This window comes from Camelus ferus, chromosome 19 (assembly GCF_009834535.1).
Source record: "Camelus ferus isolate YT-003-E chromosome 19, BCGSAC_Cfer_1.0, whole genome shotgun sequence".
NCBI lineage: Eukaryota > Metazoa > Chordata > Mammalia > Artiodactyla > Camelidae > Camelus > Camelus ferus.
Window position 1 is genome coordinate 2,502,680 of NC_045714.1, and position 123,461 is coordinate 2,626,140.

Here is a 123,461-nt window from a genome sequence, read left to right on the forward strand (position 1 = left end):
GTATGAGCTTTTCTGGTTGTTGCCGTAGCAATTGTCAACTGTCATGGTGCTGGTGGGTGTGCCATTTAGCATGCTAATGTATTACAATGAGCATATAATGAAGCTCAAGGTCTACTGGAAGTCAAATCTTCTACCATATTGGGCATGTTTGGTTTTAACCAATCTTTTTTTTTTTTTTTCATTGCAGCATCCTCCTGAAACTTAGATAAGAGTAATTGGTTTGTATTTGAGGGCAAGGCAGGGGCATGATTCTAGGGTGACAGCCTTGGTAACAATGGCAGTGGAGGCCTGTAATGGGGGTCTGGCTGGAGGGTGTGCAGTTGCACAGCTAGAGGGGCTATCTGCAGGTGCATGCAGTGGTGCAGGTCTATGACTGAAGACAGAGCCTAATCTGGGATGACAAGAAGCTGCAGGGGCCCTGGCTGTCAGCACAATCTCCTGTGGCTTCAGGGTTTCTCCTAGGGTGTGCACACTGCAGTGGAGGCCTGTGATCAGGCAGCATCAGGCCGGTGGCATGGAAGTACACAGCTGGAGGAGCCAGCCCCAAGTGTGCACATTGCTGTGGGCATCAGCCATGGGGGTCTAGGTTGGCATCCTCTAGTCCTTGAAGCCACAGAGGGTGGACTGGCTACCAGTGTGGTTTCTGGGCTCTGGTGGGAGGGCCAGGAGGTAATGAGTAGGGAGGGACTTAGATGGCTGGTGTCAGTGAATGCAAATAGCTGTAGGACAAAAGCTAGTGACATCTGCAGGGGTCTGTGGTGGCCATGCTGGCCATTGGATTCTTTGTTGGTGAAATCTGCTAGGTTTGTCTGCAGAGAGGTCACCATTTACCAAGATGACTCTGACTATGTGGCTGCTCTTGGCAGCCCCTGCGTTCTTCTTTGTTTCTAGCTGTCTCTATGTGTCTCAGCTTTGTCAGTCTGAGTGGGGTGAAACCAAAGCTGGACCTTTGTATGTTGCCCCAAAGGGCTGGGGAAGTTGGTCCTTCACCCTGCTCTTCCTTTCCCGGGGATGGGAGCTCTTTCCAGCTGGGAGGGGTGCTGAGCAATGCCAGCTTGGGGGATGGGATGATTCTTCCTTCTCTTCTTAGAAGGTTATTCTCAGGTTTTTTTGTTACACTGTGTCGCTGAAGTTTCTAAAGTGGGCTCCAGAGCTGTTTTTTTTTTTTTTTTCATGGATAGCCATCTAATTGCTGTTCCTTGTTGGGGGGACAGAGGACAGTGCACTATTTTATTGATATCATTCTATATCCATATGTTTTGGTATGCCACATTTTCATTTTTCAGTTCAAAATATTTTCTATTTCCTATCATGATTTCATTTTGGTCCACGGTTTCTTAGAATTGCCTTGCTTAATTTTTAATCACATGGAAAATTTTCTAGCTATTTTGTTTTATTTACTTCTGTGGTCAGTTTGAATTTCCACTGTGGTCAGTTTGATTCCAATGTACTGACATTCGTTGAGACATTTTTAGGTGTTCCCCGTGCTCTGGGAAAGAAAGCATATTCCGCAGCGATGAAGAATTCTTTTTGATAGAAGTTGATTAGTCACTTTTTTATTTATGTTGTTCAAATCTTCTATATCCTTGTTGATTTTTTTTTTTTTTTGGTCTTCTTATTTTATCAGTTACCAAGAGAAGTATGCTAAAATTGTCTGCTGGTCAATCATGCTTGTGGCCATGAAACTGGCCAGTTTACCTGGGACCAATACTTCCAGTAAAGCCAAAATGAGATCCCCCAGGGGACTCCCAGCCCACACCTTTGAATGCTAATCACCTCCCACTTCCAGAGTGAGTTAACTCCAGGCTGTGAAGCAAGGCAATCGAGTGCAAAGTCTCAGTGTGTTCCCAGAACACCTGGGGGTGAATGAGAATGTCCTATCTGCCAAGTGGTTCCAGAAATTTTTCTCAACTGCTTTTTTCTCATTGTTCAGGAGGGGACAGTTCTTTGTTTCTGCCTTAGGCAGTCACCCCCTGCTGGTCCAGGGGAACTGTAAGGACCTGTCCGCCATCGTCCGTCTCACTTAATGCTTTTTCTGCACAGTGCCCCTCCCAAACCCTATTCCCCACCAGACCGCTTCCTACAAGCACATCTCTGGCCCATGACACAGATGTATTTCAGGAAGCTAATGCCCTATCCTCCCCTTGCCCCCAACAGCAACAGATGAAGTTGCAGAAAGGTTAGATCATGAATTTGGTATTAAGCTCTATGACCCTAGCATGTTCTAATTTGCTACCTTTTCCTTTTGGTCTGTGTATACCAGTACCCATTAAAACCTGCAAAAAATAAGTATAGTTTGCCAAAATTAGCAAAGGAGAACAAACAGGCACAGACAGGTGACTGAACCTACCCAAATTTACTCAGCAAGTTGATGACAAATGATTATATAGACCCCTTTCTCCAAACGCCTCTGTACTTGAGCTTAGAAGAAGAAACAGCGCTCTGGCTTACTTTCACAGCTTATTTGCCAAAGAATTAAAACCAATAATGACATAGCTTAGGGAAGAGGGTTGGCAGGTAGGAGAGACAATGCCTTGAGCCCACAGCTGGGGCAAGATCATCCTACTGGGGGTCACGTGGCAGTCTTCCCAAGTCTCCTAGGTACCCGCCAGCTCCCACTGGTGCTTTGCGGGCTCAGCAGTGGCCTTGTTGCTGATTTTGTGGTGAGGACTGCTGCTCACTGGAAGAGAGAAGAGATAGGTACTCAGCAGCCACACAGTCTAGAGAAACATATTTCTTTCAAGTGTAGCAGATCCCCGCAAACCCTGGGGGCAAGGATGTTTTCTGTGGTGTAGGGAATCCCCACACAAGGCTTCTCCCAGGATATTTGAAGTCCAATGAGCAAAGAGGCATGAATGTCAGACCCCCTGAAGTTTGGATAAATCAGGTAGGTCTATATATGGAGAGTGGGGTCTCTGAGACAGGTGAAGAGGCAGGGGTTCCCCGGTTGGATTGGATATTGGGACTGGCGGGGCTTCATCTCCTGTTCTCTGTCTTCCCACATTTCGGGAGTTCAAGTCTTGGAGAATTGAATGACAAGGGAAAAGGTGCTTCTTCGATCCTACCACTTCCCTTGAGAAGCACGCAGAGCTTTCTGCAGAAGGCGCCGCAGCAGTGATGAACAATCTGACACTCTCTGGGAAGCTTGCCGTCAACGGCACACCGCTCATTGGTGGGAATCTCAGTGCAGGGTTTCAGTCTTGGCTTTGGTACAACTTAGAAGGAGTACATGAGCACTGCCTCCCAGAAGAAGAGTTTTTCTCACTATTATCAGCCCCTCCAAGCCCCCAGAATCCACTCCACTGATTTCCCTTCTTTCTCTCCCTGCACAAGGATCTGGAGTCAAGATCCTCCTCCCACCTCCCCCTAATGAATGCAGCCACCGGGAAGTCACCCCTGCAGAATTTCAGCTCACAGAACCTGGGTCCTGAAACCCAATTCTCAGAACAAAGAGGCCCAAGAGACTTTCTTGTTCCCCACTCTCGTTTTACGGGGTGAGAGGTACGGAGTCCCAGAGCAGGAGAAGAGCCTGCCTTGGTTCTCCACTGTTCCACCCCTGGCTGAAAAGGCCCTCAACGCCTAGTTCTTCCCTAGAAACCTTTATCACTAGTTATTCATTCACTATTCTTCCCTGAATTCTACTGATTTCAATTTTTTTTTTTTTTGTAACGGAGGTTCTGGGGTTTGAACCCAAGTCTTCATGCATGCTAAGCATACACTCTACCACTGAGCTATACCCACCGTCCAGAAGTCCATTTTTTTATATCAGTGGTTCCAAACTTCTATCCATCAAGCATGCATTTTATTTCTGCACTCTATGCCCAATGTTCTGAAATACTCAGGTCCCTAATCAAAGGGCATATTTCAAGAAATAATTAATAGCCCCTTTCCAGTTTAGTGCTGGTCCTTGGAACTCCTGAGGACACAGACTCCTGGTACCTGAAGCCAGGCTCTGGACCCTGTGGAGCTTTGCACTGCTAAGTGCCCTGCTGGACAAAAACACCATATACACACAGAAAAAACAGGCATTACTTGTAGCTTCGGGAGCCCCTCAAGCTTGAGAACGAAACATTCAGCTTTTCTCAGCTTCCATCCTGGCTTTAAAGAGAAGCCAATGCTTTCCTTTATGCCAGTGCCTGTTTCCTGTCTGCAATTGGGAAAGGGAAAAGTCCTTCTGTTGTCTACGCCTCTTCATTTTGAAGCCCAGCCAGAATACTTACTGTTAGTTGGAAATTCAGTGGAAGAATCAATTCTTTTCTTCCAGCTTCCTGAAACTAGCAGGATAGCCATGCAGGAGAGCATCATTAACTGGGGACCCATCCACTTCATGAAGTTGACCCTGGGTATCTGAAGGTAAGACTGGTAGGAGACCCAGGATTTGGCCAGTTTCTGCTGAGGGTAGAGAAGGGGTTCAGGCTAAGGAGCTGGGAGAACATAGGACTGGTGTCTCACTGCCCCATCGGGTTCTTACTCCTCTCCTCTGTGCACACTCCTTGGCTGGGCATTGACGTCTTGTGGGTGACATGAAAGGATTCCTTCTTTTATACTTTATACTCCTCTCACTGCAGAAATGAACTCTGTAACTTAATCATTTTCTATTTTCTCAATCTGAAAAACACAGAAAAGTACAAAGAAAAGTAATGAGGTATTATCAGTTATCCATTAACTAGATAGAGACTAGAGTCATTTATCTTTTTGAAAAGATAACTTTAAACTCCCAAATAAAAAACATAAGACTTATTTATTATATAAGTGTGTTACTGTATTTTAACAGCCATTTAAAAATATCAGTAAATATAAGTAAATTAAAATTTAAAAAATCATCAGAGATTTTTAAAAATCAGTTGTAAAGTATGAAGTGAAACAACTCTAAGTCTGAATTTCCCAACAATTTTTTTCACTCTAATTAACTCCTATATGATGCCAGCACATTTTATTGTTTAAGCATACTTAATTTTTTCTATTATTTTTTATTTATCTTTTTTAAATTGAAGTATAGTCAATGTGAAGTATAGTTACAATGTGTCAATGCTCAGTTGACACTCAGTCTACACAATCCAAACCCCTTGTGTATGCATCTGTGTGGCTGGTGGAGCGGCAGTGCTGTCTGTATGTCCACATTTTTCTAACCCCTTTGGTGTCCTTCCACTTCTCTGTGTCAGTTACTCTTTTGCTAAGATTGACCAAGCAGTATCTCTCCTTTCTGCCTCTCATGATCCAGGTTTGGCAGACGAAGGCATGGATGAGATACGATCTCAAAATAGGATACCCAAGAAGACACCTTTTTTCTTCCTTGGTTCTTCCTTTAAAGGTCCCTAACCTTTTATTCTTCTCTACTTCTTTGTTAGAAATAATTACTTTCACTCTAAAGAGCTCCAAGCCCCTAAAGGTCAAGACAAAGCCTCACTCAGGAAGGATGTTTACCTTAACTCCTGAAACATTGTCCCTTTTCATTACTCTGGGCTTTCGGGTACTAACCAGTTCTATTAAGACTTAGTCCCTCGCCTGAACTTGGTCTTTGCTATTTCACATTCCCGAGCCTTTCCTCGGGCTCTAAGGTGACAGGTGTGACTCACCTATCCGGTTAAACTGACTCATCCATCTAAGTGGGAATATCTTGTCCCCTGGGCTGGGAAGAGGCACAAGGCTTAATATACAGCAGGTACTCCTCATCCAGGAGGAGTTATATGTTTTGAATGATCTTCAAGATACTGATGACAAATGCTGGAAATTCAGATATAATTTAGGGAAACAATAGGGGCAGGAAAGCCTGTCTTGTGTTACCTGAAATCTCAGGATATGAGGAATGTTACCCAGGTAAAACTGCCAGGCGGACAAAACTGACCTGGCAGGAATAAGAGGACACTTGGGATGGCAGAAGGAGGAATCATTCTGGAAGCAGGAGTAGCCACCCTGAGGGCAGGAACGCTTTCTCTGATGACAAGAGATCCAGCTTCTTGTTCCCTGGGACAGAGTGATATGGAGAACAGGGTCTTGGATCTTACTTAAGGAGTCTGCATTTGCATAAATAGGCAGGGCAGAGTCTTCCATGTGTCCACCAAATCCTTTTTTTCTGTTCTTATTGGACATTCAGCTAGGCTATATTTCTTAGTCTTCTTTGCAAGTAGGTAGGACCAATGACTACATTATGGCAAATAGGATGTGGAGAGAAATAATAAACTCCACTTCCAGGCCTGGCCCTTAAAAACCTTCTATACAAGTCTCCATGTACCTTTCTTCTTCCATCTGCTATCTGGATTCAGAGGAGGCCCTGGGAGATAGTGGAGCTGTAGATGGAAGGAGCCAGGGTCCTTGACTCAATGCATGGGTGGCTATTCACTGAAACGTATTGTGAATAAGGATATACTCTCATCATGCTAATCCCATGAGTTGTTTTTTTTTTTTAATAAATCTTTGTATTTTTTGCTACAGCCATTAGCGTACCTAAAACATAAGTCTAACCAGAAGGCGGAGTTGGGTGCCTGTGCCCATGGTGGGATGGGAACACCTGTGTGGGCTACTGGGAATTGTAATGGGAGAAATGAAGTCACAGGGATGAAGGGCCAAAAAATACAGAGCCCTCAGGTTGGTGGATCAGTTTATTTGGCAAAGACTTGAGCCTTCTCGGGATAGAGAGGTCAAGGCGCAAACAGAGAGGTCTCAGCTGGAGCAACTGGGTATCCCAACAGAGATCCGGGCAGCACTCTTCTAAGACCACAGACTCAACCTCCAGCCCACGCTAGTGGTGGGTCAGCTAGAATCTAGGGTTTTAGCATGAATTTAAAGGGTTCTCTGGAAGAGAAAATTTAAGTGGTTAAAAGTCAGGGAACCCTGGCGGGGCATCCATTCCCAAACTTAAGAGAACCCTTAGCCCCAGTTAATAGGAACAGAAATTCTTCCTGCAAGATCAGGATTTACCACTTTTAAGCAATTTCTTCTGAGAGGTTTGCCAACTGAGCAGACAGGTAGAGACCAGGTCTCCTTGGACCCGGCTGAGATAAGGGGCCAGTGGGGAGGCCAGAATAAGGAGGCAATAACTGGGGCCTTGGACAAGGGAGGGATGAACCAACTGATGCATGATGTTTAGGGGGAACTAAATGAAAGTGAAAAAAAAATGTGGAGGCCCCCATGCTGGTAACTTGGCTTATTTTGCAGCGAGTGGCAGCCTAGGTGTGGAGGTAGGAGGGTGCCTATTTCTTTGACCAGGATTTGGGCGATTACGTCTTCTGTTCTAGGTCATAGCTTCTAAATGAGGATGAGGAGGAATGAGGAACCATACGCAGGCCCAACCTCCCCACCCCAACCAACTCACTCATTGTCCAAGCAGATGTCGCCACAGAAGGTCCAGCAGCATGTATGATTTGGAAAGGAACATGCTTGTAATTTAGTGCATCTTTTTACACAATACTTTAATGATGGAGGCTGTATCCAGCACTGCTCAGTATCTCTTAGTTCAGCTGGAATTGAGATGGTAGAAGTTGGCAATGTCCATCTACCCGCAACTTGGAGGAGAAACCCTCCTCAAGCTGAAAAATCCCTGAGCTCTCTAGCCTGAGCTCTCAGCCACAAAGTCTTTCTCTGCTTTTCAAGGGAACCCCCTTCTGTGAATTCTAGCCAGTGGCTTTTCACTGAAGACCATCCTTATATGATGCGAGTTCCCTCTCTCCACATGGGTTTTCTCCAAATTCCCTAAAGCTAGGACCTAGGACAACCTCATCATGTATGACACTGCCTCACCAAGTCTCTTCCCATATAACTTTAGATTTCAGGGCCTACAAGATTCTTTAGCTCCAAAGTCCACACCCAATTTTCTGATTGGAAAACTGAGCCATGGAAGAATAGGAACCTACTTTTCCCTCTCTCCATTCACCTCCATGATGATACCACCTAAGCACTCAGCCTCTCCCCAGATTCCATGTCCTTCACTGGCCCAGAACCCTCCCTTGAGGCCCCTTCATTATCGCATTGTCTTATCATATGACCCCAAACTTTGACTCGTAAGGACCCTTTATTTGTCTTTTCCATTTTTTCAGATTCTGAAAGATTCTTCCCCTCAAACTAAATGAATGTGTTAAATACTACCCTTTTGATATTCAACGAAGGCTCACTCAGATCAGGCACAGAGATTCTGAAAATATGGGTTCAGAGGGAAGCTCTGGGTTGGTGTTTCCTCTACCCAAGGTGGTCTGACATTGGCAAATATTTCCTGCTAGCCTACGGAATGTGGGCAAAAGCAACCCTCCCTTTCCATAGTGGGTATACACTATTGCTTTCTGAGCTGGGAGAGGAAACTTAAAGAGACACCAGATCGGGAACATCCAACCTGACCTTTCTTGGATGTCTCTGCTTTATGGAGGGTTCTGGTTCTTTAAAGGGTGATCCTAGAAATGGGGGCCCTGAATCGGTTATGCCAGGCAACCCAGGCCTGGGCTGAGCACCCTCCTCCCTTACCACACCACCTACAGAAGGGTCTGTGCCCAAGGCCTCCCAGCACAGGCGGGAGCATCAGAAGCCCATAGATGAGCACGATGTGTAGGAGAGCCCAGCGCTTCATGGTAGTTTCTACGTGTGTTTGGGTTAAGTTTTTGCAGAAGGCAGGTCTTCCCAATGCTGCTGGAGGCAGAATAGGAATTAAGGAGAATAGGGTAGGGCAGAAAGAGACAGTGCTTGTGAATACTGCGTTATTCTTCCTCCTACTTTTCCTTTCTACCCGCTGGCACCTAACAACACATCAAGCTAGCCATTGGCTTCCCCGGCTTCTTCCCCACCTCACACTAGGATCCCTTCCTTTACAAAATTCTTTCTTTTAAAAACACATTGCTTTTTCTGATCAAAAAGCAATAAATCTTCAGGTTGCATCATTAAAAAAAAATCCAAAGAGGAGACAGATAAGCATTAGTAATTCCACTATCCAGAGATAACCAGCAGATGTGCATACTTCTATGTTGTAATCATTATTTTTATGAATTGGAATAATAGAACACGTGAAGTGCCCTGATTTTTTATTTTAGAACATAGGTAACAGGATGCTATAATGGAAGTTTCTGTCGAGACCTGAAGACAAGGAGTACCAGAGTGATTCCAGAGGGAGTGGATGAGACAGATTACTCAGCAGGACTTGAGAAAAGTTGTCGACCAACAACTTCAGAAGACTTTTAAAACTTTCACCTCCACAGACACTCCAAAGTTGAAGGAGTCATAAGAGAGGACTTTGAAGGAGATCTTGGGCAAAAGCTTTGCCCGGGGAGGCAGAGATGCTGTCTTCCATTTCCAAGTCGGGAGATACCACTCTGAGGCTACTACTCAGAGCTTACTGTGTGTCCCCAGAAGTTTCTGGGGGCACCGTAGACTTGTGTTTGAGAAGACTCTTAAGGGTGTGGAATTGGGCTAGAGTGACCTGGAGTAGCAGAGAAGAGGGCTACAGTTTGAGAATTATCTCAGTCGTAAATGGCCTGATGCCATTTTGTGTCTCCAATGAATCCTGAAAGCCCCCCATGAAGGAGAACCCAAAGCACAAGGCCAGTTTATGATAATAGCTACTGTGTAAGAACTTCCCCATCCTCTCTTATTGGTCCTTCCTCCTCTACTACCCAGGAGGAAACAATGAAGCAGAAGAAAGATGAAATAGCCTGCTGACAACTGGCGATTGAGGGGTGAGGGGAGCTGGGGCATGGGAGGAGGAACCTTAATTACCCTAGAGAAGTCCGGGCCCTCTCTGCTGCCTTCCCCTCCTGAAACCAAACAGGAAGACAAATAAAAGAGCCCAAGAAAGGGTAAAATTCTGATATTATGAATCACATAGTAACAAGGTAGAGAATTGTCTCTCTCCCTGAAAGTCTTTATGTGTTCAAAAGTTTTCAGTCCAGCAGAAGATACTCCTCTACACAGTCCAATATGGTAGCCACTAGGCACATGCGACTGTTAAAATTAGTTAACTTAAAGTTCAAGATAAGCAAGAGGGATTTACTGTACAGCACAGGGAATTACACTCAATATCTTGTAATAACCTATAATGGAATATAATCTGCAAAAAAACCTATTCTGTACCCCTGAAACCAACACAGTGTTATAAATCAACTATACTTTAATGAAAATATTAAAAAGTTTAGTTTCCATTTATTTCAAGCATTCAATATTCACATGTAGCTATTGGCTATCCTATTGGACAGGCCAGACATAGAATATTTCCATCATCACAGAAAATTCCACTGAACAGCTCTCCTCTAAAATGAATCACACAGAATCTCTTTGCTCAAAAGCAAGTGTAGCACCAGAGATAATTTAAAAGGTACAGAATTTTTTCAAAGGGATGTTTGAAAACTCATTCTCCTCTCAGAAGATGTGCAATTTGGAAGTTGGAAAAATGCAAGTTTTAGGCATGTCAGTCACTAGATACATTGACCTTGAGGCAAACTGGATTTAGGAGACTTTGAGGAGAAACAAGAGTAAGAGACGGAGATTATGGGGAGAAAGAAAAGGAGGAGAGAAGCCCTTAAAATGTAGAAGATCAGATATTTGGTGGGGGTGGGGATTCCCTTTTGGATGCTTATGTCTGGTCTCCAACCTTCTCTAGTCAGAACCGACATCCTTACCAGCTTGCTTCAGCCAGGCTTGGTGAAGGAAATTTGCTAAGTTAATGTATTGAGACTCATTGACCGATGGGCAATGTTTATACCAAAGGATACAACTTAATTGGTGAAGCTCCAAGCCAAAGGAGAACTGTCTTTGAGCGCAGTGGGCTTCCAGATATCCTGGAAATCACTCACACTTCTTGCGCAGGAAAGCCAGCCAGCAGCGGTAGGAGTCAGTCCTGGAGCCTGGCTCAGAGTGTTCTTCTGATACCCTGCAGGCAGCAGCACATAGCAAGACAGAAGTTTAACTCAGGCGATACTCTGCTCTCCACTTACAGGTGGGAGTATGAGGTAACCGGGGAAGGCGGGCATGGGCCCAGATGGGCCTCTGGATTCCTGACACCTGCCTTTTGCACAAAGAAGGAGGAAGACTGGCACTCAGGGACAGAAACACAATAAATCCAAAGCAATGGGTTCTATGAAGTTGTTTATTTGTATTTAAAAATAGCACTCTAGGCCCAAGTTTTCCAGAGCTTGGAGATCTATTCATTTAAAAGGCCTCACTCTTAGTCCGGTTTCAGAGATTCTGACTTGCCCCTAAAGGGTGTTCAGGATCCTGGGGATGCCCCACCCCCTTCTTTGCACACTTCTGGTGTCCTAAATGATCCTAGGAAAGAAAAACCTCATCGTGCCCAGGCTGGGTACCACTCACGTACAGAGTTCTGGGTGAATTCTTTGGCCATCCTGAGACAGGGTGTGGGACAATGAAGAGGTCGCCAGGCATCACAAAGACATGGAACAACTGCCCCTCTCTCCCAAATTCAGGATCCTGGGCTTTCCAGATGATAAGGAGAGAGTAGGGGATTTAGAGTCAGGAAGGCTGGTATCTCTTTTTTGGGGAACGCTGATATCTTTTACCCCTTTTTACCTATGACACTTCAGACAATTCATGCCATCTCTCTCTCTGTTTTCTTATTTGAGAAACAGGCAATAATCCTTACCTCATGGGAATAATATTGACACCACCTAGGCAGGGAACTCATCCAATCAAGCCACAAGTAACAGCTCACGCCTCAAGATCCCCACCCCGACCTACCTCTGGAGGTGTCTGAGTTGAGTGTCTGCAGTAACAGGCTGACAGCTCTTTTATCTGGTCTCTTCTTGGGGAGGTGGGGGGACAGGGGGTGTGGCCTGGAACAGGGGACAGAAGAGGAGAAAAACAAAGTTCAAAGCCCTAGAACTTAATAGTGATTTTTGGTTGTGGCCAATCCTTAATTTCCACCCAGGAACGTACCCGTCACATCACAGACCTTCCTTTGATACTCACCCGGCCAGAAGTCCTGGACTTTCTTTGATGTGACCAGTATCTCCTACTAAGCTAGGAGGGACATTGTGTACCTGGGTTGCAGCTCTGGCCACCCTCAGCAGACCCAAGTCTAGAGTTGTTATCTGATGCACCCGGGTTCATCGACAGGTAAGGAGCGGAGGACAGTCTTTATTTTCCTTTGACTTGTTGTGTGTGCTATTTAAGTTCCCACCCTTCCCTGTATGGATTGTCCTCTGCTAATTAACGCATAGCATTGTCTCCCACCAAATGCCCTATGGCTTTATGTGGATAAAAAGAGACTGAATAAGAAAACCTTTAGAAAAGATTAGATGACCACTTTAGAAAAGATAGATTTGAGGTGATCAAACCTAGCACTGAGATCTTGGCACAGGTTTGTTGAGTTGAGAGGTTGGGGGATTTGTTCACAAATATCGGAGACGGGCGTTATACCGGGCACACACACACATGATTTGGGGCTCATTAGAAAAAAGAAGAATCATGCAGGCAAGGGCCAGGGGCCAGGGACTCCCAAGTAATAGACCTCCACCTCCCAAGCCCTGGTGACAGGAGTGTTCCATACAGCCACAGGAGATGTCCATGTATGAGTGATTTCCCCCAGGATATGTTGGGTGCACCGAGCAGTGGAGAATATATGCCAAGATTCTGGGGACTTGGCTGAGGAGGGTGAACCAGTGCAGAGACAAAAGGCAGAATTTGGGGACTTGGATATGAAGATGTGGGAGCAAACTGGAGGGAAATTTGATGGGGACTGCAAATGGTGCCCAACCTAAAATGATTGAATTATGCATTCCCAAGACATCGGTATGCATATAACCTATATATATAATATCTATATGTGTGTACATATAGAGAGGGAGAAAGATGTAGATAGCTAGAGAGACGGATACAGATATGGATAGAGATACAGATATTTCCTCTCACAGTCCTTGACTTCTGGGGATAGCTCTGTGTGTGTGTGTGTATACATACTTAAATTATCTACTTACTTTTTCAGCCACAAATTCCACCTCTCTTTAATCTAAAAAAATCAAGGATTTATGAATGAAAATGCTCGCAAGGATACTGTCTAGGTAATCAGTAATTAGTATACTACAGATGCTTGACAGTAGATATTTAAGTGAGAGCTGTGCAATTTTGAGAAACCCTGTTCTGTGAAATAGTTACATGATTAAATGAGGGTGGACAAGATGCATAACAAAAGGTGAGTGATTCAAAATGTGAGAAAACCAAACATTTTATCTATTAAATATGCAAATAAACCAGGAAGAGAATACAATGAGGTTCATGTTAATTCTATGCAGAGAGATTACCACATTTTTTAATATTATTTTTCTCTTTTCCATACCCCTAAATTATTTGGTAATTAGAAAATAGAAATTGATTACATCATTCAGCAAAAATTAAAATTCTGTTTGCAAAAGGAGAGGGTTGGCTATGTAACAGGAGGAGTCATATCTGCAGAAGCCCAGGTCCCACATGAACACGCCACGGTGCAGGGCAGGCAAGGGGAGGAAACAAGGACTCCTTGCTCTGCCCTGGCTTGGCCAGCAGAGACAGGGAGGAGCCCAGGATAACCTCTTCTTTCCTGCTCTGTCCACACGCAGCTCTCCAGGGGAGTCCGGGCCAGACTGAGAGTTCACTACCCTGGTCAGAGCCATGCGAGCCCAGGCTCTGCTGCCCACCCTGCTTCTCTGTGTTCTGCTGCTGCAGGCCCAGGGAGGGCACCGTAACCTGAACAGGAGTCATAGTAGGTGATGGACCAGGGGACAGGGATGGGGAACGGGGAGGAGCGGGCTGCGTCCAGTCTCAGGAGAACCTGGGAATCGGAACCTTTCAGCGCACTGTGCTCCGACCACAGCACTATCAACACGCTGGTTCCTCCCAGACCATGGTCCTCCAGCCCCTTTATCTGGCCCTGGAAACAGTGATGATGATGGAAAGGAAACTGACATCTTTTTATTCTCCATCCCTCAAATCCAGAGACAAATGGTACCTACAGTAGTGAAAGAGACACTGGAGCTGAGAATCAGGAGGGAAAACAAAACAACTCTTCTTTGATTTTTGCCCACATGTGGTGGGTGAACATCCAGAGATGTTCACCAGAGTAGGCACAGAATGAAAGGACATTGGGAGAGCAAAGTTGAGGGTACACGAATCAAGTTAAAATTCTCTCAGAGGGCGCAGGACAGTGGCAGTGAAAGGGAAATATATATTGCAAGTGGTATTTTCTGGGAAGGGCCAGGGATGCTGCAGACAGTGACAGTATGAGAGGAGAGAGAGGGTGAGGAGGCACATTCATCTTCCTCTCCGGTCCCTGCAGATTGTGGAGAGTTGGCAGGATGTCCTAGACTTCGTTGGGTTCTCAAGGTGAGGGTGTAGATGGATGTGGGGAGTGGGTGGAATTCACCAAGGCCATGATTGATGGGGGAGACCGGGTCCTGGTGGCAGGGGTATGGAGAGGGTCTGGGAAGTCCAGGCATTGAGGTCTACTGGGGGAGGAGGGAGGAATAGGATTTAAGATATTACAGATCACTAGGATTTGGTGAAGGGCAGAGGGCGAGTTCCCTGAAAAGTCCAAAAGTGTTATGAATGGGACCATGTCTGGGGTCTTGGAGGAGGCTCTAAGCTTTAGAGAGGTGTTCTCTAGGGGTCTGGTCCCATTGCCCCCGCTCCTGCTCTGTTTCAGGAGTGCAGGTATCCTCAGAAATCAATGAATGTAAGAAGAGAACCAAAATAGAGATGTGCAAGCGCCCCTGTACACATCACCAGGAGTGCCAAGCAAACAACGTGTGCTGCACCACCTTCTGCGGGAACGTCTGCATGAACATCCTGTGAGTCAGGGCGCAGGCTGGGCTGTGCGTCCTGCTCCCCGAGCCCTCCATCCAGAGACTGTGCCTGTGATGGAAACACAAGGACCTCACACCCGGGCACAAGGATGTCAATAGGAATGCCACCCTCCCCATTGTCTGAACTGCTTGTTCCTGTTTAATAAACCACAACAAATGCGCAGGGACCTGCCTGTTTCATTCCCAGTGCTTGGGATCATTGAGCACCTGGCGCAGACCCCAGAGCGCACCCCCCAACCCAGGTCCAGGTCTCTGATCTCTCCCCTTGTCATGCTTCCCTGCTCTCGCTCCCTTCGGCCTCCCTCCAGGCCCCTGCGGGCTCAGCTCCCTTGTTGCTCTGCTCACTGAACCAGTACTCCAAGGGAGAAACTGCTCATGGGTGGCATCTCCCAGTGCCAAGGAGAACATTCCTCATCCTGGAGCCACAAGGGCAAGTTCAATGTGAGGTGGGTGGAGGTTGAGACCCTGGGGCCCAGGGTGGGAGGCCCCTGAGGAGGACTCTTTTTAAACTTGGTCCACCCCCATCCCACTCTCCTCATCCTCCTTGGGAGTTCGGGTTACTGTCTCTTTCCAGTGAAGGAAATGAATCCCAGGGAAGTTAAGTGGCAGGTCCAAGGCCAAAGGAGAGTGAGAAGTCATGACATGGCCAGAGGAGGATGTTTCCTCTGCCCTCCCTGCTTGCTTACTTCCTCTCCATTACGGTGAGACCATGGACATGGAAGCGAGTGCCTGTGCTCACCCTAGATACCCCCCATCTCCATCATCCACCAGTATGGTCACCCTCATAATGGGGTGGTGCCTTCCTTTAACTCAGTGCTCCCTACCTTTCCCCAGTCCTCTTCCTTACAGTCTCATTCTCTCTCTCTCTCTCTGTTTTTAATCCTGAGGGAAGCCACAAGGTGGAGGAACAGGTAGTTCATGGTGATCAGATCAAACATCCGATAACTGAGGCTGTTCTGGGCCATTATTCCTGGGTATATAATGGTCTCTTTTGTTGTTGTTGATTCAGGTTTTCTTTTTGAAAATCTCTAAAACTCAAACTTTTTCTCTCTTACTGTTTTTACTTTTTGCATTATATTTTTAGTCTTTTGGCTTCTTTCATTCTTTTTCCTCAATGCCTATTATAGTTATTTTAATTTATTCTGTCCTGAATATCTTGTAACAATCTTTCTTTCTAAGGTAACTTGTATCTTTTTCTTTCAATTTTTTACATTCTGTCAACCTCTTATTTCAAGTCTTCCTGATTTTTGTTGTCTACTTATGTGCTGACTTTTAAAATTTCTGACTAAATGTATTTTTTCCATATGTTAAAATGATTGTTTAGAGATATTTAATTAAAGTTGCAGTGCTGTATTACCCTTTTTGCTGACTCAGGGTTGTTCTAGTGGGAGAATTTCTTTTCAGCAGAAATGTTTCAAATTTCATTTTTTGTTTTCTTTAATAGTAGTTTACACTGAAGTTGTTTACTATTTTTCCATTACCTTTGTAACATTTTATTTTAATAGACCAGCAGTAACAGCTCTATGCTCAAATTATTTTTGGCTTTGGCCACTGGAAGCTCTTCAGGTTGGTTCCTTTGTCCCATTATTTGGGGTTTTGGCTTTTCCTTACTTTCTAATCCTAAAAGATGTCCCAGTCTCATCTTGTATTTTCCAAGCCCAGTTCTAGAATCAGTCATTCCTCTACGAAGCTTTGGCCCATGTACTGGAGAATGGTATTTAGAAACCAAGATCTGGGCTCTGTGTGCTTGTTGCTACTGTGCTGTTACTACTTCTAAGCCCTCTTAGCAGGCATATCTAGGAAAGATATGTTTATGTAGCTAATCTGTGTATATACATGTGTCTATAAATATTTCTGCATCTGTCTGTCTCTCTCTATATATATATTAAGCTGAACATGAGTTCATGTTGATATCTCTGACTTTAATCCAGTACCCCAGAGCTCATTCTAGCATTTTCCTTTTGCTTATTTGTAACCCGTCTTCTCTAACAGAAACCTGCCTACAAATTATTTACTTGTTTTTCAATCTTTTATACATGTAAAGTAGTTTTAGAGCCATTTGCCTAAACCCTGTGAGAAACAAACTTACCAGAGACCTCTCTGTGAAAAACAGAATGAAAGGCTGCTTGCCAACTGCACACATTAAAATGGCATGAGAGAAATAAACATCTATTCTGTGAAGCCCATGAGTTAGGGTAATCAGATAGGGAAGGAAGAGATGGAAGCAAGAGTTGGAAACTTATGTACACTACAGGATAGGAATATAGAAGGTTGTGATAAGGGCATTCAAAGGTGGTGGAATGGAGTGGGAAAAACCCAAAGACCACTGTTAGCAAATGAGTTTATTTGCCAAGGATTTACTCCTGCCCAACCCTCAATGAGAATAGATGGGTATCCCAGTGGGAGGTTAGGGTTTTAGCAGTCTTTCATTGATTACCTACAAGAGAAAAAGGTGAGATGCTTAGAGGCTATGGAAGTCTGAAAAACAAGAATTCATTCCCAAGCTTAATATTACTCAAACTCACTAGAACAGAAATACTTCATATAACAACAGGCATTGTCCACTTCTGACAAGGGGGAGTATTGGGTCATTGAACAAAGAAATGTAGAGATTTGGGTCCTGGCTGAGCTAAAAGGGCTCAAGGAAAAGTCTGACTATGGAAGTAATGGCTAGCAATCTGGACCAAAAAATAGGAAAAGAGCAAATTGTTGAAAAATACAATAAAGACAGCACAGGCATTTGTTGTACAATGAAAGAAGTAAGGTGCCCCCAAGCTGGTATCTTGGTCTATTTGCCAGTGAATTGCCTTCCAGGTTTAGGGGACATTGTCTTCTGCTACTTTCGTGCCTAGGATTTGGGGTACCCCAGTCCTCTGTTTAGGGATACAGCATCTGAGAAGAAGGTGAGAATCAGTGAAGACACACACTCAAGCACACATCTCCGAACTCACTGCATTTTCCCAGCAGATGTTTCCACAGTAGGTCCAGCAGCACGTGTGATTTCTTTCTATGCACTTAAAGGTTCTGGTACACTTCTTGGCACATTCATGGATCTTTGGCTCTCCCCAGCACTCTGCAAGTAACATTTCCTCCCTGCAATTGAGACGAGATGGTAAGAAGCTGACAGGGGCCCTTCATAAGCTTAATAGCTCCTCCTAGAATCCCAGCCCCAAGTCCCCACCAAAGTATCTATCTGCCTTCTATGAAAAATTCCCTTCCTAAGCCTCCTTACTGAGTTTTCACTGACCCCGTCACATCTTCACTGATCTCTTTGCCTTCACTGCCCCCCAAGTCCTACAGTGTTGCAGGCCTCTGGGTCCTCTTTGAGCATCCTAGAGACAGGGCTCTGTATGCTCCCAGCATTCATGTGCCCTCCTATGAAGTTTACGTTTTTATAATGGGAGATCTCAGAGCCTGAGATATCCTCTAGCCTCATTATCACACCTATTTCATAGTGCGGGAAGCTAGACCAGGGTGAGTAAGAAATGGATTCCCTCCCCTTGTCTTCCACTCATTGCTGACCCTACCTTTAATAACTCAGTCTCTCTCCAAATTCTTATCTCTCTCACCTTATTTTCTTGGCCCCCTCCATTGATTCCATTTTCTCATTATATGGCCCCCAACATTGCCCCAGGAAGGACTCACTTCACGTCTCTTGTCTATCTTTTCACATTCTTAAATATCCAACACTTAATTAAGGGTATACATGAAGAAATGGGAGGGAGGGTACAGCACAGTGGTTAGAGTTTATGCTTAGCAGGCACGAGATCCTGGGTTCAATCCCCAGTACTTCCATTAAAATAACTAACCAAATAAATAAACCTAATTACCTCCCCTCCACCCATTAAAAAAAACCCAAATCAACCAAACAAACAAACAAAAACCAAAAAGAAATGTCCATTTTGCACATAGGTAGGACACAGAGCTTCTGGAAGAATAGGAAAATATGACAGCTCTGTACTGGTGCCCTACCCTCCACCAAAGATAGCGTGACATGGGAAAATATTAGATCCTTATAACTTACGGACTGTATCTAAAAGCTAACAGATACTCATTGCTACTTTCAAGGTTAGAAGAAAAAGCATTAAAGGGAATTTCTTGGATCTCTGTGTATAGAAAATTATCTGATTCTCCAAAAGGTGATCCAGAGAAGGTGGATCCTGAGTCAGATGTGCAGGCATGAGACCCCTTCATTTGTCCAGAAACAAGCACAGCCTCATCACCCCTTTTGCTCCCCAGCCCAGCCGCATCACCCGTGGGTATGTTTTTCCTTCATTCCTCCCAGCACAGACAGGAGCACGGTACACACGAGCATTATGAGGAGAGGTGTCCAGAGCTTCATGATGCTGACCATACACGTTTGAATAGATGTTGTCAGGATTTTTTTTTCTTTCCCAGTTGCTGCTAGAGATCAAAAGACATAAATAAAGAGAGTTGTGAAGCAAGAGGAAATTCTTATGGAATTTCTTTACACTTGGTCTTCTAATTATTCTTCCTTGCCCTCCATCCACCCAACAACATGCACACACCAAAGCTGGATGTTGACTTCACTAAAAGGTATCTCTCCATCTCATGCTGTATGCCTTCCTTTTGCAGGAAGAAAATTTTTTGAATGTATTTCTTCCCTTGATTAAAAAGTAATTCAAAAAATAAATTAAAAAATTTCTGCTGTATAGCACAGGGAACTATGTTCAATATCTTGTAACAACCTTTAATGAAAATGAATGTATGTATATGCATGACTGGGACATTGTGCTGTACACCAGAAATTGACACATTGTAACTGATGGTACTTCAATTAAAAAATAATAAATTAATTTTTTAAAGTAATTCAAATTCAGATTACAAAATTGTTTAAATTACTCTTTCTTTGAGGTAACCTTGGGTTATAACATTATATAAGTTTCACGTGTACAACATCATATTTTGACTTCCATATACACTACAGCATGCTCGCCACCAAAAGCTTAGTTTCCATCTGTCACCATACAAAATTCTTAAGGCATAAAAACTACAAAGCAGGCAATGAAGTACTTTTAGTAACCCCACTATATGGGTGTAGTTATTTTGTCTTCTATAGGTGCAGATATATGGAAATCAATTGTTTTTATAAAATTGAAATCATTAGGCTTACTGTTGTATATCACGACATTTTATTTAAAAATTTGTAACATGATATTAAAATAAAAGTAGCCAAGACCTTTGGATAGATCCTAAAGTGAGCTTGTGACAGACCAACTTGTAGGACTTTTTCAAAAGAGAAAGAAAGATGGCCCCAAAGTGGTTAAATGACCCTTAATATCCTCACTTGTTTTAAAGGTGAAAAATGGTCAAGGATTTAACATATTTGAGGGAGGAGATTTTTTAGCAGATTTTCTTTAAAGAATACTGAGCTCTCTTAATTCCAAGTCACTGGAAAGGCTTCAAGGAGACCTCCCATGGAGCTCCCTATGTGCCCCTACGTGATTGTGGAGACACAGGAGGCGAGTGTCTAAGTCACATCCAAGAACACAAAAGGGAGGGAGACTCTCTGAAGTGACCTACAGCCACAAGAGAGGGGCTACCGGCTGCACGATAGAATTTGATAGGGCAAAGGATGCAGGAAAGAGCCGATGTGGGTTTGTGCCAGATTCATTCCAGACAGGCTGCTTGGAAAAGCTATGGAAACTCAACAGAAGAAAGTAGAAAGTGAGTGGCCAAGGAAAGATGTCACAATAAACCAGCCAGAAAGGAGATGGATTCGGCCAGATCAAGAGAACCACAGGTGAGAAACTTCCATCAGTGGGATTGGGGGAGACTCAACTTATGAAACCACGGCAGAGTCAACTTTAAGCAATATCAAGCCCAGAAAGTACAAAGTTCAAAGCTACAACACTGTCTGCCAAAAAGAGCTATCCTGACCCCTTTGTCTTGTCTCCCTCCTCCACCTGCAAAGTGGCACATAGCCACCTGCAGGAGAGGAAAGAGCAAGGAAATCGACCATTCTCTTCCCCAACTGCAGGTTTCTGGGTGCGGAGGAAGCCACAATTTAAATTCAAGCCTAGCGTTTTGACTATTATATGGGTTTTGACTTTTTTTTTCTAAATTTATTATATTCTATCAATTAATAATATAAAATATTGTTATCTAAATTTAGGCAGTGACTAAAAAAGTCAAGTTCTATAACCAAGCCCTCATACAGAGTCAGGGAAAGAATTAGCTCTTTTGAATAAATTTAAATGAGACAAAGGACTAGCCTTTCAACATATTAACAGTAACTCTCCCCATGAATATTTCCCCAACATACTAGTTACACATATCATTATTTCCCCATGGATCATAAGACATCTGATTACTCTTCCTTAGAGGGGAAAAATGTCTTTGGAAACCTCCTTGCAACTAAAATGTGATTAAATCCATTATTAGCTTCAGAGCACAAATTTGTAGATCTAGAGGTCCTAGGCAAAGATACTACCTATTTCAAACCCTAGGTAGGGTTGTTGCCAGTTTTTCCTCCATTAAGACTGGTTTATTCTACCAACAGTCTACACATGTGGTCTTAACCATAAGAGGGAAACTCTCTCCCACTTGCTACCATACTGAAGACAGTGAACAAAACATGGGCACTGGAGTCAGAGAGACCTGGGCTTGAAACCAACCCCAACACATCTAGCTTAATATTAGCTATGTGATTGGTCAATCACCTAACTTCTCAAAACCTCAGTTTCCCTACCTATAATATGGGGTGACAGTAGCTTCATAGCAAATGTTGACTATATAACACACTGGCACACAGAAGGTGCAAAATAAATGTTGGTTATTATTATTATTGTTGTGATGATGATGATGATGATGATGATGATGCCCAGACTCTCTTTTCCTCTCCAAAGGTGTGAAAGTTATTAAATTTTTAAAACAATTTTATTGAAATGTAGTTGATTTACAATGTTAGTTTCAGGTGTATAGCAAAGTGATTCAGTTACACACATACATACACATGTATTTTTTCTTTTCAAATCTTTTCCATTATCTGTTATTACAAGAAATAGAATATAGTTCCCTGTGCTATACAGTAGGTCCTTGTTGTTTATCTATTTTTTATATAATAATATGTGTCTGTTAACCCCCCAACCCTAATTTATCCCTCCCCGCCCTTTCCCCTTTTGTAACCATAGTTTGTTTTCTACATCCGTGAGTCTGTTTTTGGTTTATAAGTAGAATTTGTATCACTTTTTTAAGATTTCACATATAAGTGATATCATATGATACTTGTCTTTGTCTGATTTAATTCACTCAATATCATAACCTCTAGGTTCAAATTTTATTTAATTTTATTAACTTTGTTGTGGTCTTTTTAAATTTTTTAAACTATTTAACCTATTTGGAATTAATTCTGGTGAGTGGATGAGGTTCTATCCTTCATTCATCTGTCTTAAATTTATTTGTCCTGCAAAGATTTATATTAAGTGACTACTATAAGCCAGGCACCTTTCTAAGTACCAAGAATATAGTCCTGAACAAAGCTGGCAAAACCCCTGCCCTCATAAAGCTTAATCCTAGTAGAGGGTTCCGACAATAAACAAGATACATAAAAGAAATGCGTAACAACAGACGGTGCTCAATGTGCAGGAGAGAAAATAAGAGGAGGTCCCAGCCCCTGGAACACAGAATATGCCAAATAAGTTCTGGCTATTATTTTAGGCTATTATTTTATTTTATTATTATTTTATCATGGTAGTGAGATTTGGGATTCTGAAAGAAGAGGTTAAGTACCATTCAAAAAAATTCCCAGCCTTTTGCCCACTCCTCTCTCACTCCCAACCTGGTGCTTCAGGCTCCTGAAGCCAAAAAGAAAGGAAGCTACAAGAAGCAAAATCAAAGGAGAAGTCTGGTTATTGTGAATTAAACAGTCACAATGGAGAAATTGTCTCTTTCCCTGCCAATAACCAAGTTTCCATCAAAGTCTTTATTCTCACTTCAACACTTTCAACCAAGCAAAAGAAAACCCACATGCATCGGTTAAAATTCTCTCAAATGTTCAAAAGCAGGCGTGACACCCTGAGACATTTTAATATTTGCAAAACTCTCTAGCTTGTTCTCCTCTTGGTTTATGTAAAAGATTATAAAATAGGAAAACAAAATTTGAGGCATGTGGACCATTAGATGGGTTGCCTTTAACTTTTAAAAAACTATTATTTGGAAATAATTTCAAAGTTACAAGAGTAAGAACAGTACAAAGGGCAGCTGTATACCATTTGCTCAGATCCACCTATGTTAGGAACTGACCCCTAATTATTGCTTCCTCTCTCTTTCACATATATATATATATACATATTTTCTAAACCATTTGACAGTAAGTATTATATATCATGGTCCTTAGTAAGGAATAATACTTCAGTGAGTATTAACAATAGGGACATTCTCTTATATGATCACAATACAACTATCAACTTCATTAAGTTTAACATTTATAAAATATACTTTTATCTAATCAACCACGAGTTTCCCATTTTATAAATTCACCCAGTAATGCCCTTTGTCTTTTATGACATTGAAACTTTTGAAGAACACAGCCAATTTTTTGTTCTAAATAAACATTCATTATCTGGGGTTTGTCTGAAATTTCTTCATGATTAGACTCAGGTCAGGCATTCTCAGTGGGAATACTCTGTAGGCAACACACAGTGTCCTCGGGGTATCACTTGTAAAATGGACCCGGTGTCCATCCACGTCATTTTTCTCTGTTTCAGTTTCTCCATTCGAACAACAAGGACAATCATCTCTTTTATAGAGGGATGGTGTTGGCATGATTTGGAAGTATGATCTGGACAGGGAAGTCACCCTATCAAGCCATAGATGAAAGCATTTTTCAGGCTTGCACTTCCAGCCCCAGGACTCTGACCTCCACCTACCTTGGAAGATGTCAAAGTTGGAAGTGCCGGTTATTTGTTTGGTGACCCTTCTTCCTGGTCTCTGGGGACCGCAGAGCCTCTGCACAGGGGCAAGCTGATGAGCAGAAGTGAGTTTAAAGACTCAAAATGTAATCACGATTCTGGTTGTGGCAGATCTGTGGGTTCTGCCCCAAGCCATAAGTTGGGTACACACAGAATATTATCACTGAATTCCTATGCAAGGAGTACTTTCTTTTTTGCTTTTTGCTGCAGTTAATACAGGCAGAAGCAGAACACTGTAGAACTGCAGGAGCCTCCCCTCCCCCAGCACACGCAATTCCTGGGTATCTGGGTTCCCCTCCCCCAGCACACATATTTCTTGGGTGTCTGGGTGACTGTGGAGGTGGGGGGATCTGTAGGGCTATTTTTCTCTAACATTTGTGTGATGACTTTTGTAAGGTCCCATCTATCTCTATATTAATTTCTCCATTGCTAGCATCAGCCTAACACTACATTATCACCAGTGCCTTGTGGTTTTTGAGCTGATGAAATGAGAGGGCTCTGCCAAGGGAGCTTAGAAAGGCCATTTGAGGAGATTTAAAACACAACTTAACCTGGGTTCAAATCCAACTCCCACTTACTTTGGGCGAGTCACTAACCCTCCCTGGGTGTCAATTCTTCTTTTGCAAAGTGGGGATATAACAGTACTTCCCTCAGAGGGTTGTTGTGAGGGTTCCATGAATGATTATTTGTTAAGCACTTAGAGCTAATGTCTGGCATACAAGCAGTACTATAAGATTTATTAAATAAACAAATGAAACATTTACCCAGTGAAGCGTCAAGCATCACCCAGTTTAATACTAAATTCACTATGTGTCAGATATTTAACATGTATTAACTAATATTCTCAATGACCCTATGAGTTTCATACTAGTCTAATTCCTATTTTACAGATGCAGAAACTGAGGCACAGAGGAGTTAAGCAACTTTCCCAAGGCCACACAGCTAGTAAATGCCAGGTACAGGATTTAAAAGAAGTGAATCTAGAGCCATGTGAGCCAGACGGTGCAGCCCCCAGATCTCTTGGGACTGGGAGCCATGATGCTCCTTGGACCCATTTCCCATCACCAACATCACTCTCTCCACTTGCCTTTATAACACTAGCAAGGAGCACAATGGGAAGAGGAAGTCCAGGGGCCAAGCCGACTGTGGATACCTCTGTGTGAGTTCTGATTGAGTCTCGGTGTGTTCCCAGAGTTGCGTGGCTAGAATGGGAAGGATGGGGAGCAAGAGGGAAGCAAAGTTTTATGGATTGCCTGAACATCTTCTTCTCTGGGTCTGTTTCCTGGCCTCTTCCCACTTTACAACAAATCCTTGGCTTCAACCTCTTCACGGGGCCCCTCATCACTTCATCCCATACACTTCTCTCTATAGAAAAAGATGGCTTCTTTCCAGAGTATCATTTGTTGCTTTTGTGCTATTAAAAGAGCAAGCCATAGATTAGTGCATAACTCTTGCAAATCTATGCAAATGACAAAGAAATTTAAAATTTTTAATTTTGTCACACTATGCTAACATTTTTGTGTATATCCATATATTATATATACACACATATTTGTGTATATACATATATAAGTATGTATTACATATATATGACTAAAAAGCTGTAAGGCAAATAAAAAACAAAAAATGACAGACGTAAGCCCCTCCTCATCATTAATTACTTTAAATATAAACAGATTAAACTCTCCAATCAAAACATAGAGATTGGCAGAATAGATTTAAAAAAAAACACATGATCTAATCATTTGCTGTCTATAAGAGATTCACTTTAGATCCAAAAACACAAACAGATTGAAGGTGAAAGGGTGGGAAAAGATGTTCCATGCAAATAGAAACCAAAAGAGAGCAGGGGTAGCTATACTAATAGCAGACAAAATAGAGCCTAAATCAAAAAAGGTTACAAGAGACAAAGAAGGACACTCTGTATTAATAAAAGGTTCAATACAGCACGAAGCTGTAACGATTATAAACTTTTATGTACCTAGTAATCATCAAAATATATGAAGCAAAAACTGACAGAATTGAGGTGAGAAATAGAGACAGTTCTACAATAATAACTGGAGACTTCAATCCCCCACTCTCAGTAACAGTTAGAACAACTAGGCAGGAGGTAAGTTAGAAAATAGAGGACTTAAGTAACACAGTAAAACAGCAAGATCCAACAGACACGTACACATCACCCAACCCAACGATAACAGCACACACATTCTTCTCAAGGGCACATGGGACATTTTCTATAAGAGACCATATTTTAAACCACAAATTAAGTCTCAATGGAACGGGCAGGCAACTTTCAAACCATCCTGGACCTGTTGCAGAATTTTTTCTTAATCTGGATTCCACACAAAACTAGCAGGAAATAGCTAAGAGGGGAATGCCCCAAAGGGGACTTTTGTTGTGTCCAAACTCCAAAGAGCCCCACCAAACGTTGTGTCTTTCTTCATGGTGGGCAGTACAGGGTGCAGCCACTTGTCCCCTGCCTGAGGGACTATCCCTATATGTCCCGGACAACTGGATCTCCGGAAATGTCACCGATCTAACAAGTCCTGGACTAGTAGCAGGCGTATCTCCCACCCTCTGGCACGCATGTGGTTAAGCACCTAGGCTACCTGCTAATTCCACTCTCTAGGGCCAGTGAGCATAACGTAATAAACGTGATGAACGAGCATGATGTTCTCTGGGGTAGCAAGTGATCAAAGCCTCTTCAGACTATTAAGTCAAAGAACCAAAGAGAAGACTTAGTCCTGAGGGAAGGCAGTGCAGGTACATTGCTAGATCTATACACACGAGAAAGCTACTTCTGATTATCTTGGTTGATAGGAATAGGAAGGAAAATACTTGTTAGGAGCAGGTCTGGAGCTTGAGAAAAGAACAAATCATGCAAAAGCCACAGCAACCATGAGGCTATGTGTTTGGTCACGGACAGACCAGCCCCGTTCTGTGATTCTCTGCAGGCTGGGACTTGACATTTCAGAGGCCCAGATCATGGCAGAATCTGCATTTGCTTCCCCTTCACCACCATTAGTTTCAAGGTTTTCTGGGGGTCCCCACTCCTCTCCTTTACATAACACGGAAGCACAGAGTTGTTCTAATAAACACAGAACATGCACTGATGTCCAGACAAGCACTGTTCCTAGCCATAGCATTCTAGGTGTAGCCTCAGTTCTTGAAGGCAGAGTGGAGAGTCCAGAGAGGGTCAGGGTACAAGTTACCACAAGGGAGAAGGGTCACTGCTTCTAGTAAAATTCATGGTCCTTGGTGCTCCTACCAGTGGCAAGGAATAGGTCAGCCTGGCACCTATGATACGCACATACGGTAGGGAGTACCGGACTTGGTTGTGGGAGGTCATTCCCCATGTGGCCCCTGGCAGATTGCCTCTCTTAATAGTCTCTCCTGAGGTGTTTGGGACATGGCCGAGGGTTGGGAAGATGCTTGGAGTGTGAAGCAAATAAGAGTTCCCATAGAGCAGACCCTTACCACTCAACTGCCTCTAATAATATCTGTTTTGGTGGTGGGTCATGGTCTCTTTCCTAAGGCCCCTTGTCCAAGGGTAGCTCTTAGCAGAAGTGGAGGAGATCCTCCAACACCAGGAGCCCTGTGATGCTTCTGAGGTGGGTCAGAGGGGCCTGATGGAGGCATCTTCGGCCTCTGGTGTCTCCTTCACTGATGCTCGGCAGGAAGCACTGGCCTGGAGCAAAACATTGCACATCCAGCATGGCTTGCCTGCCCGAGTTCTTCACACTTGACTCCAGGTCCCCACTGGCTACATGTGACCCGGTCTCTGGATTTAGTCCCAGGACCATTTCAGGGGAGTTATGGTTGCACAGAGTAGTGGGGGCCCTGAACCCCAGTGATTAATTCCCACTGACCCATCATGAAACCACAGGAAAGACCCACAGCCAGCCTGTGCCAATTCATCCTTAGCCGCATCACCACGAACCACCTGTACCTCCACCCTACGGCTTCCCTTTGGATTAAAAACAGAGAGAGAGAGAGAATGAGACTGTAAGGAAGAGGACTGGGGAAAGGTAGGGACCACTGAGTTAAAGGAAGGCACCACCCCATTATGAGGGTGACCATACTGGTGGATGATGGAGATGGGGGGTATCTAGGGTGAGCACAGGCACTCGCTTCCATGTCCATGGTCTCACCGTAATGGAGAGGAAGTAAGCAAGCAGGGAGGGCAGAGGAAACATCCTCCTCTGGCCATGTCATGACTTCTCACTCTCCTTTGGCCTTGGACCTGCCACTTAACTTCCCTGGGATTCATTTCCTTCACTGGAAAGAGACAGTAACCCGAACTCCCAAGGAGGATGAGGAGAGTGGGATGGGGGTGGACCAAGTTTAAAAAGAGTCCTCCTCAGGGGCCTCCCACCCTGGGCCCCAGGGTCTCAACCTCCACCCACCTCACATTGAACTTGCCCTTGTGGCTCCAGGATGAGGAATGTTCTCCTTGGCACTGGGAGATGCCACCCATGAGCAGTTTCTCCCTTGGAGTACTGGTTCAGTGAGCAGAGCAACAAGGGAGCTGAGCCCGCAGGGGCCTGGAGGGAGGCCGAAGGGAGCGAGAGCAGGGAAGCATGACAAGGGGAGAGATCAGAGACCTGGACCTGGGTTGGGGGGTGCGCTCTGGGGTCTGCGCCAGGTGCTCAATGATCCCAAGCACTGGGAATGAAACAAGCAGGTCCCTGCGCATTTGTTGTGGTTTATTAAACAGGAACAAGCAGTTCAGACAGTGGGGAGGGTGGCATTCCTATTGACATCCTTGTGCCCGGGTGTGAGGTCCTTGTGCTTCCGCCACAGGCACAGTCTCTGGATGGAGGGCTCGGGGAGCAGGACGCACAGCCCAGCCTGCGCCCTGACTCACAGGATGTTCATGCAGACGTTCCCACAGAAGGTGGTGCAGCACGTGGTGTTGGTTGGACACTTTAGGAAATATGAGCAGTGTTTGCTGCAAAGATATTCGTCGGGTCGCTCCATACAGGCTCTCATATCTGAAAGGAGCAGGAGTAGGAGGAGGGTCAAGGGAACCAGGTTCAACAGAGCAGTCTTCTCAAGTTTAAAGCCTCCTCAAAGACCTGAGAACTCAGGTCCCACTCATGACACTCTAGGACTTTTCAGGGAACTCACCCTCTGTCCTTCACCAAATTCTGGTGATCTGTAATATCTTAAATCCTATTCCTCCCTCCTCCCCCAGTAGACCTCAATGCCTGGACTTCCCAGACCCTCTCCATACCCCTGCCACCAGGACCCGGTCTCCCCCATCAATCATGGCCTTGGTGAATTCCACCCACTCCCCACATCCATCTACACCCTCACCTTGAGAACCCAACGAAGTCTAGGACATCCTGCCAACTCTCCACAATCTGCAGGGACCGGAGAGGAAGATGAACGTGCCTCCTCACCCTCTCTCTCCTCTCATACTGTCACTGTCTGCAGCATCCCTGGCCCTTCCCAGAAAATACCACTTGCAATATTTCCCTTTCACTGCCACTGTCCTGCGCCCTCTGAGAGAATTTTAACTTGATTCGTGTACCCTCAACTTTGCTCTCCCAATGTCCTTTCATTCTGTGCCTACTCTGGTGAACATCTCTGGATGTTCACCCACCACATGTGGGCATAAATCAAAGAAGAATTGTTTTGTTTTCCCTCCTGATTCTCAGCTCCAGTGTCTCTTTCACTACTGTAGGTACCATTTGTCTCTGGATTTGAGGGATAGAGAATAAAAAGATGTCAGTTTCCTTTCCATCATCATCACTATTTCCAGGGCCAGATAAAGGGGCTGGAGGACCATGGTCTGGGAGGAACCAGCGTGTTGATAGTGCTGTGGTCGGAGCACAGTGCGCTGAAAGGTTCCGATTCCCAGGTTCTCCTGAGACTGGACACAGCCTGCTCCTCCCCATTCCCCATCCCTCATCCATCACCTACTCTGATTCCTGTTCAGGTTACGGTGCCCTCCCTGGGCCTGCAGCAGCAGAACACAGAGAAGCAGGGTGGGTAGCAGAGCCTGGGCTCGCATGGCTCTGACCAGAGTAGTGAACTCTCAGTCTGGCCCGGACTCCCGTGGAGAGCTGCGTGTGGACAGAGCAGGAAAGAAGAGGTTATCCTGGGCTCCTCCCTGTCTCTGCTGGCCAAGCCAGGGCAGAGCAAGGAGTCCTTGTTTCTTCCCCTGCCTGCCCGCACCATGGCGTGTTCATGTGGGACCTGGGCTTCTGCAGAGATGACTTCTCCTGTCACATAGCCAACCCTCTCCTTTTGCAAACAGAGTATTTTCCTGAAGGAAACAGTATTTCTATATTATAATGATAAAATAATTTATAGAAAAATTAAAGAAAGAAACATTTTTTAAAAGACATGGAAACAACTTAAGTCCATCAATAGATCTATGGATAAAAAAGATGTGGTGTTTCAATGACAAATGCTGGAGAGGCTGTGGAGAAAAGGGAACCCTCCTACACTGCTGGTGGGATTGCAGTTTGGTGCAGCCACTGTGGAAAACAGTATGGAGATTTCTCAAAAGACTAGGAATAGGCTTAACCATATGACCCAGGAATCCCATTCCTGGGCATATATCCAGAAGGAACCCTACTTCAAAATGACACCTGCACCCCAATGTTCATAGCAGCAATATTTACAACAGCCAAGACATGGAAACAGCTTAAATGTCCAACAACAGATGACTGGATAAAGAAGAGACGGTATATTTATACAATGGAATACTACTCAGCCATAAAAACTGACAACATAATGCCATTTGCAGCAACATGGATGTTCCTGGAGAATGTCATTCTAAGTGAAGTAAGCCAAAAAGAGAAAGAAAAATACCATATGAGATCGCTCATATGTGGAATCTAAAAAAAAAAAAAACATAAATACAAAACAGAAACAGACTCATAGACATAGAATACAAACTTGTGGTTGCCAAGGGGGAGGAGGGTGTGAAGGGACAGACTGGGAGTTCGAAATGTAGAATAGACAAACAAGATTATACTGTATAGCACAGGGAAATATATACAAGATCTCATGGTAGCTCACAGCGAAAAAAATGTGACAATGAATATATGTATGTTCATGTATAACTGAAAAATTGTGCTCTACACTGGAATTTGACCCAACATTGTAAGATGACTATCACTCAATAAAAAAAAATTTTAATTTTAAAAAAGATGTGGTATATCCACATACAATGCAATATTATTTAGCCATGAGAAAGGAGGAAATCCTGGCCTTTATGACAACTTGGATGAAACTTGAGCCATTATGATAAGTGCTGACAGAAAAAGACAAATACTGTATGATGTCACATATGTGTAATCTAAAAAAGCTGAACACAGAGAAACGGAGCAGAGTTGTGGTTTACTGGAGTCTGGGGGACAAGAGGAGATGTTGGGGAAATGGTACAAACTTCTAGTTATAAGATGAATAGATTCTGGGGATGTAATGTACAGCATGGTGATTACAGCTGATAATAGTGTATCATATACTTGAAAGTGGTGACGAGAGTAGATCTTAAATATTCTCACCATTAAAAAGAAATGATAATTATGTGCTGTGATGGAGGTGTTCGATAATGCTACATTGGTAATCATTTTGCAATATATAAGTGTATCAAACCACACGTTATACACCTTAAACTTACACAATGCTCTGTGTCAACTGTATCTTAATAAAGCTAGAAAACTTAATATATTACCTATATAATTATGTATATATTACACATACATATTTTCCAGCTTTGTTAATATAATGTAATGCATATGATGTGATTGGTTAATTAATACTATATAAGTTTTATTATTAATTAATGTATCAAATATAATTTCTGTATTATTAATTAATATATCAAAGAAAGAAACACTAGAGGAGGACATGGGAAGAACAGTGGTGTACACTCAATTCTTAGAGCTCAAAGGGACCTGTTAGCTAAGGGCTCAGGGCGGATTCTCCAGGAGGAGGTGATCATTAACCAAATATTTGAAGAATTAACATTAATCTTTTCCCCCTTTGTAATATAATCAGCTATGTAATCTCATGTTTTCTTTACTTATATTGTTTTATACAGACAAAAAAGTTGTATAAAATAAAGCTATTATCGTTCACATTTTTTTTAAGTCTAAAAAATAGAAGAAGAGGGAACACTTCCTGAGTCATTCTGTGATACCAGCATTATCCTGATACCAAGCCAAACAAAGGCACCACAAGAAAATAAAACTACAGGCCAATATCTCTTATGAATATATAGATGCAAAAATTCTCAATAAAATGCTAGCAAACTGAGTCCCACACAATATTAAAACAATTATACACCATGACAAAGTGGGATTTATACCAGAAAAGCAAGGGTGGTTAAACATATGAAAATATGTATTAGAACACAATGAAATACACCTCTTTAATAGAATGAAGGAAAAAAAATCACAAGATTATTTCAACTGATATAGAAAAAGCATTCACAAAACCCCCCACCTTCACAAAGCTGGGAATAGAAGGGACTTATCCAACACAATTAAGGATACCTATGAAAAATACACAACTATCATAAATTTTAGCAGTGAAGGAGTGAAAGCTTTCCCCCAAGATCAAGAATAAGAGAAGGATGCAACTTTGATCACTGCTCATCAACACTGTACTAGACGTTTTAACCAAAACAATTAAGCAAGGAAAAGAGATGAAAGACATCCAAATTGGAAAGGAAGAAATAAAACTACCTCTATTTGCAAATGACATGATCCCATACAAAGAAATTTCCAAGCAATCCTCAAAACAACTTAGTAAAGCTAATAAATGAATTCAGCAAAGTTGCAGAGTACAAAATCAACACACAAAAATCAGTTGTGTCTCTGTACACCAGCAATGAACAATCCAAAAAGGAAATGCCCATTTTTAGGAGACTGGTTGCCTGCACATGGTGTGTGCACATGGTGGTGTAGAATACAGCTGTAATAAAGGGGAAATATATGAATTGCCTTAAAGTAATTTTCAGGATATATTGTTAAATGAAAACAACAAGGTGCAAATGAGCATATTTGTGCAAGAAAAAAGCAAAATTAAGGATTTAAGTAACTAATTATCTTTATCTTATATAAAACTTTTCAAATAATTGATAAAGAAGGGTTACTACTCAACACATTCTAGGTCGATGTAAACTTGCTACAAAACCAGGCAAGGACAGTATAAGAAAGTTTACAGGCCCAGTTCCCTTATGAATATGTATGTAAAATTCCATAAAAATAGCAAACTGAACCAAACAAATATAAAAATGGTAACACGCAACGATCAAAGCAGATTCCTGGAGAAATGAAAGAACGATTCCATGTTAGACAATCTGAAATGTAATTCAATACATGAACAGATTCAAGGAGAAAAATCATACTATCATCGCAACAGATGTAGGAAAGAACAGATATAATTTTGCACAAATTAATGAAAATTTTCTTTCCATGTCAGGGATGAAAGAGAACTTTCTAAATTCGATGAAAGACGTTTGTAAGAAACATAAAACAGACACCATCTTAAAAGGGGAGATTTAAGAAGCTTTCACTTTAAATCAGGAATCAGTTGAAAACACACACTGTCACCACGCCTGCACAACCATGTTTGGAGGTCCTGGGCTGCACCACGTGGCATTATAAGTGGCATCAAGTTCAAAGAGGAAAAATACAAGTGTCCTTATTTGCAGATGATGACTGACTACAAAGAACACTGAAAAGGACACACCAAGAAATTATGATAAACATTGGGAGCGTCTGGTAAGGTAACTAGCTACAGATCAATGCACAAAATTTATCTATCTACATGAGCAACCAACAAAAAGAAATAATTAAAAAGTTACGCTACTATTTACAATTTTATTTTAAAAATTCAAACCTCTAGGAATAAATATAGCAAAGACATGCCAGAACTCTACATGGAAACAATTATTAAAATTTCGTAAAAGGGTATTAACAAGACCTAGAAAGATGAGAGACATTAACAAGGTCAAGATTAGGGAGATGATAGGGGTGTGGATTTGAAAACACTGCCTGGGCCTGGAGTGGGCATCGTTGGGAGGTGCTTGGGGTTCTGCCAACCCATCCTGATCAGAGTACACAGTGAAAGGCCTTCACTTTGCCTCCTCCTCTAAGCTGTGCCTAGTCACAGCTTCAACCAGGACCTACCCACCTGTCCCACAAGCAGCATGAAGCCCGCGCTGCTTCTCCAGCTCCTGCTGTTGACTCGCTCAGCACCACAGCTGGTGTCCGGGAGTCCCAAGCAACATTTTATGAGTAGGTGCTGGGTCTGGGACCAGGGGAGGGATGAAGCATCTGTAGAGATGAGAAAATCTGAGAGCTGACAGCCTGGGTGCATCTCATGGAAAAAAAAAAATACAGCATCTTGTTCAAGAGTCCAAGTTTTATTGTCAACAAGATCTAGGTTTGAATCCCTGCTCAGTCGCTTACTGAGTGATCTTGGGCAAAGTGTCTGGACCTTGGCTTTTATCTTTGTGATGGATATAACAACAGTGGGGTAGTTGGGAGGAGAAACTCAGATAATGCTTGCAGACAGAGCGTTCTTCCTGGACCACGGTAAAAGCTCAGTAAGTATTAACTACTGTAAATGTTATCAGCTTCATCATCCAGCTTACACCTGCTACCCTTGGCTCCTTCACAGATGCTTGGGTCAACTTTTCATGCGTTAAAACAGAGAGGAAAATTAAATTGGTAGAACTCAAGCTGGAACCTACATAATCTCAGCCTTGGAGGACATCTGGGGAGGCAAGGAAACCAAGTTTTGCATTTCATTTCACGTGTTAAAAATTCAGAGGTATCGGCACAATTATCAGTCACGAGCATCAACAGGATGGTGCAGAGTCCGTCTCATCAGCCACCATTGCCCAGCCACCCCCCACCCCAGCCAGAGCTCTGGCCACAGTTACGTTGACAACCAAAACCAAGTGGAAAATGAGCTATTATTTATCACATCTGCAATCTTCTGGGGAGAGAGCATCTTCAGAATATTGGCAGCTCAGGAGAGGGCTATGCCTGGTATCTCATGTGTGGAGGGAGGCAAGGTCTCATTTTAGGGATCTCAGAGAGGGCATGCAAGTTTGTAAGACTGAGGAAGGCTAAACAAGCTGCCAGAGAACAGGGGTATCCAGGGTAGACTTCATTGGAGAACCAAGGACTGAAAATTGAAGAGAGACACAAGAGGTTTTATGAAAGACTTGTAAGTACCATAGTGAGACTGGGACCAGATACCCAGAAGAAGAGGCAAAACTTGAGAAGGTCAACCTCTTTGAGATTCCTGGCTCATGGATTCCTTCACTACACTGTTCCATTGAGCCCCAAGCTCTCCAACATCTTGCACTGACCCAGTGAGCCATGGGGTGACTGGGCGGCCCTGGGTGAGTGCTGAGGACTGACCTCTGCCAAATTGTCAACAGCTTGGCTTCTCTCACCCCGCCTCCAGTGCTATTTGCTGTTACCCCCAGAACTCATTTGTGATGTGGGTTCTAGCATTCTGATGCCAGTAACTTTAATGCAGCGTGCAGTCTTCATCCTTTCCCCAAATCATTCCTTTCTTTTTTTTTTTAATTCTTTTTTTTTCAATGGAAGTGTAGTCAATTTACAATGTTAGCTTCACGTGTAGATCAAAGTGAAAAATCATCCCTTTCACTCATTCTTCCTATACATAATTAACATGTTAGGTCAAACCCTGGGATAAACCGTATTGTTAGTGAGAGGCTGTCTTGCCTGAGACTACATGTGAGTCAGTGCAAACAGACATCCACACCCCTCTATTGCTCACACCCTGTTCATTCCCTTGAACTGGACCCAAGCAGGGTCTGTGGGGACTTGGTATTTGATCTGCAAGGCTGATGAATGACCAGTGGGCACAGGGTTCTGCCAAACTGATCAAATATCCAAGCCCTGGTTTTCCCTGCAGAGAACTCAGAGGAAAGCAAGAGCTAAGGACCAAATCTTTTTCCACCTCCTGGGGACTACACAAGGGGGATCTGAGTCGCTGGGTTGCTGGCAGTTCCTTGGGCTTTGGGAGTTTTGAATGTCACTCCAGCCTGTGGTTTAAGCCCTTCTTTTTCCTGTTCTGTGTTTCAGGATATATCCTGGAACCTCCACCCTGCAGATCGGACCCTGAAAACTGTACTCATTTCTGCACACTGCAGGAAGATTGCCATCGCGGGTTTCAGTGCTGTTCTGCCTTCTGTGGGATAGTCTGTACACTGAACAAAAATACAAGCCGCAAAAGGTAAGGGGCCCCTCATGCCCAGTCCCTGACCTTAGGGCTGCTAGTGGGAGCTCAACAGAAGAGTCTCTTACCAGCCACTACAATGGATCTCTTTTTCTCTCTAACATCCTTCTCTTTACAAAGTACAATTTCTATAAATGTTCTGATTAAAAGAGCCTCCTTCCTCCACTCCCAAACTACCTAATCATTCTCTTTATCACCACATCTCTCAATCTCTGAATGTGCCTCTCTGAATACACTGATAAGCTACTCCATCCACAGACCCTGCCCTGTTCCAGAATCCACCTTGATCCAGGGTCTGGGACACTCTATTTGAAGCTGCATCACCAGAATCCCAAAGCAAATTTGTTCTCTGTTTTTGGCCCTCTTTCACCAAACACTGTCCTTTGTGCCCCAGTATTCCTGGGCCCTGGAGATCCTCCAGCCCAAGAGATGCTTTGGTGACTTGCCCAACTGGTCCCCACTCTGCTGAATGGGGAGAACTCTCAGAGCAGAGAAAGGGCGTTCCAGTGCTGATGAAATGTCTGGTTTCCAATCCTATCTTGTAACAATGTCTTTCTATGACCTTTAGTAAGACAATTCCCCTTTTTTGTCTTTTATTTTCTCATGAATAAAATGAGGACTCTTTTCCAGCCTTGGAAGATTGTTAGTAAGGCCCAAATGGGGTCTCAAAAGACCCACAAGGCAGGAGGCTCAACCAGTGAGCTTCTAAGCTGTCTCGTTCTCTGCTATGTTCCCTTCTCTGGCAGCCAACGTATGAGACAAGGAACTGAGTGATGAAGTAGGGGCCCAGAACCAGATACTGGACTCAAATCCTGACTCTACCGCTTCTTAGCTGAGCGACAAGTTAATCAGCCTCTCTCTGGGCATCAGCTTCCTCGTCTTTCAGGCTGGAACATGAATGAGCTTAAATTAGATAACCCATGCAATCACTAAAAACACTGCTTGCCACATGGTAACTACTCAGTAAATGTTAGCAATTAGGTAACCACTTCTCTCTTAAGACTGGCCCTTGCAATTCAACTCCACATCTTTCAAGGATCCACATTGGAAGGCCCAGCAGAAGTCTGATTTGTTCTTGTCCCTGGGTTCTTTGAGGTCCTACTTTCCCTGTGGCGTGAGGACTCAGCTTCATGGTCTAGTTTTAATGATGGAAATAATGGAAAATTTGTTTAACAATTATATCTCTAAGAACAAAACTTCACCACATAATATTTGAAAATATTTCTCTTCTACAGACCCAAAAACAAGGTCTTGAAAAACATCATGGCTGGCAACTGAAGCATGTTTTCCAGAGCATTTTGTAACTCTTAGGGTTACAGTCCCAGGTGAGGTTTCCGCAGTTTTCCTTCTCCAGCCTCTCTAAGGACACAATTATTCCCACAAGGCCCAAAGAGCCTTCCGTCATTGATTGCACCGTGGCTTCCCTCCTGGGGCTATGTCCTCGCTCCCTGGGGGGGCGGGGGTGTGTGGTCCAGGGTGAGTTCTGCAACACAGAGCAACCTAAGGAGGAAGAGTCATGGCCCAGGGGGAGCATAGAACACTTAGATCTGAGCCTTTGCCAGGGAACAGGGTCTGCCAGCCTCCCGGTGGACAGCGCCCTGGGCAGAGAGTCGAGCTGAGCCCTTCACACTGTGTGGCCTTGGTCAGCTCACTCTGCGTCTCTGAGACTGTCAGCTTCCTCATGGGAAAGATGAAGAGGACATCTATACTTTGCATTTTGTGAGGATTACATGAGGCCATGTGGAATGGAAGAACTCGGTCATTGCAAAGACTCTGCAAAAGGCTAGAAGTTGCCAGGAACTTGCTCTTTCCGGGTTCCAGATTTTTCCTCTTAAAAAAAGGGGGGAGGGGTTATCTTTATTATGTTACCAATGTTACAAGAAAGGTGGGCAAAATGCAGCCTTCTGTAACTCCATCACCAAAGCAAAGCTGCTATTCATATCTTGGTAGGATTTGTTTCAACAGTTCAATTTGTGAAGTCACCAGAGTGTCCGAATTAGAACCCTGGTATTTCAGTTTAGAAACCCTGTACAAAAGAATTCAATAAATGGTAGCAAGCAGAAGCTAGTGGAGGTGTTTAAGTGCCTGGGTACCACTTGCACCCTTGCTTGGGTCCTGATGAGTCAGCCATGCTAACTTCCTCTGCACCTGAGAATAACTAACTAACTGCCCAGGTCACATGCTGGCCATCAATCAATGCATCAGCATTGCTACCTAGATCCTGGGCCCGTGCAGCTTTGACTGTAATAGCTGTTAGGTCCACGTGTCACAGTGTTTGCTCGCCCTGATCCTGCAGGCTGTCCTCTGCAGATGGTTCCCCTCAACTGGCCATTACTGCTCTGGAGACCCCGGTGTTGGCTGGGAAGGTCCGACGAGCTATGAGGTGGCAGAGCCAGTGAGGGCCTGGGAAAAAAATGCTGATCTTATTGCCAGAAAGTGCAGCATCCAACTTCTTGTGGCAGCCGAGCATGGAGGTGTCCAGGCAGATGCTACCACAGCCTTCCAGGAACCCTGGGCTCTGATGGGTGTCGTCAAGGGCGTCTGACTTTGTCGACGTGAGCTGTTTTAGCCGGGATGTGCCTCATCTCATTGGGCTCTCCCAGCAACCACAATACCCAGTCTACAGACAAAGGAAACTGAGAAGCAAAGAGTTAAAGGAAGATGCCCAGTGTTAGCCAACTGGTCATCCGCGCGGTTAGCATATAAACCCAAGGTTCAGGATGCCCGAGTCCCAAAGGCTCGCCGCCTTCTGTGGAGCACATTCTCACATTCCCTCTTTCCCCTGAATTTTTCCACTGATGCTCTTCCTCCTGTGTTCAACTCAGGCTTTGGAACTCCTCATTCCCTTTCACACTTAGAGACCCGCCTCGCTGAACCTGGGCTTTCTCCTCTGACTGGAGCTCTTCTCTCTGCCCTGAGGGTCTTTCTCCCCCTTTTGTCTATGAGCTTCCACTCACGCTTCAAGTCACATGTTAAACACAAATTTCCGTGGAAGCTTCACCGTTCCACAGCAGACAGACCGGTTCGCTGTCTCTGTCTCTTCACAGAACCTTCTCTTGGCTCTACTTTAAACCTTATAGCACTATACTGTAATTGTTTGACTTAGCATCTTCTGTGTGTAGAACATGAGTCCCACAAAAGCAGGAACGGGGTCTGACCCCTTTACCACAGCACCCTAGAACCTAACATTATGCTTTGCACATAGTGAGGACAAAATTCTGACTTTTCAAAGGGGATGAGAAGGAGGCTGGCGAGGAGACTACTCCTAACATTTGATGAATTGTTCTCACAAAGAAAATCTTCACTGGCTAGGCCAGAACCCATCAGGTATCAGCTGCCTGCTTCAAGTTGGTCTGCTGGACTCAGGGGTTTTACAAATTATGTTTCTTGAAGACTAACTTATAGTCTTCAAGACTATTTGATTTTGAAAACTTAGGCTCAAAAACAAACAAAAAAACAGCTTGGGAATATCCTATTCACAAGGGGGATTAGGATAGAATACGTGCTAAGGGTCCTGGCTACTCTGGGACTCAGTCTAGCTCTGCCCTTGCTGACCTGGGGATGCTGGGTATCCCCAAGTCCTCAGGGCCCCAGCCTCTTCATCTGTAAATGGAGCTGAATAACACCTACCCCCAGTTGTGTCATGAGACAAAATGAAATGGGAGAGATAAAATACATACCAAAGTGCCTGGCAGAGAGTCTAAGGAAAATGTTACTATTATTATTCGTGTCTTCCCAATCCTTCTTTTATCCAAAATTCTTGTTTTATAAAATAAACAAGGTGTACATACCAGCTTAAACTCTATGTTTTAAAATTTTTTCTCTAGGTTCCATTTAAATTAGCTCCCAAAGAAGACAAGCATCCTGTCTCTGATCTTTGAAATGTCTTCTAAGATGGAACTAGGCATAGTTGCAGAAAGCACTCCATCCCTGAAACATCATGTGATTAAATCAAATGATGAATGATCAGCTAATTTAACAATGATTTTGATTCCTCAACTAAACAGCCAGAGACTACGGAAGACGTTGCTTCCCTCTGCAAGTCGCATGTGAATGTTCCCAAGTTGGAAATTTGTGGTCACCTAGTCCTGTGATTCCACTTTCCTCCAATCACATCCTCCATCCTCTCCAACTGGACTTTTCTCAAGATAAATTTATTTAATTCCAATTATTTGTAAAGGAATAAAATTTCAAGATATGTACTAATTGTTGAAGCATGTATCTGAATTTTTTACTCAGGGTATAATACGAGTGTGATATGAACAGAGCCTGAGACAGCAACAGGCAGTGAAGGGACCCGGGGAATTGGAGATCTCTTGTTTCATAGGCACCTACGATATGGGTTTTTTCAACTGCAGGAATTGGAGATGATACAGGAATGGACCCATATATTTGAAGGATTAGGTGAGTGTTGGACTGGAGGACCCACAGGAGTCACATCAAGTGAAGATCATAACTAAAAGATACACTGATGAAATAATGATGTGGGCAAAGATGTTCATCAATATTACTTATGAATATAAAATATTTGAATCAACTTTAATATTCAACAGTAGGAGACTACTTAGGAAAATCATAGTAGATCCCTGGTGTGAAACAAATGTATTTATGATAGGCTACGGATGGGAATTTTTCCATCATCTCATAGATCTTAGCTGAGATTTCATAGCTAAAGATAATCATCAATGTTCCAAACTCATTCCATGAAGCCAGCCTCACCCTGATACCAAAACTTGACAAAGACAAAGAAAACTACAGGCCAATATCACTGATGAACATAGATGCAAAAATCCTTAATAAAATATTAGCAAACTGAATTTAACAATACATTAAAACAATTGTAGACCATAATCTGGTGGGATTTATCCCAAGGATGCCAGGATGGTTCAATATCCACATCAATCAATGTGATACACCACATTAACAGATGGAATGATGAAAATGGTTGTCTCAATAGATGCAAGAAAAGCCTTTGACAAAATTCAACATCCATTTATGATTAAAAAAAATTTCTCAACAAAGTCGGTATACAGGGAACATACCACAACATAATCAAGACTATATATAAGCCCACAGATAACATACTCAATGGTGGAAAGCTGGAAGCATTTCTTCTATGACTAGGAAAAAGACAAGTATGTCCACTCCCCCCACTTCTATTCAATACAACATTGGAAGTCCTGGCCACAGCAATCAGACATGGAAAAGAAATAAAAGGGCTCCAAATTGGAAAGGAAGAAGTAAAACTGTCACTGTTTGCAGATGACATAATACTATACATAGAAAATCCTAAAGATGCCACCAAAAAAAACTTCATAAAAAGCAGCCATGTACTAGGTAAAGCTGCAGGATACAAAATTGATGTACAGAAATCTGTTGCATAAAAAAATTTTTTTAATTTAAAAAATAAAAAATTAATAAAATAAAATAAAAAGAAATCTGTTTCATTTCTATACAGTAACAATAGCTATCAGAAAGAGAAATTAATATAACAATCCCATTTACAATTGCATCAAAAAGAATAAAATACCTGGGAATAAATCTAATTAAAAAGGTAAAAGACATACAGTCAGAAAACCATAAGACTTCAATGAAAGAAACTGAAGATGACATAAACAAATGGATGTGCTCATGGCTTGGAAGAATTAATATTGTTAAAATGTCCATACTACCCAAGGCAATCTACAGATTCAATGCAATCCCTATCAAAATACCAATGGCGTTTTCACAGAACTAGAACAAATAATTCTAAAATCTGTACAGAAACACAAATGACTTCAAATAGCCAGAACAATCTTGAAAAAGAAGTTCAAAGCTGGAGGTATCACACTCCCTGACTTATACAATACTACAAAGCTATAGTTATTCAAAATCGTATGGTACAGGTGCAGAAACAGACACACAGATCAACGGAGCAGAATAGAGAGCCCAGAAATAAACTCACACTTAGTTGGTCACTTAATCTATGATAAAGGAGGCAAGAATATACACTGGGGAAAAGAGAGCCTCTTTAATACATGATGTTGGGAAAACTGGACAGCTACATGCAAAAGAATCAAACTGGACTTTCTCATATCATATAAAAAAATAAACTCAAAATTGATTAAAGACTTCAATGTAAGACCTGAAACCATAAAACTCCTATAAGAAAACACAAGCAGTACTCTCTTTGATGTCAGCCTTAGCAATATCTTTTCGAATAGGTCTTCTCAAACAAGGGAAACAAAAGCAAAAATAAACAAATGGGACTACAGCAAAGTAAAGCTTTTGCACAGCAAAGGAAACTATCAACAAAACAAAAAGACAATCTACTGAATGGGAGGAGATATTTGCAAACAAAATATCCAATAAGGGGTTAATATTCAAAATATACAAAGACTCATACAGTTCAACATTTTTTTAAAAAGCCAGTTCTTAAAAGGGCAGAAGACCTGAATAGACATTTTTCCAAAGAGGAAATGCAAATGCCCAAGAGGCATATGAAAAGATGCTCAACATCACTAATCTTCAGGGAAATGCAAAACCACATCTTCTTTATCTATACATATCTATACATATGTATACGTACATGTATATGTGTACCACATCTTCTTTATCTATCTATCTAATGGAATATTACTCAACCATAAAAAATGAAATCTTGCTATTTACAACAACATGGGTGGCCATACAGGGAAGGCTACAGTCTGGAAATGAAAAATGTCCCTTTGACTGATGGGGATTGGATATGAACATGCCTTGAGGAAGGACAGACTGAATGGCTTCCAAAAACTCATCAACCCAAGACGCCCAGTTCCCCTTCTGTTTTAACACAGGTCTTTCTTTCAAAGCCCCAAGAACGTCCCCAGCAATAGCAATTGTGATCTACCAGTATGGGTTTTTTTGTTTGTTTGTTTTGCGGTTTTGTTTTGTTTTGTTTTTTAGTATCCCAGGATGTACTTCCTCCAGGAAGTATCACAAAAACTATCCCTGGGTTATGGGGTAAGACGGCCAAATGGCCGTTTCATACTCCTCATTTCACTGAACAAATCAAGAGGGGTTTCCCTGCTGGCTGTAGTGATAAATTGCCATTACAAAGGAGAAATGGTGGAGGAGAGGGTATAGCTCTAATGGTAGAGTGCATGCTTAGCATGCAGGAGGTCCTGGGTTCAATTCCCCAGCACCTCCATTAAATAAATAAATAAATAAATAAATAAATAAATAAATAAATAAATAAATAAACAAACAAACAAACAAACAAACAAACAAACAAACAAACAAGCTCAATTAACTCCCTCACCCCCTCAAAAAGAAACAGAAACAAACAAAGGAGAAATTGGACTGCTACAAACAATGAAAACAGGAATCAGACCTAGAACATAGGAACCTTCTAGTCTAGTGTAATAGATTAGAGCAACCAATAAAGACAGGACCATGAAGAGCTCACACGCCTCAGAGATGAGAATTTGAAACATTCTACTAGGTTTAGAACAACAACAACAGCTGATCCATTGCCGGCTGGAAGCAAAAGGAATGTGGATGAATAGCGTGAGGAGAAAAACCATAAATATCAGTCACAACTTTCTGGTCAAAAAAGAGGACCATAACATTCTCCTCCTTCCTGTGTCATGGAGGTATATAATTGTCATTCATGTGATGTAGGGGTGTATTTACTTTAGTTCTTTTCTACCTCCTATTATATATGGGTGTATGTAATGTTTAAATCATAGTTTTTTTATGAGTGTTTTAGTCAGCATTTTTGTCAGCGTGAGTAATAATCCCTCACCAATAAAATCGCAATGGCAGGCAAAAATAAACATTTATTTCTCTCTCACACATCAGCAGAAAAGCAGAGATCCAACTAATTTAAACTGGATTTGGCTGAGCTTAGAAGCAGACTGAGGGTAGGGTTCACTTTGATCCATGTGTCTCTCATTCTTCTTCAACCACTGGTTTCTCAAGAAACACTCTTCTCGTGGCAAAATGCAGAAGTCAGAAAAGAGGAAATCCAACCCTGCAAGACCATTTCAGACTTGACCAAAGCAAGTAACAGGACCAAGTCCAAAGTCAAGAAGACAGGAAGTACAGAGGAAGTACAGTCTGTCCACCTGGTGGTCATTGTAAGAAAGCAGATGTATAATAATATCAATGTGATCAGGTTTAAAAATAGAGTAACTTAAATACTACAGAAGAATAATGCATCTAACGTCCTCACATTTTGCTTTTCAAAACTGCGAAATGTCCCTTTTGAATGACTCTGAACATGCTAGAAAATTATGATAGTCGAAACAGTGTTTATGAACATTATACCAGAAGCAATGGGTAGGATGGAGGGGAGCGAGAAAGATTGAAGCAGGAGGACAAGGAAGAATGTTGTACTTCTTATAACCACCATTGAAATAATGAGAAAGAAGAAAGCTGACAAGGTATTCTCTATAGAGATGGTGAGTAGTGGTGGAATATGAAAGAAATTATAATTGAAAAGAGCAAAACTAAGAGTAAAGGGAAGGTGGTGAAACCAAAAAGAGGGGTCGGAGTCTTAGCCCTGGCTGGAATCTGGGACTCTCCTGATGGGAACATTCACTAAGTTCTTTCACATCCCATCAGTACATCCTTATGCGAACAAACTTCCTACTTCAGTGCAGCCAGAGCTAAGTGAATAACTGCCTGTGTACAAAGAACTACCTCAGTTAAAGGTCTTAGATGGGAGGTTGAATACTGTACAGGAATGTTATATAATAAAACTGTGAAATAACTTGAAGATTTTGAAAAACATGTATTGATTCAAGATAGATGAGTAAAGTAGTGTATTTGTATGGCTGAATTGCTTAAGAAAACGTTAATGCAGTAACCAATCAGGGAACCTGGTCCTGGAAGGCGGATGTCCAAGGAAGGAGCTGATGGCTGAAACTTCATTCGACAAATCCAGAGAATCTTTGGAGCAGTGCTGGAGAGAGCTGTTTAACCTGAAGTCAGTAAGCAGTATTAGGCTCATAGATAAAATTAATAAATAAAATATCTTGCATCTGCAAGGGGGCGGAAAGAAGTCACAGTGAGATGGGGAGGAAACTCTGTATGGAGTTGATGAACTTAGATTCCTTCCCAATTAGCCTTGTGTGCTCTGCTTCTAGTGACCCAGCCTGGAAAGTTTCCAGATGATATTTGACGGAAGAAGGTCAGAAGCCCAGGGACACAGTCCTAAGGGAGAAATACATAGGGTGTATACAATATGGGTGCAGTTGTGAGCTAAGAATATTCCTGAAAATTAGACCTGTCCACAGAAAATCAAGGAGCTTCTTTCTGAAGCTCAAATGCTGAAATCTCCCTGGGTTCGTGGATGTCTGCTTGGAATTCCCTCATTCACCGTAGTCATATAATATGGTGGCACAAGGGATGAGTTGTGGGGTAAACAGTGAATTAAGGATCTGAGGATGAACTCCTGCACTTGGAAATCTCAGAAGTTACAAGGACAGCAACACAACTCAAGCAGCCTTAACAGGAACAGATATGAAGAGAGACATGGAATTATAATCATGAGTTTGCCAAAATTTTACAAACAATTGGCACTAGATGTCCCTGTTCACTTAGAAATCAAAGGGCCGTCACTCATGTTAAGTCCCTCCCCCTATCAAACCCATATCTTTTGGCTTATTTATTCACAGCTCTTATAACCTAACAGCCCAGAGGTGGGACATTAAGTGATTCTCAGCCTCTGAATTCCTGTATATCATGAGATTCCTACTTAGGAAATGTGCAGGTGTCCTCACATACCTCTTTGGTGAAAAAGCTGTAGTTATAACCACCGCATCCTCCTTTGTGAAGTTCCAGCAGTTGAGGATATCAAGTTCGAAGTAGCATCTGGATAGCTGTTCAGAGCAATGCCCAGTCTCCCTGGGTTCAGCACATTGTACTACAGGAAGAAAGCCGGGAAGTATTATTTTGGTGGGGAATAAGCTGGAACCCAAAGGGTCCCTTTCTCTAAAAGACTCATAAAAGAACCCATAATAAAATAAGCAAAATCCCAACAACTAAGATATTAAATGCTAATTTTGGGTCAGATATTGTACACATTATCAGCCAACTCCAAGGGCCCGGGATTTGCCAAGGAAAAGGAGATACATGTACCAGGGTCTGAGAAGGAGACCAGGCCCACAACAGCCCGAAGCTGGCCTCAGATCCCTTGACTATAAAGAATTCATGATTCCACCTAATACCAAATCTGTATCCCCATCTCTCCTGATGCAGCCAACAAACTGGCATCAAGATTTTCATGGTCAGTCTCATCTGTATCTGGGCCTTAATCTCCAGCATAACAATGCCAAACAGCTAAGATACTTTTCTAAACCCACTTGGTACTGTTTTTTTGGGTTTTTTTTTTTTTTTTTTTTTGCCTTTATTACCCACCATACCAGATTTATTTTCTTTTTCACTCTCAAACTTGTAGTTGGACACAGACACAATTCACACTCCTTCTCCCCCCAGTTTTAGAATCAGAAGGATTCTGTGCAATCATCTAGTCTAATCCCTGCATTTTACAGTTACAGTAATTAAAAGCCAGGGGAAAGGATGGATTCAAGGCCACTTAGAAAAAAAAAGGAGCATTGGTAGACTCAAACTACAGCATCTTGATTATATGGAGGCTAAACAGTATGCTACTAAGAAAGCCAATGGGTAAAAGATATTGCCAGCATAAAAAACAAACAAGCAAACCAATGGGTTGATGATGAAATCAAAGGAAATTGAAAAATGCCGTGAGACAAATGCCAATGAAAACACAACCATACAAAAATCTATGGGATGCAGCACGCACAGTCCTGTACAGCAATCTTGTATCTCACCACTTTGCTGAATTCATTTGTGAGTTCTAGTGGGTTTTGTGTGGAGTCTTTAGAATTTTCTATATAGAGTATCATGTCATCTGCATATAGTGACAATTTTACCTTTACAGGGAACTAAATTTAATATCTTGTAATAACCTATAATGGAAAAGAATCTGAAAAAGAATACATATATATATATATATATACACACACACACATATACATGTACATATATGTGTATAACTGAGTCACTTTACTGTACACCTGAAACTAACATTGTAAATCAATTACACTTTAATTTACCAAAAAAAAGTACATCTTGGGTCTTGTTTTGTTCTAATAAGCTTGATGGGCCTGGCACAGCATTTAACACAGAAGCGTGTAGTTCACTCCCCTTGCTATTATCACACAGTGTCTGTACTCTAACAGGCAGAGCTCCTCCATCTCTGGCATGTACTCACAACACAATCCTGTTTTAAAATGTCACCTGACCATTTTGCCCATAGCCCAGCTTTCAAGACTTCATCAGGGAACTCTTATGCTGAAAGAGAGATGATGTATCAGGAGCAGTGGGCAGGGCAGCAGATGGGATTCCATGAAGTTCTGACAGCGTTTGCTTCACAGTGGTCCTCTTCCAGGCACACGCTTCCTGACTCAGGTGGATTTGTCTGTGCCATTGGCGTGTCTGTTCTTGCCATCGACTAGTGTCAGTTTATTAAGCTCTAAACAAACACAAAGTACCTACTTACTCCCCTGGACCATTTTGCAGAAAACTGTGCACTCGGTAGAGTCAGAGATAGGTCCCACAATCTTTTCTCATCATTTAGGTGCTCCCTCCTGAACTGGGAACACCAATGGTGGGTTTTGACTTCAGGAAGAGTAAACCTCCTAGGGCATTAGGAAACCCTCACCTGGAGTCTAGCCTTGTAGTATTCTAATTCTCTTTCAGGGTAAAGACCAAGGCAGGAAGATAGCCCCTCCTGGTGTCTCACTACTGCTCTTACCATCTTTCCTAGTCATCTGGAGCAGCAAGTAAAGCACAAAGAAGGGTTCAGAGGAACCTCCTGCTTGATAATATTGGGAGAAGGAGGGAGATATCTTCTCTGATGAGACTATTCTTTTAAGTTGAGATCTAAATCCTTGGTGGCTCCACTGGCATTTAGTTCTCATCTTCCCCCACCTCACTACCTTTCCGCCACTGGGGCAAGACAAGATGTTCCAGGTACCCAGCCATGAAGCTAATGAACCAAAGACCTTGTGTTCCCAAAGCCCCTTCTCACCGTTTCCACCTCCAAAGCAGCATGGTGTCCTGGAAAAAGAACCATTTAATTCAATATGAAGACCCGGGTTCAAGTCAGTTTCTGGGTTTATTCATTTACTCACTGATATTCAATCTTGTTTCAGAAGGATTTATGACAGCTTACCAAGATTCATAACACATCATATTTTTTAAAAATACATTTAGCCTATATAAAAAAGATAGAACTAAAGAGATATAAGGATAATGGAGTAGGGTAGAACCATGAAGGAGACTAGCATAGTGAATGCAAGTTACACTTGCTATGAGATGTCATAAAATTGGCTCTAAGCTTTTACAACAACTGCACAATAAGGGGAGAACCACCTGTTACAAAGTGAAGAGTAAGCGCGAGTTCACTTAAGAAGACACTCAAGAAAAGTAGAAATGTTTATAGTAATAAATGGTGAAAGAGACAAGCTCTTCTACATGTCCTCCAAGAGGAAGCGCTGCGTGGTAAGGTGAACCCCACTCTCCAAGACAGCTTCCCTTAGATTCCAGAAAGAATTTCCTGTGGCTACTTCTTTAAAGGTTATTAAGCATAGGCTGACAACACACAATCCAGTGACACAGGCTGACAATACACAATTCAATAGTTCTTGGGACACCCTACATGGTATAATCCATGAATGTGTTTAAAGAATCCAGAAGAAAAAATTGGTTACTAATCCCCCTTTTCCCCATAGGTTTCCACAATATTGTTTTTCATAGTCCATTTTTAGGAAGGTATTGAGAAGCAATAAATTTGAGACCACTCTCCCCAACAAGATCTGGTTGGCAAATAGATTTTGAACTTGGCTGTAAAGGCTAATTTACCATGAAACTAATGAAGCTTAAGCATCAGGCCCCTCCCTTGCTCCTCTCAAGGCTCAGTGCCTCCCAGTGAGGTGAGGAAGGAGCAATGGAGGCAGGCAGCATTACCCCAACCCCGGGGGTATACTGCATGTCCTAATGGTGGCTTTAAGGTACTACTGTGCTCACATCTGGACAACCCTGACTGACACTCTGCCCTTGGTTGCACTCACAGAGCAAACTGATCCCATATTTGACCTCAGGGAGAAATATGAATCAGATGCTGCATTGCAACCTGCTTGGGGCCAGCCTTCAAGGAAGGCTTCATGGACATTCCATGAACCAAGGACAGGCAGAATGGGGGTGGGGAAGGTTTGGTAGAGCTGGATCAGTGGCTATTTGTTCTATTAGGTCCAGACCAAAGCGCTATATAATTCTCCAAGGTCTTGCCCCAGGCATGTAGCACCACCTGAGACAGAAACTATGGAGAAAGCTACAGATACGGAATTACCAATCTTATGAGCCCAGAAAGAATCTTTTCTAAACAATCAATAACTTAATTTTTATTGAGATATAACTGACCTATAACATGGTATAAATTTAAGTTATACAACATGTTGATTTGATACATTTAAATATTGCAATATGATTACCACCATAGTGTTAGCTAACACTGCCATCAAGTCACATAGTCATCATTCCTTTTTTGTGGTGAGAGTGATTAAGATCTAGTCTCTTAGCAACTTGGAGATTATAACAGTATTGTTGACTATAATCACTATGCTGTGCATTAGCTCTCCAGAACTATAACTAAAATTTTGATCAACCATGCTAGAGCAACGCCTGAATTCTCTTTCAGTTTTAGAAAAGAGGTGTAAAAGTCACTTTCATAAGACAAAGCCATCAAAGAATAATCGGCCACAAAATGTGGGGAAAGGGTATTGTAAAGATGTCTTAAATAGTAATAATGATGTTATTTTTCGAGATTCATGATGTTTGATGCATTTGTAAGCTTTTGTACATTTGTGATTTGTTGTCATTTCTTTTCTCATTCCAAATAAATATTCACTTATATACCTAATTTTGTATTTGTAGTTTTGCATTGTTTTTCTGAAATAGGGTTCTTTTCTCTGCTTGGCTCCATCACTTCCAACTTTGTCTCTTTGAGTTCTGTGTCATCTTTAAGAAAATGGCATGAGCAGTTCTGTTCTTCCTCTTCCACAGGATTAAGCAAAGAGAAAGAGCAAATAAATTAATAAGCATAAAAATACATTGTATACTACTGACTGTGAAAGAAATATGAGTTGTTATGATTATCATCAAAATTAAAAACTTGAGAATTTATGGAAAAGGATGGGATATAAAGAATGGCTTTAAGGAAGAACGAAAATGGATTATCATCCCCTCCCTCAATGAATACAGTCTGAGCACCATGACCTGCTTTGAGGAGGACAAGACTGGACTGGAAAGCACCTGGCACATATACCCCCCAAAAATGGACTGAATTTCCGGGATGGAGTCTCTTGAAGGGATGTTTCATCCAAGCCTGAGTTTATTTAATTTGTTAAAGAACCAGTGCAAGAATGGGGAATCTGGGAGAAGACGGAGAAGAAGAAGATAGGTTTGGAAGTTGGGGGACAAGAGTTTGGCTAAAATTATGGCCAGAATAAAATGGGCCAAGAAAGACGATGATGCTTATGAATATATTGTAGATTACTCCTGGGAGTTCTCTTCCCAGTCCACACCAGCAGAGACAGTGAAAGTCCACACCCTCAGTTCTCAGGGGGGCTATCCCAAGTCAGTCATGAGACTTGAGGGACAGAGTGAATGAAGAGACTTTTTTTTTTCCCTTTCTGTCACCTGGGAGGAAGCTGTTAAGAAAAAGAAACCCACCAAGTTAGAATTCTGTGCCTTGTGAAATTATCCTTCAAAAATGAAGAAGAAATAAAGACTTTCTGAGATAAAGAAAAAATTGAAGGAATTTGCTCTGCCTTGCAAGAATGGCAAAAGAAGTTCTCAAGAGAGAAGGAAAATTATATAAGTCAGAAACTTGGTTTTACACAAAGAACAGTATCTGAGAAGGACTAAGTTAAGGTCAAACAAAAACTTTTCTTTTCCTTACTCTCAAATGAGCTAACAGAAAACACTTTGTTCAAAATAATAATAGCAACAATGCATTCAATTTATACATGTATTCAACATGTAATTATATAATAAGTATAATCAATGACAGCAACGATACCAGGGATAAGAGGGAGGATGTAAGATTATTTTGTTATGATAAAGTACTCACACTACCTGTGAATTACTATAGTGTTATTTGAAAGTGGACTTGGATTATTGTAAATGTACATTGCAAACTTTAGGACAATCACTTAAAAAAGGTTAAAAAAAGTACAACTGATATGTTGAGGAAAGTAGAGAAAATGGAATTATATAATATACTTGATTAAAACAAAAAAGTGAAAGAAAAAATAAGAAAAAAGAACAAGGAAAACAAGTAGAAAACAATAAATATATATAGTAAATATTAATCCAATATATCAGTAATCACTTTAAATGTAAATGGACTATATGCACTAGTTAAAAGCCAGAGATTATCAGAGTGGACTGAAAGCAAGACCCAACCTGTTGTCTGCAAGAAACCATTTTAAATATAAAGATACATAAAGATTAAAAGTAAATACATGGAGAAAGATTTATCACATTGACACTAATCAAAAGAAAGCAAGAGACTAGATTTTAAATGTTCTCACTACAAAAAAGGAAATGACAATTATGTGATGTTTTGGAGGTGTTAGCTAATGTTAATTGTAGTAATCATATTGCAATATATAAGTATCAACACATTGTATACCTTAAGCTTACACAATGTTATCTGTCAATTATATTCCAATTTCAAAAAAAGAAAACAGGAGTAGCTATATTAATTTCAGACAGAGTAGATCTCACATCAAGGAAAGCTATTAGGGATAAAGGAAGGCATTACATATAAAGGAGTCAATACTCCAAGAAGGCATAACAATCCTTAATGTGTATGCACCTAACAATAGAGCATCAAAACACAGGAGGCTTGCAATGCATTTATTATGTATAAAATAAGCTACAAGGTTTAGAGTAATGATGGTGAAGATGTTCAGAGAACTCAAGAGGGGTATAGATGCATGGAGTGAAGTTTTTAGCAAAGAGTTGGAAAATATAAAGAATACCCAGAGTTGAAGAATAAAATCACTGAAATGAATAACACAATAGAAGGAATTAAGAATAGACTAAATGAGGTAGAAGAGCAGATCAGTGAGCTAGAAAACAGATCAGTGGAAATCACTACTGCAGAACAGAAAAAAGAAAAAAGAATGAAAAGAAATGAGGATAGTTTAAGAGAACTCTGGAACAACATGAAGTTCACTAATATTCGCATTATAGGGGTCCCAGAAAGAGAAGAGAGAGAAAAAGGACCTGAGAAAAAATTTGAAGAGATAATAACCGAAAACTTCCCTAACTTGGGAAAGGAAACGGTCACCCAAGTCCAGGAAGCACAGAAAGCTCCACACAGGATCAACCCAAAGAGGAACACACCAAGGCACATTGTAATCAAATTGACAAAAGTTAAGCATAAGGAGAAAATATTAAAATCAGTGAAAGAAAAGCAACAAATAACATACAAGGGTTTTTCAGCAGAAACTCTACAGGCCAGAAAGGAGTGGCCCGATATATTTAAAGTGATAATGGGGAAAAACTTACAACAAAGAATACTCTATCCAACAGGGCTCTTGTTCAGATTTGATGGAGAAATCAAAAGCTTCACAGATAAACAAAAGCTAAAAGAATTCAGCACCATCAAACCAGCTTTACAATAAATGTTAAAGGAACTTCTCTAGTCATCAAATCATAAGAAAAGAGAACAAAAAAGAAGAAAGAGGGGAAAAAAAGACCTATAAAAGACTGTTTTCGCAGTTTAGGGGCTTTAATGGTTCCACATAAATTTTGGAATTGTTTGCTCTAGTTCTGTGAAGAATGTCGTGAGTATTTTGACAGAGGTTGCATTGGATCTGTGGGTTGCTTTTGGTAGTATGGCCATTTTGGTAATGTTGATTCTTCCAATCCAAGAGCACAAGATATCTTTCCATTTCTTTGTATCATCCTTCATCAATGTCTTACAGTTTTCAGAGTATAGGTAACCTCCTTGACTAAGTTTATTTCTTAGTGTTTTGCTGTTTTTGATGCAATGGAAATGTTTATGCCAGTTATAAAATTCTGGTTTTTGAAGTAAAAAAAAAAAGTGAATGAAGGGCCACAAATGGCAAAATACCCTTTTTATGGGTGAGTTGTATTCCTTTACATATATATGCTGCATCTTCTTTATCCATTCATCTATTGACATGCACTTAGAATGCTTCCATATCTTGGCAATTATAAATAATGTTGCTGTTAATAGCGTGGTGTATGTATCTTTTTGAATTAATTCTTATTTTGTGTTTGGCTTTACCCCTCTGGTAAATATGTAAGTTTAAAAAGCTAAAGCTCTGGGGTATAGCTCAGTGGTAGAATGTGTGCTTAGCATGCATGAGGTCCTGGGTTCAATCCCTAGTGCCTCCATTAAAAATAAATAAACCTAGTTACCACCCCCTCCAAAAGAAAAAAATAATAAAAAGCTAAAGCTCTAAATATTCTTAAAAACAATGAACAGTACATGTATGTAAATTTTTAAAAATATGTGCAGTATATTGTGTATATGTATTTACATGCAATATATTGTATATGTGCAGTCAAATTGTAACAATTCTACCTAATAAAGCTGAAAAATGAAAAAAAAAGTCCACAAATGATAAATGCTGGAGAAGGTGTGGAAAAAAGGAAACTCTCCTACACTGTTGGTGGGAATGTAAGTTGGTGCACCCACTATGGAACAATATGGAGATTCCTTTAAAAACTAAAAATAGAGTTAATGTATGATCCTACAGTCCCACTCCTGGGCATATATCCGGAGGGAACTCTAATTTGAAAAGATACAGATTGACTCTAAAATGTATATGAAAATGCAAAATCCTAAAATAATACAAAATTCAAGCAATTAAGAATGACTTTGGAACAGAAATATACAGTGGAGTGAAATAAAGCGTTCAGAAATAGGATAAAAGAGGAACTCATCAATACATGGGTCTGGAACCATTGAAAAAATGAAATTTTACCTTTATTTTATACGTTACCAAAAAACAATCAACTTCAGGTGGTTTAAAGGTGCAAATGTGAAAGTCAAAATTTTAAAAGTCTTACAAGAAGGCAGAATCAAGTTGTCCCACATTCCTAGGTAATGCAGTGTCATGAGTTCAAATCTTGCTTCCACTACATAATAGATGTGTAACCTTGTACATATAAGTTAACCTCGGCCTCAGTTTTTTCATCTGTAAATGATGATAACAATTGCACCTAACTCATGGGGTATTTGTGATAATTCAGTGAGGGAGAGAGAGAATCTCTTTAAATAGTACTTTACTTGAAGGAATTACTGCAGAGGTTAGTTACTGTCATTACTGTTGTGTTTATTACATTCTTTCTGTTGTACCAGGATCAGTCTCTTCCTTGCTGTAGAAGGTAGAAGTGAGGAAAAGAAGCAATCCCTTTTTAATTCAACACTCTGATGGCTCTACCCTCCGTGGTTAAACATACACAGAAGCTCCGCATTCTAGATAAACATGGAACTCACTATCAGGGGTCGAATCAGCCTGGGACCTTCAGTTTCATGGCTGGATACCCAAGCACTCTCTGTCCAACTCAATACCTAGAAATGCCCAATCCTGGCCCTTGGGGTAAGTGGGCTCAGCCCTCTCAAGTATCAGACCCAAAATATAGAATCAGTTGATACCAAGACTCTCCTCCTTGCTGCTGGCTGTACCATGAAGTCTCCTGAGCTGGGAGTTCTCCTGGGGCTCTTCGTCTTCTTCGTGCTGACGACCCCATTGATGGGTGGGGTTTCTAGACTTGCTGACATGATATGTGGAGCATTAAAAGGTATGAACTTGAAGCAGAAAATAAATCCAAAGACGAATTATGAATGAGGGAGAAAGAAAAAATTTGATATCCAGGTGGTCCAGGAAGGTTCTCCTTTTATGTCAGTACCCATAAACTCTTAGTTCCCTGGCTTGGGGCGTTACTTACTAGGCATCCTGTGGAAGTCTGATGGGAAAAAAACAAACTATGATGCAAAGAACTCCTTTCTAGATAGGAGTCTCTTTTGTAGGAGATGCAGAGACCTAGAAGTATTCTGAATTAGGGTTTCACAGCAAATTTCAAAGATCCCAGGCCATTCAAGCACATCTACTAAGATGAGAGAAAAAGAGGAAAACTGAGAAAACAGGCATTTTCAATATCTGGGCTCTCGGTGAGTAGAGAACATTTGAACCCTTGAACACATGGTCCCTGTTTGCCTCTGGGAAGGGGACAGAGCGGGGGATGACAGCAGATGAGGGTAAAAGAGTATCACCCTCAGGGTTATGCATCTTGGCATGTATCCTCCTTTGAGGAGAGCAGCAGTCACAGTTACCTGAATCTGGGGGGCACAGATAGTACAATGAGTCTATGAAAACTCGGGCGTGAGCATTCTGCATTGTATGTCCTATGCGGGCAGTTAAGAGGAGAAAAAGAGGAAAGCATGGAGAAGCAGGAGGCTGTGCTTTAATAATACGTAAGACGTGAAAGGTGAACCTCATCACTTTGTAAAAGATACCGGTAGAATCTCCTTTTTCACTGCTCACTATCTCTGCAAGTCACTGCTAGAACCTGGAGTTTAACCAATTTGCATGCCCAAAGGCAATCTTGCCAAGTGATCCTAAATCCAAGAGAAAACCAAAAGTCTTTCAGTGACTTTGAATATGGGATTATTTCTATATTAATGTGAGAAATTTTTAAGGGCCCATGAAGACAAGATCTCTAATTCCCCCCTAACTCAATGGAAACCTTTCCTGCAGATCCCTGCATTTTGGACATCAAATACGGCAGCTGCTTTGAAATTCACTTTAGATATTTCTACAACAAAACCTCCAAACGTTGTGAATATTTTATCTACTCTGGCTGTGATGGCAACCTTAACAACTACAAGCTTAAAATAGAATGTCAAGTAGCCTGCGACAAAACATACAGAACACGTAAGGAATTCAATTTTGTCCTCGATCCTTGGGGAGAGGAAAAGGAGAGGCTCTGAGACTCCAGAACAAACCCTGGGATGGGAAGAGGGAGGAATGTCAAAATCGAGGTTTTAATAATTGGGTTGGATCTCAGAATCACTTGTCATTTTGCAGTTAGGAAATCAAAAGCCCTGAGAGAAAAAGCCATCATTTATTGTGCAATTACCATGTGCCAGGTACTACCCTAAGTAATTTACATATGTTGATAGAATTTTAAATTAAAATCACCCTAAGATAGATATGCACCATTATTTTTATGTGGCAGATAAGAAAAACAAACCCAGTAGTGGTAACCAGTCGGCCCAAGGTCACATAATTAAATGGCATGGCAAGATTTCTAACTAAATCTGGTCACCCAGGGCTGGATCATCTCACATGCACAAAATCTCCCAGACCCAATCCTTGAACTGCCAGGCCTGTGAACTTTCCATAGCAACACGCTGTTTTCTACAACTAAGCTCCCAGCCCTCACTTTACCATTTCCCAGTCATAGGAAATAGAATAAGATCTGTGGAAGTAACAGGGCTATGGTGTGGCTGATTTCCAGCAGAGCGAGATGGAGAGTGGCCTTAGGAGTAACCCAAAAGCAGAAGTTTTATTTTATTTATTTAATCTTCCTCGTTACTCTTGGCAGTACCTGTCACATAGAAGACAATGACTAAGTTTTGAGAGAATGAAAGAATGAGAGATTAATCGATGTAACAGGAGGGACAGTGAAAGAGATGGCATTGTCTGGGCTTCCCCTGAGATCAAAATGACTTAAATTAGTCCAGGGAGATTTTTCCAAAACCTTTAACACAGATCTGTGGTTTTTTTGTTTGAACAGGAACAGCAAAGCCTGGATCTACTTGATACACCATCTGAAACATAGATGTAGGAAAAATCAGACCAATTTTAAGATCTTTGTAATAAATATTTTGATAATCCTTGAAATTTTCATCTGTTCGCTATTTTCCTGACTTTAGTTTTGTCTTTGCTGAAAAATATCTGTACAGCCATTAAAATGAAAGAACTTTACAAGTCAGCCCTTCATCCTCTCTGAGTATCTCGCTGCCTCCCCTCCCCAACTTTATCCAGGGCTGGAATCTCAGCTGACCCTATCCATTACTCCCCACTCCCTCCTGAACCATTCCTCATGCATGCACTCGATGCTTTCACTGTCACAGGTGTGACAAGCCAAATCTATACAGGTTTGAATCACCTCCCCTCTTAGGTTGAGCTATTAAATAGAACCAAAGCACCAAATCTGTACTACCCTTTGTCCTTGAAATAAAACCGAGCAGAAATTCCCAAATGAAATGTTCTTGCACTCATAATGCATTTTTCTTTGTGGTGGTTCCTGATTCATGTTCACCAAGCCAGGAGTCACAACTAGTTTAATTAACCTGCTGGTGTAATCTCTATTTATCGTAATTATTTGGACATATTTTTAGTACCTCAGTCATTGACATTGGACTTGGCTATTCTCAGTCCTTCTGGGAAATGAACCCTCAACTTCAGTTCAGTGACAGTGTTTAAGCTACCAAGAGAATGATCATTCTAAAACTGTCTGCCAAGTCTTCTGAATATAATGCTCAGTTCGACATGGTTCGACATGGCCATGATCTTCTCAGCTATAGGATACTCAGCTTGATCATTTTACGTCTGAATCCCTTCTCTGCACACATTCCTTGTCTATCTTATTGACAAAGTTCAGCCTCTCACCTGTGAATCACATTCTGGACTACTGGTGGCCGGGGCCAGCATCAGAGGCCTCGTGAACCAGCGAGATCCTGCAGCAAGTCCTGCAAGCCTGGTCTCCACTCAGTTTTAAAAATAAGAAAACCAATCCCCTAAATTGAGATGATTTTCTGCAAAAACTCTGCTTCCTTCCAGATCAGACCATTGTCCAGATAGAGTTTACTCTGAACATGTGTATATTCCAACTTTGGTGAAGGCCCTAGAATTATAATCATTCTTTAGCCCCATCAGCTGCGGGAGACATGCTGTGACAGCCAACTTGGGCAAAAAGAATTCTGTTCTCCACATATCAGGGATCTGTGCTCCGACTGATGACCACTGCTTCTGATCACATAAAGAAGCACCTCCTCTCATTGTTATAAGCACCTCCCCCTCAGGCCAAAGTGACTTCCAGGAATTTAAAGGGCCAGTGCCCTTTTCCCTACCCTTCATTTTTCCCTTTTCCTCTTTTTGGGAGCCAGACATTAAAGACTAGGACATTCAAAAAAACAACTGTATATGTATGGAAAATTAGAAAGTGAGCATGCATGCCCAGGAAAGGGCTCAGAAAACATGTGAGAATACCTTAAGTTTACATTTCAGGCTGATCCTCAGCACAGGAACAGTCTAAAGCAATCGAAAGCAAACAAAACAAAACTCATAAAAACTGTAACGAAATAAAAGAGAATACCTTGGGGAGAATCTGACTTCCAGAGTTACCACATTACTAGATTTAAGTGTCCAGTTTTCATCAAAAAAAAAAAAATCACAAGGCATGCAAAGAAATATAAAAGTATGGCCCAAACAAATAAAATAATAGAAACTGTCTCTGAAAAAGATGTGATAGCAGATCTGCTAGACAAAGATTTTTAAACAACTGTCTTAAAGATGATCAAAGAACTAACATGAAGTCAAGAAAATGTTTGAACAAAATGGAAATATCAATACAGAGATTTTTTTTAACTAAATAAAAACAGAAAAGAAATTCTGGAGCTAAAAAGTACAATACCTGAAATGAAAAATTCATTAGAGGGATTCAAAGGCAAATTTAAGCAAGAAGAAAAAAAAGCAGTGAACTTGAACATGGGACAATGGAAATTATCAAGTCTGAAGAACAGAAGGAAAAAAGACCTGTGGGACATCAACAAACTATATTAACATACTCATTGTGGGGGTCCCAGAAGGAGAAGTGAGTGACAGAGAGAGGGGGAGAGAATATATAAAGAAATATGACTGAAAACTTCCTAAATTTGGTGAAAGACATGAATATAAATACCCAAGAAGTTCAATAAACTGCAAGATGAACTCTAAGAGATGCACACTGAGACATTATAACCAAACTGTTAAAAGCTAAAGACAAAGATGATCTTGAAAGCAGCAAGAGAGAAGCAACATCTCACATACAAGGGATTGCCAATAAAGTAACAGCAGATTTCTTATCAGAAACGTGAGAAACAAGTAGGCAGTGGGTCAATATAGTCAAAATGCTAGGAATTTAAAAAAAAAAAAAAACAAAAAGCCTTTCAACTGAGTATCCTATATCTGGAAAAACTGTCTTTCAAAAGTGAGGGAGGAGGGGAATCTACCAAGATGGCAACATAGGAGGCTCCTGAATTCCCCTTCCTGCAAACACTGAAAGTACAACTGCACGTGGAACAATTACCTCTGAAAGAAACCCCAAGACTAGCTGAGTGACTCTTACACATTGCGTGAACGAGAAAATACCCATATTGAAGCAGGCAGAAAAGCCTGAGACACACTCTCATAAACCCCACCCCCAGCACTGGGCCATACAATCTGGAAAGAACTCGCAACTCCCAGCTTCCCCCTGAGGAGCAAAGTGTTTAGAATTCAAATTTAGTGCCCCAGCTTCTAAGACTCCCACCTGAGGGATAGGCTTCCAGAACTTCTAGCTCTGAAAGCCAGCAAAGCTTGTATCCATGAGACCCACAGGACCCAAGCAAACAAAAACGCAGCTGTTCATGGGCGTATCTCACTGGGACTATCCCTCCAGTGCTCAGAGCAGAGGGAGCAGGCAAAATCGCTTCCTCCCAGTCTTTCCCGGAAAGGTGTCCATCTGCGTACATTGAAAACCACTGTCTGAATGGTAGGCTTATAATTTAGCACACATCTAGGGGCTGGCCATGACCCTCCCCAGAGACCAGGGAAACCAGTGGACACCTCCCCTACCATCTCCCTGTAGTCTACAATTCCACCCCTGGGTATACATCCAAATGGAATGAAAACAGGATATCAAAGAGATACCTGCATTCCCATGTTTACTGCAGTATTATTCATAGCAGTCAAGATATGGAAACAACACAAATCTGTGAAAAATAAATGACTAAAGAAGATGTGAGATTATATATAATATAAATATATATATCATATACATGCACAAATATACATACACACACAATGGAATATTATTCAGCCATGAGGAAGAAGGAAATCCCACCTTTTGCAACAATGTGGATGGACTTGGAGGGCATTATGCTAAGTGAGATAAGTCAGACAGAGAAAGACAAATACTGTATGATATCACTTACATATGGAAACTAAAAAAAACTGAACTCAAAAACAAACAGTAGAATGGTGGTTATCAGGGGCTGAGGAGTTGGGGAACTGGGGAGATGTTGCTCAAGGGTATAAACTTGAAACCAGTAGATAAATAAATCCTGGAGATTTAATGCACAGCATTGTGATTACAGTCAACAACACTGTATTATGAATTTCAGAGCTGCTAAGAGACTGGATCTTAATCGTCCTCTCCACAAAAAAGAAATGGTAATTACGTGACATGATAAAGGTGTTAGCTAACAGCACAGTGGTAGTCATATTGCAATATATAAATGTATCTAATCAACAAGTTGTACACCTTAAACTTGCACAATATTATATGTCAATTATATTTCAATATTAAAAAAAAAAAGAATGATGATAGTTCCAAGATCCCCCAAGGGAAAGGATTGGGTAGGGCTAGGGTCATGCAACATACACAAAATCTAGCTGTCACCCAAACTACCCTTGTTACATCTACACTCTCACATTTGGATACAGGCCAAAATCTGATTGACAAGGTAATGGAGAAAAAATATTATTGTCAGCACAAGTGCAATGAGAAATTTAATTTTTGCATAGTCTCTAAATATCTCCCCAACAAAATATTTATTAATAACAAAAGGAAAGAGCAATTTTACAGAAGACAAACCTCGCAGGAACCATCTGAATTAAGTGACCAAAATTATTAGCACCAATTATAGGGCAAATGGACATTGTCAACCACCTAATATGATGCAATGACAAGAACACAGCATCTGCAATATTCTGGTCAAAATATTTAACCTAGGTCCAGTCATGAGGAAACACTGGAAAAACTCAAATTGAGGAACATTGCACAAAACGCCTGGCCTATATATAGTCTATAAAACTTAAAGGTCATGAAAGTCCAGAAACACCAAGAAATGGATTCAGATTGAAAAGGACTAGAGTGATGTGACAACTAGATGCAATCCATGATCCTGGATTGATCCTTTCTGTTAAAAAGGAGGATCCTGGGACAACTGGCAAATTGTCCTCCAGACAAAGGGCATAAGAGGATTCTCCATACCATGCTTATAATGCTTCTGCGAGTATGAAAAAAAATAAAATGTTATTTTTTTTCATCACTTTGGCTTCTATATGGAGAGTAAACTAAAGCAGATCAAGACTGGAATGAGGGATACCAGTTGAGAGCTCTGGTAGACATCCAAATGCTGAATAATCATAGCATGGGCTAGAGAGGGGCAGCAGAGAGGGGAGACTTGAACACAGGGGAGACAAATTTCGAGATAAAATTTAAAGGATTTGTAATCCCCCAGGATTATGGGGTTATATGTTGGAGAGAAGTACGGATGACTCCTAGCTGATCTTGGTCAACTAGGTGAATGTGTCATTCACTAAGTGAAAGAACAGATATTTTCAGGTCTCAGCTACTATCACTTCAAATATCATTTCTCTGTAGTTCGCTCCATCCTCTTTTTTAGGAACTATGACCATGTCTTGGATTTTCAGCATATACTGCATGCATCCTAACTACTATAATTTTTTTTTCTTTTTCTCTCTCCCTCTAGAAATCTGGATAAATTCCTCTAATTCAATCATCTTTTTGACTGTGAACATTTTTTGGTTTCCCATGACTGGTTGTTTTTACTTTATTTCAGTGTCATTTATTATTTCTGAGATTTTGTAATTTTTTTTTTCATATCTGGCTGGGAGTCCGTTCCTATAATTTCTATTCCTCTTAAATAACTCTATTCCTTCATTTATCACTTTAAGCCTCCTAAAATGCTTAATATTTAGTCTTGTTCAGACTGTTCTGAAAAGATAATAATTCATCTGACATGAATTTACATTTTTCTGGTTGATTTTACTGGCTGCTATTAGCATCAGATATCTTTATATATTTTGGAGTTTTGATCCCAAGTTTTTCTGAGTTGGTAGTTTATGGTATGTTTTAGGTTTTCCTCTGTTCTTACCTCCTTCTTGACTAGTGGCTCAGTGGTGCCCTCCTGGAACCATCCGGAGTTTAAACAACAGCCTGGAGGCAATGATGATCAAGCAGGCATCTGTTTATTTTCTCGTCCTGAGTCTCTGTCTTAGTATTTTCCCTGTCGGCCCTGGTCAACTATCTTTGAGTAGTTTTAGAGTTTTCTTTCATGGAAAGAAACCCTATCCAAGACCCTGGATCCAATCAATGTTCCCAGGACTGATGCCCAGTGTAAGGTGGGAGTCTTTTTGGCCCTATTACCTTCAAAAAAATCCAATTCTGGCCCCACTACCTGTTTGCAGACCCAGGGCCTTTAGGCCAGGGACACACAACTTGTTTGTATTTCCTTGTATCTCTATCCCATCTGTGGTCCACAGAGACATTTACAATCCTTCCAACATTTTTTCAAATATTTTATCTATTATTGTTATGTATTTAGAATAGAGGAACTGCACCAAAGATGACTTTATTAAGCAATTTTAATAGAATGTTTTCCTAGCATTGTATACTTATAGATAAGTATAAATATAAATATAAATATAAATATAAATATAAATATATTCTCCATAGCCAAATTTGGGGTCCCTGAGTGATGAGACCATGTCATCTAAGTCTTTGGTGTTCCTCTACCCACTCTCCATTCCTCTAAACCTAGGACATACCTAGCCCATCAGAGATTAAATCATAAGAATTGATACATCTGGAAGGAATCCCTCCATGTTCTGAGGCTGATAAAAAAAATAAGGGAAAATATCCTTAGTTGCAAAGTCTTTTAGCTAGTGATATCATCATAATTTTTCAGTTTTATTCTAGTAGATGAGATGGAATCAAATAATTAATTAGACAATTAATCAAGCAGTCTATAAATAAATACAATATAAATAAAAGTACAGCTTTCATAAGTGTTCCCAATGATAGGGACACAATGCTATAAATTTATAGAAAAGAGGGCTTGACCTGATCAGGGAAGCCATGGAAGGGTTAATGGAAGAAAGGACAACTGAGCCAAAACCTGATGGATGAAGCTGAGAAGTGATGAGATATGGAAGAACAGTCCAAGCAGAGAGAACACCACCTACAAAAACCCTGTGGTTGAAGAGAAAGTGATGGGTATAAGAAACTAAAATAAGCTCCACAAGGTAGGGGAAAGAAGTGTAGGAGGAAGTTTTGAGAATACAAGATGACTCTAGAGATGGGAAAACATAAAGTAAGTGAATTTACAGGCATTATTATATTTTCTTACTTCTTGTGTTGGGAAATAAATTCCTAAAATAGTCAGGAACAATATAATACTCTTTACTAGGAAGACTATAAGGCATTCATTAAGTCCATTAAGGTTGGTATTGACAAAGATATAATGGACCAAAATGGCATGATGAAACAGTTCTGGAGAAGGATACTGGTGATGGTTGCACAACAACGTGAATGTACTTAATTCACTGAACTGTACATGTAAAACGGGTTAAATTGGGAAATTTTATGATATGTATGTTTTACCACAATAAAAACCCAAGCTCATTATAACAGTATGTATATAACATATGTCCCAAATGATCTAGTATTTGGTCCTATTGTAGAATCATAATAAAATAATACATAGCAAACAGGACACTTGGAGGTTGGAAGTCTCTTTGGTTAAATTTATGCATAGTTTCCACATAAAAGACTATGACTATGATTATTACGTCTATTGACCAAGTGATGGGCTGCTCAAGCAGAAGATCATGACATTTACAAAGTGACATATCAGGTCCATTAGACTATTAGGAATACCTTCTATGTTGAGGATCTCTAATGAACAGGAGTAGTCTCATGTTATGGATTCATTTATTCAATAAATTACTCTTGAGAGGAAACTATGTGTCATAATGAAAGTTCCATTTTTATTTCCTTCTCTAAAACTAGTTCTCACGTACTTTTAATGTTACTTATTTCACTACTCTTGCAATACAGGCAGATCTTTACAACTGCCCGTAAATCCATGAATTAGGCTGTCTTTGCTTCCAGGTAAAGTGGACAAAGAGATATTTCTTCAAGCTCTGCTCACTGGGAAAATGTCCATTCCTCACTGTCCTTCAGGGTAATAGAGCTATAAATGTTGAAGCAGTTGTTTCCAGTTGGTCCTAACACACATACAGAGAAGGACTGTGCAAATGAGACAGTTTTTTCACCATTAGTCATCTGGTCTTTGAGAATTCCTGAAGAAGCCATAAGTGTGGATTTCAAATTCTGTGACAACACAACACAACAAGAAGAGTGTATTTTGGTGAGTGGTAGGGTGCATGCTTAGCATACACAAGGACCTGGGTTCAATCCCTAGTACCTCCTTCAAAAAAAAATAGTACATTTCATGGGCTGAGAGTATAATTTGCCTGCTCATAAAATTTACTTGTGTCTTTGGGGCCATCTCATAACTGGTCTAATGTAGATTCCTTCCTTATTTAGATGGACTTTTAATAAGTTTACTAAGAACTCTAAGCTTTTCTCAAGCATCCTTCTATCATAAGCTTTTTCCAGACAAAGCAGAAAGTTAATGACCCTCACTGTTTTCCACCCCATAACATTTTCACTCAATGTCTTAGACCCCACACACTGGAATGGAACATTTCATCTTCTCTCCCTGAGGACCTGCAGTTCAGAACATTCACTCCCACGTGCATGACCATACAGGAACTTCAGGAACCCAATATTTAAATAATAGTGTCATCAGGTAGCTCTTCTTCTGAACACATGGGGGAAAATGCAAGGCATTTAGCACTCTGGAACATATTTATTCCTCTTTCATAGCCTAGGGCCTCTCCCACTCAGCCCTGCCACTATTCAGCCTTGTCCTAATAGGGACAATGGAGCTTGTGATCAGAAGCAAAGATGTAGACCTTATTGGAAACACGGAACCAGAACCTTCAGATTCCCTTTACTCCAGCCTTTGCCCCTGATCTCGCTCCATGCTGTGGAGAATGTACTCCAGCCAACACAAGACACTATTAACTATTAAATCATGTTCCAAGTCCTTTACACAATTTCATTATGAAAGCCTTAAAAAAAAGAACTATGTCCCATTTGGCTTCCTCTAACAATAAATGACTTTGCATAGCAGAGAAATAAGTAATTATGTATTATTGTATGTTGATTACATTATCAACACAAGCCTGGATCATAACTACACAATAGAAATCAAATATGCAAGGCATTTAAAGGTTACCAGAAATTTTAATATATAAGTTTAACATTTTTCAAAAATAATTCTCTACCTATATCGATATTGAGGTTAGATTTGTTGCCACATAAAATATATATTATTAATCATATGGACATGTGGAGTCATAATATATAACAGAATTCATATAGTTTATGCATTACAAGCTGAAGTGTTTTAATCCTTTCCCATTTACAATGTCCAAGTACAAAATAATAATTTATTACCTTAGCAAAGAGAAAATATCCTGGCACCAATGAGATAATAAAATGAAGATTTGCCCAATATGAACCAAAATTCCTGAACATTAAAACCCTAGATTCCCTGACTCTTCCCCAAATACTCACTGCTCCCACTTCTCTCAGTTATGAGTTGTTCCTGCCCACACTTACAGGAAAGAAAAGACATCATGAGTTAGAGCCCAATATGTGAAGGGAAAGCTCTACAAAGAAAAATTGGGGTGCTATTGCCAGATGGAGGATAGTAGACAAAACCAAACATACTACAGTCCACCCCTTGACTCTTCAACTCATATGCGCTGCTTTCCATTCATAAGCTTTTTTAAAGCTTATGATTAACACAAACAGCCAAAAGCATTTACCCACAACCAAAGAGACCATCAAAATCCCATTCACTACCTCAACTAACTTCAGGCCTAGGGTCTTCTCTTTTAGCACAGTCTGAATCCTGCCAGGAAATTGTGCGACGAGTATATCAAATGACAAGTTTCAATATCAACCAACATGTCTTTAATAAAACAGTAGGTTAAATGGAACAAAAGAGAGAATTTCATTTAATTCTGTAATACAAGGAAGGAAAAATACGTGGCATCTTTGTGCTATATCTTATAAGGTTCTAGCTAGTTTTAATAATACCCCATCTTTGGCCAGAACCTCTCTTCAACGGGGCTCTTTTCATCTTGGGTAACCCAAATTAACATTCTAGACAGAAGAAATATGAGCTCATGGTGGGATTTCCTGGGTAGCTTTTAATCTTTTCATCTTTCAGGCTTTCATGCTTTCTAGCTTCCATGAAACTTGATCACTAAGAATGATGTACAATACATGCTTTAGGGCTTCAGGGTTCCTTCAGTGAAGCATTAACCATATCCCCCTTCACAGTCAGGCTCATTCACTTTAGGTAAAAACACTACCCCTCTTTTCCTGCTTTACCAGGTACATAAGAATTCCCACTGAGGCTATCCATGTGCATTAAGAAAGCTGTGACAACACAGCAAAAACAGGAATAGCCGGGAGTGAAATACACCTACAATGAAATTTCCTAGTCCAATACAAACCCCTTCTTCTCTCTACTGGAATGCTACTGGGTACATGGGTGCCTCAAGCATTTCTCAAGAACTTCAACTATTAGTTTTCTACCAGACAGAGCAGAAAACGCAATTCCGAAAAAAAAAAAAAAAAAAAAGAATAAAGGAAAGTTAATGACCCTCATTGCTTTCTACCTCACTTCTCTTTCATCTAAAGTTTTATACTGTATGCCTCCCACTGAAATAGAACATCTCACTTTCTCCCCCCCAGAGACTTGCAGTGCAGGAGTTCCACTGCCATATTTATACATGACAGTAGGAGACACTTCTTGCAAAACACTAAGGTATCCAGCATCCTGGGAGATGTTTATTTAGCTCATTATAGCCTAGGCCCTCTCCCATTCAGCTTTTCTTTTTTAATTTTGGGGAGAGGTAATTAGGTTTATTTTTTTTTAAATGGAGGTACTGGGGATTGAATCCAGTATCTCACGCACGCTAAGCACATGCTCTACCACTGAGCTATATCCTCCCGACCCACTTCCCATTCAGTTTTGCCATCACCCAGGCTTCTCCTTATCGGGAGCTGGGCTAGTTAGCATGTTAAACAAAAATGTTACCTCTGTTGGAACCATGGAGCAAGCCACCTCTAGTCTCCTGGCCCAACAATGAGGACTAGGAACAGGCTTCAGAGTGAATGTGGAGTTTAAAAAAAAAAAAAAAGGCTTCATTTTTTGGAGCTGCATATTTAGGTCTTTTAGAACACTGCTGTTTACTCCTTTAGTTTCAGTTATAAACTGCTACCATCACATCATGATATTCAGTGGTGAAATCTTGTTACTACCATTCCCATTCCTTTTCATTTAGAATCAGAATAGTTTTATTTCAAATTTCTAAAAAAAAAAGGAAGGGAGAGAGGGAGAGAGAGAGAAGGAAAGGAAGGAAGGAAGGAAGGAAGGAAAGGGAAGGGAAGAGAAAAGAAAAGATTAAGTGAAAGGATCCAGACACAAAAGAATCCAAATTGAATGATTACTTTTACATGAAATGTACAGAGAAGGCAAATTTATAGACACAGAAAGTAGATTACTGGTTGTCAGGGGCTGAGGCAGTGAGAGAATGGGATATAAGTTTTATTTTTGAGGTGGTAAAAATGTTCTCGAATTAGATAGTGGTGATGGTTGCACAGTTTTGTGACTATCTTGAAAACCACTTTAGATTTGTGAATTTTAAATTATATCTCAATTTTAAAAATAAACTGTGTGGTACTTATACAGGAATAGAAATATTCATAAATAAATCAAATAGAAAATCCAGAAATAGAGCCAAGTATAATAAAGAATATGATGAAGTAGCATTTCAAATCAAGGGAAATTTTATATTCTTCAATAAATGATAGGAAATTTGCTATTCATTTGATATGGTAGTCAAATTAGATCCCTCTTCAATAAAAATAAATTTCAAACATATTAAAGTTGTTAACGTAAAAAAATAAAATGATGAACTAATAGAAGAAAATATAAGAAAACATTTTTCTAAATTTGGGGTGATGGAGGACTTTCTGAGAAAGACAGAAAACTCAGAACCCATATGTTTGTTTGAGACTCATAATTTATAGAGTACTCCTGTAAATCAATAAGAAAAACATAACCCAAGATAAAAATAACCAAAGTGTAAGAAGAGGTAAGGCAAGTGAAAAATTCACAATGTCAATAACCATGCTAAAATATTCTCACCCCCACCAGTAGTCAGGGAAATATAAATTAATGACCTGTCACTTTTTACCCATTAAATTTACAAACAAATAAGTGTCAGCAAGGCTGTGGTGAATTGGGTAATATGCTGAATTTTATAATGTATATGCTTTTGACCTAGAAGCCCACCTCTAAAAATTTATGTTACAGAAATAATTGTACATAAAGACCCATGTATAAGAAAATTCACTACAGTATTATTTGTGATTATCAGAAACAAACTGATATATGAATTAACTGGCATTCCATTTCCTATATAAAATATATTGTTCCCACCTTGAGAGGCATGGGTAGTAGATGGCTAAAACAAAATTTATCCTCAAAAGTATGATTCTAGCATTTGGAGGAGCAAACAACACTGTCACCTGGAAATAGGTTTCTGAGCACGTGGAAAAAATTTGGAGGTTGGATGAAGGGACTGAGAGAAGTGACTTTCTTTACTTTCTCAAATTCAATAAAGAAATTGGTAGGGATAAATACATTTTTGTTCTCCTGTAATTTTAAATTTTTTTCTTGTAAGGTTTTAAAGACAGTAAATTATTAACAGATGTCTGATAGAACTTAACAGTGTAATCATCTCACCAGTAAAATCAGAATTAATTTAAATTGCATGTATGTTTATTAATGAACTCAGGCATTCTGCTATACACTGAGTCCTTTCAAGTAATTTCATTTTATAGAGATTTTTATACTTTTAACCATAAAAAAAACCACATAAACTATTTCCTAGTGAATTTTTCATCTCCTCCACATTAGAGTTCTAGCCTTTTCACATTCTTATTATTGAAGATGTTTATTTCTTCTGTTTTTCTTGACCATTCTTGCTAACGTTTTGTTACTTTTAACTTTTTTTTTTTTTTGTAGGTAGGGGAGGCAATTAGGTTTATTCATTTTTTAGAGGAGGTACTGGGGATTGAACCCAGGACTTTATGCATGATAAGCATGTGCTCTACCACTTGAGCTATACCTCCCCTCATGTTTTGTCATTTTAAATGTGTTTTTAAAGTACAAACTCTCATTTGGCAATTTTACTGTTTCTTTTTTCTAATTCATTTTAACTATCCTCATCAGTATCTTTTGTCTACTTTCTTTTATATTTATTTTGCTGTTTCTGTTCCAGTTTAAGTTCAAGGCTACGTTGTTACTTTCCAATGTTTCCATTTATATATTAAAGTGCTGATAATAATTCATTTACAACTATTCATTATTGAGATGCTGATGTGATTGCTGATGTCCTGAGCCATGAGTTGTCATGATCCCTGGATGTGGAGGAGAGACAGGCAGGCTGAGGTTCACCACAGAGCTTTGACAAACTGTGACCTTGCAAGCTCCATGGCTGGGTACCCAGGTACTTACTGTCCTGCTCACTAGGCTGATTCTAGATGCACCAAAATCTTGCCCAGGCTTGGGCCCTGGGGAGATGAAATCAGAGATGGGTTCAACTCCTCTCAAGAGAAGGAGCTCCACCCCTAAGATACAAGATCAGCCCAGTCCAGGACTCTCCTTATCTGCTATCTGCAACACCATGAAGTCTGAATGGACCTACTTTTCTCTGTGCCTCATCTTTACCATGCCCCTCCATACACTTTCAGGTGTCCTGTTTCCTAAAGCTTTCAAAGAACAAATGTGTGATAGTGGACATCTTGGAAGTAAGGCAAAGTAGGAGGGGCAACCTGGGAGGGCATGATGAAGGGGAAGGGGGGTCTAGGCAGCCGGGGGAACAGTTGCTGCCAATAAGCGGGAATCAAGTCCTTCTTCTATCTCAATCCGTATGGTCCTAGAGCATCTGATTTCAGGAGTTACATTGAGTTCCGCCTACAAATGCAAGAAGGAGGAAGACAGAAAGTAGAATCTATTTATGTTTTTTCCAAGGGATTCTGGTGTCAGAGGAGTGGGGATTATGAAAATTGGATTGATGTCAGGAGTGTCCAGGAAGTTCCTTTATTTGGTGTGGATATGTATGTGTGTAAGTGAGTGAGTGAGTGAGTGTGTATATTAGATGAGTTTCAGTTCTATTTATCACATATACACAGGACCACTGTGTTACATTCTACAGACACAGAGAAGCAGAGGCCACCATTCACATGCTTAGGGCACTCACACTCTACTTATTTAAATTAATTTGTTCCTTTCACATTATAACGGACATGGATGAACAGAGCAAATTCAGGGTAAACAGAGCAAATTCCCAGTTGTGGATAAGGGCTGTAGTTGAACTTCAAGAAGACTGACAAGAACTCCTTCTTTGTCTCCAATGTGGTCACCATCGCTCCTGCTCTAACCACCTATCTCCATGGTCTCAGTGAGACAAGGTGAGTCTGAATGGGTAGTTCAAAAGGGGGGCTGGATGGAAGAGGACACAGACTCTGGTGGAAGAAAGGAAGCTCTTCTGCCAGACTAGACATTTTAAGCCTATCCCTCAGCAGTAGATGGAGAGAGTCAAAGGCCGTTTTAGCTTATGTGTTTGCAGAGACTCTGCGGAGGTGAAGCAAGGGCTCTGACCTCTGTCCTTGGGGGAACAGATGAGATGTTCACCTCTGGTGACATGGGAAAGCATGTGGAGAAGCAGGAAATGTGACAGACTTCATATCCAGAAGGAATACTGTAATGAATGGAAGCAGCCTCAGGTCTTTCCTGCTTTTTTTTTTTTTTTTTAAGATTTTTTTTTTTTTACATTGTCTCTGAGGGGGGAGGGGAGGTATTTAAGTTTATTTTTATTTAATTTTTTTTTTCAGTGAAGGTACTGGGAATTGAACACAGGACCTCATGAATGCTAAGCAGGCACTCTACCACTGAGCTATACACCCTCCCCCAGGTCTTTTCTGCTTTCATCTCTAAAGTGATCAAGCTACCTTGTTGTCCTCCAGCTATGTATTGGAGTCACGGACCCAAGCTGGAGTCTGGAATCATTGCCCCATATCACATATACAGTGAAATTTATGCTCAAGGGACTCTCCCAGGGTTAAAGGATCAGACAGATTCCCATGGGTTGATGAGTGTGAATAGCCAGAGTCAATGAAGAGAAAAATGCCAACTTGGCCGTGGAAAGATCACCTGACTCTGCCATTCTCATGTGCAGAAATCTGCAACTATCCTCCAAAGATGGGTGTCTGCCATTTAAAGTTGACCAGATTCTACTACAACACCTTGACTTTTTTGTGTGAGCCCTTCATCTTCTCTGGCTGTGGAGGCAACAGAAACAACTTTAAATACAAATATATCTGTGAAAAATTTTGTATTTCTAAAAGGTAAACTTCTCAACAATTCCCTCCTTCACTTCCAATGACACCAAATACTAGGAACCATGGTCTTTCAAGAAGAATCAAATGAGAGGTCAGGGGAAATTGAGCAAGGGGACCAGAACTTATACTTGGGTTGGGGACGTTTATAAGCACAAATTTCAATGTCTCAAGTCACTTAGTCCAATGCAACTCTTTTAAAATTGTGAAAACGGAAGACCAGAGAGGCTGATGACTTGCCAAGCTCATTTAGAAGAAGGACTTTGATCCAGACCCTCCTAGCTCTCCAATCAGCATCTCACTACTACCATGATGGCCTCAGGTCTTGGAGAGCCTGCCCAACACCTTATTGTTGCGCAGTTAAAAGAGAAGCTTTGGAAGTGTCAGGAGAGCAGGGGAAATCTAGCATCATGGTCCAGTATCCATAGTGAATGTCTAAACAATGGACTTATGCTCAAGAGCAGAGACATCACTTTATTAATTTGACTATCCTCAGGGTCCAGTACTATATCTGCTCACTAATATTTAATAGATAGATGTGTGGATCGGAGAGCTATTAGTATTGAAGCCCTACGGACACGTAAAAGACCCATTGATTCTTCCAATGACCTTATGAATCACTAAATTTGTTTATTTGTTAACAGGGACAGAGTTGATGGTTAACCGTTCTTCATATGACAGAGAGAAGCAACAAGGAGAAAGAAACGTTCTTTATGAAAAAAAGTATGCCCAAGTTATTCTGAGTAAATAAATTAGACTATTGCCAGAAGTTTTTTGAATTCAAATTCTTCCTTATTTCCTTGCCCAGATTTGCCTTTCACACTGATTAGAGAGAGAAAATTTTAACTGAAAAATTTCTGTATGTCAGCCCTGGCCTAAATTCATTCCTCTCTTCCATCCTAAAATCCACCAACATAAACTACAAATGACCTCTCTGAAGGCACCAACCTACCCATGTAATTAGTCAGTCTGTGTAAAGGCAATCACTGTTGCTATCTCCTTGGCCTGATCTTCCAAAACTGAGGACTTTGTTTCTGTATTTTGTCACTGACTAGTGGATTTCCATGGAAGTGGCACTAAAACAATCATCGTTGAATTATTTCATCTGCCTCAAATCAATGACCATTCAACTCCCAGTAATGCTCATATTCTAGGGAAATGTCCCCAGTGCCCCAAGTGCCAGTAATACAGAAATTGTGACTTTACAGCTGGGAGATACAAGTCTTAAACCAAGCTGAACCTCTACAGTCAGAGTAGAGAGGATCATTCCCCTTTGCCCTAACGGCCTGATGCATATTCTTATCAAGGACTCAGCCTCACAAATGAGTTCAGAGATATGAGCAAACTAGGCCAATATTCTAAGGACCATAAACAGTAGAGGAAATTGTATTAGGGTAAAGCCCCAGTGGATGTGAACATTCTAGTTCAGTTCCCTCAATGGCAACCCCTGCCTCTGGACTATAAGCATAGCCTTGAAGAAATCCAAGTTGGAGTTGGCAAAAAGCATAGATTAGAGATGTCATCCTAGCCCCTCACCCAGGAATCACTCCTGTGCAAAAAGGGACAAATGAAACAGGAAAGTAGCCTCTGTTGAGTCAGAGTCTAGTATCCCAACCATTCTGAGTCCATATAAAACACTGTTCTAGGCCTGACATCATGGGTATAACCTACCTGGCGCCCACTCATGGATTCGGAAGATTTTCCTCCCTCCAACTATTGTGAAACACAATGTTATAGAAACACGACTCAAGCATAATTTCCTTGGAAGTTTTTCAGAACTATACTCTGGTATTCCAAAGAATTACTTCTGTGAATTATTTTTAACTACATGGTTGGGGGGTGGGGGAGAAGACTATAACCTAAGAAGGAAAATGATTTAAAAAAAGAAAGAAAACCAGTAGCATCAGCACTCCCTGGGAGCTGGTTAGAAATGCAGGCTCTTGGGCCCATCTGACTACTGTTGAACCAGAATTTGCATTTTAACAAGACCCCTTGGTGAGGTGTATTCTCCTGTCACAAGCATTAGCCTATGAAAGGCCAGGAGGCTGTCGGAAAAGGAGGTCTACCTGACAGAGCCTCTTAGAATGAAGCCTTCTTCTGCATCAGCTGTCTATGACTTCCACCCATAAAATGTGAAAGACTCTTAACAGGGACCGCTATGTCCCTCAGGGCTGAGAGCAAGCTGCTTCGTAGCCCTTTCTCTTTCCCATTAGCAGCCCATTTCCTTCCGGGGAATTCTCTTCCTCCATTCTACAATGTCTCATGTGGTGTCTGCTAATCACAACAGACGTCAGAAGTCAAGGAACCAGAACTTTTTGTCTATACATCTCACCACGAAGGGGCGGCACTTGAGTTAAGACCTAAGTTCTCTACATAAAATAGATAAACAACAAGTTTATACTGTATAGCACAGGGAACTATATTCAATATCTTGTTGTAACTTATGGTAAAAAAAGAATATGAAAACAAATATATGTATGGTCCTATACGACTGAAATATTGTGCTGTACACCAGAAATTGACACAACACTGTAAACTGACTATACTCCAACAAAAAAAATTTTTTTTAATTTTTTAAAGACCTGAGTTCTCCACCAAGGGCCATTTCTCCACCAGAGGACATGTGTCAACATCCAGAGACGTGTTTGGTTGTCACAAATGAGGGTGAAGGTTTGGGGAGGGTGTGGCCAAGATGGCAAAATAGGAAGACCCTGAGTTTCCCTCCTCCCACGTTGCAAACCAAAATTACAACTATTCGTGGAGCAACTATTGATGAGAAAGACCAGAATACTGGCAGAAAAGATTTTCCGCAACTAAAGATGTAAAGGAGGAGCCACAATGAGGTGGGTAGGAGGGGCGGACTCACAGGAGAGTCAAGACCCCCACTCCCAGGAAGGCGACACCCAAACAGGAGGATAGTCACAAGTACAGAGGTTCTTCCCAAGAAGTGAGGAGTCTGAGCCCCACATCAGGCTCCTTAGCCTGGGGAGGTCCTGCATCAGAAAGATGAGCACCCAGAATGTCTGGCTTTAAAGACCAGCAGGGCTTGAGCACCCACGGGAGAGCCAGAGGGCTGCAGGAAACAGAGACTCCATTCTTAAAGGGCACACACAAAATCTCACATGCTCTGAGTCCTAGCACAGAAGCAGTCATTTGAAAGGAGCCGGGGTCAGACCCACTTGCTGATCTTGGAGAGCCTCCTGGAGAGGAGGCAGGAGGCAACTGGGACTCCCTGTAGGGATACAGATGCTGTCAGCAGCCACAATTTGGAGCTCAGTCTACCAGGAGGCAAGCACCATTTCAGAATCCCCCATCTCTCCAGGGGCTACCCACCCACTAGCAGGCTGCCACCAGGCCTGAGATCCCCTGGACCGGACAGCCAGCTGCCTTGAGACCCAGCCCCACCCACCAATGGGCTGGCAGCCTCCACACAAGGCAGGGCCTGGCAACCAACCAGAGCAGGGCCAGCCACGCCCAGCAGACTGCCCACAGCAGTACCACCAGGACCCAGCCTAGATGACCTTCCTGCCTACGTGATGCTTTCCGCCCCCGTGACCCTGCAGAGTGCCATCAGTTCCCAACCCTCATACACTTCTAATTCAGAGATCCCAAACCAGATCACCTGTTAGAATCCCCTGAGGAGCTTTTTAAAAAAATAGCTACTAATAAAGAAACAAGCAGCTTCTTGGGCCTGCCCCAGCTGTGACCTACTGAATCAAAATATCTGGAAAGGAAGGGATTGGGAATCTGCATATTAAAGAGCTCACTTGAAGAAGGAAGGGTACCGTTCAGTGGTAGAGAGCATGCCTAGCATATATGAGGTCCTGGGTTCAATTCCCAGTAACTCCATTAAATAAATAAGCTTAACTGTCTCCCCCATTAACCCTCCGCAGCAGTCAAAAATTCAAATATAACTTGTAGTTGGCCTTCCCCATATACAGTTCCTCTGTCTCCGCATTTCCTCTGTATCCACAGCTCCCTATGCTCTGATTCAACCAACCAGCACTATAGAGTTTCCCACCCGAAAAAAATCCATGTATAAGTGGACCTGTGCAGTTCAAACCCATGTGGTTCAAGGATCAACTGTAATTCTGTTCTAAAACCAGACCAGGCAACCGCTAATGGGCTTTCCGTCTCCATGGACTTGCCTATTCTACATATTTCACATGGATAGAATCATAGAATATGCGGCCTTTGGTGTCTGGCTTCGTTCACTGAGCATAATGTCTTCCAGGCTCATCCATATTGTAGCATATATCACTATTTCACTCCTTCTAAGGCCAAATAATATTCCATTAGATGGCTATGCTACATTTGGCTTATCCATTTATCCACCGATGGACATTTGGGTTGCTTCCACTTGTTGGCTATTGCAAATAATGTTTCAATGAACATTCATATACAAGTTTTTATCTGAACCGTTGTCTTCCATTCCTTTAGGTACGTGCCAGCGAGTGGAATTGCTAGGTCATAGGGTGATTCTATGTTTAACTTTTTGAGGAACCACCAAACTTTTTACTTTTTTAATGTGACTACTAGAAAACTTGAAATTATATATGTAGCTTGCATGATATTTCTACTGGAGAGTGCTGCTCCAGATATTTCTGCCTAAAAATTCTAACTGGTACCAACCTCTCACTTATGTATACCCCACTTTCTTTCAAACAGGATTTGAGGAACTTAATACCATAAAACTGATTGCCTGAAACTGAAAATCACTGAGCCAAGAGTAAAGAAGGAAAAAAAAAAAAAAAACAGCAGAGACAAGTAATAAAAGAGAGTCACAGGAAGAGATTAATTTTGTTAAAGAAATTAAGTAACAATAGCTAACATTTATTGAGCGTACATTTTGTCAGGCTCTGTGCTCAGCATTTCTTTACATACTGACTCTTTCCAGTAATCCTCTGAGGTAGGCAATGTGATAATTTTATTATCCTTATTCATTTTGCACCAAGATAGTAAGCATCAGAGTCTAAATTCAAACCCAGACCCCACTCCACAACCCAAGTTCTTGGCTTCCTAGTAACCAAAATGAAACACCACCTCTAGACAGAACCTTTCACAGGGGCTGGCAACATAAGTGATGTCCAACAAGTTCTTTCCCTGCCCATTCTCACAACAGCTCATCATGAGAGGGAAACTGCCCTGATCTCCAGCTCCACAAGGACTATGCCCCATGGCTTTGTACAAGAAACACTGATACAACACTGTGGATAAATGTCACCAAAAGTGCAGAAGCATTCCACATCACATGAAAAGGAAGAGCATAATGTTAGGTCTTACTTCATTACGTGTAATTCCATAGGGATCTAGGGTGTAGCCAGCTAGGTAACTTTTTCTCAAAGTGGATTGAAAAAGTTGGAAGGAACTCAGACTTTCGTCTTAACTAGGCTTCTAGAACATCACGTCTCTTGTGTGGAAATGGTCTCTGACAGACCTCTGCTGCCCTCTGGTGCTTCTGAGCATAAAAGCACCAGCAAAGAATACACTCAAAAGTCCCAGCGCCAAAATCTTGGGGTCTGGGGTCCCAGAGGAGAAGCACCTGAGCCCCCCACCAACTCCACTAGGTCTTGAGCTCTCACTGAAAACCCTCACCTTGTGTTCAGTATCTGGGCTCTGCCCCTACCTTCACAAATTCCATTTCATTTTCCTGTCCTGGGTGCACTGGCATCCTGGTCCAGGCTGGAGCTGGGGTCCAGGTCGTTGTTGGAAGAAAACAACTCAAGAGCTGTTATCTGATGGGCAGTATGTAGGAACATGATGACAGAGTATGAATGGGAAAGTGTGAAAGGGAGAGTATGATGCAGCCAATCCTGACGAGACCCCAGAGTTAACCCCTGCCTGTCCCTCTTTTTCTTACTTACCAAACTGTCAGCTGAACCCAAACCACTAGCCTACCACAACTTTATAGGGAGAGAAAGAATATCAAAGTTAGAAGAATTCTGAGGTCAAACAGACCAAGGTTCAAGCTAGCCCTGCCACTTACTCCAGGGCCTCGAGCAAGTTATTTAAATTTGCTGACTCTGTTTCCTCAGCTGAAACACGCGGCAACATCACAGGGCCGCTCAGGATTAAATGAGATAGTGCATGGAAAGTCCTTAGCTCGGCACCTGGGACATGATGCGCAGCTAAGTGTCAACTGATAACTTTTATGGGGGCTTCCTTCTTTACTTATGCTTGTGAATCTAAATGGGGCTGGCCTTCTGTGCACTGATCCCCTGGACAAGAGGGCCCCTTGCCAGGGACATGGGCTGAGCCTCCTGCCCCTCTCATCCACATACCCCACTTACCAATGACGTTGTGCCCCACCGGAGAGCAGTGAAATCCAGAACAGCAACGGGGAGAAGACGCACGGTCCATGGTGCCACTGGGGCTGAGGGCACCAGAGATTTCTACCGCCAGATGGCCGGGAAAGTGATGGAGAAGGGAGGAGCTGAGACCCCTCTGGCTCTGGTCAAAGAACAGGCCTTGGTTGACCTACACTTGAGGACTGCAAGTTTCGGAGCCCCAGAAATTCCTGCCCACCGCAAGAAGCGGTTAAAAGAGGTCATCGAGAGGATGTGACTGCTGGTTGACCCGTGAGCTGGGGGGCCATGGGAGGCTCCCCACCCCTTCCCTAGTCCTTGGAATGTACCTTCTGCCCACCAGTTTCACAGTGGGAACTGTTCCAAGGACGTAGCCTTGAGAGAGTAATGTTGTCGAGACCTTGTGCACGGTGTGCACATCTGAACCCAGTTAAGGGATTTCTGTAACATTTTCAGCTTCTGGAGGCAGGTGCATAAGTCCGCTCATCTTTGGGCTGCCCAAAATAAACATCGTGTGTCAGTTCCTTTGCTTATTAAAACTGCCACCTGCCGAGGAGAGTGGTCTGCCTCTTTCTTCTTCCTCTCCCTGCCCTCTGTGTGCCCTCTGGAGTGAGAGGCTGGTTTCAGATTTCACCCGGGGAAGCTCCCAAGGTCAACCAATGGGAAGCTGGGATCAGAGACGGGGAGGTGTGTGGCTTTTCTACATGATCAGAAATAAGCTAATTTCAGGGTGCAAGGTTAGGGAGTAGGACCAGGGTCCACTGAGGCCTTGAACTCTGAGAAAGAAAAGGCTCAGGTGGCTCCTTTGGTTTAGGGTACTGAGGTGGGAATCCCCGTAAAAAGACCGGCAGTACCCCGAGGAAGGGCCACTGCGCTCCTCCAAGCACCGTCCGGTTCCCTGGCCCAGAGGCTTTATCTCACTTTTTGCCTCTAAAGCGGCTAACTTACACCTAGAATTCTATTGGTTCCCTGAGCTCACTTCTGATTGGTTATTTCCTTCACTCCTGATTGGTTATTACTCTTACTTCTGATTGGTCCACTTCCCTAACTTCTGATTGGTCCATTTGTAGTACTTCATGTGCATGGAGCTCACTCCTGATTGGTCTATTTCTACAAAGCTTGTTCCTGGTTGGTCAACTTCTGTTATACTTTATTTGCATATGATGTTGCAAAGGGTAAAACTGGCAGCCTATAAAGGCCTGTGTAACCATACAAATGGGGTTAAGAGCCTGAGGTGTTAATTCTTCTGGGTTTGTTGGCGTAATAAACGTGTTCTCCAACTCTCCCAGTGCTGGTCTCTTGCTGGATGCAGGTTGCTGTTACAACTGAGCTGTAACACATTTTTCTGCAACAGTACAACAGTGGGAAAAGCTGCTTAGAAAGGCCTGGAAGCGGCGAGGGGTGAGGGAAAGCGTAGAATCTGGCCCCGTCTCAGCCGTTGATCTCCAGGTCCAACACAATCCCAAGTTCAAATTCAGCCTTTTAGCTCATGTTCTCTCTCTCTCATTTCGTTGCTACCACGAGGCAGGTCAGCAGCTCCCAGGCAGACAGGCTGCTCCAGATGCGAAGGAAAGATCTAGAAGGAATTCCTCTCCCCGTGCTCAGCCTGAGCTGCACCTCCCTCTCAAGTCCAACTCCCCATCCAGCTGAAAATCATCGTACAGTATTTTAAGATTCCACGGACTGTTCTTTCATTAAAAGCTTTTCCATACCGAGTTAAGTGCATGTATTATTTTGATTTTCATTTAAAAAAAATACCTAAAATAAACATTATCAAATAAACGATAAGCAAAACAATGGAATGGGAGGGGAGAGGAGGGGCTGTCAAAATGTTCAGCTGCCGATCACATGGTCCCCCAACCTTCCCAGCTCCCTGCAACGTGAGCCTGGAGGTGTGGGTGTCCCTTGGACAACCACCGCGAGGCTCGTGCCAGCTGCTTTTTTTCAAATCAGGAAATGCTGGAATATGCCTCCTCTATACAGAGGTGAATGTTCTAGACCAGCAGAAACCAGAATACCACATGCCAGCAGAAAAACAGAGGCGGGAAAGGGGACACAAAACCCCAGCAGTGGTGAGAAATTTTTTAAAATTTATACTTCACCTTTTTCCATTAAAGTTGGGAATTACAAAAAAGTATTTTTGCAGCATTCATTGTGAGCAGTGATACCTTTTCTGCTCTGCCTCCTTAGCAATTTCTGTCCGAATCTTAAATGCATATGTGCAGACTTACGGTTACCCGGGAGTCAAGGGGGTGGGAAGGGATAAATTGGGAGTTTAAAATTTGCACCTCTTGGGAAGCGATGGAAATGTTAGGTATCTTGATTGTGGTGGTGGTTTCATAGGTGTATATATCTATCAAAATTCGTCAAATTGTACATCTGAAATATGTGTAGAAATTATATAATAAAGTTGTTTGAAAATTTGCCCAGGAAAAATACTAAAATAAAAAATAAATGCATTATGTCCTTTGACCCAGTATAATACCTACCTATACCCCAAACATTCCCTTCCTTCTTCCTAACAGAACCTTGATATTTATAGCCATGTGGCACCTCCCTCAGCCTCAGGGATGATGCAAGGTTCCTCTAAGATGGTCACCTTCCCATTGGTGTTGGCAGACACTTGCTTTCCACGCCTCTCTTGCAGCAAGAGTTCTGGCCAGTGCAATGACAAGGGAAGCGTGTGAAGGGTGGGTTTCTGGGGAAGACAGCCTTCATCATTAAACGGAGAGCAGGTTTGAGGTCAGGGTCTTTTCGCCACTGTGCTCTACACACACCCTCTTCCTGCTGTGACATCAAAAGGAACCTTCTCACACCTGTGAGGTGACCAGCACAAGGACAAAAGCCAGCACACTGGCTTTTGCACACTGAGGATGGTGAAGGAAGGAATGAGTCTGGCCTTGAGTGTTGTGGTTGAGCTGCTGAACCAGCCTCACTGCCTCTGCAGACTCAGACATGAGAAAATTAAATGTCTCTGTTGGCTACGCCACTGTCAGTTGGGTTTTCAATGAATTGCACACCAACAAATTCCTCATGGGCTAGTCTTGGGAATTACATTCATTTTTCATTCACTCAACCAATATTTACTGAGAGCCTGGCTTTTTGCCAGGCTCTATTTAAGAAACTAGAATTCTACTACTAAGAATTTACCCAGATTTACCTGCAAAAGTAGGCCAAGATTTTTACATGTTCAAGGATATTAATGCCCAACAAGAGATAACTAGTTGGTTATTTTCATCGAGTTCTATTAAAAGAATGTGATGACATAAAAGATCTCCAAGACAGAATATGATCCATTTTGTATACATAAAAAAATACAATTTTTTAAAATTATCTTGGTCTCAAGAGCCAAAAGACATCCCCTCCCTATAGCAAAGCTACCTGGAGAGGACAAACCACCTATCTTGGAGCCAAGGGCTGGCCCCTCAAGGAAGATGGCCCAGGGTGGGAACATCCAAGAGACTACAAAAAAAAAAAAAAAAAAAAAACTAGCCCAGTTCCATCCCCAGCCCACATTCTCCAACAAAAGAAAGGTCAGCAGGTCTCAAAAGAGGCCTGACTATCCCACTCCTGGAGCCTGAACTAGACATCTGTGGCAAGTCACCCTGGGCTTCCACCCATCTCCTCTCTGGCCACACCCAACCAGCCCATTTTCGATGTTCTCAGGTCCCCTCTCCTTCCTAAAGAAGTCAGTCCCATAATCCCACAGCCATGGTCAGAACCCCATACTCTCTTTCCTCGTCTTAGCCCTCCAACAGCACAGACCAGGGGGTCAGCACCAGCCTTTATTAGGGAAAAGAAGCACCACATCCCCACTGCCCAAGCCCAGGGCTGTGTTTCCCATGCTCGGGGCAGCGGCAGGAACAGAAGCAGAGCAGAGAGGGCAGTGAAAGCCCCTGGGAGGGTCACAAGCCCCAGGACAGCATCCTCTCCTGGCTGGCTGGACAAGCTCCCTGGAGTCACCAAAGAAGCTCAGGACATATCAGGACAGCGAGGGCCCTGGGATCTCTGCAAGAAGAAGAAACATCAAGTCACGTTGTGCCCTCCTGGCTCCAGCTCCCCAACATGGTTTTTTTTCCCTTCCACCCTGGAGAAGTTTGCCATATATTTATTGATCTCGTGGCCTTAAATGGCTCCCTGCTTCTTAGATAATCCAGTCCAAACTGGCATGGAAGATTCTTATCATTCAGTTATGAACCTTCTATTTCCTGTTATAAAAACAGCCTGTCTGTTCCCTTACCCACTCTCACACCACCCCCATCCCAGCTCCCCAAGCAGGTCACACACCTTCCACTCTCTGTGCCTTTGCTACAGCCACCAGACCATCTGCCCAGCAGGTTCTCTCTGCTCTCCTCCCTTTGTCACATCCTGCCTAGTCTTTAGGGTCCAGGTCAAATCCTGCTTCTAGCAGAAGGATCTTCCCAAGAAGCTACACCTACTCCGAAAGCCCGGACTGTCTATACAAGGATTCTGATCTGTGACATCTGATCTTTCTTCTCTCCAGGGCACAGACTTTGCCTTGACCTTCCGGAGTCCCCACCCAGCACCTAAGTCAGGGCTTTGTACACAGCAGTTAAGTCCATTGTTACAGGTAACGATGGACTGTGCTCACCTAATTCAGAATCAGACTGGATGGTCCAGTTGGGGTTCAGGGCCAGTTGGGGTGGCAGGACTGGCGGGACACAGAAGCGGCCACAGCCTGACTTGCAGCACTTCTCCCCAGCTTGGCAGTTCTCATCCACCCTGCAGCTGACAATACACAGGCCCACCAAGATGTTTGGACAGTCGCCACCCCGCCCTGCAGGGTAAACAGGCACAGGTATAGAGACAGAACGGTCAGCTCCAATGACTCCAAGTTCCCATCTGGAACTTAGACAGGGAGGCTCCAGATGAATCCACCCTTGACTTTAGATCTCAACCAAAGATCTGGCTGGAAAACCTTGAAACTGGAAGATTTAAGCACCTGTAGGACCCCAAGAGGACATGTGGGCTAACGGTTTCCAAACTCCACAGGGAGTTCCCTAGAGATACCTAGGAGTTTGATACCTCTGTGAGTTTGGGGATGGGACTGGGTGGGGTGAAGAAGGAGCAAGTCTCCCAGAGCACCACCCTCTCCCCATATGCTTGGGTTTCCTGCTACCCCACACAGCTTTCCCCTAGTTCTTTTAATGCCAACACAGGGCCCCTTGGCCCTAGGAAGAGGTTTGCTTTGGATTAGGGGGCTGGGAGGGCAGGAAGAGTGAGAACTCTGATTCCTCCCAGGAAGAGAAGGCCACAGATGGCTCCCTCCCATACCAACTCTGGGACCCAAGGAGCACTCAAGGATGCCCTCCCCAAACAGCTTGACATACCTCCCTCAATGTCACCACGGCAGGCGTGGCCACAGCCAGTGCTGCAGCATTTATGCCCCTGGGGACAGGACACGTCTCCATCACACAGCTCTTCACACGGAAGTGGGTCGGCAGGACATTCACCTTCAAACTCTGCCACAGAATCAGAGCACTGGGGCCCAGAGGTGCTCAAGCCCAGTGCCTCCAGTTATTTCTATTGGGACTCCAAGTACAAAATACATTTCCCATTGCTTCCCATGTGTATTTAATATACACTTAGGTTTAAAATGTACATATTTATGTACATATGTATATGCAGTGCTGATACTTTATATTCTATTTTTTCTTTTTTTAATGCTGGCCATAATTTTATTTATTTTACTAAATAGATTGCCAGACTCACAGTTTAAAAAGTACCTTTGAGATCCAATCCATTGCAGCAAACATACCAGTTGCCACCCCCACATTCATCCTCCCTCCTTGCTTACTGTAGTGGACATCAACACTGGTGGCTGCTGTAATTCACGCCCTGGAGTAGCCCCTGCCCATACTGTCTCTGGGCTTGACTGTGTGACTTGTCTTGACCAACAGGATATCAGCAAGTGTGATGCAAGCAGAGGCTTGATCAACACTTGCTTACCAGGGCTTGTCCTCTTAGAACACTCCCTCTTGGAAACCAGCCGCCATGCTGGAAAGCAGCTTGGGCTGGGCTGCGGAATGATGAGACGCCCCCTGGAGAGAGAACCTGGAGGAGGAGAGGCCATCCTGGACATCCCAGCTACAGTGGAGCTCGCCACTGAGCTCCCAGCAGCAGGAGGGACCTCAGCTGTGCCACTGGGTATAATAACTGCCTGGCTAAGCCTAGCCAACCCACACACTGTGAGAAAGAATGAACTGTTGTTCTGTCAAGCCACTAAGTTTTGGAATGGTTCGTTATGTGGCAAAAAGATAACTGAAACACTTGTTAACAGAACCTCAGGCTTGTTCTGAGAGGCAATGAGCTCAGCTTGCTAAAGTGACTTGTGTCCCTCATATTCCTTATAACTAGGGGTGACCACAAACTAGGACATAAATTGGGGAAACTTAAGCATTGTTGAGTCAGGGAATACACCTGCCAAACTGCCCCCTTGCTTCTTTCTTCTTCCAATCCCAAGACAGACATATCAGAGGGAATCAGAGCAGCCTTCTTTCAAGCAGGAGGCAACTAGTATGAGGACAAAGTCAAGAACTGCAAAGCAGAAAGAAAAATAGCCTCACTGCGGAGCCACCACACCAGCCCCGGTGCCTCCATCAGGACTTCTTCTTATGTGAGAAAGAAGAACCCCTGTTCAGTTCACTTTCTGTTGCAGGTAGCTGAACACATTCTTGATGTGCCCCTTGTGGCCACCACGAAGATAACGAAACTCAGAGAAGAAAAAGGGTTGGCCCAGAACTGCTGAGTGAGTCAGCAGCGAAGCCGGACAAAATTTAACCTCTCGGTTTGCAATGAAGCACTGTTTCTACTACACCATCCTTAAAACACGTGGGCGACAGGCCAGGTCCGAGGGAGCAGGCACATCCAAGAAGTCATAACCAAACCAACCCAGTCACCGTGACTCATTCCTCAGTGTTTATGTCAAATTTTTTAAATGGAAGGGGTAATGACAGGCAATTAAAGGCTTTGTAGAAAACCAAAGAGGGACTGGCCCAGTGCCTCTGAGAAGGAACATCCAATTGTACACAGCTGGCTCCGGGCAGTCTGCCGTGATGGAAAAAACAAGTATTGGACTCCAAGGAGAACACACACAGCTAAACAATCAAGGTACAAAAACCTGGGGGGAGGGTATAGCTCGAGTGATAGAGCACATGCTTAGCATGCACGAGGTCCTGGGTTCAAGCCCCAGTACCTCCACTAAAAATAATTGCCTAATTACCTCCTCCCCCAAAATAAAAAAAAATTAAAATATAATAATAAGTAAATAAAATATTTTTTTAAAAAAAAGGTACAATAACCTGGCATCCTAGGACTTCCCTGAACAGCCCCTACTACAAATATTTTATGCCCTCATCTAAACTATGTGTCTTGATTTTGTTTTTTTAATTCAGAAAATATGGTCCCTGTAACCACCAGATGTACCACCCGGCACCTCCCCACCTGCTTGACAAACACTCAAATCCATCTAACAAAGAACAAAGCCTTTTATTCCACCGTTGAGAAAGCTGGGCATTAAAAACAAAAACTCTCCGGTAGGGGGAAAATAACCAGCCACATAAACCTCTCATGAAGTTATACCTTGCACCCTAAAAGTGGAGGCCTAGAGTACCACACTTCCCAAATTCCACCATTTTGCTGGGTCTGACTCTGACATAAGCAATGCCAGGAGCACTCTGCTACCTTTGCCCCCAGGACCAGGCATAGAGACCAAAGGCCGAGCTTCCTTGAGGTCCCCAGGGTTCTGTCAAGTATCAGAAGCAATGATGGGACCCTTGGAGGAGAGGCTGATGCCCTGAGGGTCACAGCACATCTCCTCTGACCAGTGCCCAGGAGGGCCACACAGTCTGACACCCTGTCTGATGCTTGAACCCCTGCCAAACCATCCCCAATCCTCAGCCTGAACATCTGGAATTGATGTCGCCTCACTACCTCCAAGCCAGACTATGCCATCCTTACCCTTAAGCTAAACAGCCTTATGTGTAAGGAAGTCCTTCTTTATACTCAACTGAAATCTGCTTCTATCCATTGGTCCTTTTCCTATCCCCAGAGCCCTTGTAAATATGTGGCCCGAGTCATCCCTTTAGGCAGGATCCTCTGCCTTTCACTGTCTTGGCTTTGCCAGGCTAGGTAAGCTCAGTTCCTCATATCACATGGCTTCCAGTCATCTCAGTTATCTCAGCAGGAATCAGGATGAGAAATAGGAATAAGGGCCAGAACGGAGATGGTCATCCTTAGCCTCCAGACATGCGCCCATCCCAAGACCCCGAGCTACCACGAAAAAAGTGGAATAAAAAACCCGAAGCCTAGGAAATACTCACATAGAGTCTTCACTGTTTCCCCAGCTCAACTCTCCACTATATCTGAGGGGAAGACACCAGCTGCTGGCAGAAGAGTGAAATTTCAAACCTCTTACACCACGAAGGGCCCTCTGAGCCCTGAAGCGGGCCCTCATCAGACACCAAGTCTGCGGCACCCTGAGCTTGGACATCCCAGCCTCCAGAACTGGGAGAAATGAGTTTCTGCGGTTTAGAAGCCAACCAAGCCTAGTATTCTATATCGCAGCCCAAGTGGACAGATACTGCATTATCACTCTACAAGATAAACATCCTTATTTCCATTTTAGGGATGACAAAAATGAGGTTCAGAGAAAGGAAAGGGCCTGCCCAAGGCCACATAGCAAGCCAGCAGAGGAGCCGGGATTCAGTCCCCAACTCGGACCAGAACTGCCTCAGGGGAGCAGGTCCCAGTGTCTGCTCTGTGCCCTTGAGAAACCTGACCAAACAGACCAGCACAGGTGATGGCAAACCTCTGGCAAATCAGAGCTTCAGGAAAGCGGAAATTGCTCATAGCCCGGGAAGGAGAGCTTCCTCTGCAGAAGGTGGAGCGGCCAGTCCCATGGGGTAAGTGGCCCAGCCTTCCTCTAGGACTGGAACTGCAGAAAAGTGGTTAACTCATAGCACAGCAGCCAATATCACTTCCCACCAGACTAGGGACCCTACTCAGCCAGTGGGCTCTGGGAGACATGCAGGGAGATCACTTTTCCAGCCTGCCTAGCTCCAAGGAAAGGGGAAGCCCCATCTGGGCTGGCCAGGGCCCAGAGCAGCTCACAAAGGTGCCGTGCCTGGCTGCCAGCCTCACCCTCAGCCCCTGCAATTCAGCCACTGCCTTCAAACACTGGGAAGATTGTACCAGGCCCTACAAGCTGACAGTGAGTGACCCGCGTGAGACAGATTCCCAGGCTCTGGTTCCAAAGTGGGGCCTCAAGAGTCCTGGCACCGACTACAATCCTCTATTCTCTTCTATGGGCAGGCTGCCCAAGGGAGCTGCATAGGCCAGGCACAGACAGCCTCACTGGGTACAGGGAAGGGGCCGGCTACCTGGGCAGGTTTGGCTGGAAGGAGAAGGTTATCATGTGCTGTGGAGTTTCAGGATCTCAGAGAGGAAGTGACCAGGGGAGGAAGAAACAATCTTGGTCCTCGATAAAAAAGGGGGCTGGTTAGAAACTGTACTCCTGACGAAGCCCACCCTAGGAGGCCAGGGGAGAGGAGCAAATGTACTCTCAGGGCCGAACACTGTACCTACTTAGAGTCATTACAGCAGCCTCCAAGGTTTATTCTTTCTACTTTGCAGACAAAGTAACTGAGGCTCAGAGAAGCGGAAGAAACTTGACCAGGGACCCACAGGCCAGTAACTGGTGAGCCTCAGGCCTGAACCCAGGTCTCTGACAATCAAACCTAGGGCTCTCCCCCTGTAACATGTAGCCACGTGCACTCAGATGAGAGAATGGTTCCACTTCCTTTAGGAAATGGAATGGAAGAAATAATGTAAGTCCCCATTTAATTATTTACAAAACAGACTCACAGACGTAGAAAATAAACTTACAGTTACCAGGGGCAAAGGGGGTGGAAAGGGATAAATTGGAGGTTTGAGATTTGCAGATACTAACTACTGTATATAAAATAGATAAACAACAAGTTTCTACTGTACAGGGAACTATATTTAATATTTTATAGTAACCTATAATGAAAAAGAATATGAAAAGGAATATAGACATGTGTATGACTGAAACATTATGCTGTACACCAGAAAATGACACATTGTAAACTGACTATATTTCAGTTAAAAATAAACAAACAAAAAAAAAGAAAAACAGATCCCATTTAAGATAACAAAGAAAAAACTAAAATAACCCAGGTATTAACTTATCAAGAAATAATTTAATAGTATAAAACACCCTGAAATACACCAAATACCCTTGAACAATGGGAAGATATAAAGGTTCCACACGTTAAAAATGTCAGTTCTCCCTAACTTAATTTATACATGCTCCAATAAAAGTAGCCTCAGTATTGGAGGGGTAGGCACACAACATGATACTAAAATATATTTGGAAACACAAACAAGCAAAAGTAGCCATGAAAATTCTGAAACAAAAGAAAAATGAGAATACCTTTGGGGGCCTCTCACAGGGACGAGGGAGGAGGCAAGGAATCAAGCACAAAGTTCCGCCATTTCTACCTCCGAATCCTCAACTGTGCCACGTTTTCTCCCTCCCTATCACCACCTCCCTAGTCTAACTGGACTCCTGCCTCGCCTGGACTCATTCTCTGCCTCGCCTGGACTCATTCTCTTCCTCCCTATCTCTACTCTAACCATACTGGCTTTCTTGCTGTTTCCCAAACGTGGCAAAACTTCTCATCTTCAGCCTTTTGCATTTGCTTCCCCCTTTTCCTGGAATGTTCACCACACCTTTTGCCTGGCTGACCTCAACCCCAGGTTGCAGGGTAAATGTCACTACCTCAGACAGGCCTTCCGTGACCACCCAAATCTAAAGCGAGTCCCCCGTTATCCTATCTCTCAGCATCCTTTAATTCTTGCTTGTGTCCCTATCATATTTGAAATTACATATTTATCTGCATGCTTATTGGTTAAACCTCTTTCTCTCCCACTAGACTGGAGCTCCATGAAGATCAGGATGGGATCCACTTTGTTCACTGCAATATACCCAGAGTCCATCGCTGAATTTGGCAGAGTCAACATTCAGTAAGTATTTGTTGAAGAAAGTATATATAAATGGAGAATTTGGTCATGGGGACCTTGTAAGAGGGAGAAGAAATCTCTTTCAAATACCTCTCTACCAGAACCAGAATAAAATAGGACACATTTCCAACAGAAGATGGCTGTCCTATGTGTGGACCGAGGGAACACAGTCTCAGAAGCAGATGAGTAGGAAGAATCTATTTTGCTATCTCTTTGCAGACCCTCGAGCTAAGATCAGAATAGAGAACACTGAAACAGATGATGGGAACTGGGAATTATCCAACAGCTCTCAAATTGCCAGCCTAGACCATAGATCACAAATCATTACAGCTTGGGTACCCCTTTTATACCTTTTTTTTTTAAGAAAAGTTTTCAGAATATGGCAGTCACTTAATTATTGTTTTTCGAAGTAAAGTAAGACCAACAGTAAGATGGTGTGTGCATCAGTGAGAAAGAAACAAGCAGGGCAAACAGAGCGTGGGGCATGGGGGGAGGTTCTTACCCAGCTTCTGTTTAGGGATTGGGATGATGCAGCTCCTGCTGCAGCCAAATGTACAGCATTTCTTTACACCTGGACACATCTCATCAGTGACGCACCTTTTAACACAGGATTGTTTCTGAGCAACCCTGGGACAGTCTCCTTTCCTCCCTGCAGCAAAAAGGGAAACAGCCACAAAAAAAAGAGGTAAGGGTGCCTGGTGACACTCATAGGCCTGGCAAAGGGGAAAAATCGGAGGAAGGAAGCCCTAGGCTCCATTTAAGACTCTGGATCCTGGTTCTAAAGCCAAGAGACAACAACCACCACAATGGTAACAGCTCACACTTACAGCAATTCACGGGTGTTTCCCTTATACCGGGAACCTTTTGTTTGGTCCTCACAACAAACCTATGAGGTATAAACAATGATCCTCATTTTAAAAGCATAACACTTAAAAAGAGCCACTTGAGGATGATTTCAGGCTCAAAAAGGTCTATCTGGCTCTAAGATCTACTCTTCTCATCACTCCCTGAAATGGGCTTCCCTTTACAACTTTGCCCTCCAGCCTTTCACAGTAACCCTGAGTTCAGAAGTAAAAGACACAGATAATCAATGGTGAGTCCTTTCCTGCTAGAAGGCAAAGAACTGAGGACACAACACAGAGTGATTAAGGGAGCAGAGACCCCCAAAGGGGAAAGAAGAGGTGCTCTAGGTGAGCTATTTCAGGAGCCAACCCAGGAGACGGGAAGCTCACTGTGTGTAGCTAATCTAGAGGCCAGATCAGAAGGCACACTTGGATTTTGCCCACTCAAGCCAACGTACCCTCAGGGATGCCTCCTTGGCAGAGCCGACCACAGCCTGTGCTACAGCACTTCTGCCCGGCCGGACAGGATTCATCCCCCTGGCACAGCTCTTTGCACGGGTTCTTATCTGGAGGGCATTCTCCTTCTTTCACTGCAAGAGATATCATGAAAGGTTAGGGTAACTGGCAAGGCTTCAAGAGATGGGGAATGGAAGTCAAATGCACTTTGACTCCAACATTCCTATCTATAATATCTCTGCAACCACTTTCCCCTCCTCCCACACAACTCCTAACAGGCACCCAGCACCATTAAAGGACCAACCATTCTGCAGATACAGGCAGAAAGGATGGGGTGATCCTGTTCTCACCCACAGTGAGAGCCCTAGGGAAAAACCAGAACCTCTAGTAAGCCAGAGTGGAAGTCCTGTCTCCTTATCCAGAGAAGATAAAGAAAGCCAGGAAGACCTATCCTGACTGCCCCGAGAATCTATGCATCCAGTTCTGTCCTACAGAGAACATCTCCCTACACGAAGACTCTCACTCTGGGAGGAGGCAAGGAATGACTTCTGCTCAAGTCATTTTCTGTCACTGTTAGCCAGGGGTCCCAAATGATAGCTCACCATGCTCTCCTGCTGCCACCCAGAATGCCAGGGACCCAAGAGCAAGAAGTGCCTTCAGGAGGAAGAGGCAGCTCAGCATGATGATGATGCTGAGAGTTGAGACGAGAATTCAGTTCAGGTCAGACATGTACATCTTGCCCAGAGTATCAAGCAAGGGAATGGAAAGGCTAAGCCTCAATCCAGCCTCAAAGTCTTCCCTTTCGCAATAGTCCCAAGGGTGGCTTCTTCTGACAAGAAGAAAAGTGATTGGTTGCTGGTGTGTGGGAAAATTCCTGGCACTACCAAGAGACACATGTGGTGGAAATGATCAGACTCTGTAAAATACACAACACCCCTGGACAAGGATAAGGAATCTAGTGGGAGGCTGGGAAATGGGGGGATAGGCATCAGATAAAGGATCAAAGAGAGCCCTAAAGGGATTTGTAAGGACACAGGTACAGCTAAAACGACAGAGGGAAGGACTAGAGACATGACTAAAGAAAACAGCCAAAGATAATAAAACGCACTGTGGCCCCTGTCCATCCTAGCAACCTAGAAGAGAGAGGATGGAACAGACTACTTAAAAACTATCCAAAAACTACAGAAAGGCAGTATTTGAGTTTGCTCAGAACTAATACGAATGTACCAAAAACCTACACCTTGGTTCCTCTAGCCCACACAGGTCATTCTTGGACTGTATGAAGGCTAGTTGACAAAACCCAAAAGAATAGTGGCTATGACTCAAGTAGTAATGTAGACCATATGTACTCCCTTTCTTTATCGCTTCCTCCTACATTTCTTTTAATTTTTCTTTATCTGTCCTGCATATGACTTCGGTCAGCCATGATACCAAATAGTGTCCACTGGCATTGCTTTGCCTAATGAGGTTAGAGGGCAGGGGACATTCAAGACTCAAGGTAAAAACCTCCTTAACAGGGCCAAAGAGTTTGGTCCCAGGAAGTTGTCTTATTGTTTTAAGGCTGATATTGGAGCACAGAGATAATTAACATTTCTTGATGACCTAATATGTGCTTTATGTACATTATTTATTTTATTCTGCATAATAATTTTGCAGAAGTAAGAAAACTGGTTCAGAAGGGAAAGTGCCTAGGTCTTTAAGCTAGTAAGTAGTGGCTGTTGGAATTTAATAATAGTAAATGAGGCATAGCACTGTTTGGAGGTTTACTCGTGCCGCAGTTCTAAGTACTTTACATGAATTAACTCACTTAATCCTCACTGCACCCTATGAGTTAGGTACTATTATCCCCATTCCATTGATAGGGAAACTGAGGCACAGAAGGAAAAGTGGATCACACAGCTAATGAGTGGTAGAACAAAGATAGGCAGCCCAATCCGATAGTCAATGGTCTTAATCACCATATCACATTGGATTTGAACTCAACTTTCTAACTGCAAAATTCATGCACTTTCTACTACTCCCAATTGTGACCTGATAAGAGTAGCTTTCTCTACCATCAATAAGTCGGATCCAATTCTATTCACGGACATCTTACCTCTAACGCAGAGCTAAAGGGGTTCTGGGGAACTCCACAGCTGTTAAACCCCTGCATTCTCAGCCCATCCCAGAATCACCCGTCTGGGGAATGAAACTCAGCTCCCTGAGGATTGAGGGGGTACATGGTCCAAGTTTCAACCTTCATTCTAATGCCTTCAGACGCCAAGAGGCAACTGCTGGGGTCAAGGCCTGGAGAGACCGGTGGGTGAGTGTTTGGGATGGCATGGGCCAGACCTCCTCTTGTTGGGTTTCCGGGTCCCCGCGTTAGGCCCATCCAATTCCGGGGGCTGAGTGCCAGGCATATTAAAATCTCGTTTTCAAAGACTAATGCAGGCGCCACGGTACGAAACGCTGCCCTCCATTCCCCAACCCCAGCCGGTGGAAACCTGCTCTCCGCCTCCTGCCCCGCGCTTCTCCACGGGCAGCCGGGCCAGAGAACAATCCTTGACTGAACACCCAACAGTCCACACCCGAGGCGCGGCCGCTCCCGGGAGACAGCCCGGCCACCTAGACACTCAAGGTTTTTAAGCGTCTGGGACAAGGCGAGGCGCGGCGGTTGGGTTCCCCAGGTAACCCAGCCGCTCGCCGCATCCCGCTTCCGGGGCCGGCGGGCGGCGCTCTCCAATGACGTCACAGGGCCACTTTCCGGCCGGTGGCAGAGTCGCGCTGAAGTTGTGGGGTCGGGGGCGCTATGGGGGCCACTGGCGACGCCGAGCAGCCGCGGGGACCCGGCGGGGCAGAGCGGGGCGGTCCCGAGCTGGGAGACACGGGCTCAGCTGGGCAGCTGGTTCTCACGGTGAGGGTGCTCCCGAGGAGGCCCCGGCCAGGCCTGGGCTCGGGCGGGGCAGGGCCTCGGGCTCCCGGGGACCCTGGCCCGCGGGCGAGAGAACGTGGTGGCTGGTGCTGCCGAGGGGGTTGGCGTTGTCTCAGTCCGACGACCTGGCTTCAAATTCTGGTGCCGCCCTCCTAGCTAGGTGACGTGGGCCGGTCCTGTCGAGCCCCTGAGCTCCAGTTTCCTCTTCTCGAAAATGGAGATGCTTAGTACCTGCCTCGTAAAGTTGTTGTGGGGAGGGATATAACTGCCGGTAAAGCGCCCAGCACATCATCTGGCGCGGAGTTGGTCCTCGGTAAACACTGGTTCCCTTCCTCCAGAGGTTCCTGAGAAGGTGGGGTTGGGACTTTGGAGGGAGGAAAGTTTTCCTTAGTTCCTCTTCTCTGTCAGGGCCTTCCAACCGCTGCCCACCAACGCCCTCTCCCCAAGGTGGGAGAGGTAGTGACAGCACCTGAGAGGTGGGGATGTCTGGGTTTAACATGATCCCCACCCTCCACCTTCACCCCAGTGTCACGGACCTCTATGACATCTGCCCCCTTGGTCCCCACAGAACCCTTGGAACATAATGATAAAGCACCGGCAGGTGCAGCGAAGGGGCCGCCGCTCACAGATGACGACAAGGTAAGGCTGGCCTTGGTTGGGACTTCCCTCCCAGGCACTGGCATGGAAGGCAGCTTTTAGGTCTCCTCTGCACAGTGCTGAGAAGAGATCGTCCGCCAGTAGAAAGAGCACCGGACTAGGAAAGAGGTGACCCAGATTCTGTAATTCTATGTGTGATCTTGATCAAGTCACTTCCCACTCTGAACTCATGTACAGAATGAGGGGGCAGGTTGATTAAACAATGCCTAAGATCCCTAACATTCACTGGCTCTGTGTTTGAAAGCTTCAAAGAGTCAGAATAGCATGGAAGTTAAGAAAAATGTGGGGCTTAGATAAACAAGGTCCTACTGTATAGGACAGCAAACTATATTCAATATCTTATGATAACCTATATTGAAAAAGAATATATGTATAACTGAATCACTGTGCTATACACCAGAAACTCACACAACATTGTAAATCCACTATTCTGCAATTAAAAAAGAAAACAAGAAAAATGTGGGGGCTAATAATATTCATCTCAGGGAGAAGAGAGGGCACAGGATGGGTCTTTGGGATGCTGATTATATATATTTCTTGACCTGGGTAGTGATTAAATGAATGTTCACTAAAACTGTTAAAGCGTATAGACTTTATCTGCATGACTAATATACTTCATAGAGCACTTTTAAAATAATACCCATTTCCTAGAGTTATGAGAATGAAATGAAGTGGTGCATCTGTGTGGTTTGCACAGAACCTGGACAATAGGTAGTTGTCAGTAAAAGCTGTCTGTTATTGTTGTTCAGGGATCCTATGTCTATAGTTGGCTGGGCAGACTAGGAAAGGATAAGTTTGGGACATGCCTCCTGACCTGTGTCTCCCTCCTGAATGCAGCTTCACAGATCCTGCCATCTCCATGGATCTCCTCCGAGCTGTCCTGCAGCCTAGCATCAATGAGGAGATCCAGACTGTCTTCAACAAGTACATGAAGGTGAGAAGGAAGAAAAGGTAAAAAATTAACAGGGAGAAAGATTCACGGGCAGTCCTTTCCTGTAGCACAGTCTCCCTGGCTCGAGTGCACATGGATGTCTAACGTTTTCCAATCTTTTTTTTTTTAACTTTTTTATTGAGTTATAGTCATTTTACAATGTTGTGTAAAGTTTTCCAATCTTGAACCCTTGAGAACGTTTTTCCCTTGTTGGCAGTAATTTGAATACCTCTTTTGCCAAGCTCTTATGAAAATGAAATGACTTTAATGTACTGAGCACTGTGCTTGAAACATAACAAGTGTTTTTAGTACTTGTTTAATAATATCACCATTGTTACTATTTGAAATTCTTTTCAAGACCTATAAATAAACTTCTGTGGCTGTCCCTGAATGTCCCATGTGGATGCTTCAAACCGAACACATTCAGAACTGAACTCTTTTTCTTCCAAAATCTCTTCCTCTTGTGTTTATTCATTTATTCCAGAAGTATTTACGGAGCGCCTACAATAATGCAGGTGCTATTTTAGGCACTAGGGATGTAGCAGCAAATAAAATGGATAATGTCCTTGCCCTCGTTAAGCAAATGTGTACTTTGTCAGGGAATACCAGAGCAAAGGGCATGAGAGTGATCCACAGGGAACAGAGGTGCTATTTCATAGGCTGTGGCTAGGAAAGCCCGCCGGTAAGAGGACATTTGAGCGAGGAAAGAACAAGCCATAGAGATACTTGGAGAGGGGAAGCAGTCAGGCAGAGGGAACAAGGGCAAAGGCCTTGAGGCAGGCGTGCTTGGCACATTCCAGAGCAGCACAGTGGCCAGTGTGGCTGGAGCTGACCGAACCAGAAGAAGAGTTGTAGGCTAGATGATGAGGCAGGTAACGGGCTCAGCTCAGGCAGAACTTTGAAGCCATGGTAAGGACTTTGGATTTCATTACAAGTAAAATAGAGGCTCTTAGAGAGTTTTGAGCAGAGTTCATGAGCTGAACATTTTTAACGAGTCACTGTTACATAGAGAATAGTCTTCAAGAGGACCAGTGAGGAGGCTTGATGGTAGTGGATTGGGTGTTAGCAGTAAAGATAATGGAAAAGAGTCAGAGTCTGTGTATTTTAAAGGTGACAACAGGATTTGTTAATGATTCAGTTATGCAGAATAAAAGAAAAAGAGGTAAACAACTCCCCAGTTATTCGCCAGGGGCAACAGTAAAAATAGAATTGCCGCTGACTTGATATGAGGAAGGTGGGAACGAGCAGGGAAATCAGGAGCTCGGTTTTGAACAAGTTTGAATGGGATGACTGTTCACTTAGAAACCAGAAGCCAACGGCTCTGCCCTCTCTTCCATATTCCGTATCCAGTCGTGGGGTCCCGTACATCCTGCCTCACACGCTGTCCAGCGTGCCTTCTTCCTTGTCTCTGCCTTGGTTCAGGCCTTCGTGGTTTCTCATTCAGTCTCCCTCTAATCCCTCACTGCCTCTTGTTCTTCCCCTCTTACAGCCCACCCTCCACACGGCTGCCAGTCAGCTCGAAAATGTAAATCCAACAGTGCCGCTTCCCTCCTGAAAATCCCTCCATGGCTTTCCATTATCTTCTGGGTGAGATCCAAATTCCTTAACGTGGTGTATATGGCCCACTGTGATCAGACCCCAGCCACACCCCACTGTATACCCTAGTTATTCCTATCCCTGATGTTTGCACATCTCAGGATGCGCCATGTATTCTCATGCCTCTGTACCTTTACATATGCAGCAATAAAGAGGTTAAGCCACTGGGAAAAGGCTAGACCAGGATCCAGTCTGGGGTTGTCTGCCTCTGAGCACTTCCTTGTTGCTTGTCCCAGTAGTGGATACCACAATTCTGGAACTTTCTCTCCTGGACAAATGCTGGATAAACAGTTTGTAGCTTCACATAGTCTGTGAAGATACCGACTTGCCGCACTTGTTTTTAGACAAGAGATAAATGACCTGATTACATCACAGCTTCAGATAAGTCCGCACTCTTGGTTGACCTCATCAGATGACTTTGTTTAATGATGTTTCCAAATCCCAGCTACCCATTTTCTTAAAAGTCCTTAGAATAATAACTTCTAGAAATACCTGTTCTCATCCAAGACTTGTTAATTTTATTGACTTATTTCTGTTATTACTAAGTACATGCCCTTTTTAAAAAGCGGTCTAGTAAGGTAGCTTATAAAATGGATTGATGGGTGGATAAATGGGATGGGCAAATGGATATCTGATAGCAGATATAGCAAAATATTATTTATAGACTCTAAGTAGGTAGGTATTAGTAGTCACTGACTGAATAATTCTTCCAACTTTTCCATATGTTTGAAATTTTTCATAAAATATTGGGAAAAAAATAATACAAATATTTGAAAAGTAAAAATCAAAAGTCACTAATACTCACCTCCCACAGATACCAAACTGTTAACAGTGACCATAGTCTCCTGAATTTATTTGTGTGTGCACAGGCATGCATGTTTAAAAAATATATAGGGTCATTTTACACACACTGTTCTGCAATTCGATTTTTACATTTAACAATATATTTTGTGGCTAGTGAGGCATTGTTTCACAGTGGCCTATATGACTAAGAGCTTTATAATCTTTTTGATATTTTTGACAAACTTGCCAAAAAATTGAACGACAGGTAAAGTCTTTTTGACTTAGAACTCACTTTGAGATACGATATAGGATGAGGGGGCACCTGAAATAGCTCAAAAATGTGTTCTCTCTCATTAAAAAGAGAGAGAGAAAACTAAGTAGGTGTTTGGTAGGTTCAATGACATGGTAAGTGTGTCAAATAAGAGGGAACATGAAGCCCTTCTTCAGCTTGTGTCTGTACAGGTATGTATGCAAAGTGTTCCAGCAATGATGGGATATTCTCTGCCCTGGCGTAAAGTGTTGTCTGTCATCAAAATGGGGACTGAACCAAGTATCAGCGAGATTCCCTAACTGACTTACATGCAACGGCAGCCACAGCATCCTTTTGAAAGATGATGGCACACGTGGCTCAAGTCCATTCTGTCCATTAAACAAAGAGTCGGGGCTCTGGGAAACCCGAGACATGGCTCGAGAGGCTGCTTGGTCTTAGTTTCCCCTGGCTCCCTGATAAACCTCACTTCTTTTTACCTCCTTGCATTCCTTCACCCACCATAGTGTGTTTAAGATGACTCCATTTGTAAATAGACATTGGCAGGAAGATTTCTGTAGAATGGCAGAAACAGTCTACCAGCAATGCCTGACCTGTCATGTCCGTAACCCTGGGGGCAAAAATACTAATATATATATTTATATGTGTATATATATGTACATAAATATATATGTATATTGTGGTCCCATTTGTAGGTCAGCACATGATAGCTGACCCTGATTCTTTTGTAATAGTTGCAAAGTAATCTGTTGTATGGCTATACCACAGTTTAATTAGCTAGCCCCTAGAACATTCATATTGTTTATAATTTTTCTCTGTTACGGACAATGCTACATTGAACACTTTGAATGTATATCTTTGTTAACCTATGAGAATATTTCTGGGGGATAAATTTCTGAAGATGGAGTCGGGGTATTCTTCCCTCAAGAAAATTTCTCTCCAGAAAGGTGGTGCCATTTTGCATTTCTGCCAGTAGCGTTTGAGAATTTCTTATTCATGACTGGATTTCATCCTCAGGTCAAGAAGTAACTTACACTTACCCCTGTATATTCATTGCGCTGCCCATCTCATTGGTTGGTTGTAAAATACCCAAATTATTTTAACTAGCTGTCACTTAGCCAGTAGTCAACATTGAACACCAGTATTAATCTCCAGTTTCTAGTTTTTTGTTTTGAAGTCAAACTCATCTGATGTTTCCATTTAATTTTGCCTGCAGAATTTTCTTCCTGAATTCTTGAGATCTCCAATCCAGTGCTTTCACACTCTTCTCCTTGGTTTGATGTCAACAACAAAGGTGTCTGACCTTGCTAAATATAAAATGATTGTACTTCCCTATAGTTGTCTCCCGCAGGAGAAGCACTGGTTATAGGTTCCAGGATTTTTCTGTTCCCCAGAGAGAACCGACACTTTCTTCTAGAGACATGAACTCGCATTATGAGTGTGTTCCCAGTATCTCGGTTTGGGGCCTCACATCACCTTGTCCATTGGTGTTTTCAGGCTCAAGTTCTCCCTCTTACCCAGTGGAGGAACCTTCTGCCTTCCCTATCCCTGGCCATTGGGGGTTGCTGATATCCTGGGGCCCTGGCCAAGTCTTACTCCTCCCACCATGCAGATGTTTCTTTCAGATTGGGCAAAGTCAGAATTCTATTAGGCTTTTCTACTCTCTGGATCTTTTCTGGCCTACCCTGACGTGTTCATCTTGGGCACTGCCATTCTTTATTTTTCTTCTATGGAAGTAAGACATTCTAGAAATACGGTATAGAAATTGAGTAGATATGGGTAAGCAAAAGAAAAAAAAGGAAACAGTCACTGTATCACCTGTTTTATTCTCATATAGTATGTTCTTAGAGTTATTTTGTCTCTCCGTGTTTGCTTTTTGCTATTTTACATAAATAGGCTCACACTATCTCAGTCTATTTTATAACTTTCATCCACTTGGCAATATATCGTGAATACCTTTTCATGTCAAAAGATATGTTCTCCTATACTATCCTTACTGTGATTTCCAATATTTTTGTATTTCTTCATGGTGTGGGTATTCCATAATTTACCTGAGTTGTGCTTGGACATTTAGGTTATCTTTTGAGTTTTATACTGTCTACACATTAACACTGGAACGACCCTCCTTTGGGCACATCCATGATGATTCTCCTTAAGAGAGGCTCGAGTGGGGAAGTAGAACCTGGGATATGAACCTGGTCTGGCTGACCTCAAAGCCATGCTCATAACTACCTTTCCCCTCTTTGTGCGGGTAGGATAAAAGCTTCTCTTTTCTATTCACTTCCCTTCAAGTTTGATGCAAATCAGCAGGACTTCTGACCTTGTCCTCTATCGTACGTACTTCTCCCTAGTTCTTCCAGAAAGCAGCACTGAACGTACGAGACAACATCGGGGAAGAAGTGGACGCAGAGCAGCTGATCCAGGAGGCCTGTCGGAGCTGCCTGGAGCAGGTGAGACCGAAGAGAAGAGATGTAGGCACAAGGCTTGGCCCTCAGGGCTCGGCTAAGAAATGTGGTCCCATCATCAGTGATGTTGTCGGGGGAGGCCCAGCAAGCTTCTTACATCTAGATCAGGCTTGGAGCTGTTGCCAACAGAACGGGACAGAAGTGGCTACTCCAAGTACTGTGGTAGATGCTTTTGCCTGCATTAGTTCATTTACATCTCAGAAGAAACCCAGTGCAGAAGGCGTGTTTTCATCCCTAATTTCTAAGCCTAGTTTGTGGCTTAGAACAAGCAAGAGGCAGAGTAGCTAAGGTCTGGCTCACCTCTGCAAGTGCTTGGTGACTTGATCCTCCAAGTAGTCATAACCCCTTTTGGTATCACGAGAACTAGCAGCCTTTCTGCCTCCCTGCCTCTCAAGGTGTGGTCAGGAGGCATGACATCAGGTCTAGAAATGGCTGTGTTCTCAAGATAGTAGTGAACCTGTTTTCATGTGTCAGCTGCTGTTATTAATAGGAATTGTCAGTATCACCCAGATTCTGTACTTGACTGTGAAACCATTAGATGTCAGAGATGGAAATTTCTTCATAACCATAGCCACAAGGACTGGCTTGAGTTTTTTCTAATGCTTACTTTTTCTAATTTTTCAACAATGATCATTAATCACTCATGTCTTTTTTAAAAATAGGTACCTATTTATATGCATATCTCAGAGTGCCTTTATACTGACCACGAAAGAGTTTTAACCCAATCTGAAGTTGTGTCTATAAAAATGGAGGCAGAGAGGCTCACGCACCAAGCTAACGACTATTAACACTTGGTCTTTCCTCTTCAGGCTAAACTACTATTTTCAGATGGAGAAAAAGTAATACCCAGATTGACCCATGAGCTTCCGGGGATAAAGGTCAGAGTCACTGGGTCCTAGGGTCTTGGCGGGGGAGACTGATTAGACTGGGAGACAGGTAAAGTCTGTGGTTCTGGGGAGGCTCCACGAACTGCCCATTTGTGGGACCAGGTCCAAATAGCATCATGCTGGGAGGGTATCTGTGTCCCGGCTTAGGGAAGGGCTAGAGGGTGTGGTCCAGGGGCTCTGCCTTATGCAACCCCAGGGGACCCGCAGCTCCAGGGCACTGGCCTCCCACTGACTCCCTCCCCTCTTCCTCCAGCGTGGCCGGCAGACAGAAGAAGAATGTGCCCATCGAGGAAGCCCTGTTCCCAAAAAGGTAGACCATCTCCTCGTTTTCTGGCTGGGAAAAGGCCCTGCAGCTCCCGAAGGGGTGGGCTTCCTCAGGACACCTTTGGGCCTAAGTAGCATGAGAGGCAGGAACCTTGGGAACCGTCACCCTCCCCGTTCACTTGCAAGTGTCATTTGGTCTCATTGGAAAACCATTTCCACCGAGTGACCCTGGACCTGCCAGTGGCATGGGGGCTTCCCACAGGGTCAGGCCTCTGACAGCTGTTCTTTGTGGCAGAGGAAGGGACGGCCTCCTGGACACATCCTGTCAAATGACCGGGCAGCCGCAGGCATGGTGTGAGTACAGGCCAACAGAGCCAAAGGGAGGAGCAGGGAGGGAGTGGGCCCAGAGGAAGAGGCCAGAGTTCTGTGTCTGGTGAAATCAGATCCATCTGGTTCGGTCCCCGTGGAGGAGAGTTACTCTGGTTTGAGTGGCGGGGAGAGAAGGCAGTGAGGAGGAGGTTGTCTTGTCCTGGTTTTGCCCCAGAACAGTTCAGCCCAGCTTCATTAAACACCAGAGGTTTATTTTTTGGTTTTTTATTAGTAGTGTGTATTGAATGCTTATAAATGTGCTGTAACTGGCTCAACACCTTAAGTATTTTACCTTTTAATCCTTACAGCGACTCTCTAATGAAGATATAATTAATTTTGCAGATAAAGAAACAGACTCAGAATTACTTCCCAAAGTCACACAGCTAATAAGGGGCAAAATATACTACATTGCCTCCAGGATGGTCATTTTCAAAGATTTTTTAAGCAACAGAATCTTTTTTTCAAACAGATCTTTATGTGGAAGCCCAATATATAAAGCGGATAAAGCCACACTGGTCTGGTTAAGAGGGATGGAGATAGTTTGAAACCACTAGCCTAGGAGATGGACTTGTAGTAATCCTCATACCTTAGATTTGTCGCCTCCCTGAAGCAAGTTCATTCCTAACTTAGATAAGATAAGGAGTTGCTGTTGTTACCGCCTTTTGACAGATGTGAAAACTGCAGCCCAGATTGGTTCCTGGACTTGCACACACAGCTAGGCGATGTCAGAGCAAGTCCTAATAGCTTCTAGTGCCGTGCTTTCTTCCCTTTGGACCTCCTCTAATGGGAACCAGGAGGCAGTACGCCCAGGGCCAGACTGAGGGAGTAGGAGGGACTCCCACCAGCAGCAGGCTTTCTTCCAGGCCTCGACCTGACCTTGGAAAATTCACCCTTCTTCTTTCCTTCCAATCAGATGGAAGCCAAAATCCTGCGAACCAATTCGCCGGGAAGGCCCTAAGGTACGATCATGTGAGCATGGCGGTGACCGCTCTCCCAGGCTGTGGGCCCCACCGTGAGGGAAAGGGGCCGGGGCTGGTGAAGGGTGTGTGCACACCAGTCCAGTCCCATTTTTCCCTTCCCACCCCACCTGCCAACGCTGGCCTTTCAGAAGGATCCCAAGTAGGGACTGGAATTAGGAGCAAAACAGAGAAGGCATGGTCTTTGCTGATGCATTCTCCCTGTAAAAGCTAGTTGTCATTAATATTTACTCAGTATTAATATGGCACAGGCACTGCCCAAAATCTTTCGTGTGGATTATCTCATTTAAACTTTATAACAACCCTATGAGATAGATTCTGTTTCCCTTCTATGATTCAGGAGTGTTCTGCCCTACCTTACGGACACAGTTCCTGTCCCCCCTTTGTCCTACTGCTGTCCCAGCTCAGGCCCCCATCTTTCAAAACTGCTCTATGACGATAGTCTCTGAACCACTCGCCCTGCCTGCAGTCTTGCACCTTCTCATCCAATAGCCTCATTGCGGAAGAGTGAGCTCTCTTTAACACACATCTGGCTCTCCCTGTTTAGAGGGAGAGTTGCCTACAGAATAAATAAAACCCATCCACGTAGTGTAGTAGGGCCCCAGCCCCTCTGTGCTTCCCTCTCCAGCCTCATCAGTCGCCACTCCCTAATCTGCACCCTCTTTCAGCAACACAGACTCACTATGGCTTTTCCAACAAGCCAACCCAACTCTTAACCAGCCTTTGTTCACGCTGCCCCCTCTTCTCCCCTCTAGCCTGTCCAGCTGGTGCTCACCCTTTCAGAATCAACTTAGGAATTAGCCTTTCAAGGAATTCTTCCTGTTACCGCCTCTTTGACTCCCCTCACTCCTTGCACCCACCTCATGTCATTGCCCATGTCAGGATGGTAGATTATCTGTATGTACGTTTGAGGCCTCCTGGAGGACAGAGACTGTCTCTTACTCATTCCCTTACCCCAAGTATGTAGCACAGGGCCTTGTATATTGGAAGTACTCAGTTTCTTGAATGAACTGTTTGTTAAATAATGGACTAGGGTCGTTGTCGGAGAGGGCAGGGGAGGAGTGTTTCTATCCTGCCCACCAGATTAACCTCAACCTCGAGCCTCTCTATTTTTTGCATAGTGGGACCCAGCTCGGCTGAATGAATCGACCACCTTTGTGTTGGGATCTCGAGCCAACAAGTAAGTCTAAAGAGCTTTTGTGCTGTGGTGGGGGAAGCTCAGGGGTCCACCACTAGGATGGCAGCTGCTGGAATGCTTACCCCTCATCTCTTACTTTTCAGGGCCCTGGGAATGGGGGGCACCAGAGGAAGAATCTACATCAAGCACCCACACCTCTTTAAGGTAGGTGAGTGCCGTGCCGGGAGCTAGGCAAGCCATTGCAGTGGAGTCGGTGGCACTGGGAGCTGTAGGTGGCACAGAGAAGCTTGGAATAAACACTGATCCAGGAGTCAGGACATCTGGGGTCTAGCTGCCCCTGTGCCCTTAACCTTTGCCTTTTGTAATTTACTCAACACCTCTGTGCCTCCATGATGACAGCTACCTTCCTTGTGTGTTTACTGTGTACCAGAGAGGGTTTCAGTGCTCCGCTAATGTTATCTCAGGGAACTGTCCTTTAAGATAGGTATTGTTATCCTTATTTTACAAATTTAAAACAAAATTAAACAAAACAAATGTTGAGAAAGGCTAAGTTACTTGCCCAAAATTACTCAGCTAATAAGTGGTGATTCAGGATTCTAATCCAGGTCTGTGTTCAGCAAAGCCCGAGCTCTTAACCATGGCGTTATTCAGTTGTCTGTAAAGTAGCTTGGAGCAAGGCAGCAGTCCTAACCTTATTCAGAGAAGACACCTCTCCTGAGCTGTGCTCTGGTCACCGCTATTTGAGAAAATAATGGAGGTGGGGGGAGCATAAATTCAAAGTTTTTGTATTTTATCAGTCCAAACATACTAGAAAAATAGTAATGTGCATGTGTTCACGACATGTTTTTTTGCCCCTGTACTCCAGATTTGGTGCCCCTTGCCAGAACTACACAGCTCCTTGGGGTCCCAGAATCATGAGCTTTGTCTGCTACATTCTGTGCAAGTTCAAGTTCTTTGAAGGGCAGACATACTTCCTCTTAATTTTTTGGTCTTATATTTTGGGATTCCCAACACCCAGTTTGGCCTGCTTGCTGCTACTTCAATTTTCTCTCTTAGTGTCTTCGTTCCTGTGGTTCCCTTTGATGACCTTCCTCCCTCACCCTTTTCTCTGCCCGATACCCTGTAAGATGCGTGCCTTCAAGACCCTTGCATCATCCCCCAAATGGATATGCTCTTCGGCCCACTTTCACTTCCTGTTGCATGACAGTTAAGAGTGTCCTTTCAGTCCTGGTACTAGCTGTGTGATAGTGGGCAAGTGGCTGCACATTTCTGAGCCTGTCTTGTCATCTGTAAAGGAAGAATGATGCAAACCAACCTTTAGGGTTAGCAGAATTAAGACAGGGCAGTAAAGCACCGCGCACAGCGCCTGGCATAGCAAGGGCTCAGCAAACGGCCATCATTATTAGCAGCATAAACCCCAGGTCTTAGACCCATCGTTTGTAATGCACTCCCAGCCCACACTCTCATTAGCAGGGGACGCTACCTCTCATTTTAATCTTTCCAGTCTACTAAGTGGGGGAAAATGTTTTTCATTGTTTTATTTTTAATTGTCTATTAGTGAAGATAAGCATCTTTTCATCCATTTAAAGTCAATATTTGTATTTCTTCTGTAAATTGCCTATTATAACTTCTGCCCATTTTTCTATCCTTCTAAAGGCATTATTCAATTTTTTATTTTCCTTTTTAATTTTTTTAAGTTATAGAAATAATATACAAATCCATTCTTGTTATAAAAAGAGTCAGACAATACACAGAAGCTAATAGAGAGCAAAACACAAAGTTCCCTTTCACCCTTGACTCTGGCTCTCCGCTTTTAGAGATCACTTCCCCTCTCCCCCACAACATGGTAGCATCCTTCAGACCCCTCCCTATGTGTGCGTGTTTGTGTTTCTTGGTCCTTTAGTGATATTTTGTTCTTGTTATTGGGCTCATACGATATATGTATTTCTCTGATTTTCTGACTTTTTTTTCACCCCCAAGATTCATTCATTCATTGAATAAATATTTATCAAGTACCGAGCATTCTCAAAGTGCCAGAGATACAGCAATGGACGAAACAGACACACACAACTCCTTGCCCTCACAGAGCTTACATTCTAATGGGCAAGCTATGGGCTGTGGGCCAGATCCAGCCTGTTGCCTGTTTTTGTCCAACTCAGGGTTTTTACATTTTTAAAGGGTGATTTTTTTTTTTTTTAATAAAGGATATGTGACAAAGATGTTATGGCCAGCAAAGCCTAAAATATTTACTAACTGGCCCTGACCACTGTAAATCTAGTGGATAATATCTTAGAGATTTGTCCATGTTATTAAGTCTCCCTCATTTTACTTCTAACAGCTGTGTAGAATTCATAGAATAGATATTTTATCATTTATTACATTGTTCCCATGTTTATGGACATTTTAAGGTTTTTCCAACAATTTTGCTTTTAGAAAGAATGCTACACCAAACATCCTTGTGTACACGTATGGGTGATTCTGAAGGATAAATCTCTGTAAATGGGATTCCTGAGTCAGAAAGTACATACTTTAAAATTTTTTTATTAATATCTATATTACATGGGAAGTGACATAATTAAACTCAAAAGGTAGTAACTATATAGATTTCCCAGCTTAGTCTCCATTTCAAATGTTCTGCTTATTTTGTAAAACCTACCTTTACTGAGTCAGTTATGTGTCAGTTACTTTATTTACCACCTTCTATGCACTGTCTTGTTTACTCTTGACAACAACCCTCTCAGTGTTAATACTCTCTGTTTTACAAATAAGGAAACTGTATCTCGAGGAAATTATTGCCCAGATTTACACCATTCAATAAGTAGCAAAAACCAGAATTTCTGAACCAAGTTTTTTTCTTTTCTTTTCTTTTCTTTTTTTTTTAACACACCACCCTCTAGAGGCCCACCAGGCTGGATTGGCTGCCCACGCATGCAGAGTATGCGGCCTGCCTACAACCCTTGCCTGCCATGCACGTTCCATGTAGGCTGAGCTCTGAACCCCAAAACTAAGTTCTGCCTCCCCCAGAACATGAAGTATGATTTTTGTTTTAGAAAATACGGTCTCCATAGTAGTCACATGTGTTGTAAGTTACTTCATTTCTGCAAACAGGAGTGGAGCTCTAAAATAATAGTCACCAGTGCTCACCAGTTTGCCAGAGATGCTGTGTTTTCAGAAGGGAAAGAGGCAGGAATTAGAAATATACTCATGTCTGGAAACTGGGTCCCGTGCTCTGGCTGCCTGGGCTCAGCTCCACTTGCTCTGCAGAGTCTGGTGAGCGCTCTGCATCCAGCAGGCTAGACAAGGTCCTATTGGCAGGAACTGCTCAAGGGCTGAGAGTATATTCTGGGATCAAGTGCGAGAAGCCCATCACACTAGGCTAATGTCTCCCCCATGACTTCCTCACAGTATGCAGCTGACCCCCAGGACAAGCACTGGCTGGCCGAGCAGCATCACATGCGGGCAACAGGGGGGAAGATGGTAAGCATTGTTCTTACATGCCACTGCCACAGAGCCACCCAGCCCAGGGACCAGGGTTTGGGCTACTGGTGACAGCTTACCTCCAAATATGAGAGACTCTCCAGGCCCAACGAATATGGAAAGAGAGCGTTGTAACGGTAGAGAGGACCCATCCCTTCGTGCTGAAGACCAGACTGTAATCCCCGCTTCCCTTCCCTGCCCCTCGGTCTCCCGCACACTGCCCCTCACCCTCCCACTTCACCCCCTCATAGTCATACTATATTATCTGTATACAAGGATAGCAGGTACAAGACACAGCACTACTTTTCCCTCACTTTGCTGCTCACTGACAGATTCCACTCATGGATCACAGCACTCTTCCCCAGACGCAGCTGTGGAACCCTTGTCAGCACAGCACTTTAGGCAGCACCCCTTTTCGGAAGGAGTTAGCACATGTGATGGAACTTGTTTTCCACACTTGGCAGCTCCTTCCAGAATCACCTACCTCTACTTAAAGAGTTCTCAGCCCATATCAAGCAACAACCTTAGGAAAATCATGGTTGCCTGTGTTCCAGGACTATCATGGAGGGCTTTGTCCATCACATGCAGTGTCCCCCACCTGAAGACTCACTCAGTCTCTCCACTGGGACTGCTCCTATTAGAATTCATGGCCTCGCAAACCAGAGTGCCAGCTCCTTTCTGGCAATGAAAGCCATCTTTTCTTGTTGTTGTTGGGGGGAGGTAATTAGGTTTGCTTATTTATTTATTTATTTTTCAATGGCAAGTCCAGGACCTCGTGCATGCTAGGCGTGCACTCTACCACTGAGCTACCCCTCCCTGCTTTTATTGTATTTTCTACTCTATGCTATACTCTTTCAAAAAAGATTTCAGGGAGCTTACCATTGACACATAACATAAATAAGAAACAGGGAAAAAAGGAAAAGCAGGATCTAAAATTAAGCCACAAGCAAGACTTGTTGTAAAACGAGTTTTATTTTAAATTCCCGACCTGGGAGACCTATGCACTTCTATAGGTTTTCACAAATTCAGCTCCAGGGCCTACTCAGGAATACCTAATCAGCTACATAGTTCACAGTGCCCCTAAGATGAAGAGTCAGATGACTCGAGGGACACACAGTGATTCCTGACCCTAACACTGGAAAGAAGTCTCTCCCACAGAAGACTCTCTTGTGATGAACCACACTCCCCCTATGGTAAGGTCACAAGAGGGTTCTCCCGCTGCAAACCATGGTATCGTGCCAGAGCAGTTCTGTGGGTCCCAGGACAACACAGCCCAGTTACTAGACAGCAGTGCAATTTATCATGTTTTCCCTTTTGCCACAAAGTTCAAAACCAAAGTAGTTCGAGAGTTCACATATGGTTTCCTCCTGATTTCCTGTTTCCATGTATATTTTGCTTGTTCTCTGGCCCTTTCATTTTAAGCCACCTCAGGGTCTTTTTTCAACAGAGGCAGTGGCTATAAATAAATTAGTCACCACTCCCCATTCTCCCACCCATAAAATTTCTACTTGAGTGGAAGATTGTCTCAGGGAACTATTCCCCAGTCTCCCCCTACTTACTCTCCCTTGCTAAATTATAAACTATGACTACACCCCCTCGCTTCCAGCCCTTACATTAAGCAAATGTTTGATAAAGTGTTGAATTGGACTGAAATGAATCAAGCAATGATGACTCTCCTTTGCTCCTGCCCAGGCTTACCTTCTCATTGAGGAGGACATCCGGGACCTCGCTGCCAGTGATGACTATAGGTAAAACCAGTGATCTGTCCGTTACCCTCCCCCTGCCCCACAGTAGCCCCTGGGATGAACCTGGACCTGTATCCTCCCTTGCTCCAACTCTCCTCCTCACTGTCTGTTCCAGAGGATGCCTGGACTTGAAGTTAGATGAACTGAAATCCTTTGTCCTACCCTCCTGGATGGTTGAGAAGATGCGAAAGTACATGGAGACACTACGGACAGAAAATGAGCATCGCACTGTTGAAGCACCTCCGCAGACCTGAACCCACATCCCCAGCTACTCTTGGCAGCCCTCCTCCAAGTCCCTCTTACCCACATGGCTGAGGTCAATGCTGGGACTGCTCCATTGGATTTCAGCGGCATTAAGCTATGCCTGGGCTAGTTTGTAGTGACTCACTGCAGAGCACCCCCAGACTGGCATGTGGTTCTATATTTGTAAAGTTATTGGGATAAGAAGCAATTAAACAGTTTGTAATAAACACAGATGGTGAGCCTGCTGTGCGGTCTGCCTGTGGGGGCTGACAGAACATCAAGGGCTCTGGAGGAAGTGGGTGTAGGCAAAAATGACGAGGCACCCCTCCCCCATCCCTGCTTAGCCCCAGGAAGCCCAGTGCCTCATGCATGTCTGTTTTGTGAGGAAGCTGGGAACACCCTGTACCTTGCCAGCCTTCCCAGTCCCTCTGTTTTTTATTTCCTCACCCAACTAAGGTATGGAAGTAGCAGAATGTGATGGCTGGCACCATGGGAGGTTGATGACAAACCAGAAGAAAAATGTAGAGTGACTTTTATCACCCCTATTTTGTAGGTTAAAACATTAAATATGTGCCCAAGGTAACACAGCAAACCGTTGGAGATGCAGCCTTTCAACCTGTTTTCCAATAGGGAGTCTCCTGCTCTGGCCATCAGCCCCTAGTTTTTCCCCTTGCCTGAATTTTCAGACACTAACCAGAGTGTCCAGGACATTAATAATACGTTGGGGAGTTCGGGTTCTGGCTTGAGGGAAGAGTGCCAGGGCCACGAGATTGGAACCCTTCCCTTCCCTTGGGAGTAGGCATCCTAGCCGGAAGTTCAACCTAAAGGGATTCATCCCACGTGGACTTTTCCTGGACCCTTTAATGGTCGGCGTTTTCCAAAGGCCACCAATCCGTTACAAGTCCGTTAATTAATGACAGCGTCTCTTGCCAATCATTCTTCAGAAGCAGGATCCCGCCGCCCAATAGCGATGCACTGGTGGGTGGGTCTAGCAGATGCGTGGTGACAGAGCGCTCTGGCTCGTCCTATTGGCTGGATCAAACCCAAGCGAGACGCTGACTGGCCAGGCTGCAGGAGGGTTACAATTCAAACGCGGGCGGGCGTTCCCGCAGCCCCGCAGTTGCAGCCGTGGTCTCAGTCTTTGAGTTTCCCGTCTCTCTCCCAGCGCCGTCCGGATGGCTTCCCAGAACCGTGACCCAGCCGCTGCCAGTGTCGCCGCCGCTCGTAAAGGAGCCGAGCCCAGTGGGGGCGCCGCCCGGGGCCCCGTGGGCAAGAGGTGAGTAGTGTGAAGGTAAAACTCTCCGAGCTTGGCACGCCCTGGGCATTGAGGGAGAGAGTGAAGACTTCTGGGACCCCCACCTCCTCCTGGAGCGGGTAAGATATGGGAGGTGGAGGGACACACTAGGAGCTCGTCTGCTCTTAGAGGACCCCCCCCCCGAAGAAGGTTGGTAGGGACGCTGCCAGGATCCTCTGAGGGTAAGCCAAGATGAGGATGCGCCGGGAACCCTCAGTGGTTTGGCTGGAAGGCGGTGGCGGGGGAGAGGAGATAAGCTGAGATCCGGCACAGAACGCCAGAAAAGAGAGGGTTAAGAACAAGCCAGAGCTGTCCTGCGGGACGGGAACCTGGAATTAAGGGAGAGTGAGGACTCACTAGGACTCTCCTGTGGAAATGGGGGTGACCGTGCCCCCAGCTAAGTCCGACCTTAGGGTGAAGAGAAAGCCTCATGACAGCTGCTCCAGAGAGATTGGGGTGGGAGGAGATGTACCACCAGGAGCCCTGGCCCATCTAGGCTCCCAGGTGACCCCGAATGCTCTTTTTGCAGGCTACAGCAGGAGCTGATGACCCTCATGGTGAGTGACTAAATCCCAGATCCCCAACCAACTGGTCCGCCCTCCTACCTCCTGGTCACGTATCAGTAGCCTCCTTTCCTCTATCAGGGTCTTTGATAGACATGGAGGTAAAAAGATGAGTCCAGTTTGCTCTCCGCTAGGAAGAAGTTAATACACCCCACCTACACACCTTTTCTCCTAGCAGTCTCTACTCCAGGTGCCATCCCCCAACAATGAAGCTACCCATAAAATACAGCTCCCAGAAGCCATTCAAGGCCTTCCTGTCCTGCCTGACCCTACTTCCCTGCCCTGAGATTTATCCACACCCAACTCTCCACTCTTCTTAATATTTCTAATACTGTTCCCTTTTTACGTAAATTTTTCCCTTTATACCTTAACCCTGGATTTCAACTCACATCCTTCAATGCGCATATTGTTTATCTTCCCGGTCTGTGAATAGTCTCTGGGTTTTGTATATAACCAGCACTCAATAGTATGTTAGGGGATAGGGGGAGAGATAAATTGGGAGTTTGAGATTTGCAGATACTAACTACTATATATAAAATAGATAAACACCAAGGTACTACTGTATATAGCACAGGGAACTGTATTCAGTATCTTGTAGTAACCTATAATGAAAAAGCTGTATGTGTATAACTGAGTCACTATGCTGTACACCAGAGACTAACACATTTGTAAATTGACTATACTTCAATTTTTTTAAAAACCATGTTGAATTAAAAAAAAAATGTCCTGTTGAATTCCCAGCAACCAGCAAACTGTGGGTACAGAGCTGCCCTCTGCGTCCCTGCACAGTCCTCCCTCCTTAGCCTGGTGATGGATCTCTTAATCCCAATATTCCCCAGAGGGGCATATTCAGCCCCTAGAATCTAGCCACTCCCTCAGAAAAGCCTATCAACTCGGTCTGGTGGCTTTATTTTGGATCAAAATGTGACGAGGTTAAAAGGAGGTGTTTAACCCACTGACCCCCAAGAACACAGCCCAGCAGTGTTGTGTTTCCTCCCCAGATGTCTGGTGACAAAGGGATTTCTGCCTTCCCCGAGTCAGACAACCTTTTCAAGTGGGTGGGGACCATCCATGGAGCAGCTGGCACGGTAAGTGTGGGTGGGATGGGAAGTGTGATTTGGCTGAGTCTAGGAAGAGTTGGGAGGTGACACCCAAGTGCTGGGTCTGCTTCCACGTCTTTGCCCCATGTCTGTGCCCTGAGCCTGTAGCCCTGATCTCCCTCTGCAGAGTGAGAGGGTGGGTTTAAGGCAGGGCTCTCCATCTTAGATGGCTACAGGGGGTCAGATAGCAAGGAAGAGAATGAAGGATAGTCAAGGACTTAGTTAGGCCTGTGGGCCTTAGACCAAAGGATCACTGATGTCCCCTCCAGAAAGGAGAGAAAGCACCAGACCAGTTTAATGCTCTGTCTTCTGTCAAGTCCCAGACAAACTCAGGAGTCCCGGCAAGCCCCTTATGTGAGGCTTGGACTGAGAACTCAGGCTGAAGTTGGGAGGCTTACTCCCGATCTGTTTCTCAAGGTATATGAAGACCTGAGGTATAAGCTGTCCCTGGAGTTCCCCAGTGGCTACCCTTACAACGCACCCACAGTGAAGTTCCTCACGCCCTGCTACCACCCCAACGTGGACACCCAGGGTAACATCTGCCTGGACATTCTGAAGGACAAGTGGTCCGCCTTGTACGACGTCAGGACCATCCTGCTCTCCATCCAGAGCCTGCTTGGAGGTGACTGCTGAGACCAGCCCCTTCCCCTGCAACCTGGGGACCTGTCAGGGCTCCCTCAGGCCAGCTTCCTCTACCCTCACCTGACCATTCTCTTTCTCTCCACCCGCAGAACCCAACATCGATAGCCCTTTGAACACACATGCAGCCGAGCTCTGGAAAAACCCCACAGGTGGGTCCTTTACCCTCAGGGCACCAGGCCATCCCTCCCCAATCTTCAGAGGCTCCCTCAAACAACAAAAGGATTCCAGTGACTTGGGAATCTGTCCTGCTGACAGCAGGGTTGGGGGAGTTCACCCAAGTAACCCAGTTCCACCTCTTCCTTGGTGTTTCTGGTTTGCCTGTTTGCTATAAAATCAGAAAATTAACTCTTTCCGCATGAATGTCAGTTGGAGGCCTTTTTAAGTAGAAGGCAAAGCTTTGTGCAAATGACTTGCTCACTTGCTTGCTAGTAAGGAAGCAGAGCCCATCCTGGCAGAGGGAGAATCCCTTGTGCTGAGAAACCCCTCCCCCACCCCCCAAACTCTTCCCACTGTTTGTATCCTTGCGGCCCTCTTGTCAATCTTAACCCCTGTCCCCTCGCTCACCAGCCTGCCTGTTCTCTTCCAGCCTTTAAGAAGTACCTGCAAGAAACCTACTCAAAGCAGGTCTCCAGCCAAGAGCCCTGACCCAGGCTGTCCAGCTCTCTCCTTGTGTCGTCGTCTCATTTTTTCCCTTAGATGGACTGTCCTTTCCTTGATTTCTGTATAAGACTCTGTATCTTACCTGTGGTGTCATTTTTGTTTTGTTTCTGTTTTTTAAATTAAGTGTCTGGTTAAGCCCTTGTGATGAATATATTAAATAAATACATTTTGGGTTTTTTTTTAACAAGTTGCTGTCTTGTAGCGCTGGAAGTGTTCAGGATCGGCAGAGGTCAGGTTGACAGGTTTAGGATCTGGGTTCTTGCCCTGCTCCTCTCTCCAGGGAATAGAAGCAGCTGATAGGCTATAGGGCTGAGCAGTGGGGTGACAGAATTTCTTCCCTTGTGACCTTAGTCATTTTATGACTCTGCATTTGTCTCCTAGTCTATAAAATAGGTGTCACAAAATGCCAATTTATATGGAGTAGTGCACCAGGAAAGTTAGCGAATAATAGTTGCTGTCCCAGCTGTGTTACAGGCTGAACCAGACCTTAGGCTGAAACAGCCAGAGCTGTAGAAAGTGTGTGCGTGTATGGGCACGCATGCATGTGTTGGAAGGAATTGGGCGGGCTGGGGGGGACCAGTGGAAAGAGGACATTCGGGTGACCCTACAGCAGGGCCAGGGTCTGGGGAGACAGCCAGGGAAAGCCATCAGGATTGAGTTCTCAACTCCCCTCTGGCCCCAGGTTCCCCTTAGATGGCTCCACACTCCAAGGGGGAACAGCCTCCTGCTCCATCTCCACCAGCAGTTCTGCTGCTGCACCCACTGGCCCAGGCCCCCAGCCCCTTGGGCTCTTTCCGCTGGCCTGCTACAGCCCTTTAGGCCCTGAGGGGAAACCCCTGTGCCGACCAGCCGAGTCCAGGCGGGCTGAGGTGAGGGGTCTGGCCCAGGTCCTGCAGGAAGCTCCTGAGGTAACAAACATATCTCCAACAAGGCCTGGGTCTTGACCTTCTCACCCAGCCTGGTCAGCTCTGTCTGCAGCTGGTTGTGCGACTTGGGGGTGGGGGTGCAGAGATGGCAGGGAGGCCATCAGGAAGGTTCTCACCCACCCCTTCCTCTTACTCCAGCCAGTCTAGACCTTTCCTGCCCTGTGTGTCCCCCACCCCTGCCACCAACCAGCAGCCACATGTGGAAAGAATTGGAGTTGTGAGGTCTGGGATCGGAAACGATGACCTCTAGTCAGTTTCGTCATCTCAGCGCGTGCTGTTGGCTCTCTCCTTGGGGCTTACACCAGTGTTGCTCAATCTGTGCATGTAAATCTGCCTGGGATCTTATAAATAAACAAATTTTGATTCTGTTGGTCTGGGTGGGGCCTGAGGTCCTGCATTTCTCATCAGCTTCCTGTTGATCTTTACTGCTGCACTCTAGTTAAAAGTATACAGCAGTGTTCTCATGCGGTTGTCCTTCCACTTGTCACCTGGAACCTGTTAGAAATGTAAATTCTGGGCCCCAACAAGCTCTCCATTTGATTCTGACCCTCTCTCAAACCAAAACTCACCTGGCTGGAAGATGTCTGAGACACGCAGAGCTCAGAACCTGACACTAAGTTCGTTCTGATAAATGCTGGCCAGGGTGGATGTACATTTGCCTGCCTTAGGAAGCCTCTCCATGTGGTCTGTGATCATGGTGTTTGGTTCCCCATATGGTCACATGGCCTACCTTGGACACAACCTACACCGTATTTCACAACCAATACAGAGTGTTCCCTGGAATTAACCCCTGGGAGAAAGTAAAATGATTTTACTGCTAGGTTGCTCAAAGAGGAGAGAGGCAGTCTGGGCTGCTGTGGAGAAACAGCTGCAGATGGAAGAAAGCCAAGCAGAGACAAATAGCGGAGAGATGACTATTTGAGCCCGTGGCCTCTAGTTCATTCCTTGGCTTCCCAGTATCATGAACCAACAAAGCTTTTTTGGTTTAAGTCAGTTCGATGTAGGTTTCTGAAACTAGTGCAGTAAGTATTAGAGGGTGTGATTATTATTATTTCCATTCACTCTATGCAATTGCTGACTACCTGCAAGGTAATGACCGTGCATTTGGGGCTGGGGAGAAAGGGAAAAGGCCACAGTCCTGTCCTCAAGGAGGATGAAGTTTAGGGAGTAAACAAGCATGTGAACAGAGTAGAATAAGGGCTGTACAGAGTAGTGGTTAAGAGATCAGACCAGGTAGGCAGAACGACTGTTAGAATCCCCCCTCTACCCCCATATATACACTTGGGCACTTAGATTTAACTTCTGTAAAATGGAAATATTGATAGTGACCTCATAGGATAGATGAAGGACCTTAGAAGAGTGCCTGGCACGTAGTAAGCACTCAATAAATTTTGGGTGATAGGCTCACATGTTGCTAGGAAAGCTCAGAGGTGGGGCACCTAGTGAAGACTAGGAGGGTCAAGGAAGGCTCCAGGGACAAGGGGATTGGGTGGTGAGGGAGGTAACTGGCAGTTAATGAAGCCTTGAGCAGGAGAGTGACATGATCAGATTCAGTTTTCAAAAGAACATTCTGGCTGCCACCTTGTCTAGGGAGTGGATGGCTGGGAGGAGGTTCTCAGCACCTTGGTAAGCTGTGGTGATGGCCTGAGTTATGACACTGAGTGGACTTGGAGAGGAGGGGTGAAGTAAGGAGACAAAGGAGAAGGCATAGTAAGGAAATTCAAGGTACAAAACAAGCTCCAGAAGTCGTGACTTGGGTCGCATCCCTGAGATAGGGGACGCGGGAGAGCAAGATGGGGCAGGATCTGTTTAGGGCAGGACCGGTTTGAAGTTCTCAGGATGCCCGGGTAGAACCATCAACAGATAGGTGGTACCACAGTTAAGAGCCCTGATCCTGTTTCCACCACACAGCGATATCATCTAGGTTGTTATCTGTATGGCTGGGTACCTCACCCCACTCTGCCCTCTTTCCTCAACTGTAAAATGGGAAAAAGAGCATCTGCCTCTGGGGTTGTGTGGATAAATGAGGCGATGCTGGCACAGCACTGCTCCTGGCTGGAAGTACAATCTGGGAAATGTGAGTGAGACAGAAAGGGGAGAAGAGCACATGGAGCTGGAGAGGGAGGGCTGCAGCGATGAATAAGAGTTCAGTGTTTCAAGATGATAATGATATGACTAATAGCATTTATTATACGCTCACTCCGTGCCAGGTTCTGTTCTAAGCACTTTGCACACATTAACTCGTTTTCACAACCCTGTGAGGTAAGTACGGTCATTGTCCGCATTTTACAGATTAGGAAAGGAAGCAGAGAGCGGTTTGTCACCAGCACTGAGGATTCAGTCTCAGCCTGACTAAAGCTCAACTGCCACTGCACTTAATTAGTTTTGACCCAACACCTGCTATAACCGAGTTGTGTATAAAAGGGCTGTGGGTGCCAGAGGGCAGCCAGTCAGGGCAAGGATCAGGGAGGAGATGCTGGTACCTGATCTGGGTCTTGGTAACTTGGAGATGGCATCTGAGCTGGGTAGAAGGATTTGCCAGACTTTAAAAGGAAGAACGGCATTCCAAGGAGGGGGGAACAGAATGTGCAAAGGCCCAAGGGCTTAAAAGGGCACCTTAGCTCCATAGCAAGAAGGAGGTCATTTGCCCAGGGAGGCTGGAGCCTCTCAAGGGGAGAGGCGGCTGTGGGAAGGCGGGGAAGGAATCTGGAATTGATTCTAGAAGCAAGGGGAAGCCTTGAAGCGTCAGGCGCCACCCAACCCCCGGCTGAGCTGCTCACTCCCAGCGCCAGCAGCCGAGTGCGTGGAGCGCCGCCTCGAGCTCCTATGACCCAATGCTTTGGGTCGTCTCTCCTTGTAACCTCGAGGGCGCTCCGGTGGCTCCGTCCCAGGTGGCGCGCTGGATGGTGCCCAGCCAGGCGGATCCCGACCCCCATTTCCCAGGTCCGCCCCTCACTCAGGCCACGCGCTTTGCAATGTTTGCTTTTATTCCTTCTAGACACAGACCCAGAAGGGGCCGCGCCTCCCTCCCGGGGCGGAGAATGGGACCCGGAGGGGGTGGCACCGCTCGCGTCCGAGGGGCGCGCGGTGCCGGCGGAGGCGAGGGCCGACTTCTTACTGCACGCCCTCCATCATCTTCAGGAACTCTGCGGGGAAGGAGGGGGAGAGGTGGTCACGGGTGCCCTCGGGACGAGAGAGACCTGCCCGGGCTCCCGGCCAGCGGAGGGGGTGCCTGGTCATTAGTGGATAAATTAAATTGCACCAAACCGCGGGGAGCTCCCTATCCGTCACCGGTGGGTGGGGAGGAACTTGGCCCCGCCCCTCATCGCCCCGCCCACAAGGCTGAGGAAGCCCAGCTGCACACCCTGGACCCTTCGGCGTGGCTCGGTCCCCCACTCCCTGCGCTCCCGCGGCCCTCACCATCGAAGTCAATGCGGCCATCATTGTTCTTGTCGCCGTCTTTCATCAGGGATTCGAGCTCCTCGTCCGTCACGTGCTCGCCAGAGGCCCGGAAAATCTCAGCCAGTTCCTCAGCATCGATGTAGCCGTCTGCGTTCCTGTGGGGGGAGACACAGGGCGGGGCTCAGAACAGGGGAGCTGCCCGGGCCAAGCCTGACGCCCCTTCCTGCACCCCCACCCTGAGAACCTTCGTGCCCTGCGGGCCAGATTCGGGCTGCTCAGCGCCTTGCTCGGCTCCCAGGCCCCCAAAGCACCTGTCGAAGATGCGGAAACACTCAGCCAGCTCCTCCTCACTCTTCCCCTTGGCGTCCTCTTTCATCTGGCGCACCATCATGACCAAGAACTCCTCGAAGTCGATGGTGCCGCTGCCTGAGGGAAGCAGGTGGTGAGTGAGCCTGGACCCTGGCTGCCAGCCTCTCCCCACCACCATCGCATCCTTGTCTCCGAGGGCCACCCGCTCACCGTCCTCGTCCACCTCCTCGATGATGGCGTCCAGCTCCTCTTTGGTGGGTGTCTGGCCCAGCATCCTCATCACAGTGCCCAACTCCTTGACGCTGATGTCCCCACCACCATCAGCATCAAACATGTCAAAAGCGGCCTTGAACTCTGCCCGGGGAAGGAAGGCAGAGGGCTAGGGTGAGCCTGGCTAGACTGTCAGCCTCACATCTACCCTCCCATCCTGCCCAGAAACCAAACATTCCCCAGCACACGTCCACCCAGCAGCAAGCCTGCCCACCCCACTCACCAGCGATCATCTCCTCGCTGAGGTAGGACCGGGCCTCAGCCTGCTGGTCCGTCTGCAGAAAACATGCACAGTCAGAGAGCCAAAGGTGTAGCCCCTGGAGCACATTCCTGCCTTAAACCCACACTATTCTGCACCCCCACTTCTGTAAGTACCCCTTGGTCCTCCAGAGGAACAGCTCCAAACCTGCACACCCTCTGCATTCTCCCACGGCAGCCAACCCCAGTTTTAAAGAACTAGGGGTTATGCCAAGACTCCCTCTCTTGTCAATAAGAGGTCAAGTCAGGAACCCCGTCCAGGAACCTTGGGCAAGTTACTCAATGTACCCTCACCCACTCATCTCTTCTCAGCAGCTTTTCAGGGATGAGATGAAATCAGAAGTGTGAGAAGGCTTTGGAAAGAGCCAGCACCATCCCAGTGTGATTTTCTAGTTTGCCCCACCTCCTCACAGTGCCTGGGACTTTAATAGGTGCTCGATAAATGTTTGTTGTCAAATAAATAATAATGCAACACAAAGTCATGGAGCCCCTCCTGAGGGTCAGGCACTGGGAGCCCCAAGAAGAGTCAGACACATCATCCCCCCATCTGAGAACTTGCAGAGATGGAGATTTTAAGCTTCCTTCTTATGATTCAGTCATGGGAGTCAGTACCACTCATGCTGGGCAGGATGTGATGGGGGCCTTGTGAGAGCGACAATAAGATGGCAATAGGGAGTTCTGGTCACATCCTAGCCAAGCCAGCTAGCCAGGGGGCTTTGGACTGAGGCTGGCGGCAGTGAGGAAGGGCTGAGGCATCCGAGGAGTTCTTCAGCTGGCTGGCTGCTGGCCCTCCGGCCTGTTTCCCTCCTCCTCCCCTCCCCGCCTCCCCTCCTCCTTGCTTATGCCAGAAGGGCAGGCTATTTTTAGTTAGGAATGGGCAACAGCAGCTGTCCTCCAGGGTCTAGTTACTCCTTGAAGTGAAGTGGGGAGGGCAATCTCAAGAAAAGGACAGCCTCAAATCACAACCCCTCTCCGGGAGGCTGAAGTCTCTCTAACTCGAGTCTGTCATCTTCTGCCCCTTCTCAATCCCCTTGGAGCTCTTGGGGTCCTGTGCCTGAGCTGGTTCGAGGCCCTGCAGATCTCCCATCTTCCAGAGGAGTTCTCCTCTCACTGGCTTGCTGGGTGACTCCCTCTGGCCCTCAGGGTCCCCATCTCCACCATGGACACAAACTAAGACATTGCTAGAAGCCTTAGAAAGTCCCAGGGAGTCGGCAAGGCTTGAGGATGTCTCTGGGAGTCCCAGCCCTCCCCTTCCAAGACAAGTCCGAGGCCTTCTTCCCAGCCTTCCTCCCAGGCACCTGGGTTCCAGGAACCTTCATATTACATCTTCAGACATCCAGGTTATTGGCCCATGGAGCACCCAGGTCTGGCCTGAAAGAGGCCCAGAGGTGCTCGAGGGAATGGAGGGATGAAGTCCCTTCTTGTCCTTACCATGGTTGCTTGTCACCCGGACTCCTCCGCTGCAGGTCACCTCTTCTGCACTCCACCACCCAAAGATACCCTGGCCTGCTCTAGCCCCTAGGATTTGTAGGGGCACCCTCTCCTCCCACCTCCCTGCTCCCCAGGACTCGATGCTCTGGCCAATCAGATCCTGGGGTCAGCGAGCCTCCCCCTCCCAGAGTCCTAGCCCATTACCTAATTTAGCCAAGGGCCCTTGCAGAGAAATTTAAGCCTCCGAGCAGGTGGCAGGACTTGACATCTTAGATTCTTGGGGGGAGAACCCGCCCTGCTCTGATGCCTTCATGACACCCCCCCACCACCACCAAGAAGCACACTTGATCCAAGATGGGTAATGACAATCAGAATAGAGAAAAGTGAGACAGCATGGGGGAATGGAAGAGCACAGGCCTCGAAAACCCAAGATCCAAGTCCTGTCTCTATAAGCTGTGCAATCTTGGGCAGGTGGTGATGCCACTCTGAGCTTCAGTGTCCTTATCTGTGAAATGGGGCCAGTCACAACCTCCTTCACAGAGAAACTGTGGTAAAGAAGAGCCCAGGTATAAGTCACCTAGCTTGTGCCAGCTCCATAGGGCTGGTGCTTGGTAAGTGGGATGTCCTGTCTTTCAACCATGGTAAGGAGCCAGGGACAGGAGGCAGGGAAAGTGACAGTCACAGGTATCGAACCTCGGCAACGTGCCACAGACTGTGCTAAGCATTTTAACGACATGCTCTCCTCCAGTCCTCATCCTGTGAGGTAGCAATTATTATAACTATTCCCTTTTTACTGGGGAGCCTTGTAAAACATAAAGATCTATCGTCATGCTGGTGATTCTTATTAACCCTAACTGAGAGGTCCAGGAAATGAGGTGTGCCCTTGGAGTAGAAATAAACATTGAAAGCAGATTCTTCCCTCAAGCTGACTTCTGTACGGAAAGAGCTATCGGGAGTCACTTTTTTGGTGGGGAAGAGGGGCAGGGGAAGGTTCTCTAGGTGAAGGGGCAGGTGGCCCGTTGCTAGAGCTGGCTGGAGAAGTCTGGAGGAGCTCAGCTGGCCATCTGGAGAGTGAAGGGGTGGGCAGATCGAGTCAAGTCCAAAGGGATCCCGCCTTGCGAGTTCACAGGGTCCACGCTAGGTGCTGGGGGATGGGGACATTCATGGACAGTATCTGAAGTCAACAGGAGCACTGAGATGGCTGAATACAGGGTCCGGGGCCAGTGAAAGGGGGCTGGACACCAAGGGAAGCAGATGGACAGTGGCAGCTGGGCTGCCCTCTTCCCCTATATATAAATATTCCCAAGGAAAGCTCAGTGGAGCCAGGCCAGGCTAAATAAGGCCTCCCCCAGCCAGGCAGAGGGCCAAAGGGCAGTGCCACCCAGGGGATTCCAATTTGGACACAAACATTGGAACCGCTTGATCTCTTTGGAGCAGAAAGTGTAGAACGCTCAGCAGTCCTTTGTTCATTAATCTGTTCTGTCATTTATTCAGGGAACTAGATAAGGTCCAAACTCAGCGTGGCCACGCCAGGTCCCACTGACCCTTCCATTCTCATCTCCCTTCCTTCTCTACCTCGTGTGCCGCTTTGCTCTATTCAGACTAAAATACAGCTCTAAGCATCTGCCTTTACACCCCTCAGGCCCTTGCACATGCTGGGTTTTTTTTTTTTTCCCCTGCCAGGAACCCCCATCTTCCCCCTCTTCACCTGCCTACTTCCCTATGGTCTTTCTCACCTTTAACATCCCTTCCTCCAGGATCCCTCCTCCCCTAGTCCCAGTCCAAGGTGGCCTCCTGTAGTCACCCCAGTCATAGCACTGGGCATGCCACTGGGTCATGCCCTGTGCTAAGTTCCACAGGCCAGAGACTGTTACCTGCCCATCAGTACATTTCCACACACCCAGCACTTGGCACTTAGCAAGTGTTCAATAAACCTGATGTTCTTGGTAAGAGTAACAGAACTGAATGGCATCCGGTTCAATAGAAGAAGGAAATTCCTCAGAGTGGTGGATGAATAATCTTCAGAATGGGCCGCTTCAGGAGGTAATGAGCTTCCTGTAACTGAATATATGCAAAAAGAAATTTGATGACCATCTCTCAGGGAGGCTGGGGGTAGATATCCGTACAGAGTCTAAGAGGAGTGGAGAATACAAGATATCAAGAGATCTCCTAGTTCTGGCCCTGTGTGTATGACCCAGGGTCAGCCCCTTCCCTCCACTGAGCCTTAGACCATCTGTAAAGTGGAGGTGCTGGACCAGATTTCTGGACCCTCCTCCAGACCCTCGTGGCTCTGACGACTCAGGGTTTTGTAAACACTTTCTTGGTACCCAGACTTGTGAGGCATTTGCCAAAGTACAAGTTGATATTTAGCCAAGGTCTGGTGAATGGGTGCATGCTGAGTGAATGAACAAATGAAGCACGTCTTTGTTTTTTTTGCCCCAACGCCCTGCTGGGAAGGTGAATGAAGCGTTGTTAAGGCTTTGAAATGGCACAGCCTAAGCCTCAAATCCAAGCTCCCCTATTTCCTAGCTGTGGGTCTTGGGAAAGTCAATTTGCCTCAATTTCTTCATCTTGAAAATGGATGATTATTGTCCACAGACAGCCTCCTCCCCAGGATGTTCTGAGGGTAAGACATGACCCCATGTAAAGGACCAAAGGGAAGAGTAACAGTTCAGTGGTAAAACGCGTGCTGAGCATTCACGAGGTCCTGGGTTCAATTCCCAGTACCTCCATTTAAAATTTTTTAAAATAAATTAATTAACTACAAAAAATAAATTAAATGTCTAGAACAGGATAGAGGACACAGTGGAACCTCAAGTAATGAGAGTTCAGCTCCTTCTGCACAGAGGGAGGGCAGGGAGTGTGTGTTCCATTCAAAGCTATTCTCTCACCCCTCTCTCCTGTGCCGTTTAAACAGGGTAGGAGCTACCAACAGAGATATTTCGCTTCTTTGGTTGTATAACTAGCAACATCTGCCCTAGTAGGGACTAATATCTAGGCCTTCTGACAGGAAGTGACAATTAATTCTTGACCTTCTGCTGCTCTCTGGATAAAAGATAAAAACAGCACACTGAGAAGTGGCAGAAATTACCAGGGCTGCAGCGTGAGAAAAGAACATGGTGCAATTCCGGAGACCTGGGTTGCAAGGCCCAACACTCTGAATCCTCTGGCAAGCTGTGTGACTTTGGGCAAGTCACCCAACCTCTCTGGGTCTCAGTTTCCCCATTTGCCTCCTTCCTATATGTGAGGCTCAGATGAGATTTGTAAAAGCCTGTGAACACTGTAGAAACAATAATCATTGTGTAACTGATCGTTCTGTCAGCCCTTGCTCTGTGCCGGGCACTGGACAGAAGAGCTGCAAAAATAGTATTAGTATTAATTATTCTTGTTTTACATATGAGAAAAACTAGGATCAACAAGGTCAGAGGTTAGATTCCATCTCAGATCACGTGGCTTCTCTTGGCCTTGGTTTCCTCAACAGAGAGACGGGCTTCCTACTGTTGTTGGTTGCATAA

The 123,461-nt window shown here is 43.9% G+C and overlaps 8 protein-coding genes and 2 non-coding genes across 16 annotated transcripts; 5 read left to right on the forward strand and 5 right to left on the reverse strand.

Moving 5' to 3' along the window:
• The first annotated feature begins 11,567 nt into the window (after nt 1-11,567).
• LOC102516091 lies at nt 11,568-15,589 on the forward strand. Its single transcript, XR_004312952.1, has 3 exons — nt 11,568-12,045; nt 13,524-13,666; nt 14,606-15,589. It is a non-coding gene; the product is annotated as an uncharacterized LOC102516091 (transcript).
• A 1,503-nt stretch (nt 15,590-17,092) lies between these two features.
• On the reverse strand, nt 17,093-28,254 carry WFDC11 (WAP four-disulfide core domain 11). Its single transcript, XM_006194916.2, has 5 exons — nt 28,105-28,254; nt 23,657-23,750; nt 19,019-19,169; nt 17,717-17,858; nt 17,093-17,202 (listed from the first exon to the last, which is right to left on the reverse strand). Exons 3-5 carry the CDS (start codon nt 19,117-19,119, stop codon nt 17,173-17,175), a joined length of 273 nt encoding a protein of 90 aa, XP_006194978.2. The 5' UTR covers nt 19,120-19,169; nt 23,657-23,750; nt 28,105-28,254; the 3' UTR covers nt 17,093-17,172.
• Nucleotides 28,255-28,455: 201 nt separating this feature from the next.
• On the reverse strand, nt 28,456-78,586 carry WFDC10B (WAP four-disulfide core domain 10B). The gene is made up of 4 exons (XM_032461256.1): nt 78,004-78,586; nt 45,698-45,836; nt 29,627-29,769; nt 28,456-28,692 (listed from the first exon to the last, which is right to left on the reverse strand). The coding sequence occupies exons 3-4, from the start codon at nt 29,715-29,717 to the stop codon at nt 28,562-28,564; spliced, it is 222 nt and encodes a 73-aa protein (XP_032317147.1). The 5' UTR covers nt 29,718-29,769; nt 45,698-45,836; nt 78,004-78,586; the 3' UTR covers nt 28,456-28,561.
• On the forward strand, nt 33,876-39,952 carry WFDC13 (WAP four-disulfide core domain 13). The gene is made up of 4 exons (XM_032461255.1): nt 33,876-33,963; nt 35,794-35,944; nt 37,183-37,272; nt 39,775-39,952. Exons 1-3 carry the CDS (start codon nt 33,876-33,878, stop codon nt 37,223-37,225), a joined length of 282 nt encoding a protein of 93 aa, XP_032317146.1. The 3' UTR covers nt 37,226-37,272; nt 39,775-39,952.
• Nucleotides 54,730-78,277, forward strand: SPINT4 (serine peptidase inhibitor, Kunitz type 4). The gene is made up of 3 exons (XM_032462328.1): nt 54,730-54,844; nt 55,801-55,977; nt 78,033-78,277. Exons 1-3 carry the CDS (start codon nt 54,730-54,732, stop codon nt 78,275-78,277), a joined length of 537 nt encoding a protein of 178 aa, XP_032318219.1.
• TRNAD-AUC lies at nt 69,373-69,445 on the reverse strand. Its single transcript has one exon. It is a non-coding gene; the product is annotated as a tRNA-Asp (tRNA).
• A 3,204-nt stretch (nt 78,587-81,790) lies between the features above and the next one.
• On the reverse strand, nt 81,791-92,978 carry WFDC3 (WAP four-disulfide core domain 3). 6 transcript variants are annotated; one of them, XR_004312953.1, is made up of 8 exons: nt 92,864-92,978; nt 90,983-91,071; nt 90,383-90,514; nt 89,585-89,731; nt 83,837-84,093; nt 83,370-83,501; nt 82,631-82,767; nt 81,791-82,026 (listed from the first exon to the last, which is right to left on the reverse strand). XR_004312953.1 is itself a non-coding variant. In XM_032461258.1 (8 exons), the coding sequence occupies exons 2-7, from the start codon at nt 91,059-91,061 to the stop codon at nt 82,667-82,669; spliced, it is 897 nt and encodes a 298-aa protein (XP_032317149.1). In that variant the 5' UTR covers nt 91,062-91,071; nt 92,864-92,978; the 3' UTR covers nt 81,791-82,026; nt 82,631-82,666. The 6 variants fall into 6 exon arrangements, 5 of the variants coding, with proteins under 5 accessions (XP_032317149.1, XP_032317151.1, XP_032317152.1 ...); XM_032461258.1 differs by having other exon boundaries at nt 82,631-82,816; XM_032461260.1 differs by lacking the exon at nt 83,837-84,093 and having other exon boundaries at nt 82,631-82,816.
• A 118-nt stretch (nt 92,979-93,096) lies between these two features.
• On the forward strand, nt 93,097-109,336 carry DNTTIP1 (deoxynucleotidyltransferase terminal interacting protein 1). 2 transcript variants are annotated; one of them, XM_014561737.2, is made up of 13 exons: nt 93,100-93,273; nt 93,860-93,930; nt 94,786-94,882; nt 99,878-99,976; nt 100,801-100,869; nt 101,132-101,188; nt 101,438-101,496; nt 102,425-102,470; nt 103,610-103,668; nt 103,770-103,830; nt 107,032-107,103; nt 108,796-108,851; nt 108,964-109,336. In XM_014561737.2, exons 1-13 carry the CDS (start codon nt 93,169-93,171, stop codon nt 109,100-109,102), a joined length of 990 nt encoding a protein of 329 aa, XP_014417223.2. In that variant the 5' UTR covers nt 93,100-93,168; the 3' UTR covers nt 109,103-109,336. The 2 variants fall into 2 exon arrangements, with proteins under 2 accessions (XP_032317148.1, XP_014417223.2); XM_032461257.1 differs by lacking the exon at nt 107,032-107,103 and having other exon boundaries at nt 93,097-93,273.
• Nucleotides 109,337-109,800: 464 nt separating this feature from the next.
• On the forward strand, nt 109,801-113,534 carry UBE2C (ubiquitin conjugating enzyme E2 C). The gene is made up of 6 exons (XM_006187618.3): nt 109,801-110,367; nt 110,915-110,942; nt 111,950-112,036; nt 112,466-112,670; nt 112,780-112,839; nt 113,277-113,534. The coding sequence occupies exons 1-6, from the start codon at nt 110,267-110,269 to the stop codon at nt 113,333-113,335; spliced, it is 540 nt and encodes a 179-aa protein (XP_006187680.1). The 5' UTR covers nt 109,801-110,266; the 3' UTR covers nt 113,336-113,534.
• A 3,710-nt stretch (nt 113,535-117,244) lies between these two features.
• TNNC2 (troponin C2, fast skeletal type) lies at nt 117,245-120,056 on the reverse strand. Its single transcript, XM_032461264.1, has 6 exons — nt 119,947-120,056; nt 118,481-118,532; nt 118,198-118,341; nt 117,990-118,104; nt 117,697-117,833; nt 117,245-117,422 (listed from the first exon to the last, which is right to left on the reverse strand). Exons 1-6 carry the CDS (start codon nt 119,947-119,949, stop codon nt 117,391-117,393), a joined length of 483 nt encoding a protein of 160 aa, XP_032317155.1. The 5' UTR covers nt 119,950-120,056; the 3' UTR covers nt 117,245-117,390.
• Nucleotides 120,057-123,461: the final 3,405 nt, after the last annotated feature.

What these genes read in the sequence shown, in the direction of transcription:
- WFDC11 (XM_006194916.2), bottom strand. Translation starts at nt 19,119, where the DNA reads ATGGTCAGCATCATGAAGCTCTGGACACCTCTCCTCATAATGCTCGTG. An exon ending in AAGGAAAAACATACCCACGG is followed by an intron (nt 17,859 to 19,018) that starts GTGATGCGGCTG and finishes TCTCAATTGCAG; the next exon opens with GGAGGAAATGTTACTTGCAG. An exon ending in ACATCTGCTGGGAAAATGCA is followed by an intron (nt 17,203 to 17,716) that starts GTGAGTTCGGAG and finishes TTTCTCTTGTAG; the next exon opens with GTAATCAATGAAAGACTGCT.
- WFDC10B (XM_032461256.1), bottom strand. Translation starts at nt 29,717, where the DNA reads ATGCGAGCCCAGGCTCTGCTACCCACCCTGCTTCTCTGTGTTCTGCTG. An exon ending in TAACCTGAACAGGAATCAGA is followed by an intron (nt 28,693 to 29,626) that starts GTAGGTGATGGA and finishes TGCTCCTTTCAG; the next exon opens with ATATGAGAGCCTGTATGGAG.
- WFDC13 (XM_032461255.1), top strand. Translation starts at nt 33,876, where the DNA reads ATGAAGCCCGCGCTGCTTCTCCAGCTCCTGCTGTTGACTCGCTCAGCA. An exon ending in TCCCAAGCAACATTTTATGA is followed by an intron (nt 33,964 to 35,793) that starts GTAGGTGCTGGG and finishes TCTGTGTTTCAG; the next exon opens with GATATATCCTGGAACCTCCA. An exon ending in AAAAATACAAGCCGCAAAAG is followed by an intron (nt 35,945 to 37,182) that starts GTAAGGGGCCCC and finishes TCTCTTCTACAG; the next exon opens with ACCCAAAAACAAGGTCTTGA.
- SPINT4 (XM_032462328.1), top strand. Translation starts at nt 54,730, where the DNA reads ATGAAGTCTCCTGAGCTGGGAGTTCTCCTGGGGCTCTTCGTCTTCTTC. An exon ending in GATATGTGGAGCATTAAAAG is followed by an intron (nt 54,845 to 55,800) that starts GTATGAACTTGA and finishes CCTTTCCTGCAG; the next exon opens with ATCCCTGCATTTTGGACATC. An exon ending in CGACAAAACATACAGAACAC is followed by an intron (nt 55,978 to 78,032) that starts GTAAGGAATTCA and finishes ACCGGAGAGCAG; the next exon opens with TGAAATCCAGAACAGCAACG.
- WFDC3 (XM_032461258.1), bottom strand. Translation starts at nt 91,061, where the DNA reads ATGCTGAGCTGCCTCTTCCTCCTGAAGGCACTTCTTGCTCTTGGGTCC. An exon ending in CCAAGGAGGCATCCCTGAGG is followed by an intron (nt 89,732 to 90,382) that starts GTACGTTGGCTT and finishes TTTTTGCTGCAG; the next exon opens with GGAGGAAAGGAGACTGTCCC. An exon ending in CCGTGGTGACATTGAGGGAG is followed by an intron (nt 82,817 to 83,369) that starts GTATGTCAAGCT and finishes TTTACCCTGCAG; the next exon opens with GGCGGGGTGGCGACTGTCCA.
- DNTTIP1 (XM_014561737.2), top strand. Translation starts at nt 93,169, where the DNA reads ATGGGGGCCACTGGCGACGCCGAGCAGCCGCGGGGACCCGGCGGGGCA. An exon ending in TTGGGATCTCGAGCCAACAA is followed by an intron (nt 103,669 to 103,769) that starts GTAAGTCTAAAG and finishes CTTACTTTTCAG; the next exon opens with GGCCCTGGGAATGGGGGGCA. An exon ending in AGCACCCACACCTCTTTAAG is followed by an intron (nt 103,831 to 107,031) that starts GTAGGTGAGTGC and finishes ACTTCCTCACAG; the next exon opens with TATGCAGCTGACCCCCAGGA.
- UBE2C (XM_006187618.3), top strand. Translation starts at nt 110,267, where the DNA reads ATGGCTTCCCAGAACCGTGACCCAGCCGCTGCCAGTGTCGCCGCCGCT. An exon ending in AGGAGCTGATGACCCTCATG is followed by an intron (nt 110,943 to 111,949) that starts GTGAGTGACTAA and finishes TTTCCTCCCCAG; the next exon opens with ATGTCTGGTGACAAAGGGAT. An exon ending in GCTCTGGAAAAACCCCACAG is followed by an intron (nt 112,840 to 113,276) that starts GTGGGTCCTTTA and finishes GTTCTCTTCCAG; the next exon opens with CCTTTAAGAAGTACCTGCAA.
- TNNC2 (XM_032461264.1), bottom strand. An exon ending in TGTTTCCGCATCTTCGACAG is followed by an intron (nt 117,834 to 117,989) that starts GTGCTTTGGGGG and finishes CTCCCCCCACAG; the next exon opens with GAACGCAGACGGCTACATCG. An exon ending in TGGCCGCATTGACTTCGATG is followed by an intron (nt 117,423 to 117,696) that starts GTGAGGGCCGCG and finishes CCTTCCCCGCAG; the next exon opens with AGTTCCTGAAGATGATGGAG.